The sequence below is a fragment of the Cyanistes caeruleus genome, chromosome 2 (assembly GCF_971803275.1).
Source record: "Cyanistes caeruleus chromosome 2, bCyaCae1.hap1.1, whole genome shotgun sequence".
NCBI classification, from domain to species: Eukaryota; Metazoa; Chordata; class Aves; order Passeriformes; family Paridae; genus Cyanistes; species Cyanistes caeruleus.
This window is the reverse complement of record NC_141702.1, coordinates 52797572-52906712: the sequence shown is the minus strand read 5'-3', so window position 1 is coordinate 52906712 and position 109141 is coordinate 52797572. Positions and strand designations below refer to the sequence as shown.

The following is a 109141-nucleotide window of genomic DNA, read 5'->3' as shown; positions in this document are numbered from 1 at the left end:
ATGTACACAAGTATGTGAGCAGCTAGATGAGTAAGTTGTATCTTCCATTTGCATAAATTCCTAGGTTTATATGAGGGCTAAATTTAGGGCATCTATTTACCTGAGGCCTCAAGGCTGCCCCTGCTACTCATTTTGACCAGGATGTTGGATCTATGTTATTCACAGATCCTGGATTAAATTCACTGCTGTTGTAAGAGGATATAACTAACTCCTTGAGTTCCAGTGAAGTGACTGGTTTACACCGTCCGCAGACTCACTTGTGTGATTTCATACAAGATTCCAATACAGCTGGATAGTGAAACAAAGCTGAAGCAGAATGTAATGGCTTAAAGAGTGAGCTCTAAGTCTAGAAAAGGTGACCAGATATGTGCTAATGAATGAATGAATGAATGAATGAATGAATGAACTTAGTTGTGATTCATATTAAAGACTCTGCAAGGCTATAGATTTCAAAGATGAGGCCATACATTTTACTGGAGGCATAATGCTTGGTTTGAGCTGAGATAATGAATGAATCTGTACTGCCATTTGAGTTTCCACGGTGTGAAATGTATCTATGTGTTTTTAATGAATGTGTGCAGTTGTATACATCCCCATACATACAGTTGACAATACATTGCGATTTGTGTTGTGTGGCAAATTTCTGTGTTGCTTAGGCCCAGCAAAGTAGATATTCTGTGTAGGTTCAGGTAAATTAGTGCTGGTGGTTTTGGTTCAGCTTGACGTGATATCAACTAATTATGTTGATGGAGCAATTATTTGCACCATCTAGCTTACTACCTCATTACTCCCACCTCAATTTCTAGTTTGCTGTAAAATAACAGCAGGAGAGATAAATTAAAGAACTCTGCAGGAGAACCAGAAGGCTTTGCAAGATTTACAGGGGAATATTCAGGACTCAGACTATCTGGGCAGGTGTGGTGGACAGTTAGGGATTGCTGGGTATGTGCAGAAGCTGAATATTTCTGTTGAAAAGGTTAGCAGTGGTATGATTACTCATTCTGTAGTTCTAGTCTCTGATATTATCAGGCTTCATTCTTCAGTGATAGTATCTAACATTGTTCCTCTTTGGTTTGCTGAAGAGCTGCTGCATCTTCTTCAGGAGCCCAGATTCTATGACATTGTTTTTTCATTATCTCAAACAACGGGATACAAAGCTCTTGTAACTAATATAAGACTGGGAAAAAACCTATAGCCTTACACAGAACAAGAACTTATAAAGGAACATTCTTTGACTGATCACCCAGCTAAAATGAAGTAGCAGTCAAGATCTCTCAGGAAGAAATGAAAGCCCATATTGGAGAGGCGCCTGGGTTGATAGTAGACTAAAAAGGGCAAAGAAGGGAAGACTCGTATTTTAAACTAATTTAAAACTGTTAACTTTGTTTAGAGTAGCCAAACAGTCCAGTTATGACAGCTTAAGAGCTGATGCCCTTAGTTGAGTGCCCGTAACTGTCTTGTATAAACTTTTAAACCAAAAGGAGCATGTCAAAGCTAGGTCACACTGTGAGATTCAATATGAGTATTAAATACACTTCTGCCTCCCTAAGTGTGTATAGATGTGCCACCCATTTAAATTTGTGGAAATGTAGGTAGGCTTCAGGTGTCCATGTACATGTGTCTTGGGCCTCTTGAGATGCAGTAGAGTTTCTGAGACACCCACTAGGGTCTGGTACATCTAACACAGAGCCTTTGGGATGCCCATGTCTGCAGTGCTATCTGAACTCCGAGCAGGCTATCCCAGGGCATCACGAATGGCAATCCATGAAGTGTTCAGGGAGCTGCACTGAGCTCCTGGGCAGTACAGTCTGGCCAGAACAGCCACTGGATCAACTCAGTTTGTCCCAGAGTGACTTAGAAGGCAGGTGACAGCCATGCATCATTTCAGATATGACACAAGCTTTATAGGAGATGTGCCCTTTTCGACATTCTGTTTGGAAGTCAGCACAGACTTGATAAGGAATGTAAAATGGCCCTGGACACCTACTTTTGGACAACTGCATTGCCCTCCAGCCTCCACTACTGTATTCACCAATTTAATGTTGACAAAACCAGGATTTTAGACACCTAATCTGTGCAGACACCTCCACAGAAACAGTGAAAATTAGGCACGGTTTGAACCTTGTCCTTTGCCTCAGCCCTGAAACAGAAAGGTCATGCAGAGGGGCTGATTTGGCCAATGAGTGGTGCTCCAGCAGGTCACTGACTCCCACACTGGAAGCTGCTCTTTCTTGCTGGGAATTGCTCTTGCCTGTACCCAAGCATCCATGTGTTGGTAGAAGCCAAAGGTTTTAAGGGCAGCTGTGAGCAAAAGAGAGGCTGTTGCACTGGTCAAAGCTGCAAAGCCTTTTGTGTCCTGATGGCAGATGATGAAGAGTTGGATCCCAAGAGCTTGCACTTGTGTTCTTTTTAAAATATGAGATATACATAGAAATTCTCATTGTGTGATGGCAGCAAAGAGACAACGTATTCAAGGGGCACCAGAGTTTTCATCTTTCCACTGTCCATCTGTGAGTAGTAAGGTGGAGTAAAGCCATAACAGAATAATTAGCATAATATTGTTTAACAATGGGAGTCTCACTGATAGCTGAGTATATTTAAATTAAGGTATGTCATTTCTCATGATACAGTGAAAGACAGTACTGTTGTCTGCCAGTACCCATAACTTTACAGGTAATTGCAGCTGTGTATGAGCCATGCTCTTGTTTGATTAAATTTGTTTACCCAATAATTGAAGGCTTATTGTAGTATAATTGTATTTGGTAGTATACTGTGTTATTTCTGAACAATGGAAAAGTAAAGACTAAAGGGTATCCAGTGGAACAAACTACCTCCTGTATGCAAATAAATTGTCCAGTTGCTGCTATAAACAAGAAGCATTGTGTTCTGCCAGACTTCCAACAAAGAAATCATTGTACGTCTGGCCTGTGTGTTGAAGAACAATGATCTCTATTTCCAAAATTAAAACCATAATTAACCTATTATTATGAGTCCACAACACAAAAATGAAGAAAATGATAATGTTATGCCTCTGAATCTAAGATCCCCAATTAGCAACCCCTGAATCAGTGGTTCAGATTTTTCCCATATGAAGATTGCTTCATGCCTGGCTCTGTTGGTTATGGAGGCATCACCCCATGGTCTGAATCACTGAAATTCTTCTCTCATTACCTACCTGCTATGCAGGACATTGCCAAGAAAGGCAAAGTCTCATAGGCATGTACCTCAAACACCTCAAGAAGTAACTTAGGCTCTGTTAGTTACTGATAACCAGAAAATTGTATGGGAGGCCTATCACTAAACAGTGATATCACAGTTAAACAGTGGTCACAGCATTTTATTTTTTTTAGCTAATAGAAATAGGCTGAAATCACTTCTCATGCCCTTTTTCAGGGCTGCATTTCACTTTCCTTTGGGTATTCCTGGGAGTCTTGGTCTTGATCATTCTATCTTAATAGAATTGTGGAATACAGTAAAAAAAGACAAAGATGGTATTTCAATATTTCTACCACAAAACAAGCTCTCTAACGTACAGCTAGGAATATACTGATGTGCGTGTATAAGTAAGTATTTGTTCAAATCCTTATTACTGTCAGATGTTAAGGCCAAGATCTTCCTTCATAAGTCTTATGTTTCATATGTATTGTTAATGCATCATTGAATTTAAAATGAAAACACTGTTCAGGCCATCTGGACACAGTGATGAATAGCAAAAGTCAGTATAAAGTCTCCAGGTAGATCTTCAGTATTACCTAAGCTTCTGTAGAAAATGAGTGAGAACATTGCAGCTAAAGAATTTTCTATGTTATTTAAACTGGCTGACAGTGCAAAAGCAACTTCAGATTTTGAAATACAAAACTGCAGTGAGTCAGAAAAGAAAGAGAACAATTTTAAAGTGACTCACCCACTCACATCCTATCTCCAGGTTTAAGGCTGCAACCAACTGTGCAGTCTGGAATACCTTGCATGTGTAGGGTCAAAACAAAAGCCAGATGACTAGGTTTTTTCTTTTTGTAATGAAAACTTTGAGGAAAAAACATAATCCAGAGCTAGAAAGAAGTTTCAGGTAAAATATATTTTACTGACTTAATATTACAGCCAAATTTCTTATCCCATCAGTTGTTCATGTAGCTTCTTTCTTCCTCTACACTTCTGCCTCCTGTAGTGCCTTTGGAGGGAGTCCTTTAACCATTGCTTTCCTCAACTGGATCCTTCCTTCCTTTAGATCAGTTCAGCAGCCACATCACTTTCTGCCCCACACACCCGTGTTTTGCTGGTGAGCAGATGTAACTCTGCTCAGCCCTTGAGGCTGATCAGTGTCAGAGATTTCAGGGGATTTCCTTTTAGTAGATGTTCCTTTGCTTCCTGGCCATATGATCCTAGTTGCCTTAGCATGCATGGTCTGAATTGGAACAGTCACATAGTAGGAACGCTGCTCTGCTCTGATGTCTGCTCCAAATTGGGACACTCAGCTGTAAGCCCAGCTGTCTGCTAGTCCAGTGAAATGTCAGTGTCCTGGATCCTGGTATTTGGAATGCAGGACTTTCCCTGTCCCTTTGCATGTGCTTGTTTTACTTGCAGGTCACAGCATATGCATGAAATAAATCACTTGATTGGGTAGACATAGATTCAGTCCAAGAACTCACTTTTTAATTCTGACTATATTAGATAGCTTTTTGCTCTGCTTTCTGAGGATACCTGTATGGGATCTTCGTTTTCAGGATACACTTGGAGTGGGAGGACTATTTCGATATCTGGAAGTCTGCTGACTGGCAGCTCAGGATCTGTGTGTTGAATGCCTGCTTTGTACACAGTTAATTTATTTTTCTGCCCAAATTAGGGTGAAACTGGCCATCAAGGTGGAAATTTGCTGGACAGCTCACTACCAGTTCTCCAGCATAATAGCATAAGTTTTGTTCCTCTAAGAAAGATGGTAACATTTATGTTTTGCTTTTTTTTTTCTATATTAGGAGGCTCTAGTGTTTCTTTAAATCATTGGGAAACAAAGAGAGTAAGTTTTATTTGGGAAAGAGTAGGAAAGGTGTTATTCCTTTCTAAAATAATGAATGATGGAGCTAGAAATGCAAACACTCACATCCTGACAAAGGGTAAAATTAGATACTGGCTACAGATGGGATGGAAGAGATATGTTAGTTTTAGTACCAGGAGTCTTGTGTTTTGTTTTCTCTTTTGCTAAATGCCCTCAGTGAGTTATATTGTTTAGTATATTCAGAGAGGGAAAAATTTGTACAGATAAAGAATTATTTATTTCTGTTTCCTTCAGCTGATTCCCATTTGTGGCCATATCCCTTTCATCCCTGTCAGTGCTGCTGTTTGGCTGTTATCTGCTTCATAGGTAGGTAGGTATGGGAACATTTTTCTGATGCTTTTTTGTTAAGCTTTGATCATTTCCAGTGCTTTTGCTGGAACAATTTCTAGTAATACCACTTCTTTCTTCAACTGTGGTACCTTAAGAGGACATTGTACTTCAGCTGATACTTCTGGCAATACTGAGTGGAACAGAATAATTGTTTCATATAAATTACAGGCTATACTTCTGCATGTGTGTCCCAGTATGATGTTTGCTTTCCTTGTGATAAAACACTGTTTACATTCAGCTGTGAATTACCACTGCTGCCTAAGGGGTCTTTTCTTCTTACTCTTTGAATTTGTATGCTCCTACCTTCATGTGGTGCTCTGCATTCTCCCCTTTGATTTTCATCTTGCTGCTTTACAGAAGCCCACAGGAACCTTCTAAACCTTTGGCCACAGCCATCTGAGTAATTTGTTCTTGTGCTTAGTTGAGGGAAGAGCTTCAGCAGAGCTTGTGCAAGGGTACACGTGTTTGTACAGACAGCATTATACAGAATTGTAAGTCACTGTTACTGCTTGCATAAATCATGTGCAAAGATATCTTTACTACAGATTTATGTCACTGTATTAAGAAAAATCAAGGTAAAAGCTGTTTAGAACAATACACAGTGCTGTCAATGCATCCTTTCAGTAATCCTCTGAGTGCTTTGCATTGCCTGTTGCCTTATAGCAGGCACAGAATATCCACTTTTCAAATTAATATCGAAATTCCTTTTGATACTGTCAACTGTTCTTCGAATCATGGCAGTTATTGCTCTCCCGCAGGGGGAGATGGATGAACGATGAGGAGGATGCTTCTGCAGCTCCCCCTTGTAGAATAAATAATACAATGCATGGTTCTGCTACTGTGATTTCTTATAACCTAATGTTTCAGTAAAACTGGTTACAAAACATGCTAAGTATGATTTATAGGCCTGAAATGATGACTATCCAGCATTCCTGAGTGATGGATTATTTATTCTTTTAGTAAGAAGACAAAGCTTTCTATATTGAAAAATAGCTGATACCACTTTAATTACAGCCTAGGTACAATGTGCACATTGTGCTTCTTAACCTCCCACTGACAGACACTAAAGTGCAGTGGACCTGCATTTCCTATTGTATGAAATTGCTCCTAGGATCCTGCAGGACCCATGAGAAAATTGCAAAGAATTCTTACTTATCCCTGAGCAAGTCTGTCTCAGCTGAATAAAACTCCTAAGTCTTTCTAAAACCTTCATTCTTAAGATCTTATATTGAGATGGCCCCCTAATGGCACCAGAATTTCAGCTTAAGGTGCCCAGCTGATTTTCAAATACTTACTTTTAATTATCATTCTTTTCTTTCTCCTGGGATTAATTTTGAAAATGTAAGTCTCTGGGTGCATGTGCTTAAGAAATTTTCTTGTATTGACATTTCTCTCTTATATAAAAAAGGAAAACAAACCAAAACAAGAATTTGATATCTCTTGCAAGAGATATTTCTACTGCCATAAGAATACTTGGTTTTCTTTTTCTTTCTCTCTAAGCAGCAAGTACAATATGTCTAGACTTCAGTAATGCATTTGGCACAGAAAATGTAAGTTTGTAGGAAATAGGCTGTGAAAAGAAACCACAGATGAGGGATGCTAATTACATCGTTTGATACACTACTGGAGCTCAGATAATGCCAGCAAGGTAAAAGGATTCATAAGGAATAGAATGTGTGCTCTTGCTCAAGATTATCTGGGAAGCTATCACCAAAAGGTACTCCAAAGAGGATTTGTCAGGATGGAGAGTAGCAGGTGGCTCAGCCCTCTCTATTCATTAACTATAATGTAAACAACTTAATTAACATTCAAGAAGACTGTTCATTTGTTACAAATCCCATTGGGAAGTAAGCTGAACATCTGTAGTGAGGAGAATAATACAGAAATAGTACAATATATTCCAAAGGTGTAAAAATGGACCAAAGCTGTAGCCCACGAGGTCAAGCTCTACTCTTGGGATTCATCCCAAAGATGACTACAAGAGACTGAAATGTGTGAGTGATCTCCCACAGGCTTTCAAGGTGTTTTAAAGTATAATTTTTGCTCATCTAATATCCTCCCTCTTTTAGAGGTGTTTGATCCAAAGTGCAGTCTCCACCAGTCATTCTATCCCTGACTCCAGTCACACACATGAGCATATGAGATGTCCAAACCACACAGTCTTGTTCCCAGCAGAACTGGGTTAGTTATCCCACATGAGGCACATCTACAGAACAGAAGGCAGGGGCTGGTGGGTAGAAAAGTGTTTTAGGAAGAAGTAGCATCTGGAAAAAATAGAAGCTCATCACACTCTGTGAATGGTCAAAGTCACTCTTCAATGGAAGTGACACACTAGAAGAGCAGTAATATCTCAGGTATTATTAGTGAACAGAGTGACCACAGGACATAAGTCTCTGACATGGGAGACATTATCACCAAACATGACAGAACTGTGCTCTTCAGCCACTGTTCAAGAAATGTCCTGGTTTTAAAACAGACTGACACCTCCTTGCTCATTATTTGGTCTCTGGCTTGCAAAACCAGATGCTTTTTTGTCAGCTAGTTTAGGAATAACAGTAGGGGGAAAGGGCTGATAAAAAGATGTCCATGAGGTTATTATTTTGGATATTACTCTTCCAATAACTAGCAGGAGTACAAGGTTATCCATCAGTGTCTTGTGGACATAGTTTACTCATTTTAGTCCCCTCCTACTGTCTGAAACTGTAAACCCTGTTTCCAGAGAACAGAATTATTAGAGTAGCTGTAGGACAGATTCTGCTATAATTTACTCACTGGAGGTTTCTTTTATGAACAAAACGTCACTGTGAAAAATAACCTCCTTTACCATTTGGAATTGTGTTTTCGCTGTGAGATGTTTTTCAGTTTTTACCATTGTTCAACTTTGACAGCAGACTAAACCAATACATCATGTCTTATGAAAAAGGATCACAGCCCTGAGGAGATTATGCTGATTTCCATAAGAAATATTATCCACATTGTCCTTTTTCATGGAAGCTTCCTTTATGAACTGCTATGTATTTAAACAGTACATGGATGATATAGTAATTGGATCATTTGCAAAACCAGATATTTTGTGCTACAGCCTAAAGAAGAAACTGCCCTCCTGTTTTTCAGTCACAAAAATTACCTCAAAATCACAAAGGCAGTTTCTTAATATCATGCTCTGGGAAAACACCGGAGTTTTACTAGAGCAAGGTGTTACTTACTGTATTGGCTCCCCCTGGACAATGTCTAAATGAACATCTGTAGAACTTTAATAACCTGTTTAGACACAGGTGTACTGGAGTAGACTATAAATGAGGTTACTTCATGAATAGATTAAGTAATAGTGACAGCATGTTTTTCATCTTCTTGCTTCTCTGCAGGCAGCCAGCACTCTGTTCCCTTCTCTACATTAATTTGTCTCATCTCTGGCTTCCTTCTATAGGCACATCAAGAACTAAATTGAATCCCATTGGTTTCCTTCTGGAGTCATTTATCCTAATGCTTTATTCCCTTTATACAAGAAAATGTGGGTGCTCTTACTAGTTTAATTTTGTTCACATCATCCTTTTAAATGTGGGGGACCAGCTGACAATTTTTTCTCTCCTGTCTTTACTGAATTTCCTCAGATTTTTGTGGCATCTGCAGAATTTGTTCTGCTTCCACAGTAGTGACTACAAAAGAAGTTATGCTTCCAATTTTATCCAAGAGAGAATGCTTACCCTACCCTCTTTTCCCCAGGCTGACATTCCATGATTACAGGTGAGTCTGCTAGTAAAACTGTTTGGTTTCATTTTATTTTATATGGACATTGTTAGCACTCTGGAACACTGTATAGAACACTATGAACGAGAATTTGTACATGGAAACACATAAATTTCTGTGTCAAACCAATCAATGGGCACTCTCATTTTTTAAATGCAATTAGCATTCCAGATCTGAAAGGGCAGGCCTAAACCCACTAGGAGTATCACAGCAAAGTTAGGAGAGGAAGGTGTAAGGGGCAGATGTGTTATTAAAATGGTGAACAAACATGCTGACTTAACCTCTCTTTAAATTATGCCAAATTATTGCAAAATACTATGAAAAAATCCAACCTCCCATTAACAAGAGACCACATGAGAAAATTAGTTGTAGATGTGTAACTACAGAGTGTGCTTGCTTGTAGGAGTGCAAGATCTTTAATGAGTAAGCTTTGTGCTAAATAACAACAGTGAAATAGCAGATCTGAGCCTGAAAATGTGACCAAGCCCTTACTGATGGACTTAGGAAAGACTGAAGCTGCAGCTGATGCTTGCAGAATGTCACTTTCAAGAGGAGCTCCCATGATCAGCTGTTAGGTCATCCTGTGCAGACGTTTGCGTTTGAACTTGAGCAACTCCATGTGAACCATGCGAACTAAACCCAGTGCTGTCTCTGCAAAGAACAATGCATAGCAATTAAGTGCAAGTGTCATGGTAAATTTATGCTGCATCAGAAAGTTCAGCCTTCAATGAGTTTCAGAGCCTAAAACCACAGAAACAAAAAATAATTATAGTGACTCATGAGGTCTATAGAGGAATTCTTCTGAATTAATAGCAATATTCATGTGCTGCTTTCCCGTCAGCACATCAACCACAAGTAGCCAGAGGCTGTTGGTAGAGACACAAGACCTTCATTGTAAGGGATGATGGTGATGATGATGGTCCCATTCTTGTGGTGGGTTCTTCTGCTGCCACTTTGCTATGGGATACAGCAAAACCTCTCATTTATTTAGTGCACTGGCCAGCCTGACAACTCTGCTGTGTTGGATTAGAATAAAGCTGCCGGGACAAATTCAGTGAAGGGTTCAGCAGTTCAGCACTTAAACTCTTGATTCCCTTATTCAGATCTTCAGGTGAGAGAACAAGCTACAGCTTGGTCAGACTGGTCTGAAGCCTGGGGCATAACAGTTGTTTGCTTTTTTCTGTCTCTTTGTTACTGGTGACAGTTCCTTGAGTAGCTTAAGTGACAGAAATAGCACTCGATTTGTGTTTATCTACCGGCCTTAACTGATATTTAGTATTTTATTTCAGATATATCCTTTAATAATTAGCACACTATGAACTTGCATTATAATTAATGTCTATTCAATTTAGGTCCCATTGTAAGAAAATTCATAATTAAGAAAGATTTATTAAAATTAATTAATATTTAAGAAATGTCATAATTCTCTGGGGATCACTTAAAATTGACTCTTAAGATTTTGAGGTATTTTTTTAACTGGCAAGCAATTGTCAGGGAAGAAGTTTCACACAGATGAGAGTCACAGCTACTCCTACTACTCAATCAGATATTCTCCAGTAAGGTCCTATGAGTTCTCACTAGCATGTAAGATCATTGACTCCTGATTTTACACATTTATTACTGGATGGGAAAAAGGTGTTATTGCAATACACTTGGCCTACGAAGGTCTATAGTCTCCTTCAGTTTCTTGGGATTCCCAACTGAGTAGTTCGCCTACCAGCAGGGTGGTCTACACTCTGTGCCAGGACTTGAGAAAATTTTAGTTTCTCAAGTGACTTGGATATACTTCTTAGTGCTTCACCATGGCTATAGGCAATATTTTCAAAAATTTTTCTGTGTGGATGGAAGCAACATGACAGCAACTTCCTTGTTCATTTCCAGGAAGGAAATAGCATGTTTCTTCAGGTACTAATGCTATAAATTATTACTGCCATGGGCCAAATTCTGTTTACATTTTTATTCCTTGCTGAAAGGTAACAGCATTCCAAGTTCTGCTCTTGGTAAGACAAACTTGTCAGTGCTTCTTGTATAAGCAGGGAATTTGTAATAAAGGTTTTTTGTGACAGTGTGTAACAGAGCTCACATTTGTATCCTAAATTACCTTCTTTTCCTTTCTCCCTCTTTCTTTTCCCTCAGTCTGTAATTCTTGAACTACTCGATACTGCTTTTCCAGTCTTCTGTTTATCTTTGCCAGATAAATGACATTCCTTTGACTCCTCCAAGTGTTGTAGTAGAGAATAACTGAGATCAGGGACATTCTGAGTATAGCATCTAGTTTTGCTTTTTCCTTTGTTTTTTAAATTCCTCTCTGAACACTCTTGTTATTTTTTATAGATTTTGTTTGTGCTTCTATCAAAAGCCATTCTCCCCTACCCAACCCCCTTGCCATTAAGCTCCTATATTCAATCAAGGCAGGGAAAAGACACAATCCTACTGGTTAGTTTTAAGAGTTGCAGACAAATCTTCTCTGAGTGCAACTATTCATGTGGTCCAGCTGCTGACCTAGTTTGCTGAATCCAAGTAGGGATTCTTCATCTGGCCAAAAACCTATCCTAGGAGGAAGTAAATTGAACAGTAAATTCTTTCTGAGCAGCTGAACATCCCTGTTTGCCCATAGGGCTCTGCAAACAGATGAGTGACTGCAGCTGTAGGAGAGGGTTTGAAGCACTGGGTTCCCCTTTCTGTTGTAACACCAACACCTCTCAGCCCAGAACTGCTACTTGCAGCTCATCTTTTGGTGCCAGCTTCTGAGTCTGGCAGCATGAGGATTTCTCCTTTCCTCTCTCTACATCAGCATCACCCAGAGCCTCAGTGCTGCACACAGGGTCTGCACCCTCCACTGCTCTAAGACCAGCTCCTCCTCAGCTGCTGCTGCCAACAAGGTGGGAAGATGTTGGTGGAGCTGCTGCTGCTTGGATCAGCAGTGGGAGACTGAGACCATACCACTGTGAAGGAGGGTGTAAACGAGTTATGCAATGGAGCTGGGACCTCACAAATAGTCACCCCTGCTCCAGTCTCTCACTGCTGGATGCTCCTCACAGACATTCAGCACAGCCTGCTTTGCTCTCTCACCCATTCAGACTCCATTGTGTGTGAGGAGTGTTACATGTGTATGATGCTCATCTCTGTAAAATTCAGCCTTTTGGTCTTCCCAACAGCAAAAATATAATAACTGCATACAATCAGGGACTAGTTACAGAAAGTTTTAATTCTCATGAACGTAGGAGGCAAACTGTGGAAGTCTTAAACACCATGTGTTACTGCATCTACATGTATCATTACAGACAAAGCTGTTACAAAGCAAACTGTGGGAGACCATCCTACATTGCTGTCTGGATGATTAGGAAATTCCTTAGAAAGTCACTGAAGCCTGTCACTCAGATGTCCTCAGCCTGAGAGACAGGCTTCAGTGTTGGAAAGGGTCTTTTTTAAGGCCAATCTCACTGTGAGAAACAGAAATCGTGAACAGGCAGGGGAACTGACTCCTGCCACCTGTTCTAGTCCACGCTTACAGTGGGCGGGCTGCTACCCCCATGACAGCTGTCATTGGGCAAAACATGGCAACAGAACACATACCATGAGGTATGTTGGTTCCCCAACATCTTCCTGTAAAGGGTAAGTCCATTTCTGAGCAGCAACTCAGTGTAGCATAACCTGTGTTTTACTGATGGGCCGCTCTAGCCTCTAACATACCCAGAATGGTACCACAGGATTTGGCTTGCCCACTGAGCAGAGGAGATTTTCACTTCTGCTGTGTCAGAGAGAAGAACCAGAATAGGAATTTAAGTAAAATTGGACAGAAGTTTGTAATTTGTATATGTCTGTAAATTTATTTTCATGGATACTTTTTTGCTAGGTGCACAGTGTGGGTGCAAGTAGGGTCCTCTTCTGTCTGTGAAGCTATGAAATGATTCCCTTCTCCAGCAGAAAAAGTGGTGGCATCACTGTTAAAAACACATACTTACATGATCTATTTTTCTGGTTTTTATTAACTCAACGTTGTCTCCTACAAATACGATTTGTCATTCACCAGAAGATTTGAAATGTAGACTTAAGTTACACATAGATATAAAAAGCATAAAACAGCACACGGTACCACTGTTTAGACCAGAAAACATTGTGCTGTCCACAGATAAGAGTGTTGTTCAAGCTCAGCTCAGTTTCCTTCTGCTTCAGGGATTCAGTCTTCAAAGCTGCAGATGCTTCTGCTTCTTATCCCTCAGCAGCTGAAGCCCTGCTGGCTCTCTCCTGATGTTTCTCACCCTTGTCTGGAGCATGGACAGGGAAAACACAGGGCAATCCCATCCTGCTCCACCAGAGGCTGTAAAACCTTGGGCTCCTACTGGCTCTTCAGAAATGTTTTCCTCCTTCTCTTAATTATGTACAATATATGAAGGGATACAATTTTCGTCTTTGATTTAGACATATCTCTTGCCTCATACTTAAACAATAACTTGAAAAATATTTTACAAAGAAAAAGAACATTGTTCATCTGAATGTCATTCATTATTATATTGCTATATTTTATACCCTATTATTAATATATACAAAATTTCTTAATTGCCTTTTACAGATGCATGGAAGCATATAATATAACAGTTTTAAAGTATCCCATCTTTAGATTTTTTTTTTTTTCCTTGGCTCATGTCAATCTCTTTAATAAACTATGGTTGCCTGGAGAATATAGGAAGTATTTGGAATGTTGTTTAAAGTTTAATAATAACTGGTAGCATTGTCCATTTGCGGCCTGAATGGTTGGAACACCTGTCAGGGCGATCTGGTAGAGATAGCAGCATCATAAGACTTAAACAATCATGGAGGGCCATTAATGTGCAGTGTCAACAGATGCCAGGTCCTGTTCTTTGTTTGGGGCTTTCCTTTTCTTCGGCTGCGTTTTGTTGTTGTTTTCCCTCTGCTCTCGGTTTTGTCTTCGGGCTGCTCGCCCTTTGCTTTCCTGTCTTGTCTCCTTGCTTTCATCTTTGTTGGATTTTTTTCTTTTCTCCTCCCTATTTTTTTTCCCTGAAAAAAATGATGGCACGTTAGAAGATTTGCTCAGATTATTGCAATTTCTGAGTCCCTCACTCTGCCATAACCTGTGAAACCAGCCCTGGATTAGCATATCCCATTAGGAGCTGAACACTAGTATCAGTATTTGGGAATGTCCAATCACTGCATCCACATCCCAGGGGATTCTTGGTATTGCAACATGAATCCTGTGGCAAAGTGTCTGTTCCAGCACAGGTGTGTGATGGTCTTCAGACTAAAATGTGTCTCAAACCAAACTCTAGACCATTGTCACAAAATTAGGTATTCAACTACTTTATTGCTTTAAATAAGGTAAGATGTTGAGGAATTTGTTGCTGCTACAGTCCTCTCCAATAAAGCATCCTGTCCCCTAGGAACATTAAAACTTTGTATATTGGCTGTGGAGTTGATACAATAGAGTGCATTTATGCTTGCACCTGAGGAAGAAGTTCTTTATGCTGAGTGTGGGGCGGCACTGGAACAGTCTGCCCACAAAAGCTGTGGATACCTCATCAATGGAATTGTTCAAGGTCAGGCTGGATGGGGCTCTGAGGAACCTGATCTAGTGAAAGATGTTTGCTACCCATGGCAGAGATGATCTTCAAAGATCCCTTCCAACCAAAACATTTCTGTGATTCTGTGATTCTATGATTCTATGATTCTATTTCTTTTAGCATTACAAACTAAAACTTTACAAAGTGCAGGAATGACATTGGCTTGAACTTGTAAGTACACACTAGCCTAAAACAGATTAGATTTTCTGTCTGTGTGGAACTACTGAGCTATGCAGCTGAAATTCACCTCTAGTTAGATGAATCCCAATGATATCTTCAAAGGCAACCTCTCTGGAAACTTTCCTGATAGAATGTCATACTGACCCGTATGCCTTCTTACATGGAGAAACTTCTGGACAAGTATTGAAAAACATCTGGCTAAACTCTCTTTTATAATTTCCTAGTAATGATACTAGTGAAAGTAATCTATCCTTCTTTGTTACAGAGAGAATACTTTTTGTTTTTAAATTTTAACAGAGATCATTTCCTACACCGATGTAGAAGGAGTTACGCAAACCTGGCAGTGGCTCTTGCTGTTGAGGGTGGTAAATTTTGGCAATTTTTCCCATTCCTGACTCAAAACCAAAGACAGTAGTTTCTGATGCCTCACTGAGCTCTGTGGGAGTATGTCACAATGAGGGAATAGGTGCAGGGGAAGTGGATTTGTTCAGAGAACAGATAACCATCCAAGGAGTTGCAGGTCAGATGAAGGAAGGGAGATTCAGAGGAGGTGAAGAGAATGTAGAAAGCAAGGAACAAGATGAAGATGTGAGAATATTCTGGATCTTCTTGTGCAGCTCTGTGGGAATATTTTACAGCTTCTCCATTCTTTACCACCACTGCCTTGGATCAGAGAGCAAGAGAAGGTTTAGAGACATACATTAAGTCAAGTAGGGACCAATATCTGCCTTTATCATTTGTTGTTTCTGAAACTTTAAATGTAAAACGACTCCTTAAATTTCAGGGAACCAGTCAGAGATTATCTGAATATACACCCACATACCTGCAGAATCCCTCTCTGAATTTGTAAATGCCATCTAAGATGCATAGATATGAGCAGGAGAGACCTGAAGAACTGGCACGGGAGGCTCAGAAAGAGCTACCACCACTGGGAGAACTGTACCACCACTGGGAAAACTGAGAGACCTCCATGCAGAAGTAAAGCTGCATCTTACCCAGCTGTAATGCTGTCTCTTACTAATGGATAAATGACAGTATGGGATTTCATTCCAGTGGTTTGTAAATACTGTTGGCCCAAGATGAAATGTTATTTGAATGGAAACTGTCCAGACATTCAGTGTTTGACATTACTCACTTGGTGATTAGCCAAAATCATTCAGCTGTGACTTCCCAGCCACAGTTCTTTAAGTATGTTGGAATGACATGTAATGGTTTCCCATTCAGTCATTGACCAGGATATATGTATTTATATGTGTATGGATATACTAAGAATAAGATATCTTTGTCTAACTAGAAACTTATCTAGGCCTGGCTTTACTGGTTCTGTTCTAATCACACTGATATCTTTATAAATGACAAAGAAAACTGATCTCTGGAAAACAGAGTCCTAATTCTCTCCTACTCTGAGGATAGCTAGTTTGGAGTCCTCTGTGCAGTTTTGTATGATTTAATTCCATTTTGTATGATTTAACTCCATTCTGCTGCCATTTGTGAAAAGATCTGCCCACTAGACCTATAGTGTTATGGTAAAGCAATATAGTATAGAATGGTCATCTTTGCTGGTTCTTTAGTTCCTTTCATTACTATTTATAAAAATGGGTATTTTTATATGAAAGTGTAATGTTATTTCTAATCACTCTGTGTTTCAGTTTAGATCCAAGAGAAGATTCTACCAGCAGTTCTCTGCTAGCATTGGGATATAGCTGGAGCCCCATTCCTGTGTACATCTCCCTCCCTGTTCATATCCCTTCTCTCTTCTTCCCTGAGGTTTATTCCTGAATATTTTTTCTTCTTTCTTCTACTTGCTGAAACTCACTTCATAGCAGCACATTGAACTGGGTAGCGTGGAAATTCATTGGAAATTTGGGCATTTGGCTATCTGTGAAATGAAAAGTGAAAAAATTACATGGGCCATTATGTTTACAAGTTCATCTCTGAATAAGAGATGATCCTTCTGTATTTTAAGAGAGTTTATAAAAAACGTGAAGAACCATTCTTTTATATGGACAGATAGTGATAGGACAAGGGGGAGAGGCTTTAAGCTAAAAGAGAAGAGATTTAGATTAGATGTTCGGAGGAAATTCTTCATTGTGAGGGTGGCGAGACACTGAAACTAGCTGTCTAGAGAAGCTGCGGATGGCCCATCCCTGGAGGTGTTTGTGGCCAGTTTGGATGGGATTTGGAGCAACCTGGTCTTGTGGAAGGTGTTCCTGCCCACAGCAGGGATGCTGGAAGTAGATGACGTTAAAGACTCCTTCTAAAACAAATCATTCTATATTTCTATGACCTACTTTGCCTTTGAAGAAGATGACAAGGCAAGTACATTGTTAAAACTGGAACTCAGCGAAGAAGTAAACGACGCGATAACATGACCCGGAGGAATATATTCTCCTGGAATTTCAATTTCATTTACGAGGAATGTGCTCGTTAGTAAGTCCTCCCGGGCTGAGGCCCGTGACATTTCAGGCGTTCGTGGCTGGGTGTGTGCATCCCCCGGTGCCCGTGGCTGCCTGCTCCCGGGGCTGTGCTGCAGTGCCGGTGCCGGCCGCGCGGGGGCGCCGCGGTTCCGCGCCCGGCGGGGGCGGCCCCGGCAGCCGCGGGTTCCCTTCTCCATCCCCTCCCGTAGTGTCCCGAATTGCCGCCCGTGCCCTTCCTGCCTCTGTACCGGCTGCCTTTGCTTTATTTTGCCTGCGGGTGAACTTGCTCGATGGCTCACGGAATTCTTACTATGATGCACTAGCGTTTCTGTCCTTTATTTCTTCTTACAGATTCAAAGCAACTGTTCAAAATTAAAAAAAACCCCAAAAAAACAGGATAAATATTTTTAAACAGGAGATAAAATATTTTCCAATAGAGTGTTTTGCTTATGAAGAGAGTATATATTATCAGAGAAGTATTCATGAGAATCTAATTCATCCCTGATATTAGATATTACAACTGTTGCACGCATAATTCTTGCAATGTCTATTGCAATAAAGTAATTAATTGGTGCTAAAATATCTTTTATGTTGGAACTAAAGCTTTGTACAGAAAGCTGTACTGGAAAAATTGATCTGCAGGCACTGTGAGATTTCTGGTACACAGGAGAAGCCTTGCTGCTTCTAATAATAGCAAAGTCCTATATTGATGAAAATCTAGAGACTTGCTATAATTTTGAGAAGTGCAGTAGTTCAAATTAAATGCAGACATGAAATTAGTTTGGATAACAATATAATTACATGTCTAATCAGATTCAAGGTGCTGAGTTCTTGTTAATATATTTTATAGCCCCGGGTCAAAGAAATTCTTGTGTCTGTATGCAGTCCATGTCTGAATACATCTATTTAAACAAGCCAGGGTATTTCAGAGAAGCCTTTGCATTATCTCATCAGATGTGGTATTTCCACTAGATCTATAGCTGTATTTTATGGATTAGAGGGAGGAAGCATTGGCCCTGATTTGGGAGGCCTTGGTACTCAAAAGCACTATATGACAGACAGTTGCTTGGAAAATCATGGCTGACATGGGTTAACTACCACAGGTGACAAATTTCTTATGGTTTAAGCATTGTCACTTAGTCCCACCTATTATATTCAGCTGTAATTGTTACAGGGGACTTGGGTGATAAAATCCCAAAGCACCATAGGAAAGCATAAAATCTGGTCATGCAAACTGCTTCACTTTGATGGGGGAGGGGGGAAGTATTACAGGGCAGGCCTCATGGAAAACCCAGAGGGATGAGAATCTGGCATCAGAGATTTGATTATTGTATTTCTTTCATCATTCCCATGAAGACATTTACCATGGGAGAGCAAAAGGAGCAAGAGGAGTCATAGAACTGCTCCTGTCAGGATTGCAGGCACTGATGTAACAGGCCCCCCTCTGGAAGGGTCCTGCTGCTTCTATTGTGACTGTCACCACGGACCACAAACCCTCCCCACTACACTGTAATAAGCTGAAGAGCTGCAATAAAAGACCACAAGCCACTGCTGTAATGTGCCACAGTGTTCTTTCACACTCCTCACAGCCTTGTCTGACCTTTTGGCACTTTCCTGGCTGCTGGAGCACTGTCAGCACTGGTGCTGCAGTACCAGTGCCCCTGTCCCTCCGTACCCCATGGGGTACAGGGACAAAACCTAAAGGGTAAGTGCCACCACACTGTATTGCTCACCCTCCCACCTGTCCACACCCTTCTCAGAGGCATTTTTAGTCCTCTTAAACTAAAAGTCAGTCACACTTTCCTCATGATGTGGCCTGGACAACAGCATGACGCAAAGAAACCATGCTGAGCAAAGGAACCAGGAAGAGGAGCATGCCCCAGGCTCTGAACTCCCTTTCTCTAGCTCTGTCAACAATACAGTCATGCCATATTATGCAAATGAGCAGATCATTCTCATTTTCAAGAAAAGTGACACATTTTTTTTTCTGGAACATAGCCTGTAGCATGTACTTGCACTACTTGCCAAGATAACAATCCTCCAAACCTCCAGCTGCCCAGTGATGCAATGGACTTTCTCCTTTCATTCCCAAGCCACAAGTGGCTGATTCATCTGGTATGTCTTTTTGAAGTTTAAACAGCATAACTGCATAACTTTTTTCACAGCAGTCTTTTATTTTTTTTTTTCCCTTAGCTATTGTGGCCCTATTTTATAATCACTAGATTTCTGAGTAACCAGAGTGTGAGGGTCAAAAACTTCACAGCAACCTAGATGCTACGTGACTTAGTGCATTTCCTGGCCTGCCTTCCTGCTGAAGATGTTCCAAATGCTGAGGAAAATATAGGTAAAAGTTTTAATAGAGCTAAGGTCCAAAGACATTCAAGGAGCAAGTAATTTGGCTAAACCTATGTTCTCCTGCTGTTGAGATGCATGATGGTAGCCTACCTGGTTTCCACACCAATCCAGATGGATACAGATCTTAAGGCATGTGTCATATCCATAGTTCTTTGTGGTGATCTTAGATAATCCAAGATACCTGGACAAGCTCAAAAAGTGGGCCCATGGGAATCTCATGAGGTTTAACAAGACCAAGTACAAGGTGCTGCACCTGGGTCGGGACAATGCTCAGTGTCAGTACAGGCTGGGGGTGAACAGATGGAGAGCAGCCCTGACGAGAAGGACTTGGGGGTGCTGACGGATGAGGCTGAACATGACCCACCTATGTGCTCCTGCAGCTCAGAAAGCCAATGGTGTCTTGGATTGCATCCAAAGCAACATGGCCAGCAGGGCAAGGGAGGGGATTCTGCTCCTCCTCTCCTGTATGACCCCACCTGGAACACCGCATCCATCTCTGGGGTCCCAGGCACAGGAAGGACACTGACTTTTTAGAGCAAGTCCATAGGAGGGACACCAGGATGATTAGAGGGATGGAGCCCCTCTCCTATGAGGAAAGACTGAGAGAATTGATTGTTCAGCCTGGAAAAGAGATGGCTTTGGTGTGACCTAAGTGTGGCCTTACAGTATCTGAAGGGAGACTACAAGAAAAATGGGAAGGGGCTTTTGACAAAGGCAGGTAGTGACAGGACAAAGAATGATATATTTTAAATTAAATACAGTAGGTTTATATTAGATTTTAGGAAGAAATTCTACAACAGGTTGCCCAGAGAAGCTGCCCCATTCCTGGAAATGTTCAAGGCCAGGTTGGATAGACCTTCAAAATCTTGGTCTAGTGTAAGGTGCCCCTGCCCATGGCAGGGGGTTGGAATCAGATGATCTTTAAGGCCCGTTCTAATCCAAACCATCATGTGATTCTATGATGATGCTATACCTTAAAAGCTATTGTTACTTATGTTTAAGCAACTATATTATGGGATTTGATGACTAACTCCTATCCTATCTCCTCTTAAGAGTGGAAATACTTCTCTAGATGTAGACTTTAGATATCTTTGTATGACGATCCTTAAGGTTCATTTGTCTCTGAAAATAGGATCTGGACTACTAGATTGCATTCACTTGAAAAATGTTCTTATTTATACTGAGTGTGCTAGCTTGTCCTTGCAAGAGCAGTGGTGAAAGAGGCACATTAGCGGGAATGAAAATGTTGTTTCCAAATACAGAAATAGCTCGGGCCTGCACCACAGCCGTTTGCATAAAGCAGGCAGAGAGGAACGGGAGGAGGCTGACCAGATTAGTTACACCAAGACAGGAGAAGTCGGGTTTTTCACTGCTGTGGGAGATAAGGAGAAAGTTGTATCCTGTTAGGTGTATGGGAAGTCAGGAGATATAATTTCTTCTGTGGATGGTTGGGAAATGACACTTCTACACTCATGAGCTCATAAGCAAAGCTTATGGAAAGTCCCTGGCTTGTGATGACATCTTGCAATAGAAACTGGTTGGATGTGCCTTCCCTGTGCCATAGAACAGATATTGCCAGTGCCTGAAAATAGAATATCTTCCAGTTAAATAAAGAAGCAGCCAGAGAAGGAGGATTCCTGTAATGAGTTCTGTTTGCTGTTTGTGGAGACATTTATTGCTGCCTCTTCAAACAAGCTTTTGTGGGGATTTATTCCCTTAATGCTTGTCTGTCGGGACTAAGAGAATTTGTTAGCAGCCTTGTTTTAATCAGGACTAATGTGCTAACAACACCAGTTTTGAAATTACATAACAGTTTTCATCTTATAAGAACCCGCAACTTATAAAACCTGAACAAAAGCTTCCAAAGACAGGAAAGTAATGGCAATTTAGCAGACCAGAAAATCATTCCCCATTCCTTAGGACAGGACATAAACCATACTGTTATTTAGGAAACTGGTGTTTTCTTCCTTTGAGGCTTTTAATGGTGACTTGTGAATGGGACTGGGATTTTACAGCTCTCCCGAAAGAGGAAAAGAGGTCCATTAGTGTCCAAATCCACTTGATAGGCCTCTTTTAAGACTAGGAGAACCAGTGCAAATATTGGGAATAATAGTGATTGGTACCAAAAACCTTTCCTGTTAGAGCATCAGGATATTGGGAGAAGTCTCTAATAGCTTGTTTTTCTTTTCATCACCAATAATCCAAGCCCTCCCATTACCTTGAATTGAGGTCATAAATATAGTCCTTTTAAGAGACATATTTCAGCTGATGCAGGCTTTTGAACAAACCAGAAATAAAAATGTGATGCTGCATTATGTCAGAGCTGCATGTTTAGTCTGCCCCTCTAGAAATAATCAAGAAAAGTTATACATGATAAGAGACAGATGCTAGTGCCTCAGCAGACATTTCAACTCTTTCTAGTACCACAGTAAAATGGAGAAAACCCCCAAAGAAACTTGTTTCTTCTCTACTCAAATTTGTGCTCGGTGCGCTCTGAAGGGAGGGATAAGTGAGAAAAGATGTTTTCCTTGGCTTTACTTAAACTGATTGCCTCAATGGAACCTGGTAATTCAGATGATACTCATATGACCCCAATGTCTGGGTGCATCCCGAGGAATGCCTTTTTCCATTGCCGACCATGGCTGAGAGCTGGGCTATGCTGGTGGTTGAGTTCAGATCCTGGAGGCATTTTACAAGTGCTAACTCCAACACTTGGATCAGGCCAGCAGTTCCTACCCTGGTACTACACACCAGGACCAGAGAGCCTGGGCATCTTCCACCATTTCATTTGCTGGTATAGGTGCACCTATACCCGCCCCCTGGAGTCCCCTCCTTACATTTTCTTATGTTTTCTGATATGCCAGGAAGGTAAAGGAAGATGAGGAGCCAACAGGATGCACCTCTGGCCCCTCTCAGCACGGTTCACTTGTCCTCTCCACTCTGAGCATCGTTTGTTTGCACTTCTGCCTGGGGTGACACCTGTGCTGACAGGTAGGCAGGAGTCCCTGTGCACCCCAGGCCAGCTGGATCAGCCTGTCAGCAGCAGATGACATACAGGAGGACAGCAGCTCCTGATGGATCCTCTCAGCAAAACCATCAGCACAGAAGCAGGATGTTATTACCTAAATTCACCAGAGACCGAATTCTGACCTCTGTGTTGTACTTGCTCAAACACACGGAGGTCACCAAGGTTGGTGTTTGGTGTAATTGAAGGAGAATTTGCTTTCAAGGACACTTTTCAAATCAAGGTGTTGAAAATTGACTGTCTCTTTCTGTTTTGTGTGTACTATTGTGTGTGTGTACTATTTCAGCTGGCCAAAGCATTGATCCTCCCCTCTCTGAGTAGTGCCAATATTTCCAAATACATTTTCAAAGTGATTGAAATGACAGGACAGGCTTCTAAATTTCATAAGGCTCAGAGACTTCAAAAGTCCCCTCTCTAAAAGGGTGACATGAGATTTAAATTTGGCCATCTCCATGTGTTTCTGAAGGATTTTCTCACCTGTTGAGAGAATGACTGGCAGTTTGCCAGGTAGAGGGAAGCTTATGGAAAAGGACATTGGGATCACCAAGACTCTTGGGCTGCCTCTTAAAAAGGCTCAGAGGATTTATATGCCAAAAGGTTTTAGAATTTAGCCCTAGGAAGCTTGGGAATCTTGGACCCAGTAGCCAAAGGGATCTCAGGTTTTCAGGCTGCTGAGTCTTTGTCAGCCTGCTGGGAGGGTTGCCAATGGACAAGCTGGAAGGATACTAGGCAGAAACTTCACACAAGGGCAAGGTTGTTTCAAAAACCTGCCTACTTTTGACTGGGACTTCATTGAAATCAGCAAGTTTCTGGGAAATATGATGACTTTGGTAATATGGTATTTTCCACTTCTTAGGAATATCAACACTTATAAAATATTAAAAAAATGTTTCTAAGCAGGGTCATAGTGGATATGCACAAAAGGAATGCAAATATTTTAACATCGCCCGTAAGTCTTCAATTTAACATGAATCACAGATAGAAATTGTCCATGTGAATTTTATCCAGGCTGTCTTGCCTTCTTTTATTTTTTTTTCTTCCCCAAGAATGTGATAAGTTTATTCTTTTGAAATCCCTCTGAGGATGAACTGTGCATTTAGAGCTTTTTGTAGTAATACAGCTTTGCAAACTGAAGTGAGCAGCCAGCTTTATGAGTAGCTGGAAGTGGAATGTGAAGAATGATTTTGCCATGTGACAGTGCATCACTGGAGCCCACTTCACTTAGGATACTTCACAAACTGACTGCTGTGCTCTTGAGATGGATGTCGGCGAGACTGCGTGGTCCAAAGGCTGGAGGAGGTGCAGCCCCCACTGAGATGAGAACACAGCCTCTCATGGCAGAGCACCCTCAAGTGCTAAGGAAGGTCTGCAACCCCTGATCCACCTCCACCAGGAGATCTGCCCTGGGTCCTGTCTCACACAGATTCTGACAGCAGTGCACAGTGGCCGCTTGGCACAACTTACATGTTTTATTTTTCTGCTTGGCTGGTGCCTTAGGAGTGTTACAGCAGTGCTGGTAAAAGGTAACACCCCTAGGTGTTCCTGTGGTGTGTGTGCAGCCCATACAGCAGGGTTGCTTACAGGAGCTGGACTGTTGGAATGCAGGAAAGGTTTTAAGGAACCTGATGCAAAAGTCCAGGAAAATATCACTCCTGTGATACTTTCAGTACAATGATGTACTGCAACAAGTCAGGATCCTCTCTGGCCTCTCTGGGAAAAATTTGGACTGTGGGGATCAGCAACCTCTGTCCCCAGCTGCCTCCTGCCTCCAGGTTAAGAAGCTCACTCTACACTAGTCACCAAATATGTTTATGCTTCTCTTTCAAACTAAGTGACTAATAATTTTCTTGCCTGCTCCAAGAACTTCTGTTTTAGCCAAAAGCAGAAACTGCTCACTTTTTCAGCAGATTTGATCATCACCTGCTTTTGTTAACAACTCCTTTGACATTCTTTTATAAGACCTGAAACCAACCCTGTAGCCACTAAACCAAATAATATTTTACAAGGGTCTGGAATGGCATACTCAGAAACAGTTTACAGATAGTGTAATACAGAGGTGCACACATATTGTAGCAAGATACTATAAATGAGCAGGATGCTTTGTCCAAGGGATTCAGAACAAATAAGACTCTTACTCCAACCTCAACCAGAAACTCTAAAAAGCTAGTTAAAATTGTTCATGTCCTTTTGAAAAGTTACCCAAGATGTCTCTATGTCCAGGAAGTTAATTTATGTGCTGTGAAAGAGTTTCTTTCAGATAGAAACCAGAGATTCCATCAGCCTTAAGTATTCACAGGTATTCACAGAGACAAGACTCTCCCATCTCCATGTTACATCTTCCATTCTGTCACATTTAAACTTGGGAGATTTATGCATCATGGCTTTAGTTTAATTTAAGACCACTGTGAAAAAAAAATCCAGCAACAAAAAATATACTGTGTCTGGGAATGCAATCCTTTGTCTCAGTGATAAAGACTTTTTCTTTATAATACCACCTTTATATGACTTCTTCAGGTTCCACAAGTGTAAAACAGAGATAAGAGTTCCTTAATTTTGCTGCTTAAGACTCTATGGATAAAACCCACTATTGCTGCAAATCAGAGCTGCTGAAGTGTGCAGAGAGTCTTCCTTACTTCAATTAATATTTTGAAGGACCAAATGTCATACTTCAAATAGAGAGCTCAGGATCCTTTTTCATAGAATTATTGTTTCCATGCTCATGCTTAAAGGTAGTAGAGGCTGGATCACCCACTGGCATTCCCCACCACCACCCCACATCCATACAAGAAATAAAGTCAATTCCTCTGGATTTAAAATAAATCCTTCTGATTTAGCAATGCACATTTCTGCTTAGGCAATAAACATCTGTCATCTGCCATTCATTAATATTAATTATAAATGGTCACTAGCTCATGGGATCCAAGTCCACCAGCTGAGATTTTTCCAACTTTGACCTTGTTAGGGTTTGTATAAAAAGTGTTCAGAAGGGTTCTTCGAAGCTCGAAGACAGCAATAAGTGCAATTTGCAGAGCACAGCGTTTAGATTATGCACTTAGAAAAAGGGCAGTCACAAGGGGTGATGGGGAGTGGGGGAGGGAGGGGAGGAGGGAATACAGAGCCTGAAATGGAGCTCCTTTAAATGCTTAAGAGTTTTAGACCTTTCTGCAGGCTAATGACAGGGAGAGGCATTGTCCATAATGAAACCAGCCCATCCATTAAACATTACTGTAAATGAAAGGTTGCATGAATTAAAGGTTGTTCATCTCATGTTTCAGGAATGTAGCTGTGTTTCATGTCTGAAGCCTGTTTTCCTTTTAAACGGAGTTTGTCAGATGACAAATGAGAGAGAATTTCAGAAAGCAAATGGGCAGAAGTAAATACACGCTCAAGAACAAAGCAGAGACATAACTGGAGCTGTAAATCTTTACACTGGGGCTACTGTTTGCTGTAGATATTGGGGAGGATTAGATTAGAATTGAGAAATTTCATTACTGGGTCATTTTGCTCATAAAACAAAACAACAATAGAAAATCCCCACAGTTAATTGTCAAATTCTGACCTTAATGTCAGCTGTATACGTTTCACTCATGGAACACTAGTTAATTCTTTTGCTTCCATTTTGAATTTCAAGGAACTAAATATAGAAAATTTAGAAAATGCTTTTTCTGAATCTTGTATGACCACCACATTTTTAAATGAAGAATGTTGGGGTTTTTCTTCCAATATTTTTTTGTCATTGCAAAATTGCTTCAACCAAAAATTACTGAAAAATAATATTTGTTTGTATCTGTCCTTATTTTATTTTTTTTTCAGGACAAATCATACAACAATATGCCCCTCATGGACCATATCTACATCTGCTCTTAAAATAGACACATTTTCATTGGCAGAGTCATTACCTACATCTTTGGTAAATTAGCAAGAAAATACATCCCTGTACTCTTCCTGCAACAATTATTCAAAGCTAGTGAATGCAAAGAGAAACATGAACAGATATCTCTGCAATGCAAATTACTAAACTGGACAAAGAGAATGAAAAGTTGATTTCAGTTCTTTGACTCAGGCCCAAATAAAAGTCTGAGCTTGGCAAATGACAGCAGGAGGCCTTGTACAGATGTCAGCAGACAGGGATGCTTGGATTTGTGCTCTGTAAATCGGCAGTATGCTGTCTTTTTGTGGGAGTTTTGCAGAAGGCAATAAGCAAGAAAAAGTTTTGTGGAAATTTTGTAGTGATTTTATAAATGCTTATCAAAGAATTATCTAGTCCCTTACTGATCTGTGAATCTGAGCTACTACACTTAGGCTGGCACTGATGATTGTTTGTCTAACCGCCTTAAAAATCTTCCATAGAGGTTCCCACAACCTCTCTCCCGATCTTTACGATCTCTGAGAATAACACTGGATGTTATCATCTCATTGGGAATGTTCTGAAGCTTCCTTGGACCTTTATAACACAAGGTTATGGCAGCAAGTACTTAACTTTATAACTTCATACCCTTTCCAGAGCTATGAAGGTGAAAGAGAGCTGGGAGGTGGCAGCCGAGGCAGACCTAAAGCTGCATCAGGTGTCAGAGCTGGCAGGGAGAGTGAGCTGAGAAGAGACAACGAGACTGGAGATGCAGAGACCTGGGTGGGGAAAAACAAACAGAGCTGCCTGGGTGGGGAAGAACAGGCAAATATCCAGAGAGATGAGGAGAAACAGCGGCCAAAAAAGTACTCCTTTGTTTTCACTTTGTTACAAAGGAATGCTGAAAATCCCTGCTTTATGGTTAGATCCACAATACTCTGAAGTCAATGGGATTTCAGCGGGTCTTGGATCAGGCCCTTTAAAATAAGGGCAGCTGCAACACAATAATGAATGAGTGCCATGCTGCCCATGACTGCAGTGTTATAACAGCATTGCTATACATGGAAGTGTTCCATAGCTCAGGATTTAGCTGATTAAACAGTGCTGGATGTGTCGCCATTAGACTTGAAACATCCACAGCCTGATTTACTCTGTAGTGCACATACCCCAAATGTTTTGCATTCTTGGACTAAATTTGATAGATGCTCTATCAAACTTCTCTCTTGTACTTGTTCCTCTTTCCAGGACACTCAGGTCAAAACAGTGAGGGGTTTAGGTCCACAGGTGGTGAGAGCCAGGTGGACCCTGCTCCCAGCAGCCACGTCCCTTCACATTTGCTTTGTAGCAGTATTGTCCAAAAGTGAGAAAACAGCTTGATGTGGGGTCTGCTGAAGCATCAACACAAAGAAGTTGTATCCCACTGTGGCACACATCCTAGAAGAGCCTAGAAGAGCCTCATTTCCTCTTCCAGCAGTGACAAACGTGTCCCTTCCTCGGGACACGTTCCTTACATCACTAGGAGTTAGGGGAAGGACTTTAGAAGCATTAACTGTGAGTCATGAGAGAAGGCCAGCGTGGGGAGAAAGACAGGTATGTGAGGGTGCTCTGGCAGAGGAAGAAAGGGATGAGGTGTAGGAGAGAAGGACACACGATGCTCTTTTGGTCTCTGCCCTGTGGCACTGAGGGGAGTGTAGTCACAGCTTCCTGAACAATGGGAAGTCGCTGAAGGTGGAGGTGCCATGAATAAGTTGTGCCACTGTTGTTTCCCAGCTGTGCCAGGGAGCAAGATCAGAGTAGGCAGACTCCTGCATGTCTGCATAACATAAATGGGAGTTTGTTTAAGGACTCTGCTTGACCTGCCCTTTTCCCCACTCATATCTGCTATGGAGGGAAGAGCCTCAGCTGGTTTGGTGGCGAGCCAGAAAGTGGACCTGGACTTTTTGGGAAGGAGCAGACATCTACCTTTTCTTTCACAGAATAGACACCGATGTGTATTTCACTTTCTGGGGCTTTCAATCCCAAACATTTTTATCCAAGAGGGAGGAGTTTAGGCAGGTTCTGGAAATTTAGAGCTGAATGAGTACCTGATGGATACTTTGGAAGGGAGAGGAAGAATGGTTCTTAAGGGGCTTGTATTCCCTTCGGCTTTTCCTACAAAGCTGAGACATCTAAAATATAGTCAGCTAGCCAATTCTGGAGCACAAGGAGGCACCAAAAGGGAAGATCGGAAGAGAAAAAGAGCTGATTTCTATCCCTTATTTGGTTTAGTGATCTGAGGAGGACAGTTCTCACATTGTTCACATTTTAATAAAAGAATGCAGTCAGCTTTTTTTCTGATTCACTTCCCTTACAAGAACAATTGACCACATACTTCTGTCTCAGCTTTGACACTATTTGTGTTAATGTGAGGTTGATGTTTTTCATCATCAGCATGCCCAGCACACTTTTTATGGCATGCTCCAGAGGACCTCAGGGCACCATTACCTCCCCACTGCTCCCAGGCTCCCCAGGTCAGGGAGGAGACAGAAGGTGGCAAGAGAGGAGCTAGCAGCAGGAAAGGAGAACATCTTCCAAGGAGCAGAGAGACACAGAGTGTCAGCCCAGCATCCTGCAGGGCTTAAACTAATTTTGATATCTGAGGGCACAACCATTTTCACCTGACTGTTCATAAAGGTGCCTATTATTCAGAGATCACAACCTTGGCACGGAGCATGTGTACAGAGGGTGTGCATTCATGTGCAGTACCATATGTACAGAGGCACACAGCATGGATGTACTACCTGCTCAAGTGGTTCATATGTGTCTGTCAGAACTGGGAGGTTTGATGAGAATTTAATGTTTACAGTAGCACAAACAAAATAACTTGTAGTAAAATGAAACATTACTAGTAATTAGTTCAGATTTTAATGTCTCTGTTTGCAGGTAGTAACTCAGTAAAACTTTCAAAACTGCCTATGATCAAATCTTGAAAATGCAACAATGTAAAAAAATAGCTTTTTACAGCCTTTCCAGCCCTTGATTACCAGTCAGTACATCCTTTTCTATTAGCTATTTTTGATTCACAAATAGTTTTGACTCATTTTGGCCTTATTTTTCCCTCTGAAGCCTGTTCACCCAGATCTCTTCTCTAGGCTGTGCCCATGTTTGCCAGCCCGTGGCACTGGCAGCTGGGTGCTGACCATGCTCTGCCTCACTTGGGGTATCCCCAGGATGCCACTTCCCTTCATCTTGCAGCTAGTGGATTCCCAGTGTCAGCAGCCCTACTACTGGAGGCTGGAAATGTGTTAAAGTTAAAGAGTCAAAACCCTTGCAAGGAAAGGAAATGAGAAGCCCTCTTGGCAGCAACAAACGGAAAATAAACAACCAAACTCTTCACAAGACAGATTCTTCAATTATAGTAACTCGGGCTCGCAAAGGCCAGAGTTAGGACCCATTGGCATATGCAATATGTAAACACAGGGATGCAGTAATTAGCTTTGTGTTCATTTTGAGGTTTCAGAAGTCCTGTGACCTGCCTTGGAGTAAGGTCATTAACCATAACCACACAAGTGACCTTCACACAGGACACCCCATCTCTCACAGTTACATGAGTAAACTGTGTACTGGGATGTCTCCCCAGCACACAGGCTCCAGCCCTCTTGTTTTAAATGACACCGAGCTATATATGAGCGAGAGGATGTGACTTGTGGAATGGGCTGTGGTAGGAATATCTTACTTTCCCACATAGCCATGCTTAGGAATTAAATGTGATTAAGTAACAGTAGTCAATACCAGAAATATCTAGAATTGTCATCCAATTTTTTTTTTTTTTCAGTCAGAAAAATATTTGTTCAAAAACAGTGCTCTGAGGAGTGGTGGGGGCCTCCATTGCCTTGGGAAGAGATTTTTATCTTTGGAGTATGGAGTGTACAGGGACAGACTATTCTTCTGAACAAGGAAAGGTACGGCCATTACTACACATTTATCAACACAACAAAATTCTGCTCTAATCTGATTTTGCCAAGACTAGGTAAAATTAGTATTGGGCGTAAGTATTTTTCAAATCCAATTTTTGTTTTACTGTGGCTGACCTGTGGTGCCCCTGAAATACACTTGTTCTGCTTGGAGTCCCTCCTCACACCACAGCCAGTTGAAGATTTCTTCAGACATGATCTGATTAATATGTTTGGAAGCATTATGTGGACATAAAAGAGGTGAAAGAATGAGTACAAAGGAACAACAGAAATGAGCCGAGTATCAGTTCTCTAGCCTATTTAATGGAACCTTATATATACATATGGTCAGTTTTATATTCATGTGTATGCCATACAGTATAGAAGTTATTATTTTAATTTATTTACCCCAAATTTATACACATCCTCATTAAAACACCTTAGCAACAAATTCTGTTCCCTTAGCTGCCTTCTGCTCACCAGTCTGAATCTAGAATTCAGGTCCTCATCTCAAAGGCATTTTTTTCTCTTTTATTCCTGCTGTAAACTAAAACCATACCACAGTATCTCTAGTCTTCCTAGAGTTTAAACCATTGACTGACAAGCTACCTCACCTCCAGGTGGTTGTAGTCTTTTGAGTTTTGACTAAAATTATCTCTCTCCCTCTCATAACAGTATCCTGCTTTCAGACTGTACAAGGTGACAATTGCTTCATTCCACAGTGAAAAGGAAACATGCTATTCTATATTCACCCTCCCATATCTTTATGTCTAATGCTTGAAATCTTGCCTGTCAGGAACAGGAACTTTGGGCTCTATTTGCACAGAATGGGACACGGTTAAATTAATATTGCTTCTGTCCTCTGAACATCTAGACACCACCAGCATGCAAAAATTCAATATAAGAACAAGAAACAATTGGAATGTATTTATTTGCTTATAATAATGCAGCTGTGTAACCAATGCCATCTACCTATTGGTTTGCATAATACCCTTGTTCATAACTGATATCCTTGTTCATAACTGATACTAATTTTGGTGAGTGCTTTTATTCTCCTCAAACTGATCAAAGCAGATTCTCTGAAAATACTTGAAATTATCTGATCTCTAGAGAGGTTTAGTTGGGACTCAACAGAAAGGCATATGGTGAATATTCTCTTCTTGGCAGAATTAGTCATGAAAACATGCAATTCTTTCCCCACAAATACTTTTGTATGCAGAATATTGGAATTTCAGAATATTTGTCTTTCGTCCAGTAAAAGTCAGTCTCATACATTTGCAGACAGCAGTCCAAAGGGACTTGTGTTAGGCCAGAGCACATTTACTACAAAGAAATAATATTGATGGATAGTTTGCAGTGTTTGAGGAGCTCTGAAAGTTTTGCTTTTCCAGTACTTCTATTTGCCATTGACAGACAAGACTACAGGAAACATGTCTCAGTTTTTATCTGTCACTGAAGGGTAGGAGCGAAGAACGTATTAAGTGTGGGAAGGTAAAAGTTACAGTACACTACACCAGGTGAACAAAACAAAGAGTGTGAGGGAAAGAAAGGAAGAAGAAAAAACTGGAACTTAATATCATGTAGCCATGCAAACTAAGAAGAACATACCATCATGGGATTAAAAGAGGAGAATGATGAAATAAATTACAATGAGGTTTGGATGGGACTGAAATACAAAAGGAGCCTGTATGCAAAACACATGGGAATTACCATGTCAGATCACACTGGCATCAACTAATTTAGTGCTAAAATAAGCAAAAAGAACCTTTTAGGCTAATTGAGCTACTTGTATCCTCATGCACATTTGTTTGCATCCATTCTGAAAATATTAGCATCTTCTCATTGTAGAACATCACTGCATAGCTAGTGAGGGCAAAAAAAGGGTTGCAAGACATCTCATCAGATTCAATGACACATCAGCAGATGGAAACAAACAAAGAAAAAAAGCCCTCTTCATCTGCTTTATCTCGTTTTGCGTAGTTCCAGAGACATGTCCTTGCTGCTGTGCGATAGCAGTGCCTTCACTGAGTAACATCCTGTCGCTGACCTCAACGTCTCGAGCAAAGTCATTGAGGCATCTGTGACGAGCACACCCCGTCATCATGTGGTCTTTGCCCTAAATCCCTCAGCCACAGACATCTATCCAACATGGAAATGGCTGAGAGTGACCGAGCTGACCCTCTCTTCACGGTCATGGAGAAAAGATTAGCAGCACTGCTGGTCACTGCCGGGTCTGCTGCAACACTTCAAAAGCCAATGCCATTGAAGTTCAACTCTAAAGCAATGCCTGAGTGGCCACAGGGAGTTGTACAATGCAAAAGACCCTTTTCAATATTTCTCAACAGTAAATACAAACTTACTGACTTTCCCTTTCCTTTCAAGTGTTTCTGTTGTCACCTCCTTCTGCACTCACTGGCAGGGCACAGCTAGCCTTAAGAACAGAGCCTGGCTTGCTTTCTTGGGCAATTATTCTATTGTTCAAAGGGGAATAGAAGTTTCTTTTTGTGTAATAAGGGACAGTAGCAGTAGGGAAGACATGTTGCCTGGAGATGAAGTTGGAAAGCTTTGTTTCCCCATTTCAGTTGGAGTGGAAGGAAAACTTATAGCTTAATTCTTACCTTCCTAGCTTGTCACTGTTCATCCCTTGAAGCTCTTTTAACCTGATGTTTCATATGTGATATTCCTCAATTTTATTAAGAATTATCTTTCTTTACCAAAAAAAATTAAGTAAGTTCACCTCCCTGAAGCAATGAATGTGAATGGGAAGGACTTCTGTGAATACTGAGAAGGTGAATGTCAGGAAAAAAATAAAAAATAAAAAATTGTCTCTTGGACACAGGCATGCAAATCCCAAGGGCACAGACAGAGTGGGAACACAGGTTCCTCTTTTGAAGGAATCATCTACTGACCATAAAACAGGCTAGAATAGAGGCTGTGGCTTGCTTAAAAGAAGGAAAAAAGCCCACCTTTATGCATATTGCAGAAAAGAAGAAAAGAAAAAGATTCATGATTGTGAACGAATTCTTGTGGTGCACAGTATTTTTCAAGTATGGTTTGGCTCAAATCCCATAAAATAAGAATGGATAGCAAAATACGTGAGTAGTTTCTTCTAAAGTTCTTATTACACAGGAACAGCAGGCATTTCTCAAAGAGAAATGTCTTGTCCAGTCTGAAGTGTTTGCCAAATTGCTATAAGCAAACATGCAATATCATCGCCTCAAAAAACCCCAGTTTTATAGTCCACAATTACAGTTCAGTCCTATATTTTTTCAGGCCTATAAAGATTAGGCTTTGGCAGAAAAAAAAAATGGACTCTTTCCCCAGTTACAGTGGGCTAATGAGGCTGTTTCAAGTTGTGCCCCTGTGTAGGAACATAAGCAAGCACAGACATTTTGAACAGAAATCTGTAGGATTTCTAAAGGGAATCGGTAAATAGGTTGTCTTGACTGCGACCTTGACAGAGGTACACCTCCCTACCTCCTCGGGACACTGCCTGACACAAGGAGGAGGAGGTGACATCTGTGTCATACAGATCAGTAGATCTACCCAGCTCTTGGGTGAGGAGGAGTCACCCATAGCTATCTGGTCCATAAGATCCTCCTTTTAACCATAGAATCACAGAAACAGAGAGTATGCTGAGTTGGAAGGGACTCAAGTATCACCAAGCCCAACTCCTGGCCTTGAGCAGGACACCCCAATAGTCACACCATGTGCTTGAGAGCATTGTCCAAATGCTTCTTGAACTCTGTCAGGCTTGGTGACCACTTCTCTGGGGAGCCTCTTCCAATGTCCAATCACCCTCTGGGTGAAGAGCGTTTTCCTGATCCCCAACCTAAACCTCCCCTGACACAGCTTCAGGCCATTCCCTTTGGTCCTGTTGCTGGTCAGCATGAAGAGATCAGGGTCTGCCCCTCCTCTTCCCTTCACAAGAAAGTTGCAGACAGCAATGAGTCTCCCCTCAATCTCCTCTTCTCCAGGCTGGACAGATCCAGTGACCACAGCTGCTTCTCATACAACTTCCCCTTGAGGTCCTTCACCATCTTCATGGCCCTCATTTGTACTCTAATAACATTATTGCCCTTCTCATTCCCCAGAGAATGAACTCTCAAAAGGGTTACAAGATCCAAGCCCCTTGAGCATTTCCATAGGTCACCTGCAGCAACCCTGGCCATCATTTAACAGTGGAACAGGGGGCTATTACTTGGTACCAGCAGCTACTGCTGCCTCACAGATGTTCACACGGAGGAGCAGCTGCTCCACCCTTCCACTCACCCTCAAATGGGTGGGAGGAGAGGGAGAAATAGATGAGATGAGGAAATGGGAGGGACAGAGAAAATTGGAGGAATGGAGAAAAGGAAATATTTCATAGTTCCTCCTGTGTCAACCAGAGTAACTTCACTGAGGACAGATCAAGTAACTTCACCTCTGCAAGAAGAGGTGAATAAACAAACAACAGTATCTGCTGGGTGGAATTTGTGTAAATTATTATTTCATAGACTTCTTAAACATCTCCCAGTCTTAACATGTGTGATGCCATTCCCTCATTGCCATGCTGGGGAGTAGGTCCAATAAGCTGCTCTGCATGGAGGGTCAGTTTTGCTGGAAGTTTTGCTTCTTGGGTGAAACCAAGTGGAGTTTTTCTTGTCTGCCATGCAACTCTGTGGTCTTTCTCCCATGCTGGGACTTGATGACCCAGATGCAGATGGCAGGATGAAGCTGTGTTGTTCAGCCAGAGCTGGTAGAAAGAGTTCAGGCAGGGTGAGAGACCACAGCTCTGCATTTACAAGACTTAAAATCTTACTTGTTGGGAAGCATGGAATAGGAACTGGTTTGGAGTAATCTCTCTGTTGAAGTATGAAACTTGGCTGCCTGATACCAAACAGACAGCACCCACCACAACATTTTATAATGGATTTTTTTGTTCTGAGCACTACAATGCAACTTTTCATCTTGGCAACTCTCAGCAGACAGAATTGAGAGACAAAGTGCCTTCCCTTCCTGCCCACCCTGTCCTCTCTAGATCACACAGAGCACATTTTTTAGCAGTGTTAGGATTTTATTTACTGCAGGCAAAGGCACAATTCTTTCCAGACCAAAAAATACCACATCAATGGCAGCTTTGGTGAAGTCTGAAATGGAGGTCTAAGAATTCAGGTGTGAATTATTAAACAAACACAATATCGATCTCATATTATGAGGATGATAACTTGGTACCTTTTCCTTCCTTCTGACATCTCTTTCTTTGTACAATACATTTTCTGCTCTCGGTTGTAGCTGGGCAAGGATTTCCCCTTGCTGACGGATGCTGTATGATCTCTCTGACCCTTACTTCATTTCCTCTTTTGAAACCACAAGTTTTTCCTTTCTTCATGCAAGGGCTCCATGGACTCCACTCACTAGTTTCACAGTGCACTGCAATAAACATAGAACAAACTGAGCCTGACCAATATATTTTTGTATTCAGAATACATATGGTACATTATTTTCATTCTGCATCAGCCAAAGGGTGGCAAAACTAATGGAATTAATCAGTAGTGAGTTGCAGCAATGAATTGACAGAAATTGGACTGTTAAGGATATACAACACAAAACAATGTCAAGTAATTATGTCAGTCACTGTTTTCTACTAGCTGTTTTGTAATTCCATTCCTGAAACAAGGCAGCAGCAGCACAACTGCTCTCAATGAAATCAGTTACTGAGGTTTGTTCTGACTTTGCTTTGGTTAAATGGAGGTGTGAATCCTTTTAGCTTTGGTGGAATAAACTTTGGTCATGCCTGTGTGAAAGGTGAGCAAAGTCATTGGGTCAAGCTGCTGCAGCTTGTCTCAAAGGTGGAAATTCGGAAATTGATAGTTATAAAGGACCAACTCATATCAAAATATGATACATTAGAAGTCAAGTGTCTTCAGCCATCTGAAGAGCCATCATCTGTAGCATACACAAGCTGGAAATGGGCAAAGTAGAAGAGAATTTGGGTCAGTGTGAGGTTTCAAGCTTTTCAGAATGGGGCAGGTTAACCCTTTCTAAACCAGAGTGATGTGATTGTACATCTTGTACTGATTGGGAGTCAGAAGGTATGTCATTTTACACTTGTCCAAAGAGTGTAAACAAAAAATGGGAGTGACCTTGGAAGGCTAACAATGTGCTTTTGATAGCTATCCTTCTCTTATGCAATCTCACTATCTTTCTCTTGAAAAAAGATAGTAAATATATATATTTGCTTTAAGTTCAACTGCTTACTTAAGATTATAAGTCACCACTGAGGAAGGAAAGATTCCTCTATAAGGAGGAATTAGTAAGCCAAGACTTTCTAGATCCAGAATTTACTTCTGAATTTTCTGAAACCTAGAAAAAACAGACTTCGGGCAATCTCCGAGCCTTCCTCTGGTGGCTGTGTCATGTGGGTCCATTGTCATGTGGGTCATTTTTTTCATGTTACACTGGAGCTCTTCTGTTAAAATAATTTGCCTTCATGTGCACAAAAAGGTTCTGTTTTTACTCCATAGCTTTAAATGGCTTTTCTTATCTGAGACTGGCTCCTTGTTACAGGAGCTGAGTCTAAAGCAGTTGGAAAGGGCCATCAAGAAACAAAGATGATCCCTTGAATTTCTTTCAAAGACAAAAGTCTTTTCTTGAAAATAAAACTGTAAAAGCCTACACTGCCACCTGAACTACACTATCACCACTTTCTTATTTGAGAAGGAAAATGCCAAACTACTGCACATTATTTTTATTCCTGCATTACTTCCCCTCCAAAACACTCAATGCCAGAGAGAGCTATGTGCATGGTATTGTGGGGAAGATTTCCATCACAGCCAGACTGTGCCTAAGTGCTCCCTGGTTGCTGGTGGCTGAAGAGGTTACCACTTGCACTGCAGCTCACAGCCCTCAGCCACCACAATTCACAGCCAAAGTACTAAAATAAGCTGAACCCTGCCACAGCTTCAGTGTGCCTGTGGTGGGGGATGCTGCAGCTGTTCACAAGCAAATATATCACTTGTTCTTCTTTCATTTGGAGGCATGGCAGAGGGATGCAGCAGACAGTTAGGTGTGGTGACCTCCAAAATTGCCCTTGTGTGAATAATTGGAGCTTTTGAGTCAGAGGCTGAAGATACAAAAGCAGGTCTTTTCTCCACAGCCAGTGAGTCACAATGATGTCAGTCTCACTTCTTCAGTGTCAGTGACACCCTATTTTGTATTTTACTTTAATCCTCATTTTCTGAAGTCAGGTGATTATGCACATATACCATTTTGGAGATTGGAGGTTTTTTTGGGAGCCTGTTCCCTTAATATATTAGTTTCTAGCCTTGAGCTTTGAAAAGGTAAGCTTCAAAATGATGTTGCATACATGCTTTGAAGGCTCAGGTAGTACAAGGGAGCTAAAGTAAAGCCATTAGTATTTTAATCTTTTTTAAATTACATGTGGGATTTGACTCAGGGATTTTGAAATGTTGATGTTAGTGGTGCTGCATAACACTGTAACCAAGCAAGAGATGTATGTCTTGCTACCTCAGGGCAGACCAAACAGGCTGTCCTTCCTCTGCCAGAATTGGCCTTAATATCAAGGCTGTGTTTGTGGGACACAAAGAAGCTTCTGCCTCTTGTGAAGTGGCAGACTTGGGAAATACCTTGAGGGTTTTTTTGTGCTGAGGAATGCATCTTGTTATGAAGAACATTTTCATTTTAAGTGGCACTTCCCTGGTGCTGTAACTGATCATGCCTTCCTTAGATCCCACATCCCCTGTGAGAAAACGAGGCAGGACATGGGGACCAGACTCACCGATGCTGGTGCACTCCATTGTGTGGTTGCTGGCTTCCAGCCCATCAGGGCACTTTTCAAGGCACTTTCCACTGTATAAGTAAAACCCACTTTTACATTTTGTGCAGAAGTTTCTGGTGAAGCAGGTATCACAGTCAGCTTTACATTCTGAAATGCAAACAGTAAACAACAGTGTTGTTGCTCTTTGCCATGAACTGCCATGGGCTCTCTCACGTATACCAGAATCACACAATTCTAACAATATCAGACAATCCTCAAAGGAAGCAAATTATGTTAGGTTTTCTTCCTGGCCAGTACACAGGGTGAGACCAGCCACAAGTGACCCTGGCATGGGTGAGAATTTAGAAAGGATGGCCTGATGCTGGACAGCCTCACACTGCTAATCTTCCTAGAGACCTATGCAAATGGCAGACAGAGCACAGCACACGAGAATAACACTGTGCTTCTTCTGCCCTACACTGGCACCACATAGGTACTAATTAACCCCATGGGACACAAGTGCTGGATTGGCTCTACAGCACCTATCTTTAGGAGATAAAAAATATTCATCCAGGAGAAAAAAATATGCCAGAATTTAGAATCTGCTTAGGAGTGGTTTTGATCAACGTATCTTTCTTTTTCTTTAAATGGTTCCCTGATGTTCAGTCAGGCGTTCTGTAGTATTTAATGTATTGTCTAGATGAGTACCCAAATTGGCACTGCTGATATATTTCCCAGTTCTCAGAATTTTTTAAGAGAAATGCATAAAACCTTACGTATGACACAGCTCACGTTTGATATGCAAGGCCACACACTGCTAAAAAGCGAGCAAATACTTTGCAGTGTCAAGTTACTCTGTAAGACTTTACTCCGGGGTCCATTCATTAAATAACTTTTATTACCAGGTAAAAACTGGGAGAGTTTCTTGGCCATTGCTCTTATGTTTTTATATCACCTGTGGGATTAAAAACAGTGAATTCAACAACAAATAGAGGAGTGGGGAAGACATTGCAATCTTTTCCAGTTCATTTATGGTTCAAAAATCTATAGTGGGGTCAAAATGTTGCCTGAGCAGTAAAGAATAGAGTAGGTTTCTCCATCCCCCACCCAGAGACAACACAAATTGATAAATTCCCCCAAATCAGGCTGAAACGTGGCCAGCTGAAGCTTGGCCAGCTTCTACAGGCATTCAGAGGACTGCAGTGAGCATGAGACAAGCTATGAAGAGACCAGGGCAAACCACATTTCCAGAGAATGCCACGTGCCATCTTCTCTCCTTGTCACAGGAGTCAGGTGGGAAAGGGCAGTGGGTTAAACAGCTCCAGCCACCAAGATTCAGTACTCCTCAGTCCCCTCTCTCCCTTCAGAGCTGCTGGCATTCTCTTGCTTCTGGAGGCCAGTGCCTGGTGCCCAGTGGCACTTCCTCGTCACATGGGGATGTGAGGAGGAGGAGGAGGAGGCCATCACCTGGGTTCTAGGCAGGTCCTTCATGCAGAGCCAGGATCCCCAAGCTTTAGGCCATTTTTTGGTCTTTAACTACTTGCTTCTGTTAACATTTACTGCACTACCACAAAGAACTGAACAAATAAGGACACGGCCTTCTCTGTTGACTGACTCCTGAGGAGACACAGCATTCAAGAGAAAACAAACAAATCCATGTGCTTCCCCTTTCCCCAGCACTTACTTGCACACTTATTAATGTCGGGATACCGTGTCCCATAGTATCCGCTTGGACACGAGGAAAGACATACTCCAATCTGTTTCATGCCAATCCTCTCCAGAACAAAAAAGAGCCTGGGCTTACATGACAGGCATCCATTGTAGTCAGAGCATGTAGCACACCCTCCTTGGCAACCCTGGCTCACGTTAGGATGCACTGAGAAGAAAATAATTAAAAAACAAAGCAAAGAGTGAGAGAACAATACATTAAACAAGACCATGAAATAATGGTTCCTCTGAACTTGGAAGGGTGGACCATCCATCTGACAGCTCTTAAAGATTGCTTCATTTTTTTCTTGTGTCTCTTATGAACTGGCTTGTCATTTCAGAAATGATTTCATTTGCATAAAAATGAGAAGCTCAGCTAACATCTTTACATCTTGCAGAAACAGACAACAGTAAATGATCTTTGAAATAGATTGCATGGAATAGATTGCATTCTAGAGAACATTAGTTTTTCTTTTCCCTGTTTTCAGGGGCTTTTCTGCCTTGTGTGCACTTTGCTCAGCAGGTAAATTCATGTTCACTTGCTTTTCCTAGTCGGATGATTAAAAGTCAACCTAGTTGATCAACCATTGTTTAAATGCCATTTTATTTGAGTTCTGCAGTGCAGGAATATGCCCTTGTAAGATCTGATGATACTTTCCCTTAAAAAAAAGACACAGGAGAGCCATCCTTCTCACCCTCCTTCTTTCTCTGGAATGTTCTCTCTGGCATGTTTTTAATCTCTAACAATTACAACCTGATGTTTAGACTTAACTGTGGCATTTACCCTGCTCTAGTCTCAGCATATAGCATAGGTAGGATTATATTTGCCTTTCAGTTGAATTGTTCTAATTCTTCAGACAAGGAAAGCAAAATTTATTACACTCCTAACTTCTTTAAGGGCTTGGGAATAGCAGGGAAGAGGATGCTGTTGCAGACTATCTTTTCAGTAGCAGACATTAATCTTCTGTGTGATACACTGACACTGTGTGTCAGAATACACACTGAAGTGTATTACTTCTCAATGGCAGATAATAAAGTTTTGCATCCTACTGTACTTTAGAAGTTGTTACCTACTTTTAATTCCTTCTTGCTTGCTTTCTTAAATAAATTGAAACTAAAAAAAAATAATTAAGCATCAAGTAACTCCAGACCCTGTGTCCCATCTTTTTTTTGGCCATCTATCATGAAAAAATGGTCATTTTTTTTTAAGTGCAAGTTTTAATCTCTCAGCCTAACACATCTGGTTAAATTTCATATATAGAAGAAATATAGTCCTCATTTACATTTGTAACTTATATTTTTTAATATTATTGGCTTCCTGATCTGCCTTTTCCTCAGGCCAGTGATAATTTTATAAATATGCATATACCTTGGTGTGATTGCCTATTTTAGTACTTTGATTTGATTTTGGTCTTCAGACACTGCTAAATAGCTTGCACACACAATTAACTTGTTTTTTCAGCTCCTTTCTGAGCCCTTGGAGGCAGACCAGGAGTCCATATGAGTCCATGGTGTACATATTGAGGGCCACCACTGCCTGCTGCTCCAGAGAGGGCTGCCTGGCAGGGAAGTTCAGGAGCACCTCTGTACTTTGTTCACTTACACTCTCAGCAGAAAAGACATGTCCCATGAATGGGAAAAACACTTCTCTGCACTCCGAGGTTTCAGTGACAAGTCCTGTGATCTGAAGAGCCTCAAAGGGAATTCAAGTTCACTCTTCCTCTTTCATTAATAAAATGAGGAATGAGGGTTATTTCAGTAGGGCTGGACATACACGAGATGTACAAACTTTGGCCTTGCTGTGCACAATTTCCGTAAGAATACAATAACTCAATTTTCTGTGCATACTGAGGCACTCATTTTGTACCACAGCCTAGGTGAAAGTGTGCTTACAATGAGGACATGACACTACTGTGAGAATAAATGATGTTCAACATAGTGAGAAATTGCAACCCCAATTCAGTTATCATACTTGCTTTCATTAGACTCTCAAAATACTGAGTACTTAGAAAATACAACACTTTTTTTTCCTGAAAATATTTCAAAGGTACAGAGCTTACTGATTTTGAAATTAAGAGCCTGGGAATTTTTTTCTTTTTAATGTTAAATAAAGGAAAACGTCCTTGTCTCTCTCTCTCCTGTCTTGTGGCCCTTGTATGAAATGACTTTAAAAGGCAGACACAGTAATGTGATCTAAGAAGCTGACATTATTTAAAAACTATCTGTGACTTTCCTTCATTAAGTCTGACAGTTGGATGAAAAAGCAGCTGAAGTACAAAATATTTGTCATCAAAGCTGCTGTATAAAATATGGATGCTCACTTTTGACGGGAAACATATTATGTGTGAGCACCTGTGACACATCATTATGAATAGATTCTCTTGACAGAGAAAACATTATGTGCAACTGCTCTGAGGTCAAGATGTGTGTGTGAGCCGAGACAGGCAATACTTTACTATTGAAATATGATAATTCTCTATAGCTAAGATCCATTACATGGCAAATTTCCATCTCCCCTTTAAATACAGAAGTACTCAGTATAAAATAAAATGCACTCCTATCCATTTTCACAATTTCTGCCTCTTTTCATGCATTCCAGATACATCTCATACAAATAACAAATAGTAAAAAAGGAAAGCCTGTAGTTCCAAATGGAGAATGTTATTGTTAGTGTTATAGAGCAGGGAATAGGATAAAATATGCAAGTCAAGCTCCAGTGATTTCATGTCATGTTATAACTAAATATGTGAAGCAAAATAAGCTCCAGTTCTTGGAAATTCTTAAAGAAAAATATCACTGAAAAGTCAGAATTAATGTTTTAAATGAAGCACAGGTTTTTTCTCTTATAAACTATTAAAGAGATACACTTATTTGATTGTCTCTGACTGTGTCTAGCATTTCTTTGTGCCTTGTATCTGTGTAATAAAATAGTTTCTCATTTGTCCCTTATTCTGGCCCAGGCAAGAATCAAAGCAGGGAGGGACAAGCCACATGCCCCAAAAACTGGCATTCTTTGAAAGCACTGGGCTTTGCCATTGAACCTGGGAGAAAAAAAAAATTGTGGAGCAAAAATGTTTGTGCTTAGAGAATGAAATAACATGTTTGAAATTAGGTATCTCCAAGCTCCAGCTGAAGATCTCATTCTTGTTGGAACCCCTTAGCCTCCTCCCTCACTGGTTCAAATCCAGATGCTTGCCATATCCTTGCATTGTAGGAACCAATCCTTCCCCTGCTTCAAAGGCTGGGTGGGATTGAAGGGATTCCAGAATCCATTCAGCCTTCTGGGTACAGAACTGAGCCTCAATCTTCCTCTCTCATTGCAGCAAACTGTTAGTACCTGTATATCTCAAGTGCTTCAGCAACTGCAGTCATAACCCCAAGGAGGCAGCCAGAAATTTTACCTCTTTTTTTCCCCCCATATCAGACACCGAGCTCAGAGTTTAAGCAAAGTGCCACAAGAAGCTGGAAACATAAACCCCATCTGGTGAAATCCGGTCACGGTACCCCAGGTGTAAGCATTGCTTCAAATTTCTACGCTTAGGTCAACAGTAGAAATGGGTAAGTAATGTATATCCACATTAAGAAGTGCTTTGAAGTGAAAAAGCAGGTGATAAAGCATTAGGAGGGCACAGACCACTCCTGTTAGCCACAAATTATAGATGTGCTAAGAGGGATGAAGAGAGATTCGGTGCCTTGGCAGAGGGTCGGGCACTGTGGCCTTGTGGGTTAGACACTGTCTGCAGAACCAGGAGGTATGGACTGTAGCTTTGCAAATATGTCCAAGAAATGTTCTTGCTAAATACACTTGGTCTTCGGTGCAGCCTGCTCTATTGCAAAGACAAAGACAAAAAAAACCTAAAAGGAAATATAAAAATTCTCGACAGTGTTCAGAACTGACTCAATGAGGATGAAATATCCTATGTGTGACCCTACCAACCAGTGAGTGCTCCACCCTCTTGTATCCAAACACTTTCTGGACACAGTGAAATCATAGACTCTCAGGGATAGAAAATGCAGCAGAGGGCAAAGCAAATGGTGGGAGCACAGAGACCCACAGACAAGTTCTTTCTCATCTCTTACACAAAGATCAGCCAGAAGCGGTACAGACTACTCATTTGCAGACTCATGACTGGCTACAGGTCCAAAATCTATCCCTTCTTTTTTCTTTTTGTAAAACTTAAATACTGGAGATTTGAGAAGACCCTAAATGAATGTTCAGCTATTCCCTTCTTCTGTCTGTCTTTAAGCCCTTTTTTTCCCAAAGGCCTCTTTTTATGCAAGCGGTTTGTCCAGATATTAGCAAATGAAATCTCAGAATATTTTCCAAATCCCTACTCTGGAAACAATGAGTCGTGGTCTCTGTTAAAAATAGAAAGTTAAGGATAAGGAGCTGAGTTTGAATCTGAACTTTTGTGCACAAGAAGCTAGATTTTGACTGTGTGCAGCGAATAAATTCTAAACCTTTGCAATAACATTTTTCGACCAGTTTTACTTCGTGCATAGGTTAAAATTTATGGGATCAGAAAAACACGGAAATAAGAAAATGCAGGAGAAGTACAGCTGGGCATACATTCTGACAGCTGGGGGAAAGCAAAGGGTAGAAGAATATTCTTTGCCCATTTGCCACAGCTGAGGTGCACTGTCTCATCACCGCTCTCCAACAACAAGATGTCCATTTAGAGGTTTACTCTTGAAATGGATGTGCTAGGCAAAAAAAATCCATCCCCACTGCTGCTCCCGGTTTCTCAGGCTTGCGCATTCTCACAGGAAATATTTTCACAGCAGAGCTGCTCTGGAATTCGGCCTTCCCAGCTGGGCTGCCCCTTGCCGGGAGAGCCAGACCCCACCTCAGCTTTTAGCACCACGCAGCACCCGCGCGGACATTAGCCCTTGTGGCAGCGGGGATTTGGGATGGGAAATCTCATGGGTTCCCGTGTCATTTGATTGCTCTGTGCGCTCACTCGCGTTCCTTTCTCTTTCCCTTGCCTAGTGAGAAGCAGCTGCCTGTGGTGGTGGCCTGAAAACAATACTTCATGTAAAGCAGAGCTACTCTCAATCATGCAGACCGTCCTTTAGGCAAGCACAAACAGCATTTGGCAGTCAGCTCTTCTAATGAGAAAGTCATTAAGGAATTCAGTTTGCAAACCACAGCGTATTTCCTCAGACTCTTTCTTGGACAGTGCTTCTTTGTGTGGGAATGTGTTAGAGGTGGGATGCACAGTGGTGGGGCAGAAAGGCTGAACTGTTGTGTGGGCAACAGGCAGTGGGAGCAAGGACAAAGCCCAGGAGTGGCAGGACAGCCCTGGGAGAGCCAGTATGCATGGGCTTGATGAATTTGTATTATCAGTGCTAAATGGATTGCCAGCCTGGCCCAAGGTGAAACCTGAGTTCAGTCTTGCAGGCTAAGCTCTGCTGGATCACTTGGCCTTAAATCACCCACAGGGAGGCAAAGGCCTGGATGTGCTGTGATGGGGGAGCCGCTGGGGAAGATAAACCTGTACATGGCAATTACTATGTTGGATTGGTAATAAGTTTTCTGGGATGCAACTGAATCAGTGGTGATAGCTGAGGAATGTGGACTCTGTTCAGCCTCCTCTGGATCTACAGGAATCTGAGGCACCCGCAAAAGAGGCAAAGAGGAAAAATCAGTCTAAAAGTCAGCTGTTAAAGGCTTAGTGTCTTCTGCTTCTCTTTGTGATAAGACCTTCACAAATATTTTAGGACTTCTTTCTGAGAGGGTGGTAACTCCTCCAGAGATTTGCCTGACTTCTATTATACTTCAGAATATTGCTGCCTTGTGATACAAAATATGTATCAAAGAGGATTCCCAAGTGTCTTCCTATGTTTTGAAGGAAAAAGATCCTATACAAAACAAAAAAAAATTCCACAAACATCTGTCTGGCTTGACAATATTTTTCTCTTCAAGAGGCACTTCACATCTGAGGGAAAAGAAACAAAACTATTTTACTCACCAAATGTCAAGACTTCTAAAAAGCAACAGAAACATAAGTAGGGGACTGTTCCTCAGTCTCAGGGAGTATCCGTAACTGTTTTGTAGTGGTGTCTATGAGCAAGGAGGCCCTTGGCCCAAATGGCCAAGACCTCACTGGGGATTGCCTCATCATTATTAAACACATGTCTGGCAGAGTGATCCTGAAAATTAAGTATACTGGCAGCCAGAACACATTTCCCCTGAATTTGGTTAGAAGGAGCATCAACAGGCTGAAAAATCTCACCAGGGGTGCAGAGTTTTATGCAGTCTCCTAGCATCTTCTGCACAACAGAAATCAGCCACAACAACCACAAATGGCTCCTTGTCATTCCAGAGAGTTTTGCAAATAAACTAAAAAATTCTTTTCATGGAGAGAGAAGGGAAATTGACTTTTTTTTTGTACATACTATGGAGTGCCACCAACATTCAAGGATCCAGGAAGTTTAACCAGTATAGGAACCAAAGAGGATCCCTGAGAAAATTGCCTTAGATACCCTGGTAGTAATGGTGAAGGTAGGACCAAGTCATGCAATACCTTCTCACATCAAGTTCTAAATCCTATAAGCAAATACAGATATTACCTTTAGAGTCAGCTGTAGTTGTTTCCAAATACCCAACCTTCAAGACTATACGTTATGAATTTTTTCTAAAATGTAAAATCAATTACATAATTTCCATCTTATTGTTTAGATAAAAAAAAGCTGTTTTAGAAGGGCAAGTAATTGATCTATTAAAAGCAGTAACCTAATTGTAGTAACCCAGTAATTGTAGTAACCTAATAATTCTATAACCAGCTGTGTTATGACAGTTGTCAGACTCAGCTACTTGCAAATAAAGCGTCTGTGCTCAGATAAAAAAAGAGATGTGGGTTTTGGAAAGAGATTATATTTGATGCCCATATAGACAGTATTTTAATACTTAAGTCCTGCAAGTTGCTGTCATGAAGATCCCCAGCTGCTTTTATACTCTTCTGGACACAGAACTCTAAAAACAAAGCTGTCAACATCACTGTGACTCCCTCAACCCTCTAATCTCTTCCTTACAAGAGATGCATGCTTTGACTGAGTAAAGAAGCAAAAATGTATAGTGTAGAGTCTCATTCTTTGAAATCTGTGGTCTTTCTGCTTGATGGTAACTTTCCATCTCCCATTTCTGCATTTCTAACAAAGGTGGTGGATGCTTAGGCTATCCTGGTGGCAGCAGAGCCTGTACCCTCCACACCCCATTTGCTTCTCCTGTTTTGTTCTCCTCATATACTGGAGACTTTTATTGTTGCGTAGTACACAGATGATCGTGTATTTCCAATCTGTATAAGGATCACTCAGCTCATACTGTCAACATTACACAACTACAGTAGCATTTGCAAGTTTCTCATTTCCCACAGGGTCTTTTGAGACCAGAGTTTTTCGCTCAAAGTTTTGTTTCAGAAACCACAGAAAGAACAGCAGGATGTAACAGATTTTACTTTCCATGCTGGGGACTAGGGAGAAGGGTTTAGACAGCAAAAGCCTGTAATCCCATGTCGAAACTATGATTTTCTACTACCATGTTTACAGCATTAAAAAATTAATAAGCCAGACAGCAAGCCAGCCCACTGCCTTGGCGGTGCTCAGATGTGCCTTTTGCTCAATTACTTAATATCCTCTCAATTTAATATATTTTCCTATGTGGAACTGATCAAAAGTTTGTACTGAATGAAATTATTTCTTTCTGTGTAACAATTAAATTTATACCATACTGAAGCTAACTGGAAGCCCCAAGTATGTTGCTTGCAGCAGAATTGTTCTGGACTGACGCCTGCAAACATTGAAATGGAACATGTCTCTTTAAATTCAAGACTCACATCAAGACTTCAAGTCATAGTATAGGTATAAAGAAGTATTACAGTGCTGGAAATCTCTAAAAATTGTGTTCTATGGTTTGTAACAAGGAAAAACACTGGTCTTACATTTTCATGCAGGAAAAGCCAACTTCTCCAGGTTGGCTGGACCATCCATCTGCCAGTGACACAAAATACTGTCAAAAATTACAAGTTGAAATTAATGATTAAAATACTACATCTAGCTACTGCTTCTCTGGTGCAGGGCTATGTAGCAACACTCAGCAAATGATGACCCAACAGTTTTCACTTTTCCCTCATGTCACTGGGACTCATGCTAGTTTAAAAGAGAAAGAAAGCAAAAGTTTCTGACTGCAAAACATGAACAGTATGATGTGAAATCAAATTCAACTCTGGTCGAAAACAGACAAGAGTCATCATCATCACCAGTCAGCTTGGACTCACTGAGAAAAGTCCTGGGCCCCTAAAATCAGTGGTAAAACTCCTCTGAAGAAAACACAGTGAGGATAATTCGATAATCAGCATTAGCATAGTCCATGGTTTGGAGCATAGTTAACTGATTTTTAATGACTGGATGGCCTGTTTAGATTGGGATTAAGTAATAGGATGGGTGAGATTTAAGTAGGTATCCGATTCCTGAAAAACTGACTCAGTTCAACAGCTCTGTGTGCCTGGGTTTTCTGGTGAAGTAACTATGAATGGCACGTAGTTAGGGCTTGCTTTATCACCCCTTCTGCATGCTGCCCTCCCTTTGAAGTCTGAGCCTTTCCCTCCCAACCGGCTTCACTGCCGCACACACTGACCCACATGAAAGAAATTTAGCCCTCACATCGAGCATCATTCACTTCCCCAAAACCGTAATGCATCTGACATCACTGCAGTGACACACAGCAGGCAGTTTACTGTTGAGCTACAGCTGTGCTACAAAGTACTTGAGCTGAATTATTGGGGTGCTGGTGACGAAATAATGGCTATCAGCCATTTTGTGCTAAAGCAGAACAACAGTTCAATTTCTTTGTGGTGGCTCACCACCACTTCCCTGAGGATTTGCACACCAATCAGGTCAGTTGATTGGAAGAGAAAAATGAATTAAAATTAATTAAAGCTTCTGTTTGCTTTTTTGTTTTGTTTTGTTTTGTTTTTTAATTGAGGTAACATCTGTAGTAGTATGTCATCCCAAATCAAATTAACAATATAACACTGACACATCAAACTTTGTCAAAATATTTGACAAAATATTTCTATTTTTCAAGAGTGTCATATTCTAATTGAATTTTATTTCATTAATAATTGTCTGAGTGGCTTTCATTTAAAATAGCAATAAGATATTATATTTCAATTTAAAAGCAAAAAGAAATTCTACAGTAAAAAAAATAAACTGAGGCCACCTATTGACAACATTAGGTAAAGAAAAACAAAACCTTATAGCCAAATAATTATACAAAAAAATCAAGAATTAAATATCTAGGGAGCTTTGGGTTAGTGTTATGAGTCTTATTAAACATTTTATCGTAGGAGCTGCAAAGTCAATGGTTTTGAAGCCATTTTAATGTTTCTGTGCAATAGCAAAAATACATGAAAAAAAAGTCTAATTTGTCTTTAAAATTTGTCTCTAGACTAAAGAGAAAAAAAACCCTCACATTTGGAAAGATTAATGGGCAAACTATGAACTCTAAATTTTAAGGATGATTTTTTATTTGTCTAATACATTATTTAATATCACTGATGTACATTGCAAGTGACATCTGACACTTTTTATGCACAATTGAAGAAGCGGTTGTAAAAATACACTTTTGTTGAAGTATTTCACTGGTAATAATGGTAGGAATCACATCATTTAGGCTGGATCAGAGCAGCATCCTGAGGGTACATGTTAAACCTTTCTTTGCATGTTCAAGTACACATTTGTAAGGCACATCTTCCTAAGCAAGCCCTCACACAAGAAAATGATCCATTTAGTATTTCATGGCTTAAGAGAGCTGCTTTTTCAGGTGTTGGATGCCTTAGCCAGCTTGCAAAGTATCCTTAGCACTTTGCAACATGGTCTGCTGAAGAACATTTTTCTAATTTGTCCAGTAATGAGGAGGAGAGGACTGTTTGGTTCTCTTATGCCACACTGTAACTTAATGAAGTTAAGCTGATGCAGAATGAGTGATAGAACCCATTATTGCAAATAGAACTGCCTAATATAAGTTATACCAACAACTACTTTGGCTTCAGTGAAAACTCAACATCCCCTAGCTATTAGAAAAACTTGAAATCACAGCAGTTATTTTTAAAGCATCCAATATGATGAATATTTAGTAGCTCAGCTGGTGGCTAGTGACTTGCCACCATGTTGGGCTGCCATGAGACAGGGCTCAGATGTGAGATGACTGCAAGAACACCACTCAAAATGTTGGGCTGTTGCAGAAAAATTGTGTTAAAAAATGTCACAAACAGATGCCAAAATGGAATAAGTGAAATAAAGACTGAACTGTGCCCTAAAATGAAAACATCCTCCTTCTGGATTTGCACAAAGCAAGTCAAGCCATTTGTCTCACAGAGGTAGCAAAATGCTATCCCAAGTACCCAACAAGCATATGCTCCTAGTGACAGCAAAGTCATACATGAAGGGATCCACTCCTGGGGTAGAATGATGGACCCAGTTGTAATCTGTAATCTGTATACCACCAGAGCTCTGCATAGTGTTAGAAATAAGGAAAAAATATTGTGGTGGTCAGTTCCGCACCTCCAAAACAAAAACATACACAGTTCATCACACGGGAAAAAGAAACCATGTGGAAAAAGGTAAAGGGTATAGTTTGACTTTCAGCATCTAGCTGTCTTTCCCTAAAAGTACTGCTGAGTTATGTGCCTTTGAAGAAAGTTAGGGGTTCTTGGATTTGAGGGGTGATAAGTTGCCTGGTTAAGGTCCCTTTCTAGCACTGTAAAGTATTAGCATCTACATTTTCAAATCTGGGGCCTCCAGAGAGACAACTAATCTCCTGCTTCATTTCTATGTATATGTCCTCATTTTCAGAATGGCTACAGAAGATGCAGGTGGTCAGTGGTCTGAAAATTAAGCTATTTAGTCAGGAGTCCAGTCAGAGAATTGTTACTTCACTTCTAGAGCCAAACTTTGAAATTTTGGCTCTGTCATCTTTAAGCTTCGATTTTTTTCATCTGCAAAAGAGAAATGATACCTATCTCTTAGGATTGTGAGGTGTTTGATTCATGGATATTTACAATATGTCCTCAGCTTTGGCTGACATTTCTGGCTTCTCTGCACACGCAAGCCTTCATGAGAGAGTCTATTCCTGGCACCACATTAAACCTTGCTTTATAGAGGGTTTTCTCATATACATCAGATTGTTATGGGCACAACTATTGAGTCATGGGTGCAAGTGTGGTAACAATTTATTGTAGTTATTCACACAACATTTCCATGCACAGATTTCAAAGGCAGACTGAGACAAGTTGAGAAGCCAGTTCTTTTAACTTTCTGATTTCTGCTCTGTGACTGAAGAGATTAGATTATTGGAAAACATGCTATTAACACTGGCTTACAGCCAAAGGGTCTGCTATGGATTCTGCAAGGGGTGCTGTACTCACTGTAAATTAAGGAAAAGAGCTGGGTAACTTACTCCAGTGAGGAATGTTCCCTTTGGGAATTGTCCACAGCAAACGAGAGCTGTGGTTGGTGAGCAAAGAGTAACAGGGAGAAGAAAAATAACAAAGAAGGTCAGAAATTTCAGGGAAATAAAAGGCTCTTTTTCTCCTCTACACTGAGCACTAAATTAACAAGCTTTAAAGTTTCTTGATCCCTTTTATGCTACTTTCTGCCTACCCAGACCAAATTGGGAATAAAACCCCATACAATTACCATGTAAGCCCATGATTAAATTCCTCCCCATTTGAAAAAGCACATCAGCATATGGTTACCTACACGCATATGTTACAGACCCCTTGACTTCAATTAGACTTAAATACCTGATTAAAATTAAGGACTCGCTCTTGAATAGAGGCTCTTGTGCTTGGAGCAGACACTTATCTTCCTGAAGTAGGCAAAAGCCTAACTCCTAACATACTAACTTTGGAAATAATGTATTGAACTTTTTAGCCATTAACTAATTCAAAGTTTAAACATTTATATTTTTCAGCTTTTCAATAGTTTTGGGTAATCTTGTATTGGCAAGAAAAAAAACAAAACAAATTTTTCAACATAATGACCACATCTTCATGATGTTCCAGAGAGCAAAACCAGTATTCTTTTCTCCTTATTTTTAGAAGATTAGAAAAAAAATTCTCTTCTCTAATCCTGTGAATTCAAAAGACATATGAAAGGATTCTAACACTACTTTATTCGCTTTTTAAAATTAAAGTTCATGCATTTTAAATCATTGCCATTATATTTGGGAGTAAGATTCATGCAGTGCTTGGAGTCAGCAGTCCTGTTCCTTTGTGTCTCAGTAAGAGACTCAACAAAGATAATAATTTCAGTGCTTTTTTAATATAAAGCTGTCCAACTTTTAGTTTACTAAATAGTTTTATAAGAGGCTACTAAGCTATATTCTCACAGGAAGGCAAACAGATTGCTTTGATTTCAGTAAGACTCAAACCAGTATCCTGTAAAAGGAGAGACTCAAAGCCTGTTCATTAATCTCTAAAGTATCTTTTTCAGCTTAAATCTGCTGTTTGCCTTATAATACTTTCCATACCAACATCATATGTAACACTCCATATGGAAAAAAGCCAGTACCACAAAGGTGTTCTCACAGAAAATTAGAAAGAGGTGTTCAAAGACAAGCTAAATAGAAAAGGAGGCCAAACGATCAGGGAAAACATTTGCAAATTTTATCACATACATGGGGAAAAGAGAATAAGTATAATTAATGCAAACTATTGTGTTTTCAGCCATCCTTAAAACCCCTGAGAAAATTATATAATCACATAGCAACAACAGCAGTAAGACTCCAAATATATGTACACTTCTGTAGGACTTTTCACCCTGTGGTCCTTGAAGCACTTTATAGCAATCAAATGAGATGCAGCTCCATGATGTAAGTAAATGCTTTAAGGGCCATATTGCCTTGAACAAGACATGTTTGGAGAAATCACTGCCTGTCTGATGGCTGCTATAACCAGTCTGAGCTGAGACATTTGGGGAACCTCTCAGGTTGAAGAGGTGACTCCGGCCAGCAAATCCAGATTGGTTGCTGTTGGTCTTATTCCGCTTTGTATCGCAAGACAGCCATCCCAAAGCCCATGCCAGAGCAATAGTTCAGGGATTAAGAAGGGACAGTGCATCACCTCACTGCTACATTTTCACCTATGAAGGTCTCTAAGTTTTGTTGCTTCATAGTGCTTGAGAGCTGCTGGTGGCAGGCAGGCAGCTATGAGGGAAATTGGGATGTCCTCATGTCTTCACTTCCACCAGGAGCACAGTTTCTTGGTCACAACATAAGGGCAGCACTGTGTTAGACCCTGTCTAACAACTTTGTAAGCAAAGAACAACTACATGAATATTCATCACCAAAAGGCTTTCACTAGCATAGAACAGGGCTGAGTTCAGACATGCTGAGGCCTCAGTCAAGCCTGCTCTTAGACATAAAAATGCATAGTAATATCTTCAACTAGCTTAGGGGACTGTTTTCTCCAAAACCATCCTTGTCTGGGCACACTTCACAACAGCAGCTCCTTGTTGAGGCAGTAAAAAAAAAAAAAAAGAGGCAGTCTGTAACAAAGTATTGCCCCTAAAATATCTATGCTGTAATAATATCTACCACTGGAAGTAAAGATATAACCGATCAATGGTTGGAAATAGGCATCAGCAAGATTCAACTGCATGAATTAAGATAAAATTCAGAAAGCCTTGGTAGATAAAATCATTGCACTAGTCTCAGGGAGGCAGTATAATCTCAGTCACATGTATGTTTCAAATCAGAGGTGAGACATCTTTTTAAAAGCATGCTGTAGCTTAGCCATAAATTATTGTGCCTGAGAAAGGAATCATTGTGTGAATCAAAGGGTTTATGCTGGGCACCTTCTGACATCCCTTGCCACTGTGCCCCTGTTTAGGGGCACATGCTGGCAAGATAGCCTTTTGTTAGCTTATTGCCTTGAGACAATATCAGCAATATCACAGTTTTCTGACTCACAGTGGGTTGTATTGTGCTTATCAATCTAATTCTAATGATTAAAAAAAAAAGAATGAAATAATAGTGTGTAAAAGCAATTAAAAGTGCCATATTTCTAATATAAGGTGATGATCCAATATTTTCCTCATGATTTGAGAGCTACTTGTTTCACAGGAGATTTCAGAAATTAAATCAACTATCATTTTCTTGGAACAAATTCCACATTGTTGCCTTATGAAGAAAATTGGAATTTTATGTCTAGTAAGGTTACTATGTAGCATTTCTGCTGAATGAGGCATCAGTGTATGCAAACAGATGGTAGGAGACCTGTTGATTTTACCTTTATATATTCGTGCAAGGTGCAGAATGGGAGAATATCAAGAAAGTATCCTTTTAATTTCACACCATTTTCTCTTGTTGTGTCTTAGCCACTTGTCTAATCCACTAGCTTACTAATGTTCCTCTTTCTTGAAGAGACCATTGAGTTTGCCCCTCTACAGCTTTTCTAGAGCATGAGTATCTCTTCTGCTTGGCCTTCTGAAACTCCTATACATGCACACACGGACGTACAGAAGAAGATAAATTGCCTTACATGCTACCTTCTTTGCTGCTGTGACACAGAAGCCACAAACTCTGTAAGTCACCATGATCAGAGATGGGAATACCCTCCAAGTCAGCACATTCCTACTCAGTAGCTCATACCCAAGCCTCCCAGTTGTCCAGGTTGCTTTTATTGATTTCTCCAGCTAAGATCTAAAGTCACTTACAGGAAATGGTGACTAATTTTGAAAGGTTGGCTATGACTATGAAACCGAGTTGAAAGGATGAGCACAGATTGATGTCTAGGATAACCCAGAAACACTATTTCATTGAAGGTAAGGGGACAAGAAATGAGAAGGAGAACTGGTAGTTTCAAAAATTAGATGTGATGTTAAGAGGTCTGCCTTACATGAATTCCTTCTGAGTTCCAGACATTTCCACCCTAGAAAAACATCATAAGTGGTCTGGGTAAGCTCCAGGCCTTTTTCTTGCAGGACTTAACCTGTTCAAGGTGGACACTGGAGTCAAACATTGTATCTAATTTTTACCCTTTCTGTATTGGAGCTAGCATGCTCTACTCACTGATCACTGACAATAAATAAAGTAATTAAAATTTTAAAAATCTGTATCCCCAACCTCTGTTATGATAGAAAAGTCTGCTATGGTACACACCCATGTAGATATGTACCAGTTCACTGTGTTCCTAGACCATCACTTATTTTTTAAGCAAAAAATTTGGCTAACATGCAGATGTGTTTATGCATCTTCATCCATCTCAGTTGGATGTAAAAGCAGCAATTCTCAAAATTATGTCCACTGGAAAGAGACTTCTGCAGAATTACTTCTTAAGTATTTCATAATAAGCTCCAGAACAGTGTTAGTGTTCATCATTTCTCTGCTACTGATATCCTTAGGCACAGAGAGCATTTAAGATACTGTGTAAATAGGATAATTTTGTAATACAAGAGTTAAAAAAATCCACCAGACAAGTGTTTGTCTTTTCCCCTGTAACACATGAGAATTCTTGATACATTTTGAGGTGGAAGGGGAGTTGGTAGTTTGGGGTTTTTTTGGGGAGGGACAGGGAGGGAGTGGGGAGTAGGTTATATTTTTGGGACAGACCAGAGAAAAGCAAAGATATCTTAACAAGGACAGGAACTCTGAGTACTTTTGTGGCTTTATATGGATTATTTAAAATACATTGGTCAGGGTAACACACTGCTCATTGCTGTCTGGAAGATTTGCAAGCATGGTACACACTCTACAGAATGCTGTCTCTGTGCTGATATTTGTAATGATAACACACTGATGCTCAAATTACACTGCTCTGATTGCTGCCTTCTGTCTTGCCCTTTCTTACAAGCAGCCTAGAGGTAGGACTTTCACATGCTTTTGTAAAGAGTCTATAGCTGCAAACATTAATAAGAGCTATCACTTAGGAGCAGTTACTTACACTTTGTTTAATGTCTAATGGATTCTTCTAAATATTTACAGTAGAACAGTTGTCAGACCAAATGCTGGACATTACTGGCAACTTTCCAGCAGCCAAAAAGTGAGGAGAGAAGAAGAGAAGAGAAGAGAAGAGAAGAGAAGAGAAGAGAAGAGAAGAGAAGAGAAGAGAAGAGAAGAGAAGAGAAGAGAAGAGAAGAGAAGAGAAGAGAAGAGAAGAGAAGAGAAGAGAAGAGAAGAGAAGAGAAGAGAAGAGAAGAGAAGAGAAGAGAAGAGAAGAGAAGAGAAGAGAAGAGAAGAGAAGAGAAGAGAAGAGAAGAGAAGAGAAGAGAAGAGAAGAGAAGAGAAGAGAAGAGAAGAGAAGAGAAGAGAAGAGAAGAGAAGAGAAGAGAAGAGAAGAGAAGAGAAGAGAAGAGAAGAACCTACTTGTTGCATACTTCTGTGAGGTTTTAGTGAGACAGATTCTGCATTGAGTAGCTTGGTGGCACTAAGCAAGATTGGTGCCAGAGGATTGTGCACACTCCAGCATCAAGTTGTGCTTTGTTCATGTAAAACTGCCTCTATTCTTGTTTATCTTGGGGAAAATGACTGTTTGACTGCTTGCTTTGCAGACACTGAAGTAAATAAACTGTAAGAAAGGCCAGTGGCTGCTACAAGAGGTGGAGGAGGTCCAAATTGTTTGGGGGATGTCAGCATAGCACCTGCAGTTCTCTTGGAAAATCTCTTAGCTGGTAGATCTGGAACCTGCAGTATTTCCCTGTTGTTGTGGCCCCCCAACACAGATTGATAAGGACTTTAAAGTAAATAAAGCTAATTCTATGAGACTGAAGGAAAGCCCTTGGTGGGCCTCATCTCCTCAGCCTCTGAAGCTAGCTTGGCTCTGGTGAGACCAGGGCGTGTGGTGTGAAGCAGGTGTGGAGGAGGAACAAGAGCATGGGCAGCAGCAGGAGCCTGTGGCTGCTGGGAGAGGACTATGTTCCAGCAGCTGCTGGCTAGCAAATCTCCCACCAGGCTGTCCAGCCATGTCTGACAACTGGGGTCTTGGAGGAGGAGGAGATGATGGCTGCATCACTGCTTACAGCTGGCAGAAGCACTGGTATATGGAAGGGGGGGCCTGAGACACGAGGCACTTGTGTGTCTTGCTATCCCCCACTGTGACACAGCAGGTCTGTACTTACACAAAAAGGCACCAAGGATTGTTGTCTTTCTTTGGAAAAATTTCCATTGACTTTAAAATGAGAGCCTTGCATGAATAAGAATCTATGAATTTCCCCAGATATATAAGTTTTCTGTAGCATTTGCTGTTGTGAAGGCCTGTCCTAATTTTGAGATGTGTGTGTGTGTGTGTGTGTGTGTGTGTGTGTGTGTTTGAATGCATGTGTGAGAGGGAGAGAACTCTCACTGCCTACAACTGTTCTGCCAAGATAAACTTTGGAGCATTTTATAAATTAACTCTGCTCTATGTGTTTATTTTTCTTTTGGAGATTCTAAAAAGAGACTGTTCAACCCATCTTATTAGGGGCAGCACATTTTTTTAAAGAGAAAAATAAGTTCCGACTCGGCACTGGAAAGTATTTGCTATTTTCAGCGAAAAGTATTCTTTCCTTCTGACCTGGCATATTAGATAAGATTTATATTTCTGACCTGACATTAGGTAGTTAAGATTTATTCTTCTATATTAACTTTACTGAGCTTGCAAGCTATTCATTTACAGCATAGGGAATATATTTATGGCAGAAGCAAAGAAAGTTCACTACAAAGTAGTAAAATATGTTATTAGGAGTGTCCCGTAGACTGATGAAAATTGCGAGTACCCTTGCAGCTGGCTCCCTTCTGACTCTTTTTTCCTTCTTTGTTATTTCAACTTTAAAACTTGAATTTGAAGTCATTTTCAATGGCAAATAGCTTAAAAGAGTCCAGATGATTCTAATATATCCACATATATGTACATACATTTACGCTGTGATTGAGAGGTGTGGGGAAGGGGATAACAAGTGACTTGAATTCTCTCCGTGTTCTGCTGGCAATGACCCAGGCATAAGTAACATTGGACCTCACTCTCCTGCCAATATAAATCAGGAGGAACTCCACTGGGGTATAAAGCTGGTGTGAGTGAGCGCTGAATCAGATCTGGAGCTTTTCTCTATCCAAAGGTGTGGACCCAGGCAATCCGTTAATGTCCAATTGACTTAAAGAGGAGAACCGCAGACTATGATGGAAACCTGGAAGCACTTCAAGACTCTATAGGCAGAAGGTTGGAAAGTTAGAGGCCTCCTATTGAAATCAGTGGCAAAACCTCCCATTAACTTCAATAGGAAAAGAATCAGGCCGTAGAAATGTCTGGAAGCCAGAGAATTGCATGGCTCAAGAAAAAGGTAATAGGAGCTGATGACTTGCACCAATAAATCACCAATGCAAACCTGGCCATGCTTGGTTTAGACTCAAAAATTGCTTTCATCTGATGCTTGTGTGAAACTTTTTCATTGTAAAACCTTGAAGAAGAACTGGCAGCTGAGAGAGCTGTCTGAACACGAGGCGGACGGCTGGACAGGGTGTGGTTCCTCCTCTGCCCCTGCGTCATCGGAGGGAGTCCATCTTAAAGAGAAGCAAGAAGTGCTCTACAGGCCTGCCTGTAGAGACAGCAGCACTTGCACTCTGCTGTGAACCAGAGGATTTCTATTTTTCAGAAACTGTCAGACTAACTCTGTAAATCTACTTAGACTGAATATACTGGGGGAGGGGGATTATGGATCCACAGCAAGCCAAGAGGAGGAGTAGATATTTCCATTTGTGGACATTATTCAACACCTGTCACAAGAGAGAATAGAGATGTGCAGAGCTTTGAGGAATTAAATGTGTTGGAGAAAGGGTTTGACAGGGAAAGTTGGGACCATCAGGCATTACAAGAGCTGGGAATTGCTTATAGAGTTCAGTGAGCAGAGCTGCACGTTGCAGCTCAGCTGAGGAACTCTGCTGCCCATCCTGTCTGCAACAATGCAGCTGAGGAGGAGGATTCTACTTCTGAGAAAACTTCTATTTGTACATTGCACTGAGTCGAGGCCAATTGCCCTGCCACACATCTTGACCATCCCTGATAAAGCGGTGGGGAAAAGCACAACATTGTGGAGGGGGCTTTCCTATCCCCTCAATATTTTTGCAAACAGTGCTTTTTGTCTGCTGGTCCCTGAAGGGGAGAGCAGTAGGCAAACTGGGTGGATAGTTTGGTATCCGTGTTTGGTCAAACATCCATAGACATGTTTGATGTCAACTGATGCATTCAGCATAGCTCCCCACTTTACAAACTCCACACTTCATATTCTTGTATTTGACAGACCTCAGGGCTACATTCTCTGTTACTCTGTGCAAACCTTCCCATCCTTCCTTATGTCTGACACAGGCTCCAAGGATTCACATCTTTCTGTATATGCAGAGATTCGTGGCTTGTTTTTACAATCTGTCTCTGTAAATCAAGGAAGTTCTTCACTGCTTCTCTCCTCTCACCAAGAAACCCACTGCTATCATCAAGTCATCACACCACAGCTCAAGGGAAACCTTTCTCTTTCCACCATTTCTCCCCAAAACCCTGGTCTCGGCAACATCAGTTGCAATAATTTGTAATCGAAAGGGAAAAGTATGTCAAGGAAGAAATTTGCTTGTAAATACGAATGAGGGAGTGAGAGAAAGAGCACACTAAAAACATATTTCTTTGGAGCCACACTAAGGAAAAGCAGAAATTGCTGAGACTATGAGGAAATAAATATTAAAAAAAATAACTTGACAAAAGGCAAGCATTATTGTATATTCTATATGTTGGATGTATGATTGCATATGAATTCTGGTGTGCCTGTTCTGGTTCAATGCATTCACCTGCTAGTTCTCTTTTCCAGTAGGACTGGGCTGGATTCGTGTGTTGAACGGATTGTGAGAAGGACATGGATCATACATCTATTAAATCTGGCAGGCTAATGCAGCTGATCTAGACTTATTACTTCCTCTACCACTTGTCACTTCAGAAAATGCAACATTTTGTGTCTATTTCTGTGCTCACTTGTTTAGCTAGTCTGGCCTGGTGCATGTTTTAATTCTGTGAATTACTTCAGGCACTACTTTGAAAGATAGTGCTCAGGTTCAATATCTGTAGGAAGAAAGGGAAGGCAAAGAAAGAAAACACTTAGGAATACACAGTGCTGGGCAGGGTGAATAAGTGCAGCATGGGAAAGGCATAAAAATATCGCTCGTACACTTTTAAGTGGCAAATTGCAGCTGTTCTCTGACAAAAGACAGTGGAATACCCTCATGTCCTGTACCAACAACTCACAAAGAGAATTGCAGACTACATTTCTGCTCCTTTTCTTGGTGATTGGCAACAAAAACCTCCCACTTATCATGTTTTTTTAGTAGCCTGTATAAACATTTAGGCTGGATTCTGTGCACATGCAAATTTTATGCTGGCAGAGCTCTGTGAGATATTTGCCTCCTGACACGAGTTGTAACTAGAAACAGAATCAGTCCCTTAACCTTTGTGACGTGTTTATTCTGCCTAGACCATCTCCCATTAAAAACAACGCAGAGGCTCTAACTGAAAACCTTATGATCGTGACATTTCTGTTTGCTGATGAAAGAGGAATATTGTCTTTCCTTGCACATGCACAGGTGCAGTTACAGAAGTGTACCCACATGCATGGCCAACCCCAGGCACATTAGCAGCAGTGCTGCTGCATTGTCACAGTGGCAAGGAAAAACTCTTTTTCACTGGGACCACCAATTTTCCCTGCCCAGAGTATAACCTCTGGAGCATCGTCTTCCTTCCAAGTGGCTAAGTAAAATTCCCAGCTTAGGGATACAGGTCATTTGTAAAGCAAGAAAGGTTTCATAACCAAAAAGGGAAGGGTCCTTATAACTTTCTGGTACAGTTTTAAACATGTCAAGCTCATCAGAAAGAAAAGAGGGTCCCCTACCAAGCTTCCCAGGTAATTTTTTTTTTTGTTCTCTAATTTAGAATTTTGTTTAATCCACGTAAAACTAATTACTTTTTTTTCCATGACCAAACAGATGACAAGAGCAGTGGAAGAAGAGATGCAGTTTTCAGATAAACCAAAGGACTTCACATGGAGTCAAAAACTTCTATCTGACCTTATCAGCATGCATTTTACCTGTATTTTAAGAAAATCTCAAAGTGAAAATATTTAAATTTTTGCTTGTGCTGATGTGAACTTCTGTGTATGTATGGGAATGCATATAGACATAGATATTAATGTGTAGGGGAGAAGGGAGAGATGACAATGCATGAGCATGAGTTTTTCCAATTCTAGAACAACAGCTGTAGGGTCAGGGGGTTCCAGGGAATTAACTATATAAGCCAGAGAATGTTTCTGTAGGAGTCAAGGAACATGAGATGGAAGATCTACCTCTGAATAAACTCTCTTATATGCAGTACTGCAATTTCTGACTGATCTGTTTTGTAGAAGATGGTCTCTGCATACTTCCAGTTGAAAACACAGGCCCTTTTTCCTGTTCCCAGAAGTAACCACAGCCAGTCATGGAACCAGACTAGAAGGCTTGACCAGCATGTTTCATAGATGAATAACTTACTTTTCAAGCAATTATGTAAGGCTCCGGAAGGGATTATGGATTGACTTTCATAATGCTTGGTGGTCTTTTAGTGGTAGCTATGGTTAGAATCCTCCTCTCTCACATAATCAACTATGGAAATGCAAGAGAGGGCTACTCTTTTTATTAATCTATTTTATCCAGACTCAGGTGTGATTGATCCTGAGGGAGAAATGAACTTCTCTGCTCACTGGGTAGCTGGAAATGATGTGATTTCAGACAGAGGTGAATAGCAGGCTGTCCTCTTCTTGGGTACAGTTCACAGTTTCCTTTGCGGCCAGCCAGATCCTGGCAACGAGTAGTGAGATTCCCCCCTCTCTGATCACTCCCCACTCAATGCTTCTAACCTCCATAAAGTTGGAAAGACTTGTGTTTAGCAGAGTATCCAGGTACAATATGTAAATAGCTCATAAAAGAAAGCCTGTTTGAAACTTCCTCCATAATTTTCACATTCATAGAGTGATTGGGGCCACACAACCATAATGTATGTCACTGCTTGTTAGACATACTGAACTTGGAGTTAGTAATGTGGCAGCTTACTTGTTCTAGGACATATGTTTGAAGGAAGCTGGGGCTTTAAAGCAGGATTAGTATCTTAGTTCATTACTCGGATGAAGGAACAAAGTAACCAGGCATGGAAGAGAATAAGCACTTTCAAATCATATGGATTTTGTAGGGTTTTAGGAGAAATAAATTATGCCAATGGAAAAAAAAAAATGCAATATTTTTTTCTACAATCTGTCTAGGGGAACTTGGTTTTTATGTTTATCTGTTGCTCAAAGTGAATTTGGTCTATTCTTCAGAAATAATATATGACCTAAGCAGCGATGGGGATGTCCTTTTGCTGACAGTCACTTGAAATTGAATCCTACTGACAGATTTTTACACATCTGAAACTTCTCTTCAATTGGTAGCTTAAAAAACACATTTAAATAGCTTCATTCCTAAAGTCTTAATCTTGAAGTCTTGATCTTAAAAATATTTGTCTAGGACACAGCACAAGATATAAATTTTATACTCTCCTACAGAATTCTACTTTCCCTTTTAATACGCCCTCAACTTTGAAACTTGTCAATTGCCCAACTCTTCATAAAACATAAACACAAGAGACAAATGTGTGATTTCATTTTGGACTGCAAAACAGAAACTGTTGTGGTTTTTTTTTTTTTTTTTGGAAGGGGGGATGTTTTGTTTTGTTTTTTGGGTTTCTTTGGGTTTTTTGAAAAACACAAAATCATGTCATTTATTAGCCTTCCAAGCCTTCAGGATCTTGTCTATTAGACATCTGCATCCAGCATGCCCAGCACTAGGAGGTCTCATTTCAGTTAAAATTATTTTTAGTTCTGTGTTATACTAAAACTTTCTGGAATCTTCATCCATCCCCATGTGTTTGCGAAATACTTGCACTTAACATCTTCTGACTCCCATGTTGAATAAATAGCCTTTGCTCCCACTTTTCTATTTCAGCGGGCTAGTCCTTCACTCGGCAGTAACATCAAGTAAAATAACACCAGCAATTCATTATTCAGTGGCATAGAAAAAAGTGAATTAATTATGAACATTCTAGGAAAAGGAAACAAGGTTATGAAACACTTGCCGACACTGGTTTGTGTAATCTTCATGAATAAGCAACTCAATAATGCTGGGCAAGTGTGCGTGGGAGGCTCGCTCAGGAGAAACTGGCTGTTTTCCTCTCTCTGACCAGTTGAGCTGTTATGATAAAAAATGTTGTTGCTAAAGAAACCTGTAATAAATCCTAAGGGGAGTATTGCATGTGCTGATAACATACATAAACTTTGTAAACATATTAAAGTGTCGGGTTTTAGTAGCTCTGGTTCATGTGGATGTTCATAAAAGTTTTTCAAGGAATGCATTGGGAATCTCATCCAGCAGCTGGTTGCTCCTATGATTCTAGTTCACATGAGAACCTTGTCTTCCTTCCCCTTGAAGCAGAGCCTCACCCTGTGGGGAAGTTAAAATATCTCAAGCCTTACCCCTGCCATGACTTCCTGTAAAACACTATCACCAGTGAAGCTGTGTACCCAGGAGGTTATTTGGGGAGAAGCGGGGTGGATGTTCTGGTGCTTGGTAGAGGATTTATGCTGTTCAGAGCATCCCTGCTTTGTGTCGTGATGTACTCTATTGACACCTCCATTAAAGCACAGCTGGCAGCTCTGAGCAAGATATTTCAGTTGCCTTTTAGTAGGTGAGAAGAGTTGGGTGCCAAAAGCAATGAAATCCAGCACACTGAACAAAGGAGTCTTAACCTGGTCTGAAAAGATGAGGTCAGAAACTATATCCTGGATGTCCAGGGAATTTAGGTGCTCTGGCAGTAAGTCTGGTACTGCCAGTACAGTACAGTACATTCTTTAACTAAAGAAGGGAGAATTTGCCCTTTTCTTCTGAAGCACACCAAGAAGGGAGCAGCAGCCTTGCTGTCCCTTAATGTATCCAAAAGCTTAGCTGCTAAAACATTTGGCCAGGAACTGAAAACCTAAGCTAAATTAATTCTTCCATATAGCATGTCTCTAGACTATCTGTATTGATATGCTCTAATAAACTGATGTTTTTTCACCTGGATTTGCATGCAATCTCAGGTCGCTGCTCGCAAATTTTAGTTTGCACAGGAAAGGCAAGGGCTTGAGGGCTGGGTATGGAGCAGGAATGCATGTGACTTTATTCCAATGTCAGTAAACAACCATCTGCAGTATTGTGTGTTCCATGTGGAGGAACTTTGCACTGATCTATTTATTATTTATTCACTGCATTTTTTTTTTTAACACAGGGTTTCCTTAAGAGAAAATATCAAAGTCTCTGCATGAAGGGATCTGAGCTCAGATAGATGCTTAATGCCAGTAAGATGAAACATCACATTAGAAATGACAGAGCATCTGAGAAATGTCCATGTGTCAAGGGTGAGCTGGAAATTAAGCATTACTGAAGGTGAAGGTGAAGGAACTCATATTTAAATCCTGTCCCAGACACACCTTAGGCACCTTATGTCCAGTTCTTGGATGTGAGCATTTCTGTGTTTGCCCTTGCACTTTACAGGAAGCCACAAGAATCATACATTGTTACTATTCCTACATCTTTCAATGATCTCCTGTTTCATTTTGCAGTGCCCCAAAATCTTCTTTACCCTGCAGAAAATATTAAATGTCTGAAATCCTATCTAGAACCCTGCAATTTTAAACATGAAACCTGTCAGAATGTAATATTGACACATATTAAGAAGCTTGAAAGGATAAAGTTTATAGCAGCACTTTGAGAACTTGGTGTAAACCTGTGGTTTAGTGCTTTATTTAAAAGTACTACTATGAGCATTCCTTTATGTTCTTCCTCCCAATTATTCTGTTGTGTGGAGCCAAAATATAAGTGCAAGGCTGCAGTGCTGCTTCAAGCTGTCAGGAGATCAGTGCCACTGCCACAGCCAAAGGCTCTCCCGGTTCAGCTCTGGTCCCCATAGGTGAGTTCTTGCCTAGGAGCACTGGAGCAAGTTGTGTTTTGTGGCTCCTTTGCTTCAGTGGCTGCTTTATTTGATCACAGGAGTAAGTAGCACTAACATTTTAAAATGCAAGGTCATAATCTAGAAGCTGAAACACACAAAAACGTTTATTAGTCAGCTGTCGTACAACCGTAGTACCATCGTTCCTTAAGTAGCGTTGCTTATCACACTGCTCTGTACTAGCAACAAAAGTAAGGTTAAAGTACTCATTAATAAAGTCTGTTAGATTTTATTATGACAAAACATCTAATTGTAATCTTTCTGCTGTCGCCAAAAACTCAGTTATTCAATTATTTATAAAAAAGTTGGAGCTCTCATCGTTTTCCTTTTTTTTTTTTATTTTTTTTGAGCCATATCATGTTTTGCATGAATAAATGTTCTCTGAGTACTTTTTTCAGAAGCATTGTTTGTGGTAATAGCAGACAGACAGACTTTTGTATAAAAATGTAGATGGTTTCAGCTGCCTTTTGTCATCTGATAAGATTGCTTTGTTCAGAATTATTTTGGTAAAAAAATTGGCAAAGTGATTTTGAATAGTTCAGACTCCAAAATTAGAAGTGAGACAAAAATATTATTTTTTTATTAGCTTTTATATCTCTTCCACCAAGCTTTCGCAACTTCTAATTTAATTTTGAGCAAAAGGGACAATTCACTGCAGGGGAAAAATCGTTCTCAAGAACATCCATAGTTGCAATGGAGGAAAGCTGCTAGTAGTCACTGTCTATAAATGATTGAGTATGAAATGACAAACAGATTGTTAATGTTAGCAATAAAGTGCAGTGGTCAAGCCAGCACACTTGCTTTGCAAATCAGAAAGCAAAATGAGCATGCGAAGTAAGAGAAAATGAATAAGTTTGATTTTTGAGTTCTAGCTCAGATTTTATCAGGTATAACTTCCATCGTGTCCAGTGAAAAATTTATAGCAAGAAGAAACAGCAGAAGGGGGATTGGCAAAGGCTTGGTACACTAAGGGCAAAGCTCAAAAGAAGGAATTAGTCTCAGTTAACTTCTTTGGCTTCAGTTGGCTCAATAGGTGGAAGTAGTAAAATAGTTGTATTTTCCATATGATTAAGAAAGTGACTGCCTACCAAGCAGCTTAAGTATCATAGTTTTGAAAGGTAAGAGGCATTATTTTATCCTCTTTATGGGCTGTACATATTTGAATCATGCAATTTTACAAGTATTTTAGTATGGAATTTCTTCCAAACTCAAAATGTATCCTGAGGTTCTGCAGAAAAAAAGCTCACTCCAGCTCCAGCACAGTCCATAGGACTTTCTCCACTGAAAGTAAAGGAGGCAGGTTCAAGCTCTAAAACCATCTCACTAATAATAACAATATTTTATTGTCTGCAGAGAGAAATAGGACTTTTCATGTATTTTTAGGTATACTATCCTACACCAACGTCGTTGAGAAGTTGTGGCAATATGTGTATTTAAAGTCTGACATGAATTTTATATAGTGTAAGAAATGTCTTCACCAGGTCATAGAGAAAAATATTGAAATTATCACTCTTTCAGATGTCAGGTATGAAATGGGAACTGGTCAGTAATGTCCTTTAGTCTCCTAGAAAACAACACTTATCATTTGAAAGAGAACTAACAGTAATTTAATCCTACCTAAGAGGGGCTGCTTGGTGGCTGCTTGCTTGGCTAACTTCTACTTTAAACTGTTGCACTGAGATACAAAATTATTTATATTTTTAAAAATTGGTAACAACATCTATATTATATACCAGCTCTGTAGTACTGCCATCTGTGATGTGCCAGCCTTAAACATCCATGTAGTTATCAAGAATATATATAGGTGGTAAACAATTAAAATAATTGCTTCTACAATGAAGTGTTACTTTAACTAATAATGTAATTCCTTTTTTCTTGCTGACATTCTATGCCCATGTGAATTACACCCTGCACAAAGGTATAAAAAGACTGAGGACATAATTTTACCAGTTGGTGTTTTGTTGGGATTTTCCTGGATTGTTTTAATCTGTATAGATATGTTTACAAATGGTCTGTTACACACCTCCCTAATTTTGAGTTATTTTCAAGTTATTATTTCAAGTGATTTTCATAAATTTTGAGTTAATTTTCAAGTAGCTGAATGCAAACCAAGCCAGGGAGGGAGGGAAAGAGGGAGAGAAGGAGGTGGGGAAGGAGGGAAGGAGGGGAAGGAGGGAAGGAAGGGAGGGAAGAGAAGGCAGGGAGGCAGGCAGGCAGGCAGGCAGGCAGGCAGGCAGGCAGGCAGGCAGGCAGGAAGGAAGGCAGGAAGGCAGGAAGGCAGGAAGGCAGGAAGGAAGGCAGGAAGGCAGGAAGGCAGGAAGGCAGGAAGGCAGGAAGGCAGGAAGGCAGGAAGGCAGGAAGGCAGGAAGGAAGGCAGGAAGGCAGGAAGGCAGGCAGGAAGGCAGGAAGGCAGGAAGGCAGGAAGGCAGGAAGGCAGGCAGGAAGGCAGGAAGGCAGGCAGGAAGGAAGGCAGGAAGGAAGGCAGGAAGGAAGGCAGGAAGGAAGGAAGGCAGGAAGGCAGGAAGGAAGGAAGGCAGGAAGGAAGGAAGGCAGGAAGGAAGGCAGGAAGGAAGGCAGGAAGGCAGGAAGGCAGGAAGGCAGGAAGGCAGGAAGGAAGGCAGGAAGGAAGGCAGGAAGGAAGGCAGGAAGGAAGGCAGGAAGGAAGGCAGGAAGGAAGGCAGGAAGGAAGGAAGGAAGGAAGGAAGGAAGGAAGGAAGGAAGGAAGGAAGGAAGGAAGGAAGGAAGGAAGGAAGGAAGGAAGGAAGGAAGGAAGGAAGGAAGGAAGGAAGGAAGGAAGGAAGGAAGGAAGGAAGGAAGGAAGGAAGGAAGGAAGGAAGGAAGGAAGGAAGGAAGGAAGGAAGGAAGGAAGGAAGGAAGGAAGGAAGGAAGGAAGGAAGGAAGGAAGGAAGGAAGGAATCCTGAATGTGCTGTTATAGTGAAAAGCAGGAGGCAATTTGATGGGCTACCAATAATCATGGGAGCTCTACATCCAAATTTCATTTCCATAAAGTCATACAGATTATTTTATTCACAACTGTAGGAGTATTGTAGAAATAGAGAATTTTATATCACTTTGCTTATTCTAGATTTCCAAATTTAGTCCATGGCTAGTCCACATGCTAGTCCTCAGAGTCATGGCAAACACTCTGCCGATCCATCACAGACCCACAGCAAATAATACTTAATTTCTGTCTCTTAGGAGGTCAGTGAGAGATATACATAACTGTCAGTACTAAGTTTTGGGGGTCGGTAGAAGCTTGCAGACCCAAAATATTTTGTAACTATTGACTTGATACTCTTTTTTTTCTAAGAAAACAGTAATTACTGGCCAATACACAGAAATTATTATTTAATGGTATGCTAGCCTATACTCAGCCATGTATTACTCTGTCTTGTAAGACTCAAATAAGCAACTTTGTTAATCTTAATTGCTCTTATCAGAATAAAACCACAAATTTCTCTACTAGTGGTATGTTTGCTTTCAAACTTTTATTGATTGTGTTCTATGTTTCTGGACCCGATGTCTGTCTGCACTTTGTTGACTTCAGAGGACTTTTTTTCTCGCCACAGCCAACTATATCTTTACTACTGAATATGGGACAGAAATTTAGGATTCCCCAACTAGAAAATTCAGTAGGAGTTTGGAGAGCAAAAGGATTGCAAACTAAACATTTCTCATAGCAAGGATTTCTTTGGCAATAGATACAAAATAAGTAATGCTTCAGGACCAGATCCTTCTGATGGGGTAATTTAACAAAGGAATTTCAATTTATACCAGCTGGGAGTCTGGTATGGCACATTCTGAATTAGTCAGTTCAGATTTTATGATTTCTTTATGGTAAAATATGTAAGTCTACAATATAATACATGGAATGGAGGACTCTGACAATAAACAAAACAAAGTAACATGCACTCACTGACTGCTTGATGGGAAGTTATTTGTACTATATTTAAAAGTATGTAGGTTAAAGAGAAATTTAAAAACATTTCCCTAGAAATGTGCTTACAATTTATGATTAAAGGAGACTATCTGAACTATCTATTCTTTCAAAAGAACCAGAAATCCAGGGAAGTCTTCCACACAGTAGATGAATTTGACAGGTGTCTTCATTATCTGCACACTAAAATTTATTTCAAGTTGCTCTATTCACTAACAGGGATTCATAGGTTTTTAAAGCCAAAGTGATTAGTGCAAGTGAACGTAACCACTTTTTTAATAACTTTCATAAACACTCACTCTCTAATTTTTTTTGCTTCAAGCCAAGTAAGCGCTGTTTATACCAAATCATGTTTTACAACCAGCTGGGATTTGAAGACCTCGGCCAGTATACGATGTATAGCACATCCAGGTGAGGTGTTCTGAAAGGCTTTTTCTCTTCACTGCCGAAATAACGAGCCAGATTTCCATTCTGACTCTCTAGCTGCGGTTTTCCAGCCACTTCTTCTGCTCTGAATTTATCTTAACCATAAAATTTTGAGCAAGTGCTCGGTACCTACTCCACGGTATACCAACCAGCTAAACAGTCGCGGCCAACACTTCCGTCTCTATTTCCCGAAAATTACCCTGCTGTGCAGGTTGTCTGAGGACGAACGAGGTGGGACGGCGCTCCCCCGGGCAGAGCAGAGCGTCCGCTCGGAAGCGGCGGCTGCCCTGCGCCCGGCCCTGCGAGCGGCCGCGGCCCGGAGGCAGACAGACCCGCCTTCCCTCCCCATCCTGCCGCAGCTGGGGCAGCTCCCGGGCCGTGCCGAGCCGTGCCGGGCGGGAGCCGAGCACCTGCAGCCGCGGGCTGCCCGCCGCGGCACGGGACAGCAGAGGTCGCCGCCGGCCCGGAGCTGGCCCGGCGCGCCGCGCTCCAGGTGCCGGAGAGAGTCCGGGAGGAGGGGGCCCCGCTCCGCGACCCTCGCCCCGCTGGGGCGTCCTGCCCCCCGAGCCCTGCCGTGCCCCCAGCCCGGGGCCGAGGCTCTGCCGGGCCCGTCGGGCGCCCCCGCGGCTGGGGGCGGGGGGCAGCCGCAGCTCGCGGGCCCGCGGTTGCCAGGGGTTAAAGGAGTGGGTGGGAAGTGATGGAGGCTGCGGAGCCCTCCCTTGCCAAGGATAATAAATCGGATGCCCTGACATGTTTTACTTAGCCCTTAGTGCTCCCTCGCTGCGAGGCCGTGGGGATCGGAGGGCTGGAGCCCCGCTCTCTCTCGTCCTCAGCTCCGCTTTAGGGGCACTTTAGGTGAATCGAACCTTGTTTGCAGGAGGCAAACCATACAAAGGAGGCTTTCAAGGGCCAGCCGTGCCAAGCAGGGCAAGGGAACGAAGGCTGAGCGGGAGAAAATTAAAATAATAGTACCTCCCCTCCCCGAGGAAGTAACTCAGTCACTTCTTGCTGATGAAATGCAGGCTGCTGTGTTTTATGACATTTCCTCGGTGTCTGCAGCTGTCAGGGAGAGCGGACGGACATGGGCAGCCCCTCGGTGGTAGGTGCTCAGAAAACGCCTCCTCCCCAGGAAGAGCGGCGGGTCCGATTCAGGCGGGGTGGCGAGGCCGGCTCGGGGGCACGTCCCGGCGGCTTCTGCTGCCGCATCCCGCCTCATCCACGGCTCCTTGCGGCAGGGTCACGGCACAGCTCCGACCGGCGGCACTGCCGGACGTGTCACCGCCGATTCGAGCCCACGCCGTAACCCCGCGCCACAGACCGCCTGACCTGGACAGCGACTTCCCAAGGGGGAGACTCGCTGCTGCCTCCTTGTCCTTTCCTCCCTGATGACGGGGGGCTCTCCTCTCAAACCCTCAGGGGGGCGGGGAGCATCTGCCAAGCGCCCTGGGTACTGCCCCTCGCCTCCCGGGCCCCTGCCTGCCTCCTGACTCTGCCCCGGCCCCCGGGCGGAGATGGACCGGAGCCGGTTAAATCAGAACGGATGGACTCGCCTCATCCCGTGAGATTAAAATTAAAAAATTCAGGGGTCACAGTCTCAGGACCGTGACATTGGGTGACTAGTGCCATCGGAGCCTGAAAGCCAAAGGGCCGGACAGAGCCGGGACACCCCAGCCCCCCTCGGCATCGCCGGGCGCCGGGCTTAACCTATAGCGATCATCTGTACTGCCCGTTCTTGGGAAGGGGGCTTTTGACCGGGATGCAGAAAGGCGCTCAGGGCATACCGGCAAAAAGTTACCTGTCCTGTCATCGCCCTTTCCCTTCAGAAAGAGGAAAGACCTAAGAAAGGACGTTCCCTTTTACCAGACATTGAAATGTAAAGCGCCAGACGCAGGTCTTCCCAGAGCCCGCGCTGCTCATCCCGGTGAGGTGAGAAAGACCAGCAGAGAGAGAGGTCAAAAATCGCCTTCATCCCTCCAACTGAATGAAACTGCCTGCAAATCCGCTCGGCCGCGCCGATTTAGTTCCCAGCACACTCGCCCGGGCACCGGGGGCACGGAACCCCCCGGACAGGTGAACAGCACAACGAGAGGAAGCAGAAGTTATCAAAATATAAATCTCTTCGCACTTACTTCTTCCCTGTCGCCGTACCCTGGAGGCGTGCTGGCTGCCAATGTATTCCATAAAGTTCAAAGTGATAAAAAACCAAGAAATCAGTCGCAATTGCATAGTAACCCTTTGAGAGTTCCACTTCTCCTTTTCGTCCTTTTTTTCTTTCCTTAAAAAAAGAAATAATAAACCGGGGTGGTAGACTGCAAGGGATGAACACAGCAGCAGAAATACCTGCACTGAGATCCAAAGCTGGGCTTGGCCGGCTTGATGGCTTTTGCCTTTTTTTTTTTTTTTTTTTTTCCTCTTCCCCTTCGCTTTTCCTATTGCACTTTCCAGCAGTCTGCCCCGCTACCTGCCGCAAACCTCAGAGGGCAGTCAGCAGCGGAGAGGAGCCGAGCAGCCGCCGCCGGGGTCCATGCCGGGCCGGTGGCCGGCAGCATGTTGTGAGGGTGCCGGGGTGCGTGCGGCTGTGCGCGCCCGTGTGTGCGCCGTGCGGGCGAGGTGCCGACAGGACGGATGGATGGATGGCGGTGGGAGAGGAGTGTGCGAGGGCGGGAGCGGCGGGGGGGCAGAGGGAGGACCCAGCCCCGCCGCCGCCGATGCGGAGCAGCCGCTCTCTGCGCCGCGGGCACCGCCAGCCGCCGGGCGCAGGTGGGCCGGGCCCCCCCGGCTCTCCCGCCCGCCGACCAGGAGCCCCCGGGCTTCATGCGGGAGCTGCTCCTGAGCGGGGCCCCGGGGGAGAGGCCCCGGGGCGGGGCGGGCCGGCAGGAGGCGAGCCCCAGCGCCCCGGCACGGCGGGAGGAGGCTCCCCTCTCCCGGCCGAGCCCCCTCGGGGCATCGGCGCCCGAGCATCCTCCGGCAGCGGGGCCCGCGGGCGGTAGGGCTCTGCAGCCTCGCCGGTAGCCCCCTCCCGCAGGGTCTCCGCTCGCCTCCCCTCGGCCGCCGGCCTTCCCGGGGTCACCGCGGAGATGCCGGTGCCCCCCGCGCCCCGGCCCCTCGGTGGGGAGGGGCGCCCCACTCGCCGGGGGACGGGGCGGGATGCTCAGCCCCTTCCCTGCGGAGGGGGACACAGCGCGGCTCCCTCCCTCGCCCGAATTTTCCCCTTACATCCCGGCTCGCAGTGGAGGTTGGAAGAAGGTAGCGGGGCGCTGAGGGGTCTCCAGCCTCTCGGGATTTTCTCCGTTGTGGCCTTTCCCTCCTGGGCAGGGGTTTCCCGGGGCGGCTTGTCCTGCCGGACGGGACAGAGCAGACCCGCGTGTCCCGGCGGGGCCGGGGACCGTGGCCACGGCCGGCTGGCGGCAGGCGAGACACGGGGCTGGCCCCGGGCTGGGGTCGAGCGGAGCCGTGAGCCCGGGCATGAACACAGCAGCCTCCGGGCCGTGCCGCCGGGACCCTCAGCAGAGCGCCGGCAGCAAGGGCACAGCTCAGCCGCTCCTCGGCGAAGCGAGGCCGCCTGTTTGACAGAAGGGTATCGCGTTTCTTTTCTCCGCCAAGGGTTTCCTTTTGGGGTGAAGGGGAAGGCTACAAAGGGGGTGGTGAGGTTGATTCAAGGTAAAACTGACGACTTCACTGAGCCCTTTCTCGCTTGCCTTCTTATCTCGGTGCCTATCGCTGGGATGAGAGAGCGAGCCGTGTAAACCGGCGCTGATTGCATCAAGAACCTCAATGGTGTGAGGAGAGGCCACTCTTATTTGTAACTGTTTTCCCCACTCTCCCCCCGCTGTCCCTCTCAGAGCTGTTAAATATCGGCACCATAAAATGTGGGGGATTTAAAGGTCTGTGGGAGGCTCCCTTTGAAAAGGACTCTGGGGAAAGTCTTTTCTAATCCAGGATACTTGAGCCGGATAGCCGGATGGGGTGGGATTGCTAGAGAGGCATAAAATAAAAATCGTTCAGCGGACGAAACTAGGGGCTACCCTGAAGAGTAGAAAGTGCATTTGTCTTGATGTTTTATTTCGTTGGAGATTGAAACTTCTTGTGTGCTAGTCCATGTGTATTAATAGCTGAGCAAGCCAGGAGAGTGGCATAAATAAGCGAGGCAGTGGAGAAAGGATGGGACATGTATGTGAGCCAACCTGCAGCTAGCCAGCCAACTCACTCGGGCAGCATTAACACCAGTGGGCAGAGAAAGCATGTAGAAAAATAAATACTCTGTGAGAAACATAAGGAAAACATTAAACAAACGGGGAGTGTACTCCCTCTCCTTGCCCTGAGAAAGCACGACAGAGAAACTCTGCTCACTGTCTCTCCAGCCTCTTCCCTTCGCTGTGTCCCTGCTCCAGCAGAGATGCATGGGACTGATGTGTTGGGAGACAGCCCCAGGGACTGCATGGGTCACCCAAGAGCCTCAGCAAAACCGGCCTGTGGAGTGTTCACCAACCGAGGGCCAAGCAGTAGGGCAGCGTACGCATCAGTGACCAGCAGTGGGGGGGAGAGGTGGTTTATTTGCTGTGGAAAGGGGCAGAGACACAGACCGAGGAGAAAAACAAAGCTGTGCCTTGACTGAAGGCAGGATTCAAAAAGCGGCAGGGTGAGAGGACGCCAGGAGCCTGGTTGCCTCTACAGACCAGCCCCATTAGGGGGGAAGAAAACCACCCAACAACAATAACAAACCGAACCCATAAACAGTTACTGCCGTTCTGCGATAAAAGGGGAAGATTTATATTGTTGAAATGTGTGGAAGGAGCTTGTTCCAGAGCAAAACTCTGGCGTGCAATTCTCTGTTTATGTCGCTCATCCCGATGGATGAGATATCAGCGGCAAAGTTCAGGCTGACATCAGCCCTGGGGAGGCAGAGCCAGCGGCCGGGCTGGGCTGCGCAGGGCTGCACAGCTGGGCCTGCGCTCGGTGGGCCATCGCTTTTGGGGGGATCCAGCATGCAAGAAGCCTCCCCTCACCAGGCTGGGACATGTGAGGAGCCAGCAGCAGCACACACTGTGGAGAGAGTGTTTCCTTGCAAGCAAAACAGATGACTCGGAAACAGTTCCCAGGGTGGTTTTATGTGCCTCCCTGTTTTGGGGTTTATTAAAGAGGGTGGGGAGGGAAAGAATGGCTGATGGTCTGTGTGTTGCCGGAAAGTCAAGTATGTCTGTTTTACTCAGCTGCAATGAAGCCAGCAGCAGAAGTCTGTAAAATCAGCTAGGTATTGTTGTGCTGTGGTTTGTTTTTTTTTTTTTTTTGCTGGTGGTGGGTTTTTTGTTTTGTTTTGTTTTTTTATTATTTTTTAGGAGCATAATCCTTTAGTCAAAGAGTAATAGAGTGTGGTGTTTTCACTATTTTAATTCCTGCCCATTGGTTTCTCTGTGCAAACTCTCACAGCTAGAAAATTTTGATTTCAGTTTTCCAAATTGCTAATACATTGTATTAGAAAAAAAGGTGGCCTCAGGATCCTCAGATTATATCGCAAATAAAATATTAATATTCAATTAATAGCTGATATTGTGTTTGCCTAAAATGGCACTCTAGTCATAAAAACTAGCCATGTGAACAGGACAGCTGAATGCTCACCCTTTGTCATTCTTCTCTAGACTGGAAATAGTTTGTGTAAGTGAACAAAAGAGTCACTAATTTGCCTTTTCAACTTGGGAAACACAGTAAAGGAATAAAGGCCTTGGATTACTTCTGATATATAACTTGAAAACGAAGCATACTGTGTCCGATACATATCCTTATTTTTCAGGTACTGATCAGAGTGTAGATGGCATGGGTCAGACTTCCCCACCAAGGACTCATCCCTGGTAGCTTCCCCACAGGTCTGGGTCACTAATGTCTGAGAAGTGGAGAAGGGTTGGAGGACTGGAGCAGGAGTTCTGAGTAAAGGTTGCACAACTCGACATATCTACTATTTGTTAAACACCCACAGTATTCTTGGCACCACACAGGACCCCAAATCATGACAGTCTTTGCTCCAGATTTCTTTTTTCCTCTACAAACTAAGGGCAAGCACAGTTGGCAAGGCACACAGAAAGTCACCAATACATAAGAAATTACCCAGAGCATGCACATACAAACACACACACATTTTGTGTTAAGTACTTACATTTTGTAAGTATTTGTGTTTCTGTGTGTGTGTGTGTGTATTACTATTCTTTTCCACATTTTCCAATCTGACAGTTGTTAAATTTCTCTGTGTTTCCTAACATTTGTTATTTAGCCATGTTCAATTTAGGAGGTTAATCTCCTGTAACATCATGAGTATTCTCAAAAGCTGTTAATATCACAAACAGAAGATTTTATTTAAATAGTCTAAGTATACTGAAAAAAGTGAGTGATGAAAAATGCTTTACTCACAACAAGTTGATCCTAAGTATACTTTTTAAAAAATAAACTGATTCTTAAAGATCCTGTCCCAATATCTTTAAAAATGTCTTTATGTTTCAGATATTTAAAACATCTAATGGCAAAACACTAACAACATGTGCAGCAGAGAACAATCCTACACTGGCAACAAATAGACTAGATGACCTAATTGATTTTTCCCATTTCCAACTTGTGCAATTCTGTCATTGTAATAAAATCCCAGTGTAATCAAAGTTTACAGGATCAGGTCCTAAATTAGCATGTCGATCTGGACTACCCCTCTGTCTGGATCAGGTCCAAAGCCTGCTGTTGTCAGCTTGACCTTTTATCAGTCTGAGAGAGGTTTGGATCTGATCTTCGGGATCCCACTAGAGAAGGGCTGAATTGTTGTTTTATTGTATGCAGGGAAAAAAAAAAGGCGTATTTGTGGGAAAAACACACAAACAAATTTTGCAGCACAAACCTTCCAGATGCAGTTCAGTTAAGAAAGCCCAACAGGAAGGCCTCAAAATGAGAAGTTTTTGGCACAGAGGAAGTTTTAGCAGTTAATAGGAGGATGATCAAACCGTGCTAAGTCATTGTTTCCCTGTATTCATCTATCAGTTGGTCGTCTCTTGGACTTGCGATCAGATTGTAAAACTCTTGGGATGCAGACCAACTTTTTGTTCTGTGTTTGCAGAATCTGTGCCTAGAGCAACTGTGTCTGCAGGAAAAAATCTCAGCATTGCCATGAAAATATCTGTGTATTTTGGGTGTAAGTACTCATTCTAGAACAGAAGTAATTAACATAAATGTTTTTCTAATGTATGCTAAATTGAAAAAAAAAAAAACAACTTTTGATGTAGGCTGACTTTAACCACCCAGAAGGCAATGCTAGAATAACTGTACTGGCTTAAATTCACGCATCAGTTTGCCCAAGTCTGGTTGTTGTGTGATGACAGCCCATAGGGTGGAACTATCACTGGGTAAAGCTGGAGGATGTGAGTAACCAGCAACAAAGGTTCACAGCCGTCTGACACATCCATTTGTCTAGGCATTGATTTCTCTATGATTTCAGTACTTGGGAGGAACTGTTTTCTCGCTTTGGCAATGTTTCCTGTAAATTTCTTTGGTGTTAATGTCCATCTGAGTAGATTCCACACTTACCCAAATGACTTGCTCATTCCCACTTCCTGGGCTCTGTTGGTCCAAGGGTTTGGGAAATATCCAGCTGAAAAATGGAACATAAAAAAGGGTTTTTTCAGCATATTCAGTTTCCTGGTCTGGTACACCATGAGGAAATGAAAAACCTGACATGTAAAATAATAAGGGCAGGGAGTGTCTCAAATAGGTCAGTGAAGCAATCTTACTTCCCCAGCTGAAATTACAAGTGTAGGGTTCCTTGGAAAGGCAGGGACAAGGGAACAAGCCCATTTCTTTATGCGTGTGCTCACCCTGCACGCGGCGTGGGTGACAGGCAGGTTGCCTGGTGTTCATACAGAGGAGTAGGTGGGCATGAAGAAGGACGATGGTGCACAGTGTTGATGGAGCTCATGTGCTGCAGCTCCAGCTGTCCTCAACAACACCACCCCATTGCCAGGATAAACTGAAACAGTTCAGCTCCAGTGACCTGAAGTCATAAGAGGCATTACAAGATTGTAGGAGCTGTAGCTGAGGAACACAACATAAGGAACAGAGCATGCAACCATGAGTTACCCTGCCCTGTCTTCACTAAACATTGGTAAATGTGTCACTGGTACTAACTCTATGGGATGTTTCAGTATTAGGCAGATAGTACTGAGCAGTCTGGAACACTTCTGTACCCAAATGCTCTTGTTGCTTATTTCAAGGCATAAGGTGAAATTCTGGGAAAATGCAAAATGGTATTCCTGAGGAATATTATTCTCTGCTTGACTATGGTGCACTGGTGACACTGTACTCTTCAGAAGGACTTTTAAGCACAAGTCAGTGTCCATCACTATGCCTGGAGAGCTTGAAGCAACTGGATATGTTGCATCAGTTCATATTTTTGCATTGGGTTCATGAGAACTGAAGAAAGCCCTTGTACTTTTCTGAAGAGACAGACGTTCCCTAGTGAGAATCTTACCCTCTTTGTGTATCTTCCAGCATATTTGTGACCACTGTTCATGAATGGAAAGAATCACACCGTGTTTTACTTCTGAACTTAGTTTTCTTTTTGCATGAGGCTGGTGGCTGGTTGTTGAATAACAAGGATTTAGTGATGTGCATCTTCTGCTAAGCTAATATCTACATCTATTACATTGAACAAATTACAAATCAGGCATCAGATAGCTACAGCTTAAAAGCCAAGATCTCATGAAATAGGGAAGCATCTTCAATTTAGTAGTGGCAAATCCTATCCCGTAGGCATGTGACTTTGCAAGTGACATCCAGAATTCAGTATTTAGATGTCTAAACTCTCCAAATAAACTGTGGCAATAGGTGTTCCTTCCAACCTGCTATCAGAATCAACATTTATCCTGAACTGAGAGCAAGCAGGAGCTAGCAATAAGAGGACACTCAGCCCAGCTAGGATTTTCTGCCCAGCTAAATATCCATACATGCCTGAGTCAGCCAGCCTCCTCCATCAGGGGAGAAGTTTCCTTTCTTTCAAGATCCTTTCTTTCAAAAAAATAGTCAGTTGTGTCTTTTTCTAGAGTTCCCTTTAGCCCAATGGCAATGAAACTTGTCCACTGAGTGGACCCATGCTCCATGAGTACCTTCCATGGGAGTGTGATTCAGGGTGCAATTGCACCCCACACCCTGAGCTCTCAGTCATGTGATTCTTTGGCTAAGATTGCTTCACAGACTGCTTTGCTGCATCTGTGCCACCATAAACATTCCTGGTGTCAGATGATAAGAAGGAATTGATTTTAAGGCACATGAAGGGAAATCTTATTTTTTGTCTCTTTTTTTGAAAGTATGTTTGCACATTTCATGTTCCATTAAATGGAAATTTATGAGCAGAGACTGGTGTCTTCTGGCTGCGTATACCCTAACCACTAGGAAAAATCGCTATTGTTACCATTTCTGGTTTTCTGTCCCTGTTTTGTAAACAAGCTTTTGTACCCTGCTTGCTGAGAAGGGCCTGGTTCCACTGGTAGCTGGGTCTAGATCCTCAGTGAATTTAGCTCTGTTTGGCCCACAAGCTGCTCACGCAAGAGTCCTGCCTGTGCTCTGCGTCTCTGCAGGAGCTGTACTCTGAGGAGCATTCACCCCAAACAAGGAAGGACATTGTGAATTTAATTAGGTTCTTCCAGCCTCAGCTGCTGCTGAAGATGATTCTTAAATCACAGCTTTCTGCACAGCTATCAAAATCCCTTTTGGATCAAACCTCTCATACCAATCTGCTTTAATGTGCCTGCAGGGTTTACATACACTGATAACATTCAAAGCCTCACAAGGAAGACTTTCATGGTCCTTACATCATATTGTCCCACCAACCTTCCATCTAAGAGTGAAATAATATCTCCAACTACCTAATCTGTTAATTACTTATATAGTTAACTGTTTGAGAGGATTTTAGTACCCACAGACTCATAGAAAGGCATCTAGAGTAGCACTTTGCAGCAGGATTTATTATTAAGGTGTATTAAGGACATTATTCAGACTTTTTAGGAACATTGTTAAAAAATGGTATACTCCTGGATAAAACATTTATTTATAACATGTGGAGTTAAGAGCGTTTTATCTTCAACAGTAGCTTCTACAATTGGTACTGGCAGTCTATTTAGCAAGCGCCAGGCTGTTTAACCATGGGGTTTGCATATAAGGAGCACACGTATATGTTTTTCAGGAACCAGAAAGCTAATTTTGTACTATGGAGTCAAGCAGGGCACATGGTAGATAACAGTCCCCTTTCACATTCTAACACAGGATTGAGATTTCTTAACAAAGGCAATAGAGTTGCAAAACAGCATGACTTTGTTGCAGTTAGTAATTAATGAGGTGCTAAAAGTGCCTAAACAGAGGATCGCAGACAGAGAATGCATGACTCAAGAGGATAAGAAGCCCCCATCATTTCAAACAACAGTGTCATTTAAATAAACAAGCAGCAAGTCGCTGGGTGTGTGAGGTGGGAAGGAGCAGCAGGCAGCAGCAACATGCTCTGTCAGCCAGCACTTTTCTGACTGTGAGAAACCAGTTGGGCTTTTGCAAATGCAGCCGGAGTCCTTAGGTGTGAAACATTTGTTTAATCCATTATTGAGGCGCGGGGGAATCACACACTCATCGATTCTGCCACTTTTCTGGTGGCATGTTAGTCAATTCGATTTATAACCAAAGAGCAGTAATTGCCCTGAAGGCTGCTGCCAGACACACCGTGCAGGATGAAGTCTACCTGGCAGGATGGTTTTTGTTGTTTTCCCCCCATCATAACAGACATAATTTTCTGCGTTCTCAGATGAGATATAAACCACTTGGATTGTGCCTCCTTATTTTCTGTTTTCTTTTTTTATTTTTATTTTAACAAGCTTGGGAGATTTTGTGTCATTCTGCAGAGCACTCCAGGATTATTATTTATTTTAAGCAAAACTAATTCCAGTTCAAGTATTATATGAAAATAGCAAAGGTTTATAAAGTGTTTGTCCTGCGATGTTTACTTTCTTTCCAACCAAACATTTATAAATAGATTGAGAGAAATGTGGCAAAGTACCAAAGTCATCCACTGAGATATTTCATAAGAAACTATAATGTAAAAGTGGAATAAAGGAGCACTTTTGGAAGTCATATTTGTTAGTGAATTCTTTTAGTGTAGGGGGATATGATGCAATATGTCATGTTGACTCTCTGGAGGCTATGGCATAGTGCTCCAAATTTATTCCTGGAGGTACTGCTGTGCAGTACTTGTGTTGTATTCAGAGTGAATTTATCTATATATTGATGCAGCAAGAGAAGACAAACTTTGGGTTTCTTCTTCCCTTTCTTTTGTGTCTTTAAAAACCTAGCAACTGAGAAGCCATCATGTGCTGGAAAGTATTGGATCTAGTTAGTAAGAAATCCAGTTTCTCATTTTCACATCCAGGCTGTTCAGTAAATGCACTTTTTTTTTTCTTCTTATTTTTATTTTTTTCTTACCCAAGTATTTTTTCATCTTACTGTCTGGCAAAGAGAGAAGGAAAATTGTGCCTGTCCTGTATTGCCTCTTCATTATTACATATGAAACTTATGGAATGTATTTGATGTTCTGCTTTTTTTCATTAGAAACACAGACATAAATGCTTTGAGAGACTCTGTGACTTGTTTCCACTGTGCTTTTTCTTGAAAATTCAGTTGTTTATTCTGTGCTACCTTTTCTTCTGTTCAGCATCTCACTACCACCTGTGAAGAAGCCTGTGCAGCTCCCCAGAATGGCAGTGGGAGCAGTAGCATACACAGTGTCCTGCACAACGGGAGTCTCACCAAAAGGCTTGTAATGACCTAAGTGACTGCATTGGTCCTGCTCGTTTAGAAATGGGTAATCGATCATTTCATTTTAGAAAAAAAAAAAGACATTTGGGATTATCAGATGTTGCAACACTATGTTAAGTTTGTTTGACTCCCCAGAGGCCAAAGTGAATGAAGGTCCTGTTCTACAACAGGTCCCCAGAGACATGGGTGTGCTCTGACTCATCACTGCAGACCAAATGAAAGCCCTCTTACTGCATTTAGTTGATGAAGGCTTTGGTCTCCTTTTCGGAAAATGTAGGCATGCACAATTACAGCTCTATCGTCTCTCATTGACAAAGAAGCCATACCTTTGTTTTCTGGTGTCAGTGAGGCACTGAGGTGCTCTGGTCTGAGCGCTGCAGGGGCTTAGCTGTAACTGGCAGAGAGCTCTGTTAAAGAAAGGCTGCTGGGCACAGAGGGATTCTTGCACTTGGAGAGAAGATCGGTGGGACTACAGTGAGTTTCTGCAACAATAAAGGAATTTCCTGATTCAAGCTTTTCCTTAAATATACTCTAGAGGGAGTCAAATCTAAAAGTTTATTTATCTTTAAAGTGTTTCAATTACAGCTCTTTCTTTTAAAAGGTTCTGTTTGTTTCCTGTTTATTTATTTTAGGCTTGTCTATTAATACAACAATTTTGGTAGAATGTTTGTACTTTTTCAGATCAGGTAGGTGTTAATAGTACTTAAGAGGCACTACTCAAAGTGATATGTCACTGTCATGGCAATAAATAGCCCTTGAAACCAGCAATCAGTTTTATCTTTGAAGGAAGCAGGGCCCTAGGAGACAAAAGCAGAAAAGAAAGTGAAAGACTTTCATATTCCAAAGAAATTGAGGTATTGCTTGCATCAAAGTCAATTTTCTACCATAGTTGACACCAGGTTTATAACATGGGAACTTCATAGTAGAAACATAACTCTGAAACAGATATCCCATCAGTTGCACACTAGCACCTTGAAGGAAGGCTGTGGCCATACTCTATTTAAAAAACCAGTTCATTTTTAACATTAGTATGTAGTTTGAATCTGCATGCAACTATCCTTAGTTTACAGTGATCACAGCACTGTGTTTTATGGAATTAAACCTACAACAAAGGGTGAGGGGAGGGAAGACTGTGCCCCTTCAAAAATTATTTTGGGTGACAGTGTCTCCTGGAGCAGATCTACCTCTCTTTAACCTCACTTTGCATACTTACCCAGTGTAGCAGCAGACAGGAAATTTTCTGCTTTTATTTAGCTTCCACTGTTACAGCTGCTAAATGTCTCCTGGCTTTCTGACAACAGCAGAAAACAAGCATTTGTCAGAAAACCATGAGTTCAATTTCTTGCCTTAGAGGAGAGAGTGAGCAATGCTCATGAGGTTCCCCTCTAGAGATTCCTCCACAATCATTGAAGGAATTACGCCCACTGCCTCACAGAAAAGACTATCTGGTATCTGGAAACCCAGAAACTCCACAAATTCCCTGAGATCTAAACACTCAGCAGAGATAATGAGTGGGAGGCTAGAGCTAGCAGTTGAATTTCAACCTGGTTTCACTCATCAATGAACACAACCTGGTGTAACTAGGCAAGTAGAGCCCTGCTTGTCCTGAGCTTTGTGCTGTGAGGGGATCTGTATTTTTTCATGGGGAAAATGAGAAAGATGTGGGGGGTATAGTCATGGGGTTAAAGTTGATCTGACCATATATCTGCATATGAACTTGTCTTCTTGACTGCTTTTGTAGTCAATGGAAAGACTCAGGCATTTTATAACTGATTTATTTGTCTTGTGATAGATGTCTAAAAGAGCTGACCTGAATAGTGTTCTAAAATATGTAAATGCCTAAAGTTAGATGAAATAACTTCCCTCCTGCACTATTGTGTATAGACAAAGGAATGTGTAGAAGGAAGGTCAGGCAACTGATAGAGTATGAAAAATAAACCCAAGCTCATTGACATTTCTGATTTCCAAAATCATTTTTGTTAGCTTTGTTTCACCCAGGTTTGGGGCATTTTGCATAAACCCCTGGAAAGCACCACTCCCTCCCTCCTCTTGTGCTTGTGTCTCCTAGGTTGATGAGGGAGATTGTCTGTCCCTGGGACATCCATGCTCACATCCCTCTTTGCCATTACATTTGCTATGGACTCCGCAGCAAGAAATTGAAAGGCACATCTTACCTAATGGTCTGCATCACATGGGCACAGGCTTTTCCAGCCCATCATCTGCAGCTTACTGCCCATGTTCTTCCCAGCTTTCCATGTCCAGGGTAGCACTTTGCCCAGGTTGCTCTCACTGCCTAGTTCTCTGCTGAGCATCCTTGTCACTGCAGGAATGAAGGACATCCCTTCCTCTGTGGCAATCTCCCTGCAGGAAAAGTTCTAACTGATTTTGGAAAAAGGAAATAATTGATCAGAAATCACTGATTATGTCAGGGGAGAGCCACCTTGATATTTGTGTTTGGAGAGAGGAGGAGCAAGGGTTTGTTTTCCAGTTCTCCATGTTCTAGAAGGTGCCTTACCCTACCTAACCCAATCCAACCAAATGCAATCCAATGCCATCCAATGGTTTATGTTTGGCTCTGGTTGGAAATACTTCAAACTTTTCTGGTAGCATCAATGAACACACCACAATTAGAAACTTTAGCTTCAGTGCATCCTCTTTTCTTACAAAGCTACTAGCTTGAAAACTTTGGTTACATTCCTCAGCAATATTTTTCCTTTAGTTCTTTCTAACCATAGAATTGAGCCTCCCTTAGGAACAACGTGGGCCATGGGACTGGTGGATGAACTGTGGCTGTGTTTTTCAAAGAAATCAGTTGTATGAAGAGGAAACCAGGGTTAATATGAAACATTGCCCTACACCTCACATTGGCTCAAAGAACATATTTTTCTTCTCTGCCTCTTTCTTTCCCTCTTTCTCTCTCTTTTGTATTTTTTCTTTTTCATTATTAAATGAAATGGATCATTTTTTCCAAAGTTCACAATGAGGAAGTGCAGATTCCGGTGTTACTGTTTATGTTCAGAAATTGACTACTGCCCAGCAAATTAAAACAACAACATCACTAGAACACTATAAAAAGGATATTTTATTCAAATTAGATAACTGGCTGCTGCTTTCACCTCATCTATGCTTTTATAACTAAGTGGACTCTTTCACACTTTTCATCTTCAATGCCCTTTGTAAGTGTTTACTCATTAGTCTTCACAGTGACCTCAAGAAATATAATTTTTTTATCATGTCCATATGCAGAGACAGAGATGACCTGATGAAAATCTCATTTTCCCTATGATTTGCTTCCCAGCAGAACTGTTGTTGTACTGATGGTGAGAGATCTGGTGTGGACAAGGCAGCAGTAGTCACCAACACGCAAACCCTGCAATCTGCCCTGGGCCATGAATAGAACATACATATGGTGGTTGAATTGATAGTGATCAGTCACAGCAGTGTTACAGTTATTCCTACCTATTGGTGGAATTGCAGCAGTGAGAATGTTCTTTGGACCAAAATCAGGACAGACACAGCAAAAGAGATTTGCCCATAACCAAGCTTATTAGGTATTGCAACACAATTCTTGTGTAAATACTCCCATTAAGTTCAGCTGGAATTATGAACTCTTAACTCAGGATGCACTGGAAGTCAAAACTAGGTTGTGGAGAGGTGAAAATAGTAGTGCCAGTAATTCAGTTTAAATGGCTTTTCCTGGTTGTTTTTCCTTTTTTTTTCCTCAAAGCAATTCCTGATCTTGAAAGCAGAAGCATCCAAGCCTGTCTTCCTCCTGTGGAGGAGTGTGTTGCAAGCACTCTTAGATGGCAATGGGGTTCGCCTCCCAGTGCCTTGGAGCGCTGAAAAGGCAGAGGATGTGTGGCAAAAATCAGGGCTGATGAGCAGTTTTTGAAAGACAGTGAGTATCATTGGCTCCTTGAGATGCTAATTAATGATAGAAATGCAGTGCTGCCATCAGAAGTACTGTGGCCCAGATTTGTACTCTCAGGTGATCCAGATTGCAGAGTTGTCTGCCTCAAGACAAGAATTTCCACATATGTATAAAGTCACATATAAAACCCTTTAGAGACAGATAATTAACTTTAAATTAATAAGTATTCCTTATCCAGATTATTTTTCAGTAATCATCAACTCCCATCATTTTGCCGTCACCCAGTTTAGTGAGATGAAGTTAAACCCATCCAAGCCCTATATAAATATTATTTTATTTCTTAATACTAGCTCATTTTAATTCACCTAACACCTCTTGACAACTAAAAAGGCATTTTAAAAGAGGTGGAACTACCTCACTAGTTGGGATTTATTCCAGCTATTAAAACCACAGAGAATGTTGTACTGGGGTAGATTATGTTGCATCTGCCCTCCTGGGGATTCTTGTTCCTGCCTCTGCAGTGCCTTTTCCAAATTACTGCCAAAGACAAACACTGCAATATTCACAGATTCAGGGTTGTTGTGTCTCTGCTGCACCAAAAGTTCCCTGGTTCAACTAAACCACTTACACACAGAACCTTAAGAAGGTCCTGTCTCCTACCCATGATTAAAGAGTAAAGCTCTCAAGATTTTTGTTCTTGCTTTCCTGGCTCATTACCAAAACCACTGAGGAGCTCTCCTTCTGTCCTTTGCAAAATCTCACACAAGCAGTATGTTCCCTGGCAATCAGTGCCTTTGTGAAAGGGAGCAGCACAAAGACCCAGAACTAAATTAAACTCAACTTTCTTCAAGTTGAAGCTGAAGGAAAAATCCTAAAGAAGTAGAAGGGGGGAAAAAAAAGCTTAATAGATTGAGCTCTTGCAGATACTATTCTTACTTGTGGCAATAACTTTTTGTGGTGGATTTTGATAGAATTGGGTCCAGAATGTGTATAAGACGGGTATTGGACAGGATTCTGCAATCTCACCTGGTGTTGGTCAGCCTTAACATCTGCACAGTTTTGGTTAGTGGTGGTTTATGTGGCTGGCCTGGTGTGCTGTGGTTAGAGATGTTATGACAAAGGCTTGTAACTCAGGGATAATCTCATGAGAACAGGGCTGTACCTCTTCCAGTGTCTGCTGGGATCCGGATAGCTACTCTGGTTAAAGATAGCTAACTCTTTAGCTCTCTTAGGTAGCTGCTCTGCTTAAAGATATCCCCCAAGCTGGAAAGATCTGCTGGACCTGGGCTGGCCCTGCAGGGAGACTGCTTGGAGAGCCTTGTGCTGAGCCAAGACACCAGATGATGCAGTGTTTCAGGCACAAGGTCACATTCAGGCAGATGTGACAGGTAAGGCAGCCTGGCCCTGTGCAGAAGCTCTCATCTCTTCCCAGATGCCCAGGTACCTATGGGGTAAGAGTGTTGCAGAGGTGGCTCTGTTTTGGGATGGCTGGTACTGCCTTACAAAGCCTGAGCTGCTTCTGTGTTCCACATACTCTCACTCATCTCTGCCTCCCTGGATTATGTGAGCTTCATTGAGGATCCCTGCTCTCCTCATCCTCCACTCCAGACAACACAGGGTTAACCAAATCTGTTGGGCTGACTGAGCCTAAATCTTGGATTTCTCCTGCAAAAACAGGCTGCAAGAAAGACTTTGGTAGAGATTGGTCAGACTATGAAAAGAGGTGTCTATGTGAAGACTAAGAATAAAAGTGCCACCCTAAAATGCAAACCCCAGAAAAGACCAAGAAATCAGGAAAAATACATCCACTTAATGATGCCCCAGACTGTCTAGGTGGCAGCCTGCTGGGGCAAGCGCCCTGGATTAATGGAATAACCTCTCACCCCTGGAAACTAGTTTAAATCTTGCCTTAGGGTAATAAAGGAAAATTGCATCTGATGGTGTCAAATTAGTCCCTAGTGGACTTTTCTGCACATCACAATTTCACCACAAATTTCACATAGTTTGTCATGATTGGCAGAATCTGCTGGCGAGAGTTTTAGGATGAGAATAGCTCAGGATTTTTAGGCTGGAAGTCAAGAATCTTTTTGCAAATGGCTTTAACACTATCGGCCCTTCACTGTCAGAACAAAGCCTCAGGTTCACCCCCCACTCCTCAAAGCAAAGGAAACAAATAGAGGAGCTGCCATCTCATGACAGAATTAAACCATTATTCTCTCTTTTGGCTCTAGAGCCAGGGTGGTTTGTCAGAGACAGATCTAGCCTATCCCAGATCAACATCAATGTCTCATTTGTGAAGTTATTTGAGGTTTCTTCCAGTCTATAAGAGAGAAAAATAATATAATCAGATGCTAGGGTTTAAAATAATCAAACCTTTTAAAAAAAGGTGGATTTGGCATAAATAAACTGCAAATTCTCTTGAAATGTGACTATTTCACACATACTACACTTTGTGAAATACCAAGTGGGAGACTCCCTAAGTCTGCAGGTGTACATCTGCTTCAGGCACAGGCACATATCTGTGTCTTGCACTTGCTCTGTACACACAGAATTTGAGGATAAATAACTCAAAAAGCCTATCCTGGGCATTAAAATTTTAAACAAATTCTCTCTAAAAAATTAAAAAGACCCTTTTTAAAGGCTTCAGAGAAGATTTACAAGGGCAGGAGAACAAGTAGGAAAAATAAAGCAAAGAATGAAAAACAGGATCAGGAAGATGGGTTCTGGGTTCATTCTCATAGTTAATGGGATGTCAGGTCTCTCTTCTCTTGGTTCTGGTACCTGAGCAAAACCACCTTTGATGGAGCTGCTGAACAGCGAACGGGAGAATTTAGTGAAAATGAAAGTCCTTTCATTCAACGGTGTAATTTGAGAAAAAAAGACCTTTTCTCTGGCTGTTGTGAGAAAGAGACAGTGTGCTGGTCTTGGTGTTGAAGTAAGAACACTAGCTACTGATGCAGTCTGGTGTTACCATACAGTGTTTTGAAAATATCACAGCCCCTGTGTGTTATTGCTGGATGTCCTTACTGCCAGTCATAGCACTTGTCAAAAGGCTGCTTTCCAGATTTATTGACCTTGCTCATATCCTGTTGAAAATCCTTAATAATGGTGTTGACTTGGATATAAATGTGCTTAATGTCTTTGACCATGAAACTTAAACACTTTGCAAAGATTAGCTGAAATAAACTGCAGTAACGTGTGAGTTTTCTTTTGAACAACAGGAGGAAATACTAAGCCTGTTTTTATGAACAGTTTCACTTGACAAAACAGAATTCAGAAACACTGAGCTACCCTGTCCTGCTGGACATTTGGGCTGAATTCCTGCAGGATGGAGACAGCAGTGTCCTGCTGAAAGCCTGGTACTTCCCTGAGCCCATGATGGGGATGTGCAGGAGGACAGCTGCCAGTGAGCCGGCAAGTGGGAGCCATTGTTCTGGAAGTCTGGACATGTCTTGGTGGGAGTGGGAGGATGAGAACAGCACCAAATCCAGCCCTTGACCTGCCCCACAGGAGGGCAGTTTCATCAACATCTCTGATGGTGTGGCCAACTCAGGGAGCTCTGTTTTTCTGTGTTTTCTGACCATCCTTCTTCCCCAGCCTGCCAGGATGCCCTGCTGTGCCGTTTCATGGAGACCTCTCAGCACAGTGCCTGTACGTGCTACAGGGAGTGGCCATTGAATAATGCAAATGAATTGCATGGTGGAAAATTTAAATTAGAACTTTTTTCCAATATATGCATGTGTAATGTCATTTTCTACATAACTGAGAAACATTCAAATAAGATAAACCTTAGAAGTTCTGTCTGAACAAAAGAATTCCAGTGTCCATTCCTACCTGTTCTCACCTTTAGCATCTCCCTTTGAATGATTAATATCACAATTTTGTATAAAGCTTTCCTCTAGTTTCTGCATAGTCTGTTGCATTGCAGATCCCTACCTAGCTCTCTAATATGATCAAGTGCTAACACTTAAATCTCTTTTTCTGGTAGGAAACAAGTAGCTGGATCAAGCTTTGAATGAGGTGAGCTTTTGTAGCTCTAAAGGTCATCTACAAAGTTGAGTTAAGAAGTGCATTAAGATGAAATACTCAGGCTCAAGTCATAGAAACACAGAATTACAGAATAACTTGGGTTGAAAAGGACCTTTAGAAGTTATCTAGATTAACCTCTCTGCAATTAGCATGGACACCTGCAACTAGATCAGTTTGCTCAGGGCCCCATCTCCATCCCTGTCATTGGAGGTTTCCAGGGATGAGGCATGTACCACCTCTATGAATCACAGAATCATTTAGGAAAAGACCTCAAGTCCAGCCTTTGACTGATCACCACCTGGTCTACTAGACCACGGCACTAAGTCCAGTTGTTCCTTGAACAACTCTGGGGATGATGACTTCACTACCTTGCTGGGTAGTACATTCCAGTGTTTAACAACCATTTCTGTGAAGAAATTCTTCTTGATGTCCAACCTGAACTTCCTCTGGCAACTTCTGAGCAGCCTGGACCTCCCCTTCTCCTCTGGGCAATGTGTGCCAATGCTTCACCTCTCTCATCATAAAAAAAACATCATCTTTATATCTTCTCTAAATATACCCATTTTTTAGTTTAAAACCATTGCCCCGTGTCCTATGGCAACAGGCCCTGCTAAGAAGTTTGTCTCCATCTTTCTTATAAGCTGTTTTCAAATATTGAAAGGCAGGAATTTTTTTTTTTTTCCAGGCTGAATGATCCCACCTCTATCAGCCTGTTTTCATAGGAGAGGCGTTCCAGCCCTCTGATCATCTTCATGGCTCATATTTGGATCTTTTCCAAGAGGTCCATGTCTTTCCTGTGTTGAGGGCTCCAAAGCTGGACAAAGTACTCCAGGTGGGGTCTCACCAGAGCAGAGTAGAAAGGCTGAATCACCTCCCTTGACCCACTGGCCACGCTGCTATGGATGCAGCCCAGGGCACAGGTGGCTTTTTTGCACTGCAAGCTCACATTGCCAGGTCATGTCCAGCTTTTTGTTCACCAGTATTTCCAAGTCCTTAGTAAGGCTGCTCTCAATTCATTCTATGGCCAGCCTGTGTTCCTGTTTGGGATTGCTTTAACCCAGGCGCAGCACCCGGAACTTGGCTTAGTTGAACTTCAAGGAGTTCCCAGGAGCCCACTGCTCGGGCTTCTCCAGGTCCCTCTGGATGGCATTCTGTCCTTCAGACATGTCAATCACATCACTCAGCTTGATGTAGTCTCAAACTTGGTGAGGGTGCACTCAATGCCATTGTCTATGTCACTGTTGAAGATATTAAACAGTACTGGTCCCAGTATGAGTCCCTGAGGGACTTTGTCTGCAACTGGACATTGAAGAAAAAATAATTGGTTTGTACTTCTGCCTTCTCCTTGACAATTGTTACCAGTTTGTCAGTCTTGTCCACCTTGGGGGTACACTTTCTTTGATCCTCCTTTTCTGGTTAACATATCTGTGGGATCCCCTCTCGTTATTCCTTGCCATCCCTTTCCAAGTTCAACCCCAGCTGCACCTAGGCCTCCCTGACCCTAACCCTGCACAACTGAGCAGCACCCCTATACTTGTCCCAGAGTGCCTGTCCCTGCTTCCCCTGCCTGCACATTTGCTTTTTTCCCTTTATTTTGGCCAGCAGGTCTCCACTCAGCCATGCCAGTCTGTTGCCATTCTCGCCCAATTTCTTGTGCATGGGGACTGAGAGCTCTTGTTGAGAGCTCTTGCACTCTTGCCCTGTAGTAGACAGACACAAGGTTTCTTTTGTTGCCTCGGTCTCTGTCTCTCATCCATAAACTTTTTCAGAGTCTGCTGCTCTTCAGAGGCAGCCCTTCACACTCTATCCAGTTCTGGATGCAGAGGGCAACCCATTCTCCCCTCCTTCCTCTCCTGTCCTTCCTGTAGCTATCAAAAGCCGCATTCCAGTCATGGGATCCATCCCACCAAGTGTCAGTTACGACAAGCAGGTCATCACTTTCTTGTGGCACAGCGGCTTTCACCTTTTCCCCTTTGTCCTTACTTGGTACTGGGAAGGTGAGGAGAGAAAAGAGCTAAAATATATTCAAATTGTTTTAGAATTCAATTCTATAAATATATTCAATTGTTTTAGAAATAAGCCATTTTTTAAAAGTACTCTCCCTGTTCCTGTTTTTCTTAAAAACTAAAATAATTCCCAGGGTGCTCTGAGTCAAAGCCTCCTATACCATTTGCCACTACTTAGGAGTAAAGTTAACCTGGAATTTGATTTCAGCTCAATTTCATCTTCCATAAAAGCAAAAGAGCGAGTGATTCTCAGCACGTGCAGAGATGAACATATTCATTCCCTATCACACATAACCTTCCCCAACCTCTTCAAATTATACTTTCATCAAAAAACACTGATAGAGTGAAAGGTCATTGGATGTGATGTACACGGGTAGCTGAGGACAACCTGAGATGATGTCATGGGCAAGATCTGACAGCAGAGTAAGGATACAGATCTACGCCTTCATTAGTCATGGTTTTTGTACAAATCCGTGCAGATTTTTTTCCTTAAAAAAAAATACATCCCTTAACTATTTTAATCTAAACCAGAGCTGTTAGCTAGTAAAAACAGTGAGGTCTCATCTTTTTGCTGTCTACTCGCTAACAGCTTAAATTAGGCTTAGAAAATTCTTTCTTCTGTGGATGTCTGGGGCATAAATAACACCATATGTTCAGCAGCGGTTTAAACAAAATATCATTCTTACCTTGACAATGACACTGCAATTTAGGAGCCATGGCTGCAATCATAATGCAAACACTGAAGTCTTCTGCCTAATCTGTATAAAATATTATATTACCTTCTTGCTGCCCTTAAACTGCATTATAAATATAGCATTATATTTGTGATGGGAAAACCCCGTCATCTTCTAGCTTTGTGCTGCTGATATATACAAAACAGAAAACTTAAATGTCATGAGGAACAACCCACAGAGTGAAAAACTTGTTCCTAAGAACATATGGACCTCACTGGCCTCAGGAAATATTTGAAGAGTGAACACATATTTCATCAAGATTTTTGAAATCCCAGGGGTGAGGAAGGAATGAAAACATGACAGACTAATTTAAAATGGCAGGTATTGCACTTTTCCTGTTCAACACTGGAAATCAGATACCTAATATTAACAGAAGTAATTATTTTTATTACTCCTATTAAAGAGGCTGACACCTGCCATCTCCCAGATTTCTGAGAGGGGTTGAATTTTTCTCCTCTGCAGAGGTGATTTTATTGCCCTGGCTGGGGGCAAATGCCATTACTTTATAGAGTGATGTCTATTTTATCTTCCCAGGAGTACCTGGAAGAGTCTGCTTTGTGCAGAGGGAGAAACTCTCACTGCTGGACCAGAAGCAAAGGCAGCAGCCTCTGAACCCAGCAGGGTCAGACTTTTCATCTGGGGAGGATGGGAGACAGCTGCCCTGCTGCCTGTTCATCCCAAGGATGACCTTCCCTGCTGCAGCCTGGCTGCTGGAGGTGGTGGAGGTCATGATGCTCAGCACTGCGCCATGGGGATCTGCTTTCCCTTTAGCTCTTCTGCTATCACACAGCTTGACTTTGGGAAAGTCATTCACCTCCCTTGCTTCCCTCTGCCCTTTGTGAGGGTTAGATGGCAAGGGATCCTTTTCCTATTCAGGGCTGAACAGTTTTTAAACCCATTTCTATAAATAAAAGTGGACAGAGCTTGAAACTGATGTCAGGCAGTTGAATTCCTCCTTTTCCCGAGTACTTTTCACTACCCTCTTCAGCCTCTTGCCTGTTCATAGCCATTTTACTTCCAAAGTTCTGGAATGACACTAAACATCTCATTCCTCCAATTAAAGTGTCATTTTCCATGCTAGATATAACCACTTCTCTTTTTTTCTCCCCCACTCTGATAAAGAGTAGTTTATGTACAAAGCTTTTTAACCTTCTGACTATATGCAAAAGTGATTTGGGTAGTCTGATGTAAAGTCTGATTCCAGGGAAGTTTTGCAGTTGTTGCTGTTGTTGTAGTCTTTCAGCACAGGTAGGCAGGCAGGCATACAGGATGGTGATGAGAACCTTTCTACCAACCCTAAACCACAGGATTTTCAAAGACATTACACATGTTTTTCAGGCTACTGCATCAAACATTCCCTTGAGAGCACGGAGGGTTTGGATTTACTGCTGCTGGCACAGGGTGTGTGCTGTACTCTAACTAGATGAGTTTTGCCCATAAATCACACGCAAGTTACCTACTTTTGCCTTTGCAGCTGAGGAATGGGAAGCCTGTTTCTGGTGATGCATGGTTGATGCTTTCTAGTAGCATGTAGCTGAAATATTGCAAAGGTGGAACATTTTATGGAGATGAGTTTGCTGCACTGGCATTCAATGCAGCAAAACTTCTGAATTGTCACCACTTCCAAATTTCTGGGAGGTTTTCACAAGGTTGTTTTTTCTCAGGTCCAAGGGCACATGAATCATGTTACTGTCATCAGGGGAAGAAAACCTTGGTGACAGAGTCCTCCTCAAGACTGCTCCTCCATCTGGGCATGTTGTGTGGTCACTGATTTTCTCAGAGAGGCAGTAAACCAGTGAGGCTCTCACACAAGCAATGTTCTAAGTATATTCCTTCAGCTTTGAGGCCTTTACTGCTGCCAAACCCCACTAAGAGGCGTGTTAAGTGGTATAATGGCACAGAGCATCACTGGGCACAGACACATTTTCAGTGGTTGTGGAGAAAATAATCTGTCTTGGTAAAAATGAATGTGTGCTGTGAAAACCCTGGAGATAAGTAATATGAGCTGCTAAGATACACCAGGCTGGTACCAGTTTTCAGTGATCATACTGGTGGCTGGTGCTGTGTCTAGAAGCAGATCAAACAGCCAGCCTCCCAAGCTCCATGAACAAATGACACTGGTGTCTCTTGCAGGTGGCTTTCTGCCTATATGAGATCTGCATATGCTGGAAGAAGAAAGAAGAGGTGAAGAAATATGAGAGAAATTAACAGACAAGAAACTTCACCGTGTGCATGAAGCTCCAGGTTCAGAGACGTGAGCACAACTTCAGCCCTTCTACTGCCACTTATGGTTAAAACTTCCTAGTTTTCAGCCAATAAATTAGTAGTAAAGGGATTTAGAAATATGGACTGATAATTGCCATTCATAAATAACACAGTTCATACAAATCTGAGATTCAGTGCCAGATTTCTGGGCTGGCATTGGATGAGGTTTCTCCAGGAACAGAAAGAGTGTCACCACATTGGTATGGCACAGGACCCAAGCAAATGAGTCTGGGAGAAGTGGCTCAATGCAGAGCTGCATCTGCTGCCTGTCTTGTTTCTGGCGTTGTCACTCATGGTGCTGCATGGTGCCATGAAGCACTGAGAGTGTGCTTTGAGGTAATGTAAGGACATGAGGTCTGGCTGGGTGATAGCTGCCATTTGCAGGGCAAAACTTTAGAGGAAACAGTCCTCATTGCTGCCAATGCAAAATCAGTGCAGGAATTTAAACAGTCTTTACTGTGGGATGTAGAGGGATTTGTTTCAGCACCCAAATCTTAGTAAGTTTTTTGCTTTCCACACTTTTACATCTTATGGAGTGGAGATGCTAGAGGCTTGCAGGCAGCATCTGGCCCGTAGGTTTGATCTCTCCTTCCAGAAGAATGTAGACAAAGTGAACACAGCACATACAAAAATAATCCTCTTCGTTTTTTAAGGAAAAACATGTCTGTACAGGAAGCATGGCTGGCTTTTCCCTTTCTTTCTCCAGTATGCCAAAGACATTGCACTGGTGTCCACAATCCTGTACTAGAAATGCACTAAACTGGAGAAGGGAGAGAATTACCAAGAAATTGATGAATAGGAAGGTAGAGATTGCAGATAAATGAAGTATTTCTGACCTCACCTGCCTTTATCTACACATCATTTATCTAGACTTTCAGTTAGCCAGCCATGGGTGCAGAAACCCCAGAGCAGACCCGTGCATCACAACTTTTAATCTAGCAGTATTTATGAAGTCTGGCTTTGTGATATGTAATTCACTATGAGTTTTCCAAGGCCACTCAGCCACTTTTCAATGTCATCCAGGCTAATAAACTTTGACAAGCTAATTCTGATTCCTTGAAGGGACAAAATGAAGGTCTCTGTTCTGCACTTCTGGCATATTGGGGTCCAGACAGTTTATTAATGACTTGAGCACTGCAGTAATTTGCTTGATGTTGGTGCTCACCAATACATCAACTCCCCCTTTCAGGCTCTTCCTACCAGATCAAGAGGTACTAGAAAAACATAGTGCAAAATAGTGATTAACCTTACTAGGGAATAAACTCATTTTGCTAGTATCAATTTGTTGAGTTGATTGTGTTGGCTTATCTCCCCATCAGTTAGTCTTATGTGGCTCTGGCACTGTCCATCCAGTGGTTGCTACCTTGAAAGGATAACATTAAGGAACACCAAATAATGTGTTTGTGTGTAGGAAGAAGGGTTGCACACACTTTATCCAGATGAAATGTTTATATCTAGATGACCTGGGAGGACTGAGATCTGGTGTTTCATTGTGGACCCATAGCCAGGCACAGGAGGAGCTTGGAAGGGAGTGGAGGAGCATGAACTGGATCCAATTCCGGTCAGACATTGTGGTCAGGGTCTCAGTGCTTCTCACTATGTTGATCCTCTGTTATTTTGTCAGGGCTTTTACATTATCTGGGAAAATTCCAGCCTCGCAATCATCCTGTGACACCCTTTGGGAAAAGAAAAATGACACCAAAGCATTGTAAAAATAGCTGCTACTGTATTACGTGGTAGTTCTCCCACAATTAAAACCCACTACCCAGATTTTGGATTCCTCATGGAACAGTAACAGTCCTCAACAGCAGAGAAATAGTTATGCAGCTAGGAAGAAAACTCCAGAGATATAAAGCTATTTTTATCAAAGAACACTTCCCTCATGAATGAAGACCTTCTGCTGCCCCTGAAATCCAGTCCAAAAAACTTCCAAAGCCTTTAGTTGTTTTCTCTGCACATTCTGCTGTTTTATATTCAAATTCTGCATTATGATGGCACTGGTCAGCAGGCACATGATTTTATGAGGTGGGTGGCAATAAGATCCAGGGCAAGATGCACGGTTTCTGTGCAGGTGATAGAGCACTGGGGTGATGACAGCACTGGATTTTCTTTCTTCTGGCTTAAAATCTATTTCACATATGATTTGCTTTCTGCTTTAACCAGATGATGATTTCATTGATTTGATTGCTATCTTATGAACCCCATAACATCTTACGTGAATCATGAATCATCTCATATCATCTGCCTGCAATGACACAGCCCTCCCATTGAGAAACAAACAGGTCAACCTGGATTCATACTGGTGATAGTGATAAGTGCCTTATTGACAAACAGCAGAAGAGGATAAAACAGCGTGAGTAGAAAACACGTTTTATAGTAAAAAAAATGTATTTCTAAGGGTCAGGCAATCATGTTTCAAAAGTGCCAGAGCTTATTTTGATAGGTAAAATTTACCTTTATCACTCAAATCCCAATTTTTGTCAAAGTTTCACAGTCATAGATCTATGATCTATGCCTTGCTTGAAGAAAGGTATAATGAGCTGAGATTAGACCTTAATATGACACACATGATTGCAAACTAACAACGTGTTGTTCTGTGCCTCAGAATTTTGTGTTTAATACATTGTGCAGCTTTCAATTCATGTATGATTTTAAACTAGATCTTAGCCTCCAAAAAAAGCAAGCATATGTCTTCCAGCCAAGCCTTTGCAACACAGAACTCTTGGTCTAGTAAAATACCACTAAGAGTGATACCATTACATCCTTTCACCCACAAGGTGAGATTTGCTTTTATTCTGTAGATCTGCAGCAGCGGGTTTGAAGCAGCCCATGGTGGTTTGCTCGTCTCACTATGCTATATTTCACAATAGTTACGTTTTTCATTTTCATAGCCAATTAGTGTTAATGCCTGCAGGAAAGCTTGGGTGACTGGAGCTAGCCCCCAGGGCATCGTATCCCCACCTCAGCTGGTTAAGGTTGTGCCGTGGACTCTTCCTAACCTACTCCTCCTGAAACAAGGGGACACCAGGGAGCAATAGCAAGGTGAAAGGGGTTGATGTTTTGGCAGGTACCCTCAATGTATATACTTTGGAACAGCTTTGGAAATAGTACCTGACCAAATTAGGATAGGTAGGAATAAATTATGCCTTTTATTTAGCCCAGGCTGTGTTACTGAAATTGGTGGGAGCAATGCACTCCCAGGAAAAGGGATTTTTTTGGAAGCCTCATTGTTTCCTTTATCTGGCCATAGTGAGCAAAGCTGACATGAATATGTGGCTTCATGGAACAAAGCTTTTGCTGGAAAACCCCATTTCACAGCTGTGAAGTATGCAGCTGGCTTTCAGATAGCTCAAGACAGGCCACTGCCAAGGGGTAGGTGTGTGCCATGAGGCAATGCCACCCTGGCAGAAGCAAGGTTGCTTGAAGTTGTACAGTGCTGTGAATCCACAAATCTTGCCACTGGAGGGATGAACAATCAAGATATCCAGTGCAGGAACATGCTTGTCCATCAACAAAAGGGCTCTGTTCCCACCAACCCTTATATTCCTCTCCTGGGGGAGACCAGAGAGCTTCAGTTCCTTCATCCTCTCACAGGCTGAAGTTTCTGATCCACATTTACTCTTTCTCTTTGCTGGCAGGCAGTGAAGCTTTGTGTTTCTGAAGCTGTAAGGAAGGAGTTGATTCAGCAGTATGCACAGGCTGTGCTGATTTCGCTTTTCTAGTGGCTGTCAGCCATGAGTATTACTCATGCCATACCTCCAGGATCATTTGAATCTGGTAGGAATCCAATCTGCTGCTGAAAGTGGAGCTGTCATGCTGTCCTGTGGGCTCAGTCTTTGACTGCCACAGCCCTCCCAAGTGTTGTTACTAGCACTTATGTGGGCCTGTGGTGAGCTGGATCAAAGAAGGCACCCCACAGTTAACTAAACTCCCTCACCCACTCCTTTGCCCATGGAAAACTCCATCCTGATATAAGCAAGTGCTTGATCTATCTCTGTGAAGAGTTTGCTTCCCATAAATGTCTCAGGATACCAAAGGAAGAAATTAAAAGGGCAGAAAGGAACTCTTTTCTCCCCAGCAGTCATGGCATTTGTGCTATGCTTGCTTTCAGATTATCGCCAAATGTCAAAAATGGGGTAAGACACATCCATTTCAAATATTTGTGACTTCACAAGACCTCTGTGTATAGACCAGGAAAGTTGCACCTGCTTAGTCCACACTGCATAATGCTGTTTCATGTAGTGTTTCAATAGTTCCTGCTATTTGAGAAAACTATACTCAAATGTCAGGAAACCTGACTGAAAATATGTTCAATGAAATTCTCAGGGTGGTCTGGGAAAAAGAGTGTAGTTCAAGTAACATCACATGTTTAAAACTGCAAAAGACACTTTGAAACCATGTGTTGTGTAATGATCAGGGTGCTAAATCATGTGTCAAAGCTGAGGGATCTAGTTTCTCTGAAAAGTGCTAATATTTTTTGATGCTGAATAGAAGCTGTGCTTAAAAGAAATGATCAGAAAGCAGAAGTCCATTTATGAGAGCATTAGTGCTTCAGATGTGGTTTGTCTACTTAGCAGCAAACCCAGCCTGTAGCAAACATATTTTGGACATAAGAAACAAATCATCTTATCTGTGCCCAAACCTCACATAACCATTTGCCTTGATAGTAAACGTAACCAGTGATTAAATTCCTGCAACAGTGAAGTTGGTAAAAAGTGATGTGTCAAAGAGAACTCACTGTTTAATGGTTGGTGCCCTTCTGCTGGAAATGAGGGCTTACTGCTGCTTCTGTGCCAAATCTGAAATGCATTAGTCATTTCAGTGATTTGAACTTCATCCAAGACTTCCTCAGAACTGTTCTTAATAATCTGTCTGCACTGTCTTGCTCTTGGAATTGTCCCAGAATGTCCCTGCAAATCTGTTGCACCTAATATACCTGGTGTCCTTAAGCCCTACCAGTATTTTGATCTGGTAGTTCACTAAGAACCCATCTGTACTATGATGAGCTGGACCAATTACTCACCATTTCCATAAGAAGAAAGCTCATTTCCATTCTGATAAATGGAAGCTACTGAAACTCATCTAGAGACAGAAAGCCGGGTAGAGCTGGAATGGCAATTAGCAACATTGGGACAGAGGGAATTAAGCAGGTTTCAGTCAAGACAACCCCAAACTGGGATTCTCTGACTCCTGTACAAGAAGAAATACTAGTCTGGAGAGGCCAACAGTGAAAAACCATCCACACAGCAATCTAGAGACCACTATCTTTATTCTTACTATGGGGCCATTCACAGCTCCATATCTTTCCTAGTACTGACAAACCATTTCTTCAGGTGTAAAATATTCCCTGAGCTAAACTTAGATTTTCTACATAAAATTTTAGTTGAGCATAGGACCTCCATTTTCTTTGTTTCACTTTTGGTCCCCAGCAAGTGGAACTCAGGGAAGCCTTCAAGAAACCACATCATCAAATACGTAAAAAGTAGTTTACAGTATCCAATGGAGTACAATACAGGCATTAGTGATAGAAATCGTGCAATTCTTGCAAGTGAAATTGCAGGATGCACTACTACATGTATGTTGATCCATATCTGGGTTTCTGGGTTTTCTTAGATTACTTGAGATTTCAGAGGAAATTTGGGTTGAAAGCCCAGTGTGTAACTTCAGTCTACTGGATGATCCAAGATCACTTCAAGCCCCAAGCACTTGCAAAGTGCACAGATCCCACAGCAGCTTGTGATGGACTGGCTTCTTGCAGCCTCACTTAACATCCTGCTCCTATTAGCCCAAATTTCAATGCCTGCTGGCACAGTGGTGCCAGGAAATTTTTAGCAGAAATTTCAAGGTGCTGTGTTGGAAAATTAACTGACAGTTTTTTGGTAACACACATATTTCCTCAGTCTTCATTGTACTCTGTTACCAAAGCTTAAAAAAGGTTCACAAACAGGTAGATATGTTTACATCAAAGGCCTACTCTGAACTAAATTCTACTTCTGTTCTACTGCCAGTTCAGATTCAAAGTATACCATCAGTGTAGGCTAGTAATGGATTATTACTCTATTATCTCTTTTGTCTTACAACATCCAGCTCAACAAACAAACATGGAAGTCCTGAAATTTGATTTTTGTGAGGATTTCAGGAATTTTGAAGTTGAAGAAGTCTTCAACTGTACTGATATGGGAGCAATGACTTACCTGTCACTACAGTCCTTTGCAATTGGTAGCATTAAGCTGTTATAAACCACAAAGCTTTGGCCATCTGAAGGTCAATTTATAGGTAGATGTTTAAAAACAACCACCCATTTCTGGCTTGATTTTTTTTTCTGATTTGTGCATCCTTATCTGGGTTGGAGCATGTCCCTCGTGCAACTGCTTAAAGCCTACCCCAGAAAGCATGGCAGTGCAGTCCTGGCACTCTGTTCCAGTATTGACATTCAGCACAAGGAAATGCTGTACTTATTAAAACCTGCTGTATCCACTTGTAATCCCTGTGATCTCCTTAACAAAGCCAAGCTGCCTTCTTCAGATGCCAGTTGCTCTACTATACACCTCGCATCTCAAAATATTCTCTGAGGCTCTGGAATGAAAGCTGGATTAATGTCAACAGTTAGAACAGGTCTGTAGAGTCTGTGTCTTACCATCTGTTAGAAAAAAAATCCTAGACAGAAATATGGAACATAACAAATAGGAAGGAAATGTTGCTAAGTTGGTGGGCTGTGAGCACTTCAGCATAGTCATCTGGAAAGGAACAGGGTCTTTCCCAACACATAATGAGGACAATTCAGAGTAGTGCCATTTTATACTGCACTGTGAGCCACAGGATGTGTCCTCATGAGTCCTAGCACCTCATGTGAGGTGCGCACATCTGGTTGCAGTAATGAGAGGATGGCTTTCTGCAGTCACTGCTCAGATCCATGCTCAGCTAACCCAGATATCAGGGAACACCTGCACCAAATTCACTAGGGGTGGCCTGTCCTGATGCACTCTGCAAAGACATGAGACTCTTAAGATTTACTCTCCACACTTGAAAAACCTATCATATGACCTTTGTTTAAGCAATAGGACACACACAGTCCAAATCAGTGTTTAGTATGAGGATCTGGGTTCAGGGACCAAAACAAAGTCAGTAGCCAAAAGTCAAGCTGAAGGTCAGGGGAAGGGCTAGCAACAACAGGCTTCTGTTGTCAGCCAGCCCAGGAGCAACTGCAAGTTCTGGCTGCTCTTTCCAGCCAGAAAACCGGGGTTACTTTAGCATGACCCAAAACGGTTGCTTATTCAGTCATTCCTGCCAGGCCTCACTGGCAGGGAGGTCTGGTCCAAACCTAGGACCCAGAAACATGCTCTCAGTTTTCATTTGAGAAAATAAACAGAGATAGGGTTTCAAACTGTGGGTGTTAAACGCCCATGAAGAACTTGCACGGTACAGGTCATCCTCCCTTCTTGGCTTGAAATATTCCACATGAAAATCTGGCAGACCATATCTAAGCAACAAACACATTTGTCCCACTGTGGGATCTATTTTGAGGCAATACTTAACCAAAGGAGAGCTCAGCCCAAGGAAAACATTTTTTCCCCATCACTACTAACTTGCAGAAGCAATTTCCAAACATGCCTAAATCTGCTATTAAAGTGAATGTCTAAATTCATGGGCATCAACGGAAGCCAATTAAGAGCAGACAGAAAACACATTTGACAGTCTCTCCCACATAATTCCCTGTGTTGGAAACAGCATAGAAAGATTAATATCCAATAAAGTTAATATGAAGAAATACAGAAAACGATCATCCTTTCAGCTTCTCGCATTTTGTAATTCTCTTCTTGCAAACAGTAATCCCATCAAATGTCACATCAGTTTTTAAATTTTTTTTTTTTAATAACAGGATATTTTAACTGCCATTACTAATATCTCTTGGTATGCAAAGCATGACCGTGATACAATGCAGGAAAACTTCACAATTCAGAGAGCAAAATGATTACATGCTAGCCTCAAAAACCTTTTCCGCTTGTGTATAGATTTGTATGAATTAATTTCTTCAGAAGAGACTTGCAGATTTTGGACAGTATTAATGTGTTCCCCTTGAGTGGATATTTAGGGATGATATAAATTACATCACAGTGCAATGTCTATAGGAAGGTAAACTAATTTGATTGACTTAAACTGGAATCATTCCAGATTTGTACAAATATATCTGAGAACATAACTTAGTACCTATATTTCCTTCAATTGGGGAAGTACCTCAGGAAGTCTCACTGAAGCTTATGAAATATTTATTTATTGTGTGTGGCACAACTGATTTGTTAGATTTGCACAAATTAAAGATGCCACTGAGGTTTGTCATGTACTAAACCCCAAGTTTTAGTGAATGTTTCAAAAATTTTTAAGTGTGATGTGACATTTTGACGTACTGACAGAATAAGCATCATGACATTTTATGATCTTGTCATTTGTAGGAAATGAAAAAATAAGTTTGTTGCAGTTCTAAATTAAATCTGGTAGCATGAATTCTACATTCATTATAAAGGATAAGTACTCTTTTTTTTTCCCCAACTATATTCATTAGAGCAAGAATTGATTAATTTAGAATAGCTGATCCCAAGTTTTAGAGAAGGTTGTATATAGATTCATTTGTAGCTCTGGAAATGTCCAATAGAATGGCATTGTAAGCAACAATACAAAATCCAGCTTTTTCAGAAAACATGTAGTCAGAATACCATATTTTCTCAGGACAATTACATGAGCAAAACTTTTGATGGCAAAAACACTCATTCTTTGCTTCCTTTCCCTGTACCCCTTACCTCATCTCACCTTGTCATCCTGCTCTGAGGCTCATGGCTCTCTCAGGTAGGCTAGGGAAAGCTGCTTCTGAGTCTGTACTGTAAATCAAGCTATTCTGATGTTATAAAAAATAAAAAAATAAAAAAATAAATTACTTAACAAGGAAAGAAAAACCCCAAATTTCCACAAACTTGCAGTTGCTTTCACAGAATCACAGAATATTCTGAACTGAAAGGGATCCACAAAGAACATCAACTCTTAAGTGTGAGGATTGAACCCACGAATATTGTCATTATTAGCACCATATTCTAATCAGCTGAGCTAATCTCAGGGTCTTTCTTCCATACATTTATTTTTAAAGAAAACACTGGGAATTCTAGCTAATGTGCCAATTTACCCTTTCTCTTTAATTTAATTTAATTTCATTTCATTTCATTAAATTGTTTCATTTTTTAGGTCTTTCCTCCTCTTTTTGCTAGACCAGATCAAGAGGTTAAGCAGACCCTTATACATATGCTGAAACTGAAAGACAGTCATGTGGTGAGAACACAGTTTTTATTCACTGGTGATTCCTGGTTCCTTTGCTGCAGAATATGACAAGTTTCCAGGAAAAAAGGGGATCTCAAGGAAGGGACAGTCTTGCAGTAATGGAAGCCAAGTGCTCTCCCAGACAATTTGATTTCACCATAGCAAACTTTCCTGCACAGAAAAGTGCACAGAAAAAAAAAAAGTGCACAGAGATTGGCAAGACTTTTTCATATCATAAATCACTGCAACAAAGATGGCACATTAGCTTGTAAGATATACATTCTTTGAGCCTTCTCATATATATGGAGTCCAAACACTAATACACAGAAGAGTGAAATCTAAGCCTTTCATAAATACATCTACATATTTTGTCTGGATTTTTTGGGAAGTATAGTGAGATTTTACTTCCTGGAAGCTTTTTTCCATGTCTACAGTTTGGAAGTATTCAGAAAACCACAGTCTAGCTGACAAGTACTATACATTTCCAATGTATGCTCTGCTCTTTGGCTACTAAACCCACCATAGAAAATGTAATTCTGTTTAGTAGTGTGACCCTAATTCTCTCCAACAAATATGAGTCCATTCAGCACAAATAGGACTCACTTTCTTGTTTCAAAGGTTTTCTAGGCAAATTTCTAAGGTACTGAGATATTCAGAGCAGTCGGAAAAAAATCTTACTTTTTTCATTTAAGTGTCAGTATTTTTTTCAGCATTCAAATATAAATATTTGATTTATTTATACTTTGTGTTAATGCAATTAATTTTGTTAGTTTTTACTTTCTTGACTTATTTCCATAAACTATAATTCTCTAGCTCTCCCTTCTTGCTAGAAATCAGTCTGTTGTATGGCAAAAATCTTCCCTGCAGTCTGCTTTCTGTTACTTCACAACATCATTTTGGTTCTCTTCTTGCTGATTTTTCTAGTAAAAAAATATTTCTTCTGTCACATGCAATTTTGCAGTTAGTATCTCAAAAACTCTGTCTCAGGATATTCAGTCTGTAAGCATTTGTGGGGAAGAGCTATTTGCTTCCATGAATTTTTTCCTTTGCTCTTTTAAACACACACAACTAATTTCTTATTCTTAGAATATGGGAAGCACTGATGCCAAGGAATTTCCCCATAGAAAGAAACTTATTCTTGTTTGGCCAGACTTGCAGCACACCCAAATTGGTATAAATCCATTCTAGACAATGACTGACTTATTGATAATTTGTATGAAGATAATCTAATGCATTTTAGTTTAATTAGTCTGTAACACAGGGAACATTGATGAGTATGTATCATTTTGATCAATTCATATATCTCATGTTAAATACCTAAGGAACAGGGATCCAGGAATAAATTAAGAGGCATCAAAACTCCATAGTCTTACACTTGTTTATCTTGGGAAATATAAGTGAAAGCTGGTTACCATATATATTGTTTTCTGTACAACACTGTTTCTTCTGCCTCAAGTCAAAAGATTGATGCTTTATTTTATTGTTGGTAGAGTTAACCATTGTCTAAAGGTTTTTTAGGAGGCCTAAATTTTCAATGTCTGAAAAACTCCAGACAATAATGATAATTTTTATAAAGTGGAGACCTTTGATGGAAAGATTATCAATGAAATTCATATAATCTGTTGTTCATATTGTTTCCTATTTCACTAATAAGATGACAAAAATGGTGCACTAAATTGACATTTGCAGGATCGAACTAGGATTTTATGAAGTTAGCTTTGGTCTTTTCAGATCTTTTTCTCAAGTTCTGTCAATGAAGAAAGAAACCTCAACAGACTAGAATACAACTTTACAATCTGTCTGCTGTGGGCTGTGCCAGCATGCTGACTTTTATGCTTCTCTTAAGGAGCATAGATTCAGTAAAAGCAATTATAACCACATGGGAACATTCAAGACAAGCAAAGAAGAGAATGAATTAAAAATAAAAGAACATGGAAAAGAGTCTTGCACAAAAATCAATGGCAATGGCAACTAGGGTTTTATAGGAATGAAACTGTGCAGATATCAACCACATCAGATAGCGATGAAAGGACAGCAAGTGGCATTGCCGTACAGATGATGTGGAAAGGAGTCCAGTCAAATGATGTTTTCTGGATGAACCCAGCAGAAAACACAATCATGCTGTGCTGTGCTGTGCTGTGACAACCTGTCACCCTTGTTGCACATTTATTTTTTGTTCTCTTTAATTGCAAGCTAGGATGACTGAGCACACCCAACCTTTTTGATCTGCTGTAGGCATTTGGTACTTCTTGAGAGCTGAGTTTGACTGTATGCCCAAGACTACCCAGGCAGCATGGGTGAAAGTGGAAACCTGGACACAGAGAAGGAAACATGGTGAGGAAACGTCGGTCCTTCCTTACTTTTGAAACTGATGATGGTTCATGCAATAACTGGGTCCTTCCAGAAGTGGACATTTGAACATTCTGTCATCAGAGGATGGACTGGAAATACTCCAGTGCCTGCTGCAGCTGTGAAAAGGGAAACCCTATGAGAAGGGTATGTATCTTAAATAAATCAGAAAGTCCAGAAAGCCCAAGTAACTCATGGTCTAAGAGATTCTGGGATCCAAAGGCTGGACATTGCTTTGCCTTCTTCATTCAAAGGTGAGAAAATGCCTACAAGAACCAGGTCTGTGCAAAGCAGTGTCTTTAGCCATTCCCTCTCATGACAATTGGAAGTGGTAACAGTCCTTGCCCTCTCCAGAGATGTGTGGTGTGTGATGGCATTCAAGAAGTGTGAGCACCATTGAGTATTCTCTTGCCCTGAGAAGTTTCTCACCCTCCTTTCCATCATCAAAAAAAAAAAAAAAAGCTCTAAACTGCACAGGTGCACTCACAGCAGTTCCTTCTTACCCTGTTCGTGAATATTTAATTACTAAACCAAAAACTTAAACTGTTGCCAGCTAAATGATGCATTCTCCTCATTAGTTCTCTCCCCACCAAAAAAACCAAGCAAACAAACAAAAAAAGAATTGTACAAACACAAGAGAAGTGATGTCATCTTTTTATTTTTTCAGATAAAGAAAGAAATGAGACCCAGGACATTCTTGCCACTGTGGTGCTGAGGAGGGAGTTTAGCATGGAGATGGAATATTTATTCTCCTGCTTTCCACATTTCATAGTAGTAGCAATGGATACATCTGTGTGGAATGAACTGGCTTCTCCCAATTCCCTGCAGATCTCCCTGATTCCCTTTGTAGCTGTGGACCAGTGGAGCAGACCAGTGGAGCCTGGGAGCTTCACTTCAGGCTGCCAGATGTGAGTATCAGAAAATATCAACATAAAAACCCTGACAGGCAGCATACAGACCAAATAGACTTGAAGACCCAATCTTTGATTTCATTAAGGTTTACTTACCCTTGAAAACATCTTACAATCTGTAAGATAATGAGTTTTTAAGTCTCAGGCTGATCAGTAGAAATAGCTCTTGTTAAAGACAATAAGAAGCAGAAGACTTCCAGAAATACTTACATTTGTACAGATCCCTTTGAAATGGAAATGTGCTTGCAGTACTAGGAAGACAACAATAGCTCTTATGGCAGCTGAAAATTCCTCAAATAGCACTTAGGAGTTTTAAAATTAGTAAAAACTTCTCCTTAGACACTACACATAAAAGCCTAGCTCCTGGAATTCAGTGGGAGTTTTATTATTAGTTCTAGTGTAATCTGTACTTCAGTGTACAAGTATGAAGTCATAGAAATCAGAGATGGAAAAAGCTGTTTAATAATTCAGATCATGAATCATGAATCATGAATCATAAATCATTAATCAAAATAATAATTCATAAATCATAAATCACAGATCATAATTAATCAATCATAAATCATAACACTATGGGGATATTTTCCTTTTTATTTTTATCCTCATAGACATTTTTTGGTGTCTGAGAATATTTTGCAGAATCCTTCCTTCCTTCCTAACAATCAGGATGCATAAGGAAAAGGAAAATCAAAATACTTTCCAGCTGGGAGGATGATGATGCCTACTCATAAAATATTGTTTGAAATCTTAGCAGATTTGGTCTATAGAATTCAAACTGATATCTACAGTCAGGTTTCCTAAAAGGGGTGGATAAGTTAGAGAGAGAGTGGGCATGAAAGTCAGGGTACTTTTATTCATATACTGGCAACACAGGAGATGAAAATGTGAAGACAGTTGATTAGGTGCTCTAGTAAGGTTAAAGAAGGTGGAGCAAAGTGCCAGATATATAAAGTTATTAAAGTAGCAGGTCACCTGCAGAGATATTTTCAGAAGTGTCATGGCCCCCCACACCTTTTAATCATGAGCAGGTCTGTCAGTCTGTGAGTGAACAGTGACTCTCTGCTGTGTAGTGTCTCTGAAGGTCAGGCTAGAAGACACTGAAGCAAATGCCTGCAAATCATGAGCTTCTCTCTTTTTATCCCTGTTGAGAGTTCACTGCATGGAGTGAGACTGGGAGGAAGCTTTAGGAAACTTTTTTCTGTATACTTATTCTGTTTGTTCTAATTTCTCCTTCATTAATTCTTGTCATACGTCTTGGTATAGTCTTCTCAACCCCTGGTGATGTACCACAAAATCTTCCTAAGGTGGTGAAGCATAAGACAGATGGAAGATGGATGGTGAAAAGTGTGCCCTCGGAGGTGTGTGCAAGCACAAGAGGTGGCAGCAGCTCCACAGGGCCCCATTACAATGCAGGTGGGATGCTGGTACCCTCTGGTGTCCACATTCCTCCTACATTCAGAGATTGGTTCACTCCAGCAGTCTGCAGGTAAGCTCAGTCTTACTTCCAGTCAGCTAATGTAGGCAAAGCTGGGCAACTGCAGCACGTAAGAAAAACGAATTTTCCTTTCTTGCTTGCTATTTTTGATGCTGAAGAACAAGAAGGAGGGCTTGTGTAACAGCAGAACCAAGCTGCATTAATGTATTACCAGTTCTACTCTGTCCTCTTGTTTCCAGTTTTTAAACCTGGTTGTTTTTCATTAGTATGCAAGGTGTGTATGGTACCCACAAGATGGATGTCTACACAAGGAATAAATCCCTAGCTTCTTTTTACTGCCAATACATTAAATAAAAAAAAACAAGCCAACAAACAAAAAAGACACCTTTTTTTGGGTGTGGTTAATGGACCTACTTTGAAATTCTACTTCAGGAAGACAGGATAAACACCTTCCAGGAGTCTCTTCCTCTAACTGTCTGAAAGAAGAGTTGGGTGACCAGTTCAGACCAGTTACATTGATGACACACACATGAAGTAAGAGGAAGCCCAACTAGGTACCTATTAAGACATCTATATATCTAGATGATATTTTCATTTGGAGGTGCTGAAATCAAGTCCAACAAACCTGAAGTGATCCAAAAGCTAGAAATTGATTTATTTGTTCTAGACATTCAAATCTGAAATTACACCTTTCAAGATTGCAGTGCAGAAATGCACTAATCTTTTTACTGTATTTTAGTTTTTCTAAGACAAAATCCTATAGTTTTATCCCTATAGGGCTACATCCCTATATCTACAGATCAAGACCTAATGATCTGGTGATCTGGAAATCTGTAAAATCTTAGATAAGATCAAGGAGATGCAAACCATATGTTTGTCTTGCCCATCAAATCCTGGAATTAAACTCATCTGTAAATGTGTGTTTTTTCCACTGCCATATGGGAGGGGTATATTCTACAAAACATAGAAGAAAATACAGGTCTAGGTAGAGATTAGAAGTGCCTGGTGAGAGTACTTTGCCTTGGAGAAGGAATGCATTCATGAACATATCACTTGCTCTCTACAGTGGATATG

The 109141-nt window shown here is 41.6% G+C and overlaps 1 protein-coding gene and 4 long non-coding RNA genes across 7 annotated transcripts; 3 read left to right on the top strand and 2 right to left on the bottom strand.

The window, feature by feature from the left end:
* Positions 1-13098: 13098 nt before the first annotated feature.
* RSPO3 (R-spondin 3) lies at positions 13099-72045 on the bottom strand. Its single transcript, XM_023924056.2, has 5 exons — positions 71477-72045; positions 39906-40097; positions 38243-38389; positions 35677-35874; positions 13099-14146 (listed from the first exon to the last, which is right to left on the bottom strand). Exons 1-5 carry the CDS (start codon positions 71571-71573, stop codon positions 13953-13955), a joined length of 828 nt encoding a protein of 275 aa, XP_023779824.1. The 5' UTR covers positions 71574-72045; the 3' UTR covers positions 13099-13952.
* Positions 18789-25950, top strand: LOC111927234 (uncharacterized). The gene is made up of 3 exons (XR_002863472.2): positions 18789-19008; positions 19497-19647; positions 22523-25950. It is a non-coding gene; the product is annotated as an uncharacterized LOC111927234 (long non-coding RNA).
* LOC147654812 (uncharacterized) lies at positions 60432-61053 on the top strand. The gene is made up of 2 exons (XR_015282541.1): positions 60432-60838; positions 60921-61053. It is a non-coding gene; the product is annotated as an uncharacterized LOC147654812 (long non-coding RNA).
* Positions 72046-74018: 1973 nt separating the features above from the next.
* LOC111927306 (uncharacterized) lies at positions 74019-77314 on the bottom strand. 3 transcript variants are annotated; one of them, XR_015283192.1, is made up of 3 exons: positions 77105-77314; positions 76902-76965; positions 74019-74390 (listed from the first exon to the last, which is right to left on the bottom strand). It is a non-coding gene; the product is annotated as an uncharacterized LOC111927306 (long non-coding RNA). The 3 variants fall into 3 exon arrangements; XR_002863513.2 differs by lacking the exon at positions 74019-74390 and having other exon boundaries at positions 76897-76965; XR_002863512.1 differs by lacking the exon at positions 74019-74390 and having other exon boundaries at positions 76897-76965; positions 77189-77314.
* Positions 77315-77434: 120 nt separating this feature from the next.
* Positions 77435-94068, top strand: LOC111927305 (uncharacterized). The gene is made up of 3 exons (XR_002863511.2): positions 77435-77475; positions 81061-81210; positions 93938-94068. It is a non-coding gene; the product is annotated as an uncharacterized LOC111927305 (long non-coding RNA).
* Positions 94069-109141: the final 15073 nt, after the last annotated feature.

What these genes read in the sequence shown, in the direction of transcription:
- RSPO3 (XM_023924056.2), bottom strand. Translation starts at nt 71,573, where the DNA reads ATGCAATTGCGACTGATTTCTTGGTTTTTTATCACTTTGAACTTTATG. An exon ending in CGACATTAATAAGTGTGCAA is followed by an intron (nt 38,390 to 39,905) that starts GTAAGTGCTGGG and finishes TTTGCATTTCAG; the next exon opens with AATGTAAAGCTGACTGTGAT. An exon ending in AATGGAGTGCACCAGCATCG is followed by an intron (nt 35,875 to 38,242) that starts GTGAGTCTGGTC and finishes TGTTTATTGCAG; the next exon opens with TGCACTGTGAAACTAGTGAG.